The 106,095-nt window shown below is 33.0% G+C and overlaps 8 protein-coding genes across 15 annotated transcripts; 2 read left to right on the top strand and 6 right to left on the bottom strand.

Moving 5' to 3' along the window:
* Positions 1–12,071: 12,071 nt before the first annotated feature.
* Positions 12,072–12,713, bottom strand: LOC137819065 (putative B3 domain-containing protein At2g27410). The gene is made up of 2 exons (XM_068622795.1): positions 12,672–12,713; positions 12,072–12,572 (listed from the first exon to the last, which is right to left on the bottom strand). The coding sequence occupies exons 1-2, from the start codon at positions 12,711–12,713 to the stop codon at positions 12,072–12,074; spliced, it is 543 nt and encodes a 180-aa protein (XP_068478896.1).
* A 3,003-nt stretch (positions 12,714–15,716) lies between these two features.
* LOC137819184 (PHD finger protein ALFIN-LIKE 1-like) lies at positions 15,717–18,833 on the bottom strand. 2 transcript variants are annotated; one of them, XM_068622958.1, is made up of 5 exons: positions 18,513–18,833; positions 18,391–18,423; positions 17,600–17,822; positions 16,674–16,794; positions 15,717–16,202 (listed from the first exon to the last, which is right to left on the bottom strand). In XM_068622958.1, exons 1-5 carry the CDS (start codon positions 18,595–18,597, stop codon positions 15,951–15,953), a joined length of 714 nt encoding a protein of 237 aa, XP_068479059.1. In that variant the 5' UTR covers positions 18,598–18,833; the 3' UTR covers positions 15,717–15,950. The 2 variants fall into 2 exon arrangements, with proteins under 2 accessions (XP_068479059.1, XP_068479058.1); XM_068622957.1 differs by having other exon boundaries at positions 16,662–16,794; positions 18,513–18,821.
* A 6,104-nt stretch (positions 18,834–24,937) lies between these two features.
* LOC137819183 (uncharacterized) lies at positions 24,938–29,200 on the bottom strand. The gene is made up of 3 exons (XM_068622956.1): positions 28,848–29,200; positions 28,088–28,497; positions 24,938–25,648 (listed from the first exon to the last, which is right to left on the bottom strand). The coding sequence occupies exons 1-3, from the start codon at positions 29,010–29,012 to the stop codon at positions 25,207–25,209; spliced, it is 1,017 nt and encodes a 338-aa protein (XP_068479057.1). The 5' UTR covers positions 29,013–29,200; the 3' UTR covers positions 24,938–25,206.
* Positions 29,201–34,942: 5,742 nt separating this feature from the next.
* On the bottom strand, positions 34,943–55,870 carry LOC137818143 (uncharacterized). Of its 5 annotated transcripts, none has more exons than XR_011082039.1 (28): positions 55,454–55,870; positions 54,893–55,052; positions 53,921–54,013; positions 53,730–53,835; positions 53,456–53,624; positions 52,792–52,966; positions 49,865–49,993; positions 48,162–48,716; positions 47,384–47,998; positions 45,204–45,272; positions 43,959–44,075; positions 43,629–43,880; positions 43,320–43,367; positions 43,105–43,242; positions 42,822–42,983; positions 42,667–42,729; positions 42,474–42,581; positions 42,302–42,385; positions 42,178–42,225; positions 40,764–40,838; positions 40,135–40,241; positions 39,981–40,061; positions 39,825–39,896; positions 36,655–36,699; positions 36,489–36,572; positions 35,706–35,809; positions 35,271–35,523; positions 34,943–35,191 (listed from the first exon to the last, which is right to left on the bottom strand). XR_011082039.1 is itself a non-coding variant. In XM_068621394.1 (28 exons), the coding sequence occupies exons 1-27, from the start codon at positions 55,675–55,677 to the stop codon at positions 35,274–35,276; spliced, it is 4,122 nt and encodes a 1,373-aa protein (XP_068477495.1). In that variant the 5' UTR covers positions 55,678–55,870; the 3' UTR covers positions 34,943–35,191; positions 35,271–35,273. The 5 variants fall into 5 exon arrangements, 2 of the variants coding, with proteins under 2 accessions (XP_068477495.1, XP_068477494.1); XR_011082037.1 differs by adding an exon at positions 37,350–39,515 and having other exon boundaries at positions 34,943–35,523; positions 40,135–40,230; XM_068621394.1 differs by having other exon boundaries at positions 40,135–40,230.
* Positions 55,871–61,881: 6,011 nt separating this feature from the next.
* Positions 61,882–63,788, bottom strand: LOC137819407 (uncharacterized). Its single transcript, XM_068623244.1, has 4 exons — positions 63,628–63,788; positions 62,639–63,493; positions 62,389–62,538; positions 61,882–62,215 (listed from the first exon to the last, which is right to left on the bottom strand). The coding sequence occupies exons 1-4, from the start codon at positions 63,655–63,657 to the stop codon at positions 61,991–61,993; spliced, it is 1,260 nt and encodes a 419-aa protein (XP_068479345.1). The 5' UTR covers positions 63,658–63,788; the 3' UTR covers positions 61,882–61,990.
* A 4,400-nt stretch (positions 63,789–68,188) lies between these two features.
* LOC137819073 (rhodanese-like domain-containing protein 10) lies at positions 68,189–69,683 on the top strand. Its single transcript, XM_068622813.1, has 2 exons — positions 68,189–68,887; positions 69,382–69,683. Exons 1-2 carry the CDS (start codon positions 68,421–68,423, stop codon positions 69,572–69,574), a joined length of 660 nt encoding a protein of 219 aa, XP_068478914.1. The 5' UTR covers positions 68,189–68,420; the 3' UTR covers positions 69,575–69,683.
* Positions 69,684–82,133: 12,450 nt separating this feature from the next.
* LOC137819773 (GDSL esterase/lipase WDL1-like) lies at positions 82,134–85,393 on the top strand. Of its 3 annotated transcripts, none has more exons than XM_068623753.1 (6): positions 82,134–82,377; positions 83,120–83,197; positions 83,795–83,935; positions 84,064–84,140; positions 84,668–84,817; positions 84,911–85,393. In XM_068623753.1, the coding sequence occupies exons 1-6, from the start codon at positions 82,267–82,269 to the stop codon at positions 85,122–85,124; spliced, it is 771 nt and encodes a 256-aa protein (XP_068479854.1). In that variant the 5' UTR covers positions 82,134–82,266; the 3' UTR covers positions 85,125–85,393. The 3 variants fall into 3 exon arrangements, with proteins under 3 accessions (XP_068479854.1, XP_068479856.1, XP_068479855.1); XM_068623755.1 differs by having other exon boundaries at positions 82,240–82,377; positions 83,105–83,197; positions 84,911–85,227; XM_068623754.1 differs by lacking the exon at positions 83,120–83,197 and having other exon boundaries at positions 82,241–82,377.
* Positions 85,394–86,165: 772 nt separating this feature from the next.
* On the bottom strand, positions 86,166–91,855 carry LOC137819772 (LIMR family protein At5g01460). The gene is made up of 14 exons (XM_068623752.1): positions 91,177–91,855; positions 90,963–91,048; positions 89,728–89,840; positions 89,511–89,621; positions 89,141–89,239; positions 88,930–89,052; positions 88,665–88,727; positions 88,518–88,582; positions 87,947–88,056; positions 87,732–87,846; positions 87,559–87,624; positions 87,040–87,150; positions 86,662–86,728; positions 86,166–86,580 (listed from the first exon to the last, which is right to left on the bottom strand). Exons 1-14 carry the CDS (start codon positions 91,524–91,526, stop codon positions 86,533–86,535), a joined length of 1,527 nt encoding a protein of 508 aa, XP_068479853.1. The 5' UTR covers positions 91,527–91,855; the 3' UTR covers positions 86,166–86,532.
* Between the last annotated feature and the right edge of the window lie 14,240 nt (positions 91,856–106,095).

The raw sequence follows: 106,095 nt of genomic DNA, 5'->3' as shown, positions 1-106,095 counted from the left end.
TCCCTGATGCTTGTGTTGTACCTGATTGAATCTGAAACAGTTCCTGATAGATACAGTTTTGAACAAAGCATAGAACTTCTGATATTTGGTTAGCACAGATAAACATTAATAAACTTCAGAGCTAAATATCAGAAAATATTACTCATCCCAAAAACTGTTTTAACAATTAAAAACATAAATTTAAACACAGAAACTTAAACACAGCATATATCTCCCCCTATTTGTCTTCACAAAATAGACAAAGAGAAGAGATAAAACAAGATATTATTTTGATTACATCAGAATTAAAGCAACAACAACAGAAAAAAAAATTTAAAAACCAGATATAACCACCAAAAACAATCGATTGTTTCGATACACCAATCGGTTGTTTTTCCTTCATTCTTCCTCATCAGCAAACTGAAGATCAAAGATTTGGTTCTGGACAGCTTCAATCTGTTCATCTAGAGTCATGAATCCCGCATCCATGTTGTCAAACCTGGTGTCAATCCTCTGGAAATTACTAACACAAAGATCATGAAGGCTCCTTTGATTTTCAGCAAAGCTATCAAGCCTATTCACCATGAGTCTTTCAAAAGGAGACATGGTTTGCATCCTTTCTTCTTGATTTCCAGCACCAACACTAGGTCCAACATCTTGATAATCTTCAAGTGGATCTTCATGTTGAACATCCATATCAGTAGGTTCATCTTGTTCAAGATCAGCAGCACCACTAGATGAGGCACCAAGATCACCATCCTTGCTTATCCATTTTCCACCTACTTTGGTAAAACCCATTTTGCTGAGTGATCCATTGTTCAACTCTTGAGTTGACTTGACCAACTCAGATGTTTCATCTTCAAGGTTCACTTCAAAATAGAGTAGAAATTTAGATACCAAAACAACATATGGATAATGATAATCACTTAACCTCATGGCTTTTTGCATGTGCTCTTTGATGATGTGAATCCAATTGATTTTGATTTTCTTCTTGATGCAGAAGATATATACCAGATCTTCTTCAGTAAGAACAGAATGATTACTCCCCCTTGGAGTTAGAATCCAAGTCACAATGAGAGCAAGCAATCTCTCATCAAGCTTTAGACCTCCAACCGAGCATGTTCTTACTTGAGCATGTTGATTTTTCAAGCAACTCTTGTAGTATTGGATTTTGTTAAAATCCTCCACTACTCCAAGGTTTCCCTTGTTGATTCTAAGACCAGAGAACTTGAGACCAGCAATAGCAGTCCATACTTCCTGAGTTATCTCCATTTCTACACCTTTCACATGAGAATCTAGATTGTTTCCCTCAAACTTTAGGTTTGTGTAGAACACCCTCATTAAATCTGGATATATGTTTCCCTTCATCTCCAGGAACTTTTTGAGAGATTGATCCTTGAGCAGCCTTCTCACATTATCAAGCTTTTGACTTTTCAGCCAATCAAAGCATACAACCTTGGGGTTGTTTATCTTTTTGATACTTGTTTCATACCTATATCTCTCAATAAGATCATTGTCTCCAGAAAACCAGCCTTCTAGCCTTCCTCCAGACCTTACGGCCTTGGTTTTGACTCTCTTTGAGGTGGGAGGAGTTGATTCCATGATGGCAGAGAAGAAAAATAGAGAGGAGCTCTCTTCACAGATTTTTAGATGTTGCAAGAGATGTTGCAATTGGTTGTTCTTGTGGAAGAGATCAGCTGCACCAGATTTTATAGCAGAAAAAGAATCAATTAGCATTCAATTTTATTTAGTGGGTACCTGATATTTCAGAGAGAGAGGACTTGACTCTGCTCTGCATAGAAAACGTCATAAAAAGCTGAAAATCACATGGTCTTCACATGTGATCTTTGACTAGTCATTAAGGATCTTGAATTCCCAAGATTTTTTTCAATATTTTCCTTTATGACAGTTGTAACTCCTTTTTGAACGTGATCAACTTTCAACACAGATTCTTTGACCAAGATTCTCTCTTTGAATTGATCCGCAACGGATAGAAATTCAAAATAGCAATTAAAACAATTTCTTCATAGTGCTGTCAGACCCAAAACAATCGGTTGTTTCGAAGAAACAATTGGTTGTTTTTTTGCAGTAGTTAAAACTGTTTTTGAATTTTAACCATGAGCAAAAAGAGTTCAAAGCAGATGACATTAAGCATAATAAAAAGATTTTTTAACCATGAGAAAGAACTTTAAAACAGAAATTAAGAACAAATAAAGGAAAGTCTTATCCTTATGTTAATTCTTCAATAAGCCATGTGCTTTATGATCAAGAAGCCTCTTTTCACTGTTGAGGTCTTTTGCATAGCATTGATTCAACTTCAATGACTGTCTTTTTCTTCAAGAACTTGATCAGATGACTCAGTCCCCAAATTCATCCGATATTCTTACGTGGAATTTCTGGAAAAAAAAAACTATAATCAAGGAGGGACTGAGTCATCTGATCAGGAAAAAACCCGACAGATTTCAGGTCAAACGGAGGAGTATTGACCTAGGAAAAAAATCAAATAGTTTCACGCACAAACGAACCTTCCTTTCAGCCCTGGCAGTGGTGAATAATGAGTTTATTGCGAATATTATGGGACGAATTTGGGAATCAAATCTCAGCGAAAACTCAATAGACACAGTAACGATTGTCTAGTAAAAATTTCAAACCAAAATATCCAAGGATTAAGGCGTTGTAAGTCCCAGTCCGAGGGTGAAGAAAACTGGTTTTCTGAAAACAAAACGTCCTGACTTTTCTTCTCCATATCTTGTTTTTTTTGAATTTTTTATGGATGTGGCTTACCAGGGTGCAAACAACATATGAAAGTACTTGTGTGAATTTTTTCAGCGCAATACGGACCCAGAATAAATTTGCTGAAAGTATGGAGAAATTTCACAAGTTTTGGTAGAGAACCTTGGTTTGCACAAAATTTCTGAAAAATTCTCCCGAAATAGTTTTTTCCTGAAATTCCACATATGAATCTCGACTGAATTTGGGACAAAAACCCGACAAATTTTAGGTCAAATGGATGACTATTGGTACCTAGGAAAAAAGCAAACAGTTTCACAACCAAACGAACCTTCCTTTCAACCCTAGCAGTGGTGAATAAAAAGTTTATTTCAAATCTTGTAAGATGAATTTTTGAATCAAATCTAAACCAAAACTCCATAGACACAGTAACGAATGTCAGGTAAAAATTTCAGACCAAAATACCCAAGGAGTAAGGCGTAGTAAGTCCCAGACCGAGGGTGAAGAATACTGGTTTTCTGAAAACAAAACGTCTTGGCTTTTCTTTCCCGTATCTTCTTTTTTTATGTGTTTATGGACGTGCCTCCTTAACTGGGTGCAAACAACATAAGAAAGTAATTGTGTGAATTTTTTCAGCGCAATAGGACCTAGAATAAAATTGAAGAAAGTACAGCGAAATTTCACAAGTTTTGGTAGAGGATAGCCTTGGTTTGCACAAAATTTCTGAAAAATTCTTCCAAAATGATTTTTTCTTGAAATTCCACGTAATTATCTCGACTGAATTTGAGACAAAACGCGAAAAATTTTAGGTCAAACGGGTGAGTATTGACCTAGGAAAAAAATCAAACAGTTTCACACACAAACGAAGCTTCATTTCCGCCCTAGCAGTGGTGAATAAAATTTTTATTGCGAATCTCGTGGGACGAATATGGAAATCAAATCTCAGCCAAAACTCAATGGACACAATTTTGAATGTCTGGTAAAAAATACAGACCCAAATACCCAAGGAGTAAGGCGTAGTAAATCCCAGACCCAGAGTGAACAAAACTGGTTTTCCGAAAACAAAACGTCTTGGCTTTTCTTCCCCGTATATTCTTTTTGTGATTTGTTTATGGACGTGCATCCTTACCTGGGTGCAAACAACATATGAAAGTACTTGTGTGAATTTTTTCAGCGCAATACGGACCCAGAATAAAATTGCTGAAAATAGAGCAAAATTTCACAAGTTTTGGTAGATGATAGCCTTGGTTTGCACAATATCTCTGAAAAAATCTCCAGAAATAGTATTTACGTGAAAGTCCACGTAAGAATCTGGACTGAATTTGGGACAAACACGAAAAATTTCAGGTCAAAAAGATGAGTACTAATCTAGGAAAAAAAATCAAACAGTTTAACACACAAACAAAGCTTCCTTTCAGCCCTGGCAGTGGTGAATAAAAATTTTATTTGGAATCTTGTGGGACGAATTTGGGAATCAAGTCTCAGCCAAAACTCAATAGACACATTATTGAATGTCTGGAAAAAAATTCAGACCCAAATACCCGAGGAGTAAGGCGTAGTAAGTCCCAGACCGAGAGTGAAAAAAAAATGGTTTTCCGAAAACAAAACGTCCTGCCTATTCTTCCCCGAGTCTTCTTTTTTTGATTTGTTTATGGAAGTGCCTCCTTACCTGGGTGCACACAACATATGAAAATACTTGTCTGAATTGTTTCAGTGCAATACGGTCACAGAATAAAATTGCTAAAAGTAGGGCGAAATTTCACAAGTTTTGGTAGATGATAGCCCTTGCTTGCACAAAATTTCTGATAAATTCTCCCGAAATAGTTTTTTCCTAAAATTCGACGTAAGAATCTCGACTGAATTTGGGACAAAATGCGACAAATTTCAGGACAAACGGATGAGTATTGACCAAGGGAAAAAATCAAACAAATTCACACACAAACGAATTATCCTTTCAGCCCTGGCAGTGGTGAATAAAAAATTTATTGCGAATATTGTGGGACGAATTTGGGAATCAAGTCTCAGCAAAAACTCAATAGACACATTGTCGAATTTTTGGTACAAAATTCAGACCCAAACACCCAAGGAGTAAAGCGTAGTAAGTCCTAGACCGAGAGTGAACAAAACTGGATTTCCAAAAACAAAACGTCCTGGCTTTTCTTCCCCGTATCTTCTTTTTGTGATTTGTTTATGGACGTGCCTCCCTACCTGGATGAAAACAACATATGAAAGTACTTGTGTGAATTTTTTCAGCGTAATACAGACACATAATAAAATTGCTGAGTAGAGCGAAATTTCACAAGTTTTGTTAGATGAGATAGTCTTGGTTTGCACAAAAATTTTGAAAAATTGTCCCGAAATAGTTTCTTCCTGAAATTTCACGTAAGAATCAGGACTAAATTTGGGACAAAATGCAACAAATTTCAGGGCAAACGGATGAGTATTGACCTAGGAAAAAAATCAAACAGTTTCACACACAAACGATTTTTTCTTTGAGCCCTGGCAGTGGTGAATAAAAAATTTATTCCGAATTTTGTAGGACGAATATGGGAATCAAATCTCAGCCAAAACTTAATAGACACAATGTCGAATGTCTGGTAAAAAATTCTAACCCAAATACCCAAGGAGTAAGGCGTAGTAAGTCCTAGACCGAGAGTGAACAAAACTCGTTTTCCGAAAAGAAAACATCCTGGCTTTTCTTCCCCGTATCTTCTTTTCGTGATTTGTTTATTGACGTGCGTCCTTACCTGGGTGCAAAAAACACATGAAAGTACTCGTGTGAAGCTTTTCCGCGCAATACAGACCCAGAATAAAATTGTTGAAAGTAGGGTAAATTTCACAAGTTTTGGTAGAGGATAACCTTGATTTGCACAAAATTTCTGAAAAATTCTCCCAAAATGGTATTTTCCTAAAACTCCACATAAGAATCTCGACTGAATTTGGGACAAAAGCGACAAATTTCTGGTCAAACAGATGAGTATTGATCTAGGAAAAATATCAAACAGTTTCACACACAAATGAACCTTCCTTTCAGCCCTGACAGTGGTGAATAAAAAATTTATTGCGAATCTTGTGGGATGAATTTAGGAATCAAGTCTCACCCAAACCTCAAAAAACACATTTTCGAATGTCTGGTAAAAAATTCAGACCCAAATACCCAAAGAGTAGGGTGTAGTAAGTCCCAGACCAAAAGTGAACAAAACTGGTTTTCCGAAAACAAAACGTCCTAGCTTTTCTTCCCTGTATCTTCTTTTTGTGATTTTTTTATGGACGTGCCTCCTTACCTGGGTCCAAACAACATATGAAAGTACTTGTGTGTATTTTTTCAACGCAATACAGACACATAATAAAAGTGTTTAAAGTAGGGCGAAATTTCACAAGTTTTGGTAGATGATATAGCCTTGGTTTGCACAAAATTTTTGAAAAATTCGACGAAATAGTTTTTCCTGAAATTTCACGTAAAAATTTGGACTAAATTTTGGACAAAATGCAACAAATTTTAGGAAAAACGGATAAGTAAAGACCTAGGAAAAAAATCAAACAGTTTCATACACAAACGAATTTTCCTTTCAGTCCTGACAATGGTGAATAAAAAATTTATTGCGAAACTTGTGGGACAAATATGGGAATCAAATCTCATCCAAAACTCAATAGACACAGTGACGAACATCTGGTAAAGATTTCAGACTAAAACACCCAAGGATTAAGGCGTGGTAAATCCCAGACCGAGAGTGAACAAAACTGGTTTTTCGAAAACAAAATGTCCTGGCTTTTCTTCCCTGTATCTTCTTTTTGTGATTTGTTTACGGACGTGCCTCCTTACCTGGGTGCAAACAACATATGAAAGTACTTGTGTGAATTTTTTCAGCGCAATACGTAACCAGAATAAAATTGCTGAAAGTAGGCCGAAATTTCACAAGTTTTGGTAGAGGATAGACTTGGTTTGCACAAAATTTCTGAAAAATTCTCCCCAAATACTTTTTTCCTAAAATTTCACGTAAGAATCTCCACTAAATTTGGGACAAAACGCGACAAATTTCAGGTCAAACGGATGAGTATTGACATAGGAAAAAAATTAAAATATTTCACACACAAACGAAGCTTGCTTTCAACCGTGGAAGTGGTGAATAAAAAATTTATTGCGAATCTTGTGGGACAAGTTTGGGAATCAAATCTCAGCCAAAACTCAATAGACACAATGAGGAATGTCTGGTAAATATTTCATACTAAAATACCCAAGGAGTAGGGCATAGTAAGTCACAGACCGTGAGTGAACAAAACTGGTTTTCAGAAAACAAAACGTCCTGGCTTTTCTTCCCCGTATCTTCTTTTTTTTATTTGTTTATTGACGTGTCTCCTTACCTGGGTCCAAACAACATAAGAAAGTACTTGTGTGAATTTTTTTCAGCGCAATACGAACCCAGAATAAAATTGCAGAAAGTAGGGCGAAATTTCACATATTTTGGTAGAGGATAGCCTTGGTTTGCACAAAATTTCTGAAAATTTCTCTCAAAATATTTTTTTTCCTGAAATTCCACGTAAGAATCTCCACTTAATTTGGGACAAAACGTGACAAATTTCAGGTCAAACGGATGAGTATTCACCTAGGAAAAAAACCAAACAGTTTCACACACAAACGAACCTTCCTTTCAGCCCTAGCAGTGGTGAATAAAAAGTTTATTGCGAATCTTGTGGGACGAATTTGGGAATCAAATCTCAGCAAAAACTCAATAGACATAGCGACGAATGTCTGGTAATAGTTTCATACAAAAATACCCAAGGAGTAAGGCGTAGTAAGTCCCAGGTCGAGGGTGAACAAAACTGGTTTTCCGAAAACAAAACGTTCTGGCTTTTCTGCCCCGTATCTTCTTTTTGTGATTGATTTATGGACGTGCCTCCTTAACTGGGTGCAAACAACATATGAAAGTATTTGTGTGATGCTTTTCAGCACAATACGGACCCTGAATAAAATTGCTGAAAGTAGGGTGAAATTTCACAACTTTTGGTCGATGATAGCCTTGGTTTGCACAAATTTTCTAAAATATTCTCCCGAAATAATTTTTTGTTGAAATTCCATGTAGGAATCTCCACTGAATTTGGGACAAAGTGCAACAAATTTTAGATCAAATGGATGAGTGTTTACCTAGGAAAAAAATTGAACACTTTCACACAGAAATGAACCTTCCTTTCATCCCTGGCAATGATGAATATAAAATTTATTGCAAATATTGTGGGAGTTATTTGATGTTCAAATCTCATCCAAAACCTAATACACACAATAACGAATATCTAGTAAAAATTTCAAACCAAAAGACCCAACTATATAAGGCATAATAAGTCTGAGACCGAGTGTGAACAAAACTGGTTTTTCGAAAAAATACGTCCTAGCTTTTCTTCCCTATATCTCCTTTTATGATTTGTGTATGGACGTGCCTCCTTAGCTAGGTGAAAACAACATATGAAAGTACTTGTGTGAATTTTTCCGAAATGTTTCAAGGTAATACAAACCCAGAATAATATTGGAGAAACTATGGCGAAATTTCTCAAAATTTGAAAGAGGATTCCCTTTTTTGCGATAAATTTCTGAAAAAATTTCAAGAAATAATTTTTTGTTAAAATTCCATGTAGGAATCTCCACTAAATTGGGACAAAACGCGACAAATTTCAGATTAAACGGATGAGTGTTCACCTAGGAAAAAAATCGAAAAGTTTCACACAAAAACGAACCTTCCTTTCATCCCTGGCACTGATGAATAAACAATTTATTGCAAATCTTGTGGGACGAATTTGAGGCTCAGATCTCAGCCAAAACTGAGTACACACAATAACGAATGTCTCGTAAAAATTTGAGACTAAAAGACCCAAGGATATAATGCATAATAAGTCCCAGACTGAGAGTGAACAAAATTCATTTTCCGACAAAAAAACATCCTGGCTTTTCTTCCCTATATTTCCTTTTGTGACTTGTTTATGGACTTTCCTCCTTAGTTGCATTCAAACAAAATGCGAAAGTACTTGTGTGAATTTTTTGGATTTTTTCAACGCAATATGAACCCAAAATAAAGTTGTAGGAAGTAAGGCGCAATTTCACAAATTTTGAAAGAGGATAGCCTTGGTTTGCGCAAGTTTTCTAAAAAATTTTCCCGAAATAATTTTTTTTTTAAATTCCATGTAGGAATCTCCACTGAATTTGGGACAAAACGCGACAAATTTCAAGTCTTCACCTAGGAAAAATCGAAAAGTTTCACACAGAAACGAACCTTCCTTTTAGCTCTGGCAATGATGAATAAAAAATTTATTGCAAATCTGGTGGGACGAATTTGATTTTCAAATCTCAGCCAAAACTCAATACACACAATCACGAATATCTGGTAAAAGTTTCAGACCAAAAGACCCAAGGATATAAGGCGTAATAAGTCCCAGACCGAGAGTGGACAAAACTCGTTTTCTGGCAAAAAACCTCCTGGATTTTCTTCCCCGTATTTCCTTTTGTGACTTGTTTATGGACGTTCCTCCTTAGTAGCATGCAAACAACATGCGAAAGTACTTGTGTGAATTTTTTAGGAATTTTTCTACACAATTCAAACCCAGAATAAAATTGCAGAAAGTATGGCGAAATTTCACAAATTTTGAAAGAGGATAGTCTTGGTTTGTATAGAGTTTTTGAAAAATTTCCTAAAATAATTTTTTGTTGAAATTCCATGTAGGAATCTCTATTGAATTTGGGACAAAACGCGACAAATTTCAGGTCAAACGGATGATTGTTCACCTAGGAAAAAATCGAACAGTTTTACACAGTAACGAACCTTCCTTTTAGCTCTGACAGTGATGAATAAACAAATTATTGAAAATCTTATGGGAGAAATTTGAGGCTCAAATCTCAGCCAAAACTCAAAACACACAATATTGAATGTCTGGTAAAAATTTCAGACCAAATGACCCAAGGATATAAGGTGTAATAAGTCCCAGACCGAGAGTGAACAAAATAGGTTTTCCGAAAACAAAACGTCCTCGCTTTTCTTCCCTATATCTCCTTTTGTGATTTGTTTATGGGCGTGCCTCCTTAGCTGGGTGCAAACAACATATGAAAGTACTTGTGTGAATTGTTTCGGAATTTTTCAACGCAATACGGACCCAGAATAATATTGGAGAATGTAGAGCAAAATTTCACAAATTTTGAAAGAGGATAACTTTGGTTTGCACAGAATTTCTGAAAAAAAATTCCAAAATAATTTTTTGTTGAAATTCCATGTTGGAATCTTGACTGAATTTGGGACAAAACGCGACAAATTTCAGGTCAAACGCTTGAGTATTCACCTAGGAAAAAAATCAAACAGTTTCACACACAAATGAACCTTCCTTTCACCCCTGGCAATGATGAATAAAAGTTTTATTACAAATCGTGTGGGATGAATTTTAGGCTCAAATCTCAGCCAAAAATCAATACACAAAATGATGAATGTATGATAAAAAATTTAGACCAAAAGACCCAAGGATATAAGGCATAATAAGTCCCAAACTGAGAGTGAACAAAACTGGTTTTTTGACAAAAAAAACCTCCTGGATTTTCTTCCTTATATCTCCTTTAGTGACTTTTTTATGGACGTGCCTCCTTAGTTGCATGCAAACAAAATGTGCAAGTACTTGTGTGAATTTTTTCAGAATTTTTCAACGCAATACGAACCCAGAATAAAATTGCAGAAAGTAGGGCGAAATTTCACAAGTTTTGACAGAGGATTATAGCCTTGGTTTGTATAAAATTACTGAAAATTTTTCCCGAAATAATTTTTTGTTGAAATTCCATGTAGGAATCTCCACTAAATTTGGAACAAAATGCGACAAATTTCAGGTCAAACGATGAGTGTTCACTTAAGAAAAAAATCGAACAGTTTCACACAACAACGAACCTTCCTTTCATCCCTGGCAGTGATGAATAAAAAATTTATTGCAAATCTTGTGGAACGAATTTGAGGCTCAAATCTCAGCCAAAACTCAATACACATAATAACGAATGTTTGGTAAAAATTTCAAACCAAAAGACCCAAGGATATAAGGCGTAATAAGTCTCAGACCGAGAACGAACAAAACTAGTTTTTCGACAAAAAACCTCCTTATTTTTTTTTCCTATATCTCTTTTTGTGATTTGTTTATGGGCGTGTCTCCTTTAATTAATATATAAACATATGAATTCATAGATATATGCACACGTCTTACACACAAACATAAATATTATAAATATTTTCATTATTAATTTGTAAAATGGAAATAAAAAATTACCAATCTTAATTAAGACATAAAATTTTAATCCAACCATGGCACTTCTTCTATTTGTGAAGTGAGTGGAAAACGACACCGTATTGATCTCTCAACTCCAAGTCTCTCTTCAATAATCTCCAACTCGTATCTCTTTGTCTCTCTCTCTTCCCACTGTGATCTCTACGTGTTGGTGAAGTGTCCTACCACAGTTGTCAAATGGCTCCTCCATTATTGTTTTCAAAATTTAAACCTTTATTTACCCATTTTTGTCAAATTTCCCAAAAAATAAATAAAACTGAGTTGGGTATTAATCTTTCATTTGTTATTTTGCAGGGAAAGACTGTGTTACCTGGAAGCCATGGTATAGGCTTATTTATATAATGAGAATGTAATGTGTTTGTTGAAAAAGGATAGAACTTATATACAATACTTTTTAGGTGTTGTTTGTTGTTAACTAATCAGCACATTTAGTATAAAAAACCATCTTTCTTGTGACCACAAACATTTTCCAAACTCCCATATTGAATTTGTGTGCCCGTGAGAGAGATACAAAGTTTGCATGTGTGATGTATGCATTACAAGTAGTATGTCTTTTTGGTAACATATGTTTATGGTGGCATGTAGATATTGAATGTCGTCGTTATGCTTAAATAGGTCTTGGATGAGATGTTTGCATTTTTAAACTCATCAAAGATTTGAAGTTGGATCATCAACATATGTCAATACTTATTTTTTAATAAAATCTATGTTTTCATTGTTCTTCACTTTAATTCGTATTAAGAAATAATATTTTTAATTTTTTAAGTGATAGAGACACTAGTAAAAATAATGTATATATTAACAAGAAGTTATACCATTTTCTATAACCTTTTTTAGTCAAAACTTTACAAATATTATTCATCAATACTAAGAGACTAATAAACTTTATGAGATAAAAAGATATTTGATACACATAACTCATACGACAAAAATGATGAAAATCATATAAAACTAAGTTAACACTCCTATCAAAACAATTTATATTTAAATATTTAAAAAAAATATACATGAATCAAGTACTTCTTATTAGATAAACAAATTTTTAGAGAAACTACATCATATTAGATTCAAAGTTTGTTTAAGAGCAAATACAAATTGTTGTTAACTCTGAAAGACCATATTTGTAGTTCTTGATCTTCTTCGAACTTGTTAGCAGACACAATCTTGTTCCATTCCTTTACAAGATTGTAAGTGTTTGTGGTCATACTCCACTTTTTCATTGGTAGAGTATATTCTTTGAGGCAAGGGTCCAACATGGTTACTTTCAAACCAATAAGTCTTCCATCGTCGCTACCATTTTCTCTTTCGTTCAACTTTGTAATTTCTTCTTTGGTGAGAAAGTCAGCTCTTATCTCTTTTATTGGCATTGACAAACGATTATTATTTGTCTTTACATCGGAACGGAAGAGTCTCTTGAGCATGAGAAATTGAAGATCACAACCATTTAATTCATTGATTCGATTCTTGAATTCTAGAAGCAATTCTTTTGGTGGTGGTGTACTTCTCGGAATTATCCTTCGTTTTTTATTCTTAGGAACCACATTTTCCTCTGCATATCTTGAGTTTGTCTACATGCACACAAAAAAAAAGTCATATTAAAAACGTATAAAACAATATATAAACCCTAAAATTTATGAGATACAGTTTATCAACATGTTAATATATACAGTTAATGACTGGTAAGAGAACTTTATAAGAGGCTGAATCATTTACAACCAATTGTTTTAAAGTTTTTCAATCCCTTGTTCATACCAATAAAGAGTAATGGTAGCGTAAACAACATTAAGAAAAAGGATAAATAACAGAGATTAATAATAAGAAAATATTTTGACTATTTTAGAAATAATTTGATTTAATTATGGAATGAAAAAAAAAGTTATTTGAAAATATAAATCTTCAATTAAAACAAAATAGAAAACACTCGTCCTTCATAGTAAAGGAAACTGTACTGCTTTTTCTCCTTGCTAAACAATTAGTTTTCAAAATTAATTAAAGATTAGCCATGAAATTAAATAGTTTTTTTTATTCATAAAAATAAACCACTGTGTAACTCAAAAATAAAATTTACAAAACAAGTAAAATAGAATGCAATATACTTTTTTCCGAGGATTCTTGGTGTGTTGTCCATGTTTACACATTGATGAAAACAACTTGAAAGGTGTTTGGAAAAATCAAGAAGCTGAAACAATTCTTGTTTAGTGTAGAAGTGTGGGGCATGTTGCGATATTGCATAATCTAAGAGAGAAGGTTTAGATGGTTTAGAAGATAACTTTTCAAGAGACTCTCTATCAGTAATACTTGCAGTTAATTCCTATAAAGTTTTCAAGTCTCTCATCATCGTCAAATCAACAAAGAAAGCTCACGAGTTGATTTTTTTTATGGAAAAACAATGGTGTGTGAACAAGATTAAATAGTAAAAAAGAGATAAATGATAAAGATTAATGATAAGAAAAGATTTTTATAATTTAAAAATAATTTGATTCAGTTATGGGGTGAAAAGATTATAAATGATAAACTTGTTTAAAAATAGAAACCGTGTATTTTTTTTAAACAAGTAAATAAGATGATAAGAAAAGTAAGAAGTAGGAAGTTCATGAAAAGGAAGAAAATAAACATAAAAATAAGATAAATAAAAAAAAAAATTATAATTTATTTAATTTAATTATTTTACAGAAAGTGTATTTATATTTGACGCACACACCCAAAGGAAAGTGCAGACTTTACCAGCAGGCCCATCCATTCCCAATCCGCACAGCTTTCGTCCGCGCCCAAGTCTCCACGGCCAACGAACCTTCTTCTTGTTATTCTTCTTTGCTCTTCTTCTTCTTGTTATTCTTCTTTGCTCTTCTTCTTCTTGTTACTGTTCCTGTTCTTCTTCTTGGTTTGTTATGTGTTACTATGTTCTTGCTAATCTTCCTTCTTAACTATCCGTTTGATTTTATTTTTTTTATTGGTTTTGAATTTGGCGTTATACGAATAACGAATCCGTATTTGTTTAAGATTACAGAGTCTACACTTGTTGAGGAAAGCAAGTCTATTGGGATTCATCATCATCACTATGTTTCATACAGGTATATATGTTTTCATTTATTATCAGTTATCTTTTTCTGTTCTTTTCAAGCTTATATTCTGCAGATAGAATGTTTGCTGAATGTTACCGGCTTTCTTGTGGACACAGATTTTCTAAAACTCCCACTGAATCTGTGTTGTGATATCGCATAGTATTGACATTGACTATCCAATACAAACACGCATATAAAGATACAATATATTCTTTAAAATATAATAAAAAAAATATGAATCTATATATTATATAATTATAAATTATATAATAAAAATTTATTATAATATAAATGTTGTTAAAGTATAAAGATATCTCGGAGTAGATACTTGTAACTATGTATTTGAAGGATTACCGGCAGAAGACTTGGCTCCGTAAAAGGTGAGACCAAGATTGCCACATTGAATGAAAATAATCGAATTTCAAAGCCTTTAATCAACCTATCCTATCCCACTAAACTCATTCAATTAAGGAATTATATAAAAAAAATATTATTAAGTATAACTCAAAATAACATTTACATCACATAAAATAACAAATAAAATAACCGATTTAGTAAAAGAAAATTAAGAGATAGTTTATTGGTTATATCATGAATAACAAAAAAATTGAGTCATCTTTTTCACTTTTATTTGTTTGACCGTAAGTTTGGTGGAAATAGGCTTGGCCATGGTTAATTAAGAGAATTAAAGAATTGGGAAATATTAGGACAACTTAAATTTATATTTAAGTTACAATTAAAATTAATTAATTACACTAAAATTACTAATAATAAGAGAATATTTAAAAAAAATATTAATTAATTAATATTAATTTTGTAAATTAAATTATTTAAATCACAACTCAACAATAAAGTTTAAATTTTGTAAAAAAATCTAATTAATATAAACAGTATATAACGAAATTTCAGGATGTTTTACAATTCCTGACTAAAGAAAAACTACACTGTTTCCATTATAATAATTATTTTTTCTTAAAAAAAAGTGTCAATTTTACTTAGTAGTTTTCATGATCACTTAAAAAAAAAGTGTCAACATACCACTTTCACTTAAAGGATGTTCCAAAATAACATGGACCAAAACAATAACAAAAATTTTACGATGAACAATAATAAAAAAAATTAAAAGCCAAAATCAAAATATAAAATTTGTTGAAAAAAAAAACCAGTACACTTTATAAACTTAACCAATGCTAGCAAAGTGTAGAAACCAAAATTTAAGTAAAAATTTTACAGAGAACCGAAACGAAAATTAATTTATTGAGAAACATATCTAGAATTCCGAAATTTATGGTAAGCCAAAATATTATTCATAAAAAACAACTTTTTCACTTTCATAATTTCTTCTACAAATCTACAGAAACCAATAAAACATGAAAACAATACCATTTTGGAAATCTCTTTATAAAAGGAAATACAAACATTAAACTTTTTCTCAAATTAAACTGAACCTTATAAGTTCAATATCAAGTCTGATGAAAGTGGAAGAATAGAATAATAACACATAAAAGCGTTTGATTAACATATTCAGTAACATAATAGTTATAGCAAATTAGAAGAATCCAGAAAAGGTGGGTCACACCTCAGTATTTTACCAGCTACCTTCTATGTCAGAATTCAGATACAAAATAAAATAAGCATACATACACCTGGTAAATTCAAGCAAAATATAGATTAATCGAGAAAATAGAATGTAAAGTATCCTATTCTATAAATTTTATAACATACACTGATGATTAATCTGGGTAGAAGAAATTAACTTAATCTGAAAGATTATGATCAGACAGATACTACACTGTTTACACGAACTTCTGTAAGAGATGCAACAATATTACAGTATCTTGTCGGACATGAAACAGCATTATTCAGTTCTCGAATTGCCTTCACTTAGGGCCTTCCCCGCCTCAAGCTGCATGATGGACATTTGTATTGCTTTATGCTCTCAGCTTTTGCAGGAGTAATCTTCACACATTTACCATGGAACCACCTCTCACATATGTCACAACCAATCCAAAATTCATCTGCATTGTAATTTCCGCCACAGCTCCCACACAGGGTTTCACTATGCTCGTCATCCTCCTCTGCAAAACCTTCATCTGCAAACTTCGGGTTGCTTTTAACTTGCCCATCACTTGATCTCTGCAGATAAATGAACAAGCAAGCATCATATAGCAGCATGGCAATGTTTAGCCCATTGCAAAACCTTTAATTCAATGTATTTGCAACATGAAACAGATTTCATGATCAAAGAGTTTCTAAAATACAGTCCATTTATTCACCAAAAGTATTTGCAACATGAAACAGATTTCATGAACAAAGGGTTTGTAAAATACAGTCCATTTATTCACCCACATTGCAATTTTTATTATCATAAAGCAAAGAGAAAAATATAATTGTGGGTGCATCAGTGTGATAGATTTTGTGCTTAGTTCCACAAAAAATATTTAGATCCTGAAACTTTAAAGGCATGCTTTAGTTTTTGAATGGACTGAAAATTAATAAACAAGTCAATGTGCATAACCTAACCATGACTGAGTGCGAACCAAATAAACAGATGATCCAACCACAAAAAAAATAAATAAAAAGGCATATACTTACACCAACACTAACCTTGGTGCTGCCCTTAGATTTGCTTCCACTGTCTGCAGTGGGCTTGTCCTTTACTGGCTTCCTCTCACTCACAACTTCAAAAACAGTAGGAAGATCATTTATCAAGCCAAACAAACGCTTCCTGCCATAAAGAGTTTATGGAACCATGAATAGAAAGTAGGAGTTATATGCTCCATTCAGAGGAGATGTCGTCGAAAAATGAGAACAGGAATTCTACAAAGGAAAAACTCCCAAGAACCAAAGCAACAGCATATACATATTCTCCAGTATAAATAATAAATTAAACTTATATTTCCTTTAAGTATCTTAGGGACATATAATACCCTTTGCAGCTCTAAATTGAATGTGGGAAGGAAATATAAACATGATCGCAGAAAGATAAAGAGGGCACTTATGAATTGATTTGAAATAATTGGTGAGTTAAAATATAAAGCTTATGATGGCAGCTCAAAATTGTAAGTGGGAAAGATAAACATGATTGCCGAAAGATGAGGCACTAATGAATTGGTTTGAAATAATTGGTGAGTTAAAATATAAAACTTAAACTGCATAATAAGAATTCACAGACGCACAATGGTTATCCCTCTCACCAACCTCAAGTTCATGATTAGTCCTGAATCGTTAATCTTTTGGATGAGAAGGGAATCTAGAAGACAAGATTACCTTAAGAGACCTATAATAAAGAGACTGTTTGCACAAAATAATCCAGAATCACAACAGTCCACAAACAAATCATCATTCCCAGATAATTAAAAAGCCACTATTTCTTCAACAACATTCATCCATCACGATAGAACCACTTACAATAACAAGACCAAGTTTTCAACATTACACACAGTACTTAAGCATCAGCATTGCACACAGAGAGCAAAAACCAACTAAAATTCTCACCACATGCTCACACCCCAACCAAAGATAGAGAGTACCTTTCATTGCGGTTAAGACGAGCTCCAAGATAAAAAGCCACAGAAAGGAGCCACGAATCACTGTGCACAGCAACCAGAGAAAGCCAGTCCCTGCGGTTCATGCCATCTCTAGCAAAATTGATTCCGAGTGCAGGCTCCGGAAGCTCGGGCGGAACTTCCTCCGCTGGCAAAGTCACCTCCCAAGTCTCATTTGGATGTCCATAGAGGCACAAGTTCTCCTTATCTTAAAACAACCAAACCAGTAAAACCTCGAACTCAATGAAACAACACAAGTTCACAGTAATCGTCACAGAAAACCATAACAACTACCACATCTAACTCAACCAGTTAGTTACGTGCATATCAAATTCAAACCTCAAGCCCAAATCCAAATCCCAATGTGTCACGGAACAACAAACCCAACCCAAGTCAACCTTAACATTTTCAAAATCTAGCCGATTAGCAACAACACGTACACTGCTTAAGTGTTTAACACATACACAAACTAAGAATCCAAAACCAGCTTAAATCACTAACCGATAATTAGTTTGTTAACCAATTTACATATGTTATAAACAAATAATACATTTATATTTATTTATTTGTTTGTGATGGGACATGTCAAAGTTTGACTTTATTTTATTATATACGTTTTTCCCTCAAATTAAGATAAAGGAAAAAAGTCAACTTGCTCAATTTACACAGAAACAAAAAATACCCAATTGGAATATCAGTAAAAGAAAACAGTTTTGAAACGTAAAGTGGAAGACAAAAGCAAACAGAATTCAGATCCACCGGTGGGTTCGCTGTACCTGGATCACAGAGTCCGTAGAATTCATCGACATCTGAGAGAAGAAAAAGCCCTAAAGTGTTAGGGCGATGAGTGAAATTTGAAGGGGGGAAAAGGGAAGTTAGAGAGCGAGAGAGGGAGGACCTTGAGAGAGAGCGCGAACGATGGCGGTTCTCCGAGCGGTGTAATCCTTGAAGATCTCTTCGACGGTGCGGGGAGTTGAAGCCATTTTGCATGAGAGGAAGGGGCAATTGAGATCTGAAGCGAAGGTTCTAGAAGGCGTAGCGTGGGTGCAGGGGCGAGACCATGGGAAGAGATCGTAGGGATCGCAGGTGCATGTGATGGTGTTAGGGACTGAGAGAAAGAGGGTGGAATTTGGAAAGGAAAATAATAAATAGAACAGACACACAGCAAGACTCTGTCTCTGCGTGTCTCTGTGAATAACGCTACAATCAAATCATTATTACTATACTTGTAATAATATTTTTTATACTTGTAATAATATTTTATTATACTTCTAATACTCAGTGATTTATTTACATATTTTATTATATTTATGTTGTACGGAAATTATAAATATATATATTCAGTTATTGCACTCTTATACCTGATACCAGATTCTTTTAATGAAAAATGAGTGCGGAATATTGTAATTTTTGTCTTTTAAAATATTTCTAAATTAAATCATTTTAATATTTTATGTCTGACCAGAAATTCTTGTAAATGAAATTATTGTAATTATGGTTTTTTAGAATAATTTGAAATTAAATTTATGGTCTCTAATAAAGTGCTAATGTTTTAATTCTTGAGTAATACTGGAATTAATTAGTTTGTAGTTCTTTATTTTCTTTTGAACATATCTTCAACTGTAAAGATTATAGAACAGAGAATTGTGATCTAAGAAAATTATTATAAGTCATAAAAGCACTGTACATATAAATAGATTTTTGAAGTTTCATTAATAATTCTTCGTGGAAGTGGATCTTAACCCTTGGATGAGTAATAGTCCAATACCAATATTTTATAATACTAAAATTCATTTAAGAAGTTCATTTTTTATAGTAAATTTTTTAATGCAACCTAATTGTTGGAATAACTATCTTTAGAACCTAAACACATTAACTAGATCAAGTTCTTCATTACATCAAGTTCTTCTTTAATTACACTCCTTAAAACTTTTCACTAATAATCATAATATTGTTGATTAATATTATTGATTAAAAAAAACTGATAATCAAAATATTACAATCTAAGTACATAAATCACTATTAATTACACAAGTATCCAAAAAATATGGTTGGATTTTGTTTTTAACAAATTCCACAGTTATTCAAAAGTATTGTCCAATATTGTGTTATTAGATGATAAGTTTGATTTAGATCAAACGATCTAATGAAATATTTCACAAACTTAGTTTTTGGCTTTTCCTTCTTAAATGAAAAAAAAAAAACAAGAGAGAGAGAGTTTATATAGTATTTTATACCAATTCGTCTAGTTCTTGACTAACTAGTCAAGTTCTACTATGTAGACTACCGCTTCAAAATGTAATCAAGTATTCTTTCACCAACAATTTATATAAAGCAACTAAAGAAGAAGAAGAAGAAGAAGATAATGAGAGACTACATTGTATTGTGCTGAAACCTTGCTGAAATTTTTACGCTTAAAAGACCTTTATAGAAGAATATTGTTCGTCTTTTATCAGTTAATTATAAGAGAATGTACAAGTATCATATACGTAAACAAACGATAATCCTCTCTAGTGAACAAACTATGCTATATGTTGAGCACCACTTATACAACTTTTGTATCTTAGCCAGAAGTGATTTTTGGCAAACAATACTCGATTATTAACTAAGATTGATTGTTGTTAAAAGAATACTAATTTAAACTAGAAGTGGCTTGCGAAAGAATATTTGGCTAAGTTAAGAGTGACTCGTAAAAGAATAGTTGGTTAAGCTTGAATCGTTGAAAGAATACTCTGTTGAGTCAGTCGTGACTACGAGTCCAAAGAATACTTGAATTATACTTTGTGGTAGTACTCTTCTTAGTAGAACTCAATGTGTTGATTAAAAAGTAGATATAGTCTATTGCGATAGATTAATTAGTATAAAATTACCTGGTGTGTTTCTTCTCTTTCCTTCTCTACTTTACATTTTATTTTATTATAGTGTCTACTAACTTTGGAAGAAATGTATTGTCAAAATACGTGCTTAAAAACATCTTATAAAAAAAAATCACTTAAGTTATAAAGTTGCATATGCTATACTTCCTTAGAGACAAAATTCTCACTCTAATCACTTGGCATACTAAATAATTGTTTCACTAATAATTATTAGATGGTATTTTTTAAAATTTCCCATCTCCAAAAAAATTCTCCACATTTCATACTCACCATAGCCAGATGATAGTTAGATGGTAGTGGGAGAAGAAGAAGAAGAATCTTATGTTCGCTATTTGAAACGTAGTGAAAAATTATTGGTTTGTGGTTATGAGGAACCAGAATATAATCATCCAGAATGCTTAGTTAGTCAAAAGGAATCTCTCTCAGGGATGGGTGTATATAACCATGAATCTCACTAATCTTATTCAAGGTTGATTTTTTATGCCATTAATCTTTGCTCAGAGTTTATTTAACCGAATCTAATCTCTTAAAATTTGATTTGACCTATTTCATAGATAAAATATATGTAAACTATATTTCCTGTTATCTCAATTTAGTTTAATAGCATATATTCATTTGAAAGTACAAGCTTTTGGAATTGTATATTTGAAAAAAGTTTTAATTTAATCAATGATATTTTATATGATATAATATTGTACTTGTATTGATATTTTTCTTTGAACATATATTGTAATGTATATGATACCTTTAATTTTATATTCTTTTATTTTAGATATATCTATATATAATGTTAATATTATCATATAAAGAATAAATCGGATTGATTGAGTTAATCTTGACTCATATGATAGACTATTGTTGACAATGTTAATAAATGTTAATACTCCCTCATTAATAATTAAGCAATAGACTATATTGTAATGTTTTAGTGTTGCAGTAACAGTCTTGAAAAAGAAATTAGTATTTAAGACATCTAATTTAAATACAAATTACTAATCATATAAAAACAAATTTCTAAGTTAAAAATGCTAAACATAGTACAAACTATTAAAAGGTAATAAATATAGAAAAGTATTAATATATATATATATATATTAAATATAGAACCAAATATTAAAGTGCAGAGGAATTTTGACTCTCTCCAAAACGTAAAAATATTTCTTATATAGTCTAGGTTAACCTAAATAAGAGAATCAAACTTGAGACTATAAACCAGTAGAAGAACTAATTTTCACCAATTTTTATATATGTATTCCCTACCATGTCTCTATTTTGTAAGTTATAATTGAAGTCCCATACATTGAATTTGATAGTTCTATATTTCTATGAAAAGAGAAAGAAATATATTTAATTTTGTATCTCACAACGTGAACCTATTCTAAATATGTATTGGTAGAGACCGAACAACCCCATGATACTTCAGTATCCACAATCACCATGCGTAAAATGCATTAAAGTAATAAAATATTAACACAAATTTTTATTTTTATTTTTTTATAAAGTTTTCGTGTCAGGCATCATTATGCAACTTGACATTTCAGCTAAGCTAACACCTCAAGTAACAACAATCATATGCAATCACATGAAAAAAAATATTATTAAAAAAAAGAAAAAAGAAAGAAAATACAAAAATATGGGGGGACTAGACCAAAACCCATATGTTAACACAAACGATACATAGGTAGATTATACCTATTCATAAAGAATTCTAAGAACAGACTAGCTGGGAGTCTATTATACCAATGAAAATATTCTCTATGAATAAATCCTAAATTAGCCAACTTATCAGCACACGCATTCCCTTCACGAAAAATATGAGTTACCCTAAACCTGATTGTCCCACAAAAATTAAGACAAGTATTCCATCGATTCTGAAGCATCCACGGAACATTAGTCCTAGCAGTAAACGCAACACAAACCAAGGCAGAATCACATTCAAGCCAGACATTAGTAAGTCCCATTTTTTGAGCTTCCTCCATAGCATGTATAACTCCATAAAACTCAGCAACCAAAGCAGTTTGAACTTCAAGAAACGCTAAAAAAGCACCAATAAATTCTCCCATACTCCCACGAAAAATACCTCCACAAGTAGCAAGACCAGGATACCCCCTAGTAGCCCCATCAGTATTAATTTTGACCCAGCCTGGTGAAGGAAATTCCCATCTAATAGGAAGAGGACGAAGAACTTTACCACTACGAGTCTTAATACCGAAAAACTTAATCACGTTGAAGTCCAACATATCATTCTTCATTGAAGCTTTAGACGAATTTCCCACTAGACAAGTTAAATCTTTAATTATCGAAATAGCCTTAGAAACCCCAATCTTATCCTGAAATCTAGCATAATTCCTCATACGCCATATCATCCATATAGAAAAGGTTATCACCGCAAGCTTAATCAATTTAACCAAAGGACTACCATCACTCATAATAAAAGAAAGTAGATCATCCTTATTAGAGAAATGAGAAGTAAGAAAAATTTGTTGTACCCAACTCCAAATATGCAATGCGTTAGAACATTCAAAAAATAGATGTTGAATAGATTCCTCTTGCTTTTCACAAAGCGAACACATAGAACATATATGCAAACCCTTATTCTGAATATGTTGATCTGTAGGAAGTCGCCCATGAAAAAATTTTCAGAGTACTAGAGTTTTGGAAGGCGGAATAGATGAAGACCAAATGAATTTACCCCAACCACCTGGAACTCCTGGTTCCAAGAAATAAGTCCTAGCCGATTTAAGAGTGAAACGACCAGACTCATTTAGAATCCAATTAGGAATATCCTGTTCCTCTCTAATCATGATATGATTAAAAAAAAGAGGCATCTGCTGTAAAGAGAAGGGAATATTCCAATCACAACCTGTCCAAAATTGAGAGACTGTATCCGGAATGCTAACACCATCTGATAACCCTGCAATATTTGCTAAAGAAGTAGTAGAGCACCATTTATCATTCCAGAAATTAATAAAAGAACATGTACCAACAGTCCAATAAGTATAGTCAAGTATGGTAGAATAAAATTGCTTAATTCCAGGCCAGAGAGAGGAAGATCTATAAACCGTTCGAAATTCATATTTTGATTTAAGAACCCTGGCTTTCAAGAGTAAAGACCAAGGTTTGTCGCTATAAGCAAAGTTCCAAGCAAGCTTAAGAAGATATGCATTATTTTCATGATGAAGATTAATGATATTCAAGCCTCCATCCTCGAGAGGTGAACAAATTTTCCCCCAATTAACGGTAGCAATACATTTTTTCAGAATATCACCAGTCCAAATAAAATTCCGACACCACTGCTCAACTTGCTTAATAAGTGAAACAGGCCACTTATACATATTAAAGCTATAAGCTAGAGATCCAGTAATCACTGTATTGACCAGCTGAATTCGACCCATCATGCTAAGAGATTTACCTTTCCAAGATGCTAGCTTCAATTTAACTTTATCAGCCAAAGGTTGAAGAAACCGACACTTTGGAGCACCAACAAAGATAGGTACTCCTAAATAATGGAAAGGCAAACAACCATGACTACAGGAAAGAATATTTTGAATTTTGGTGACAAATCTTGGAGAATTATCCATGGTGAAGAAACTACTTTTAGAGTTATTAACACAAATTAAACCATACTTCAAACTCAACAATAAAGAGAACCATCAAATACTAATAGACGCAACAACTAAGGTAAATTTATATCATTATTACACCATTAATTGCACTTGAATCCTGAGTACTCACTTGAACGTCAGATAACCTTTTGTAAGTACACTCTCAACCAAGAGCTGAAATCTGAAAACTAGGAGAGGAAGCGGAAGGAGAGCACGACCGAAGAAAAGAAATCAATTGTTCAGCCAGTACTAGTTAACCTTTTGCATGTACATTCCCGACAAAGAGCTGAAAGCCGAACAGTAGGAGAAGAAGAGGAAGGAGAACACGACTAAAGAAAAGGAAACAATTATTCAATCAGTAGTGTCTCAGTCCCTCCTACAATAACAATATCACTATCAAAATGGCACATATAGTAACAATATCAAAATGGCACATAAAATTGTAAATATACTAATTTTTTAATGTTTATATTTACTTTTCCCTTTCCCAAACCTCCCCATAATTCAAAGTAATTCTAGGTAAAAATACCTTAATTGCCGCTAACTTGGCCAAGGCTTATTACTCCTTAATAAAGTTGGGTCATTGTAAAGCTTTCGTTACTTAAAATTATTCCAAACATTACGTAATAGAGTTGGGTCTTTTTTCCAATTCTTTTTAAATGATAATTTTAGTATTTTTAGTTTTCTCTTTTTTGCTTTTTAATTAATTATCTTTCTTTATATTTAATATTTTTTTATTAATACATAAACTCGTTATCAAGTAAATGAGTAGTTTCAGCCAACCCTGCAAAGTGTTCGGGGATTGATTAAATGATTAAGCAAGTTATACAACGAAAACAGAATGATGACAAAAATAAAGAAGTTAATCTACAAGTGTACAAATTGAAACCTTCAAAAACATTTATGTAGAAACAAGTAGGCAATTAATTAAGAGAAACCAGAAACTAAACAAAATATGAAACAACAAACAAATATCAAACTTCTAATAAACTGTTCTACTAACTGAAAACCAGCTCGCAAGAGGAAAGAATTTCCATTTGAAAATTGACAACTGAGTACATAATTCCACTCTTTCACGATTTGATGTGGTAAGGAGAGGAATCACCAGAGTTTATGGTGATGTCAACAATCGTTTAATGCCAGTTTTCTGCTCTGATGTAAGTCTAGAGGGGAACTTGATATTAAACTTGATCCTCAAGTTTCCCCTTTTGGAAGGTTCCTTGGGAATGGGCATACCCTCTCCTTTGATCACTTCTTCGTATGTCGGACTAAGGATGGAGTTGGTGGTTACGGTAAGATTCCGACCATCAAGCAATGTCAGCTGTCCGGCATAACCAGTCAGAGCTTCGACAAGGGATATTTTCTGTGTGACAACAAGATCATTGCCATCCCTTTTGAAGACACCATGAGGTTTTTCATCAATAATAAAAACAAGATCAGCTGGTATAACTCCTCTTTGTTCGTTTCCCTTCTCTGGAAAAGTTATTTTTGTTCCTTTCTTCCAACCTGGCTTGATCTCAATGGTTAGAATTTCCTCTACAGTGGTGGGCCTCCTACACAATAAGAAAACAAGTAGTAGATTATTTGCTTGGTTAACTCAATTTACTATTCCAACTTGCTATTAGTTTCAAATACACCTAAAGTCAACAAATAAAAAACATGGGGAATCACTTTGATTCCTTCTCTATGTAAAGAAGTCAGTTGCTTATTGATTAGTTATACAACTGGCTCCTTATTTTCTATAGAACATAGATTAGTCAATGCCATGCAATGAATATCGCTTCTATTTTTTGGCACAACTAGCCAATGACGTGAAGAAAATTTTCCATGAAATCAGAACCATTTATGATGATAATTCACTGTCTAACATGTACTACTGTTAGACGTATATTAAAGAATATGCATTCTATATAAACATGCCTAACGGCTAAAGTTTCCCAATTAACACAAATTTAGTGTGTTTCCTCAAACAACTGTTGTGTAACAACAATTGTAGTGACAGCTTTCAAAACAGAATTTAATGATTCTTTTTAGTTCAAAAACAGAATTATATGTAGGTTTTGTTATATGTTTTAGGGAATAACGAGAAGTTCTCGAGTTTTCTGTATCCTCAACAATCTTCTTTGATGTTGTGAGTGAGTGTTGGTGTGCTCTTGGGTGTGTGTCTTCCGAGTGTGCAGAGTGAGATTCTGTCAAGATAGAACCCGTGAGTGGAGAGAGCTTCATACCCGTTTCAAGTATAACATGTTGCTTCATAGTTTTGGTGCATTGGAACTAGTTTTAATCATTTTACAAACATATTGTAAGAAATAATAAACAAGCAAATTTGTTGTTTCAACATGAATATATATATATATATATATATATATATATATATTACACACACTCCTAGAGTAACTCTTTAAGAGAATTACTCCTTGTCCCTACCCTCCATTTTGTGTTAACAAAGTCTCACTTGATGCTAAAACAACACACGAAATTGGCATTTGATTTCAAAGTTAGATTTGGATGGAAAGCCCAATTTGTGATCACTACAAGCACAATACAGAGATGAAAAACTTTTCAACCACGTAAGGTTCCAAAATGAATTTTAAATCATTTTGGATATAAATATTCTTCCATCATGCCTATACCATAAGTCCAAGACCATACTATTTATCACAAGTCTAATGGATATAAAATCACAAAGTCAATAAGGAGAAAACTTAAATGAACATTATAGTTACCATTGCTATTGTTTTCCAATTAAAACCAATATTTTATCTCAGTAATTGCAGAATTCTTCTTAGAAAATAAAATCAGCAGTGATTTCAAAGATAAAACACCAATTTGATTGGAGAATAACACCATCAATACCTATTTTATTGATACTAAGCTTTTTCCTAAGCGTAACAACCACCAGCAATATACTATCTTAAATGGCCTCTTCTTTTACTAAGAATAGACTTAAACAGAATATTACATGGTTAAATTCCCGTTTATTTCTTCTATCTCCATAAATAACTTTTCCAGATTTGCAGGTTAACCTCAATATTTAACATCCCCCTCTCACTAATAGATTCATTCCCCTCGATTTTTGGGTATTGAAACATCTAACAAGTAGTGTATATACTCCATAGAGATAAACAATTAACAGGCCCCTCTATACTAAAAGAGCACACAGATGAGTCTTTGAAAAAGAACAATCATATCTCCTTGAATTTTGCATTTATGAACACTGATGGTATTCCTTAGGTGCTTATGAAAACATACCAAACAATATGGATCAACAAAGGCAGGAAGTTATAGGATGCACATGATGTAGTAAATACTAATAACAAAATAATACACAGAACTTGCAAATTTAGCAACAATTCCAGCCAACTGAATAGAAAATGGCAATGTGATCGTAATAATAATCTATAATAGCAAGAATCCACCACAAAAACCTTTGATTTTTGCATGAAAAATGAAAGGAAAGGAAACAAATTACAAGAAGTCATACAGCATAACTCATTACCTTGCATTTTGAATGAATAACACAAACTGCAAATACACAGTTCTTTTTCTATCAATTTTTTAGATCAAATTAGAAACACAATGATAGCAGAGTACTGTGCCATATATTCAAATAAAAAATACAAATATTCTAGAAGGAAACAGTGCATTGCAAGAAAATAGGCAGACCCAACTCAAGTATTGAGTTACAAATCTTCATATACATAAAAGATATCGTTAATCACAGAATTCATTCAGCACTTTATTGGAGAAAAGTTTATTACTCTGGGCCTACAAGACTGTGAACCTATATTTGAAATTCAAATCTGCCAAAACCATTGAGGGAAGTGATTATCAAACTCAAAGAACCATGTATTACAAAAGCAAATAATCAAACCTGAATTGGAATTTAGCAAGTCATATCTGTCCAATAAAAATTACAACAAGAAACTTTATATGTTGTTCACGAATGTAAGAAAAGCAAGTTGGTAACAGGTTAAAACTGTATAGCTTACCCACTAGCATCAATCACATCCCTGGAAATCTTCATTTTTTTGGTAGTCCCTTTGTATAAATCCTCCAAACTGCATTGCAATGTTCTCTCAATAGGTGCACTTTTCCTTGGCATATGGCCAGAGCCTTCTCCAGTCGCATTCCTACTAAAAGAAGTAAAAATGTCATCCCCAAATCTGGGAAAGCCAGACGGACCGGCACGGCCACCCATATCCCCCATTCCAAAGGGACTTGAAAACCCAAAGAACTCAGAAAATATATCATCTGCACTTCTAGGGTTGAACCAGAAAGTCGTTGCTCCACTGTCATTGCCACCTGAAAATCCACCAGCACCCGGTGGTGGCATCTGCCCTTTCAATCCCTCCTCACCATACTGATCATACACTGCCCTCTTTTGTGGATCACTCAAAACCTATCACAAATCAAATCACCATCAACACTCATTATTCGAATGACCCAAATCACAACAAAAATTCTTAAAATTGCAAAACTTGACACCCCAAATTTCAAATTTTGCAGGAATTAGTAAAAGAAATGGAAACATTGATAAATTCACCCGCTTGATTTCACAGCCCCATCGGCATTACATTGAGATTGGGAGACAAAAATTACGTCGATGTAAAACCCACAATTCCAGTTCTCAAGAATACAAAATTCAACCCCTAAAAGTTCAAATTGTAAGAAAGAAACCACAAAAACTTAACATTTTTCCGTATCCAATTGGCACTACATCAAGACAGTTTTTGTTGAGAGAAATCATACATCATAGGCTTCCGAGATTTGCTTGAAGTTGGCTTCAGCTTCCTTTTTACTGTTAGGGTTCTTATCAGGGTGCCACTTCATAGCAAGCCTGCGATAAGCTTTCTTGAGATCCTCATCGCTAGCACTTCGATCTACCTGAAGAAGTTTGTAATAGTCCACGCCCATTTTCCAATTTGGCTCAGCCGGAAAAACGTGTGCGTAGTTCAGTCACCGGAGGAAGAAAGAGACGAAACAAGACATATCCACGAACACAGACACACAAACTTGTCTGGGCTCAAAAAAACAACACTCTTGTACTAGGCCCAGTTCTCCATCAACTTGGGAGTGCCATATTTTTTCTTTCTATAATTTTTATAAACATTTAATTGAATAGGGTTATTATAGATGATAACAAAATTATAATTATTTAACACAATCATTGCCATATTTTTTTCTATATAGTTTTGTCCACATCTATACCAAACAATAAATTAATTTGTGTACCGATCAGTCCTCGAACTCGTTGACACTGGTAATATTGATGCCACGTAAACAAGGTCCCACGAGCGTGGACCATATCTCGCGAGGCACGTGCGCCAAAGAGCCAAAGAGTGGTCAGACATCGGTCACCAGGATGACGTGCCACTAGACAGTGTGAAGAGGTCAGACATCAGGACCCGAACAGTAAAGCTGGGCCACGAGAGGTGGATCCCATACCACACACCAATTATCAGAAAGGGAGAAGTCTAGGTCACGAGAGTCCATGCGTGTAGGGTGGATGACGCGTTTAGGCGTAACACAAGTATAGAGCCACTGGAAAGATATGACCTGTGAGGGTCGCGTTTTAGGGATGAGTTGCATGCATGACACGTGAACAACTAGGGCACTCCCAAAGGCGGGTGACCCCAAAGATCAGGTGCACGAGAAGGCACTTAGGTGGTCACCCCATCAGAGGTTGTACTCCAGTTAGGGACCCACGCGCTAGGTTATCCTAAGAGTGGGAAACAACAGTGTTGGGCTCACCCCTCCCTCAGAAAGCCCATTTTGGGTAAAGAGGAATATCTAGTTTCAGTCTATATAAAGGAAAGCAAGAAACTTAGCAAGGTACGCTATTCGTTTGCGCCGCTTAACACACACAATGACATATATACAGTTTTGGTGTTTCCTATCCCTAAGATTGACTTGAGCGTCGGAGTGCAAACGGCCTCTAGGGCGCCCTTTATCTTTGTGTTTTCAAGTATAAAGCACGTGTGAAGCGTAAAAATTCTGGACGTGAGAGTGACGTAGGCGCACGAAGACGTATTTGGTCAACCGGCAGGAACAATTTGAATACTGAAAAACATATTTTACATTGTGATTTAGTTATAAAATTGCATATATATGGTAATAAATTTATTTTTTTAGAATTATAGATTTGAGATTTTTTTTTTTTTTAATAATTTACTGTGTAAGAGATTTTATACAATTAATTTGTAAAATTAAACTCATTTAAAAATGATGATGGTGTTCTATTTAGCATACTTTGCAATATTCTTTTATTCTAAAGGGTATTTGTATGTGTTTTACTTAAACTAATATATTGAGATAAGATTCTTCTTATCCATTATAAATATTTTCTAAAATTAATTTTATTTAAAAGTATAATCCAACATTAAAAATGAATATTTCTTCTGTTTATATGTTATAGGAATATTTTTTTATTAGACTCTGTTCTTGTTAATAATTTCATATCTTTATTATTGAGTAAATATGTTAATTAAACACTTTTTAATATCCAGTTTTATTTTCAAGTAAAAATTAAAAAAAAACTTTTAAATAATCGATTTTTACTTGTATTTGTGGAACTTCGTAAATTGTCTATTTAAAATGTGATATCAGCAAAATAAATATCATGAGCATTCATTTCTTCATTTTATTGATTTTAATCAGGAATATCTGCAGATTGATTTTAAGTAAAATATAAAAAAAAATCATCCAATCTAAAAATTAAACAGCACATAGCTTGATTTGGTTTGATTGGGATTGCTTTTCTTGAAAGAAAAAAAAACTTATCCAATCCAATTAAATGTTATTTGAATGGAATTAAATGATTTTAGTTTTTTATTCACATATCTTTATTGATGTTTTAATTTCCTATTGTTACATATCTCTTATTGAATATCTTCAAAATACCAAATTATTTTTAGACTTAAATATAATAAAAACTATTTAAAAATATATAATAAAAATGACATGTCTATCTATTCATTGATTAATTATCTTAAACTATATTTTCTTTTTCAAAAGATACAAGGATATCAACCTAAATCCTATACAAACATGTTGATAAAGGGAAAAGATAACTCGAATTCAAAATTAGTTTTAACAGATATTAAAAAATCAAATTTCAACTTAACTTAACCGTATAAAAAAATTACTTTATGAAGTAAAATTTGCATTTATGTATATATTTTATTTTAGTCATGTGCTTTTCAATTATAAACTCAAATTCCAATATTATGATCAAAATTGTTTGAGTCATTAATTCGGTTATGATGACATCAATCTTTGCAAAACGATCACTACACCAACATATTTGTTTCTTAAATGTTTTATAGAAAAAAAAAATATTATCCCTAAACCCTATTTGTTTCTTAAATGTTTTATAGAAAAAAATTATTATATTTTAGTAATCTAGATATTTCATATGTAAACCTTAGACCACTGGAAGGCTTACAACAAAAGATGGATCTAATAAAATAATATATTTAATAATACACGAATTCATATGGTTTAAATATTTAATGAGTCAAGTGAATGATGGATTTGGTTTTGAGAATTCAGTATCTATTTTGGATTTTGCTATCGATTTATATATTTTTAAATCGAATGGATGCAATCACTCATAATTTTAATAATATATTTTGTCATTTGCATCGACATTTTCAAATGCTAACTTCATTTGATGTCGCACATTTTGAAACAAACGTCTCTGAGGTTCGCTTTTTGTTAACTAATGTGACCCCATAAAGTGGATAAACTTGTAACACATCATCATTATCATGTAAAGAAAAGGTTATATATTTTCTTTTAAATTTTATTTTTTATTTTTTATTCCAATGTGAGCAACCAATTTTGCTCCTCATTAATCAACTGATTTTTTTAAAATTATTTGAATATATTTTTGTTTATAAAAGTACTAATTTAAAATAAAATTATTCTCTATATAAATAATTTTTAATTAGTTTTTAAGTTAAATAAAGTATTTTAAATTATTATTTTAAGAGTGGACTAAACATTATTAGTAAAAATAATTTGTTTTAATTGAAGATACTTTAAAAAAGGTTTAAAAAAAGAAATTAGAGTTTTTTTTTATAAATTTCATGTTAGGCATATCTGTCACTACATAAATAAGTATTGTTAAAAGGAAAGAAAAAAAGGGGAAAAAAAGGAAAAAGAGAGAGTTTTTTTTTTTAATAAGCTTTCTTATTTGTATTTTCATTTTAATAATATATAACATTTGATTTTTATACTAACTTAATATTGTTATTAGTTTTTCTTTTGTCATGTCCCATTTTTATCATTCTTTTTTATCTACTTTAGAGTGTTTTTCTACTTAAGTCTTCCTCTGTTGTTTTCATTTTCATATAATTTCCCCAATCACAAAAAGATGATATCATTAAGCGAAGTTACTTATCAAACTTGAACACTTTTTTTAGCTTTAACGGAACATTAAACTTTGTGAAGAATAGGAAAATGTTGAATAAAAGAAGGATAAAGGAATGCAAAGTGGTCATGGATTAAATTTTAGGTAATTTAATCCAAATTTAAATATTTAGATTAAATTTATAATTCAAATCCATATTTTTTATAAAAATAATTTGAAAATTCAAATTTAAATGTTTAGATTGGATTTTAAATCAGAATTCATGTTTTTTATAAAAAGAAATGAATTATATCATATTTTCTATAAAAAAATTAACATAATATTAATATAATAATATGTAAAAATTTAAATATTATATATATATTAAGAAAATATAATAAAATTAAAATTTAATAATACCAAAAAAATTAAAGATAACATAATATATAAATTCTTAACATTCAAAATACATCTACGTATAATATTTTAAAAATATTATATCTATTTATTATGTATGTAAAAATTGACAAATACTGAAGCAAATAAAATTATAAAGAAAATATTTAAAACCTGGTTTCTCCAGGTATGAGAGGCAGCAAATAAAATTCCAAAAAATGCATAAGAGGTGCTCGAGAAAGATAGAGAGAACAAAAATGAAAATTTCAAAAGATTGTATAAATGGTGATTTTGGTACAGATAATAGAGAGATAGAGCGCTATCAAAAATTTGAATTAGAAATTTGAATTTTGTAGCTTTTAAAATTTGTATAAACCAAGTAGAAATCTGATATGAAAATATTATAAAATAAAAATTAAAGTAAAAATTATATTTAAATAAATAAATTTTTAATGGATTAGAACGGTGAACAGTTTTACAAAATTAGATTTTTTTGTCCACTCTTATTAATAATGTCGACAAAAAAAAATTAAAGATAAATACATGTCATTAAAATACTCTTTTTAGTATTTTTAGTTTAATACTAAAAAGTTATAAAACTAAACTTAAAAGGGTTATATATTAACCACTCAGATAAGGTATTATTATTGGTTTAATAATTTTAAAATAATACATAAAAAGGATTATTATTAATTTTGTAGATATTATTAAGAAATTTATTTTAATTTTGTGTGACAGAAAGAAAGTTATTAACATCAATAAGTATATTTTATTTACTCGACAAGTTATCAGAAGAAAAAGGTATAAAAAATGCAATTTTATATATAAAAAAAATATTCAATGCGTAATGATTAAGTTATAACTAGGATAAATGTGTTAAAATATCATGTTAATTATTAACTAATAATACATATTTTTTAATTTCCCCATACACTTGAGTTATATAATAATTTTCCATACATATACTAATTTATTTAGGGGACGTTTACAAGCGTTTTGTTTTTCTGACAACGTTTTAACTACAAAAAGGTTGACCTTATTTTCAATTTATTTCTATTTGTCTTAGAATGTTACAAGAAACAAAGAAAATATAATTCAGTGTTTCTGATGCAAATTTTTTAAAATGGGAAAAATTGAAAAGAATGAAACTTTCCTGTAATTAAAAAATAAAAACAGAAAATAAACTTACTAGTAAACGTCTCCGTAATGTCCTTGTGTTCGGTTTGGCATTAAAATATGAAGCACTAAGGTTCAAACCCCATTTGTAAAATCCGTCAGCAAACTAGTTAACTAAGTATTACACTAACTTTAATAAATATGAAAACATAATTTAAACGATACTAAAATCATCAATTTAAAGTGCAAGGAAATTAAGCCTAAATTATAAAAGATCATGTTAATGCTACATGTCATTGGATGATTGTAAGCCGAAAACAGATTTTGTACCTCACAAATACCACAAGTTCACTACTTGCTAAGCTCAGTACATCTATATATCGTTCAAATTAATGCTAACAAAATTAACACACTCCAGACATTTTGTTTCGTAGTACTACATAATGGTGTAAAAACACGAACGTAATTTCGCATTTTATGGATGAAATGGGTTCAAATAAATTAGAGATCAAAGTAACTGAACACAATTTCAAAAAGCGAATCTAGAGGTAGAGTATGGGTAAAAATACTCTGACCTTGTCTTAACCAGAGATACGGATGCGTGAGACAAGGCTGCTTCTTCCTGCACCTCCATACTTTCTTCTCTCACCTCCATAGATTTTCGTATTTCCAAAAATGCCCCTCTGTAATATTCTGGATTACATAATCCAGAAGTCATTTTTCAAATTTGTAATTAGCTTCCGGATTATATAATTCAGAAGTATTTTTTCAGATGCATGATTACTTTCCAGATTATATAATCCGGAAGTCTAAGTCTTTTTTCAAATACGTTTTCGAATTACATAATCCGGAAGTTATTCTATGGGGGTGACACAAGAAGAATAAAAATGTATTTTCATTTTGTGTATGGAGGTGCCAGAAGAAGATATGGAGGTGCAGGAAGAAACAGTCGTGAGACAAACGCTAAAAAGGCATCCACTGGGGAAATTAACATGAGTATATATATACACATTTTAGTAGGAACACATTATGTTCAAACGGAAAAAAACAAAATTGGGGCCAAAATACATTCCATTCTGATATACATTATTCCAACTATACATGTACAAGCTAGGTTGTTGCCTAATGCAATGGTACAGAGAAGGGTGCAAAAAAACCTGAGCAGATAGCCCAACTATTTAGCTATCTGAATGTGTTGATTATCAGTATTGGCTCTTCATTCTTGTGTCTGTAGAGAGATGATTGAGGTTAGTCTCGGTCAGGTCTAGGCTAATTCAACTTGAGACTCGCAGTTCATGGTTGCTTACATTTTAGCTAGCGGTAGATGATTCTTTAGACTTTTCTGTCACTGTGTCCTTGTCTGAGTTGCATGTCTCACCAGTCTGTGTTTGACTAGTTTGTGTCTGAGTAGTCTGTGTTTGACTAGTTTGTGTCTGAATAGTCTGTGTTTGACTAGTCCGTGTTTGAGTAGTCTGTGTTTGACTAGTCTGTGTCTGAGTAGTTTGTGCTTGACTTGAAACCTGAGAATCGGATGCAATTCCAAGAACAACCAGCATAGCCCTAAACACATTAAAAAACTCAGAATCAATGTTGTTCACAAACATAAACAGTGGCTACACCCTCTTCCAAAAAGATAAACAGTTTTTAAACAAGAATGAAACGAGTTCACCCTCAAAAAGATGTAGAGAAAGAAAAGAAAAAGATAAATTCATGGCATTGTTGTGCCTAGTGAATTTTTGAACCTCGGAAGTTTAGATTGTATATCTGGCTGGCTAGCATGAGCAATCAATGGTGCCTTCAAGGCAGAAATTCTATTTAAGGCATTCTCTAATTGTGCTGGAGGCAGCTGCTTGCAAGCATACACCACAAGAAAACGCATTAGAACACATGTTTTAAAATTTAAAAAGCTCTCAAAAAGACCATCTAAAATCAGAAACTCTAAAAAGAATAAGGAATGTGTACCCAAGAAAAAAATAAGAGGGGCTATATAATTAATAAGCATCTTTTTTCATTATGGGTACAAAAAAATTTAAATTAAATTAGTGAAAAATAAAGGAAAATGACCCACTTAAAATGATAATTAAATGTGAGCAATGCAGAGCTGCCATATGCACAAATGACGGGAAGAGCATGGCGTATGATGTACAAAAATGTACAATCTGAATACAATTAAGCTCGTTTCAAAAGCTCTCCGAAGAGCCACAAGGAAATGTACAAAGTTCTTATGATTTATTATAAAAAAAGTACAATTTGAAAGCAACAGCATTAAATTATGATATTAACTGTTAACCCAAGAAATCAACAGTGAAGTTTCTCTGTAGCTATTGTTCATATTTCGTGCAGAGCTCTTCCAGTACGTACAAGTAATTGATATTTTCATCTTAGTTAAGTTATACGTTCATCATATGGAACAGGTATGTAAGGGTGCAATAATGAACAGAGAGGGTGAAAACTAATTCAGAACTGTTCCGAAACTTGAAAAATTATAAGTTTCTGATAAGAGGAGTAAACACAGATAATAATACCTGAAGCAAAATGCCAAATGACTGTGGTTTTGTCAGCTGCACACACTTCAAGAATCCCACCCACAACTTCGGGTATTTCCATATCTGCAGCAGTTCATTTAGTGATGTGTAAGTACACTGAACAATAGAATAGAGTACAAAAAACATAAAACAACAAGATATGCACCTGCTTTGTCACAAGGCGAGAAAGAATCCCCATGATGAAGTCCACCTACAGCAGTTTATACAAGTCAATTATTTGTTCGAATAGACCAAATTCAAACCAAACACAGACAGATAAAAATGAACAATGGTAGAACGTTTTCAGTTAGAAAATCATCAATTAATCAAAACTAGCATATTAATGGGCAACAGGGAAAAGATAAATGGAAAAGCTTTACTGAATATATATTTGGGGCATCAAAACGAAAGTTGTACTTGAGAAAAAAAAAGAGGTGATATATTGACACCATGAATAGCAGATACATACATTTAACATTCTAAAATATTAATATTTTAATTATTTTTATTTTATTTTTTAATTTAAAATATTATTATATTATTATAAAGAGTTGTGAAGTGTGTGTAATTTACTATTTGTGGTGTCAAAGAAAAGTTTTCCAAAGAAAAAGTAGAGAATGAATTTGAAAGAGTATATTTCCCTTTCTTAAAATCTCATTTATAAGAATAACTTTGGATGCATCGAATACAATGTAAGAGACGAAAGAGAAGAGAATATAAAAATATATCTAGGACCTCGATACAGCACAGAGCAGACAATAGCTTTGCAATAATTCTATTTGTGTATAACCTTTAGCCACAAGACAAACTTTGAGATGATCAACAGTACCATCACTATCAACTTTGATAGCAAAATCCTACCTGCAACCAGCAACAAATCTCCCAGAAGGCAAAGTAACAAGTTTCCAAGTTCCACTGGTCTGAAGAACACTTATTTCATCAAGCATAGCTTGAAGCCAACCAGGATTAGCTAAGGCATCACCAACCGACTTTGGAATGGACATAGAAGAAATAGACGAAAGGCAAGTATAAAAGATTGAGATAGTTGATGGTAGCTTAAAGCAATATAATGTGGAGAAGGAATACGAGTAGAATGTATACCTTTACGAATGACAATGGGAAGACCAAGTTCAACGATCGAAGCCGGAAGGGGCAGAGGATCTAGCAGTAGAAGAGAGTCACCTGGTGGACGATGGGAAGTTTGAGGACGATTGCAAACTTGAAGAGGTGGTGGAGTTGGGGAATCTTTAGGTACACTAGACATAACAGTAGGAACAAAGACAACCGGAATATGTACTAGAGACACAGTTGGAGAAGATAAAGACTTAAAATAAAAAGAAGACTCAATGAAGATGACATTTGCAAAAATGAAACAGCAGTTAAGAGAAGGTGAGACATTTTTATCCTTTTTAAAATTTGGTGAACCCTAAACTTTTGCACACGCCTCATAAGCACGAAAAAATTGTTTTAAAGATGAGTGAATGGTACATCTGATAACAATGCATAATTGAGCATTAATTTTCAACCAACGAGAAACCTCATTTTCAGCAACATTAGAAACACATTGGGTAAGATGATCAACATAACCTTAACAGTTAAGCCATAATTTAATATTTGAGGCCCAAGTGTTATAAGTAGTTCCATCCAATTTCTCAATGGAAAAATGAACATTGAGATAATTAAAATAAATAGACGGATCAGGCATAGTAGCAGTGAAAGAAGACATATATGACAAGGGCAGATCCAATCACCGACACAATCGACAGCAGAGGCGAAGACGATATGAAAACACCGATGAAAAGTAGGTTCACCCAAAAAATGAACCCTAACCCTATGCTCTAGATATCTATTAAGAATATAGAAAATAAATATAGGATTAATATCCATTGTGTAAAATGCACACATTGGGTTGTTTATTTATAGATGGAAATAATAACATAATAACATAAACTATGGGCTAAGCCCATTACCTTCAACAATATTCTTAAATATTTCTACTTTGAAAGAGTTGGAACACAAAGGATGCGTGTTGCCAAGTTCCTCATAGAAGGAACTTCCTAAGCGGTTAAAGTTTGATCTCAAACATCATCAAAATCAAGATTCATTGCCCGAAGGATCATAGCCATACAAAACTTATCCAACTTCTTTTTTATCTCATCTAATGAGTTAACTTCCAATAACCTCTTCAATTCCTCAACTATAGATTCAGGAATAAAAGACATCATGTCATTATTAGATTGCTTGAGAGAAGCCACATGGTTAGCATAATCATAAAGGCATTGGATATCATTTGCACAAATATGACGGGCCTTTGTCCAAAAGGAATAATAGGTTTTGAATGACCTGAAAGTGCTCAAAATATTGGGCTCTACTGATTGCCAAAGTAGAGAACAAGCTGAAAATCATTTTTTTTTCACTATTGAACTTGATCTAGTGGTACTCTACTCCCAGCTTCTAAATAATCATAAAAACCATGGCCAAGGAACCAAAGTTCAATTGAGGTAGACAAAAATGGGTAGTTTTTCCCATTTAATTTCTCATAAATTAAAAGTCCCAAAAAAAGAGAAGATAATCACTTAATACATGTTGAAATAAGGTAGAGACAAGGACATGATCACGTAATGTAACAAAGAAAGAACAGAGAATAACCCTAGGGCTTCAAGAGAAAGAAGCAATGAGCAACTCTAGATGACCCACCAAATAGTACCGAAATGAAGAGAGGTTGTAAAATAGCTCAGAAGACTACAACAAATCAAACCATGGTGGTTTGGAAGGATTCCGACCATTGGAAGGTAGCACGTGAGACACACACACTTAGAGAAACCAAGGTAACAGTGTGTGACAGCACATCAGTCGAAAAAGGAATTTGAATGAACAGTCACCAGGGTTGGGTCGCAATCAAAGCCGCACCAGACCCAGGCATTGACAAGCGAAACTCCAACGATGGACAATGACAGAAGGTTGTGGTGAGTGACAGAATGGCAATTTCCTGCTAGCCAAAGCGGGATTGATATGCTCCGCTACCAACTTGAGAAAAAAAAAGTGGAGAATAAATTTCAGAGAGTGAATTTCCCTCTTAGGATCTAATATTTATAGAACTTTTGATACATTAGATACAATGTATGAGAGGGAAGTAAAGAGAATATGAAAAGATATAACTAGGAACTAGGTGGAACACAACACACAATAGCTTACAATAAATTTTATTTAAGACTATTTATTCTAAGAGTAGTAAAGAATCAACTAATAGTAGAATTCCTCGATTCTAGTCTATAATAAATAATTGAATTCCTTTATTAACATTATAACATTTCCCGGGATATGTATGGTCCTTACCAGCGTTGGAAAAGCACCAATTGCTTGTAACACTGTACGCATGAATAATAAAGGAGGAGGAATTTGCTCAACCTGCATTAAAAATCATTTGCCATGTGAGATCAACTAACTTGCATAGGCATTCAAAACTTATAAAACAATTTTCACATAACACACCAACTGATTCAAAACTCTGGCAATAACTTCCTGCGTAAAAGTTTGTCGCTGCTCAAAACAAGCATTGCATGCATCTGTCACCTGCATATAAAAACACTTGGTTGTGAAAAATGTTTCATTTTTTAACAAAAACCAAATATCATCACATACCTACCTTTTTCAAGGGAATTCCATCCCTTTCAGGATCAATTCCATGAATTGCAATTAAAACTTCAGCCGGAGAAAGCACCGGACCAGATTGTGATGATCCCTGTGAAAGAACTATATAATTAATTCAATTACAAAATTGTACTCACAGTTCAGAACTAATTTTTTATTGAAGTGAAATGTATAATATCCCAAAGGGTTTGGTGATCATGGAAGTTAAAACTTAATACAAGCATTAAATTTCATGTGTAGGGCTAATCCTATCAAATGAAGCATTGTTTGTTAAACTTTCACAATAATTTTATCATAAACAGTATTTTAAAACTATAGCCATTATTGTGCCTCAAATTGCAATAGTTTTTATTTATTACTTTAACAGGAAATCATCATGGTCTTCCAGTAAACTATCTGGCATCACATTATGCATACCAAAAACATTTGATGAATTTTTGCAATTCCAAACTAATTTGTACAATTCATTCCAAGACACTGGCACAAAAACAAACAAGTTGCTCAGCAATTCATATCTTCAGTTTCATAACTCATACGGTATGAATTCTATCATCAATATACTAACTACCATGCTTGGTTGTAGCTCTCATTAAGCTCTATAACTATAAAGAAACAAATCCTTACCTGTAATATACGACCAAGTGCTGTTTGGAATTTCTCCAAAGGAAGATTCACAATGTGAGGAAAAATCGGTATTACCTGTCAAATAAATTGTTCAAACATGTCCGCCAAATGAAAGGAATGCCATTCAAGATAATTAGAAAGTAAAAGAAAAAGTATATACCTAAGGATAAAACAATTCTTGCTCAAATGAAATCCATTAATTTTGTTATATTTATAGAAACAATGAAATAATCCTATATAATCAAGAATATCTAGATTATATATCCATTATTAGGAACATTTTTATTTATTCCCATATAATATCTTTGTTATCATAGGATATCAAATGTCCTCTATTTGCTGTGTTAATTCCATTTTCTCAATATAAATCAAACACTCGTAATGTCTTAGAAACACAGTTCCAGCTCAATATTTACATTTTCCAAGAGCCTTCTTCAAAACGTTTTGGAGGATTTTTCTTCGCGAACCTTTCTCCCAAGTTAGCATTCACGTTCTAGCATCGCTTCCAAGAAGTTTTGTAACAAATCGTGATTCAAACCATACGATTCTAACTACATTGTTGTTGACTTCGTTCTTTATGTCCCTCATTGTTTTTTTTAATTTATTGTTTGTTACTCGATTGGCCAAATCTCATTATATTAATGCTACCTTGTTAGATCAAATGTCAAGTCAAACGATTGACATCGGATGTGAGTCACATGGTCTTTACTATGTCTCCCCATCACCATTGTTATGTACAACAGCGTATAGCAACCTCCTAGATTTGTTGCTCAAGAGAAAACATTTAATATGGAATGTCATCTATGCAAGCAAGTCCCTATATGGTTTTTGGCATTTCAAACTATCATCCACCAGTTTGGAATGATACATTATTCTCTTTTTAATTGTCATTCTCTCCAAGGATGTATCTATCTCATTGTATATGTGGACACATTGCTACTACAAAGCAAGGCAAGGAGGGCATTATACAACTAAGGAAAGGATCAATTATATTTGTTGTACTCATGCACATACGACTTATATGCTTCAGCTTGAGGACCAAGGATCAATTATCTTAGTACTCACATATGCACATACAACTTATATGCTTTAGCTTGAGAAAGAGTATTATAATTATAGAAATAAGAAATTGGTCCTATAAAATCAAGAATATCAAGATTGTATGTATTATTAGGAATGCTTTTATTAATACTCATGTCTTTGTTAATACAGCATATCAAATATCCTATATATATTGTATTGATTCATTTTTCTCAATATAAATAAGGCACCTTTGTTGTTTCAAAAACAAACGGTTTCAGCCTAATGTTTCTCTCTTACCTAGAGTTTAACATTCTTGATATAAATAAATCATAATTTTATAAAAAAAACAACAATGAAATTTACATCCAATTGAAAGAATAATAAAGAGTACCTCGTCATTCGATAGGAATGGTAATACTGGAATAAGAACCTCTGCATCCTGTATAGAATCAACCGACTATTAGCCATAATCCTGAGTTTCAATGTGAAACTGCTAAGACAACAGTTCACAATACCTTGAGTTTTGAATCATGCAACTTTTTCACAGTGCTTATTAAATCCTTAGAAGGGGTCGTACCATCTGTAAGTGTATGCAACACCTGACATTTCAATGTAAAATTATCAATATTCAATATATTTCAAAAAAATTCAAACAAATGAAAAATTATGCAAGGTAAAACAGTAAACCTGCATTAGAAGATTCTCGCTTCCATTTGGAGGATCCGAAATAGTTTCAAGAAGATCCAAAGATGAGCCCATAGTTCGTACTAGAATAGGAATTTGTCGATGTACTGCCTGCAGGATACAAGTAATAATGTAACTTATTGACAGAACAATAGTTGATAATATTCACTAGACCCCGTATTTTAAAAACCGAAACCTGCTTTACTGCCTTTGATGTGCTTCTATAGATGACAAATACTTGGCGAAAGAGAGAATGTTTCTGCCATCATAAAGCATCCATATGTATTACTTCTAATCAAATAACAGAACATAATGCACCAAAGGATGTCTACTAGGAAAAATAAACAGTACCTTTGTACACAAAGCAAAAAACAATGACATGCACCTCTGAGCCTCAGAAACTGAATCTGGTGAGACACTCTCAGATGTGCATGATTGACGATTATCTGAGACATCTTTAGTGCTGCCACTCAATGATGATTGTTCGTTTGAAACCTTTTCAACATCAGGTCCCTGGAAATGAAAAGGGAAAAATAAACTATCATATCCAGTCCAGTTCGACAACAAAATGACATTAACTTGCCATCCAGAGGACTCATGAAAAAAAAAAGTAAATCCATAAATGTGTCAATACCTTTTGTGAATCAGCAATGGACCCTTCAGCATCTGTTAATTCAAACACATCATCACTTGTCACTGAGAAAAGCATTTCCTTTGCAAAATCTTCTATTTGCTGAGAAATGGATGACAAAGGATAAAGCTTATTTGCCACCTGCAAGAAGAGCTCAAATTGACAATGCTGCTATGCGGTCAACTAAATGATTCAACAGGAATTTATACTTAATGTACCAGACGTATCGCCTTCATACGCACTTCTTCCAAGTGATGCACTGCACTCTTTCATTTGAAAAGGAAAAAATCAAAATTAAGAGATCAGATGTAAGGCCAAAAAATTACAATTAAAAGGAAAAGCAAGGTTTGAAAATTCAGATTCTACAATTCAAGGAGAAAGGAAGGGGCAATTATCATCAAGCCACCACTTAAGTTTAATTTAGACATATGAAGAAAGAAAATCAATGTAGATTGTGGAATTATGAATAAAACCAGAATTAAACAAATAACATGAAAGTTTGTATAATAAAAGTAGGATAGAAAAACCTGTAGAGCAATTTGTAAGCAAGTATCTCGGATCGGAGGCCTAAGAAGAATCAAACTCCATACAGCACTTAGACCTTGAGTTACTCTATCCGCATTCAGTGAGTGCAACTCCTTTTCACCTCTATCCCCATTTCCCGGAGAACACATGTTTTCTAAAATTTTCAGAACTGATTTTGGTAAATAAGGAGATTCACCAAGCAATTTACTTAATGATTTATCTGAAGGTGGAAATGAATCTCTAAGTGCTTCTGCCTGCATTTGAAGAGAACCAAAATCTCAACTCATGCCTTGCAAATGGAGACAAAAGAATCAAGATAGAAAAACACTTACCACTGTAAGGAGGAATTTTTCATATACAGAAGCTGCAGTAGTGGAAGAAAAGAAGTCAGGCTCCTCTTCAGCCTCACCAAATAATCTGTAGAGGACACGCAATGTCAACTCGTGTCCCTGAGACATTAGGTAATCATTGTCAACAGTGTCCATCAAGTCTATTAAGATATTAGATGTCCAACAACAAGATGTTTATAGTCATTCCACATACATGATTTAGCTTGAGAAACAACAGTGTCTGTCAGCAATCATATTTTATTATTCCATATTTAGCAGATTATAATTATGTTGGACAGTGGTATGATTTGTACTCCACATGTACCTTCACAAGGTCTTTCTAGATGATTGAGCAGTCCAGTTTTTGATTAATATGCAGTCAGGGAATAGAAAACAATTATTCTTCAGCTTGAGGGGGAGTGTTGGAAAACAGGAGTAATTAATGTTTCTTATTTTTCTAAGTATTTAACTAGGTCCAATGCACTTTAGGAAGTTGTGATAGTTTAAATCTTCTCTTTGAAAAGAGTTGAAGCTATTTAGTACCTATGTAACCCTTCTGATTATTAATAGATCAATATGCTGGGTGGAAACCCAACTCGGGCCTATTTAGAAAACACACTCTGTCTTTCTTCTTGTCAAAACTGTTTAGGAAGTTTTATATTTTATCCTTATTATATTTTTATTTTGTATCACAGCTGTATCTTACTATTAATATTAGGATTATGTATTTAGAAACAATCCCACAATCATAGGGATTTGTTTCTCTAGAATTAGTTGTCCATATTTCCTAAAATAACTAGCAAGCTCTCATGTATATATAGGTCTAATGACCTCATAATTTATATAGAAGAAAATATTATTCCTTCTAAACTTGATACTTCTCAAACTTTGTTTCTTTCATTTATCAAATACCAATTCTAAATCTAATACAACTAAACAAGTTCCTTTAATCCTTATATTCTCCACCAGCATGGCAGACATTACTTTTTTGATGAAACATGTATGACAAAATTGAACCCATTTGGATGACGTATCTCTAATGAAGTAGAAAAGGCCAGGTCTCCAAGTTCAGATTTTCAAAATGCAATTGATCTAAGGAATCTACATTTTCAAAACAAGTTCATAATTGATTTTATAGAAATAAAAGTTTAGTCTCTTATAAGTATGGGTCACTGGTGAGAAGCTGCACCAAAGCTGATAAGTAAAAAAATTGATAGAGAAGCAGTAACATTTGAGACAAGAGCTCACCTCATGACTGGTGTAATCAATCAAAATATGCTGCTGTAATAGTTTCCATGGGTCTAATTCTAAGGGAAACTGCATGAACAGAAAGAAGAGTGCACGGTATCAATTACAAAGTGGTTGTAAGCAAATATACACACAAACCGTTAGAAGAAAGAATTGATTTTGGGATCTTAAGGATGTCTGTATTACATAAGTTGATAGAATTTAAGCATACAAAGAGAAAAAGGATGGTGACTGTAAGAAAATAAAAAAATCAAATATGAACAAATGAACAATAAGAATGCATTAAACTAATTAGTGATGAACTTTAGATCCTAATTTCTTGAAAATGAGAACTGTAAGACAGGTAACATGAAAACATTTAATATTTAAATTAATGCAATGGTAACAGTTAAAGGATATGGCAATCATAAATCATGTTAATCCTATTATGCTGGAGATAATATTTCATTATTGTACAGTTTTAATTACATTCCACAATTAGGAGGATAATTTGGAGGATTAATAGGCTAACAGTATATTTTATACTTATTGCACAGGATCATTGATCCTGAATTATAGGGATAGATTGTGTCTATCATAAATTAAGATTTTCGTTATTAAGTCTTTTGTATTCTATTCAAGAGCAATTGCTCTTCTATGAATATTATCAGAAACAGTTTTTCTAAATATGATATCAGAGCTCTAAAATCCTTGGGAGCCTTTGTAATCTCATGCACAGCCAGCATTGTTGCAAAACCACACCCATTTCTTTCTTCTACTGTATTCACCTGTGCAGCCTGCATTACTGCACACCACACCCCTTTCTTTCTTCCACTGTATTCCTTCTAGACCTGCAATACCATCGTGCAAACCTAAAAAATGTCCCCGATACTCAGAAAACCCTTAACCAATCACACAATTTAGGACAAGGGAGACGCGGTTGTACTATCATGGTTGTGGAATGCCATGACACCAGAGGTGAGTGATGTTTACATGTTTATTAAGACAGCTAAAGAGATATGGGATAGCTATAAAGCAAATTATTCCAAAGTTGGTGATGCTGCCCAAATCTATGATATTAAGATGAGAATCTTTAATACAAAACAAGGGAATTACTCAGTCAATAAGTATGCCCATACACTACAAAAAAAATTGCACTTGCAGATGGAACTTTCATTACAGTAGCTGGAAAAGGAGATATTATGATAAACCAGAATCTAATTCTGGAGGAAGTTTTGCATGTACCCAAATTATCTGCAATTTTATTTTTGTTCACAAACTTACTATGGATTTACAATGCTTGGTGTTTTTTAATCCTATAACCTGCCAATTTCAGGATCACAAAACGGTGAAGATGATTGGACTTGCTAAGGAAGACAATGGGCCCTACCTTCTAGCTTTGTGCATACAACTTATATGCTCCAACTTGAGGAGTATTAAAATTATGATTGTTATTGTATTGCACAGCTTTAATAAAGCTACTTTCCGGGTGCAATTACCTAGCTTAAGGGTAGAGTGTTATAGGGTATACCTTTTCCTTGTAATGTACTCTTTTCTCGTTCATATAAAGTCTATCCTGTCACCTACTATCGACCACCTATAAATATTTATTCTCACGCTCGAGATGTTCAGTCCTTGACATGAAGTGATGTGTTAGGGATCTCACATCAACTAAAGATATAGTCAAATTATAGCATATAAGTAGATGCAAACCTCACCTTAGAAGCTAGTTTGTAAGGTTGAATTAGACTTAAAGTTCACTTTCTAAGAGATCTTTGTAGAAGTTTACTCAAATTTCACCCACCACCCTATCTAGCTTAAGAAAGAAGGCTATAAAAAGGGGGTATACACATTAGAAAAAAAATACTTATGCATTGGATAAAAATGCAAAGTAGGACAGGTTAGTGTAATTTCTACAACTAATAAAGGCAGGTCTATATCATATCAGAAAACCTCCATGACATCATTTTAGTCTCCTCTAAAGATACCAGACGGGGTCCTAAGAAATTAAAGTCATTGTAAATTTCATCAACAGGCAACAGTTATAGAATACCAAAAAAGAATAAATAGAGTTGGATCTTCCATGCTTCTAAGGACCAAAAAACAGTTTAAAAAACTAAAAACTCCTACAGAGAGCACCTAACATTTGTCATTTTACAACTGCAATATAAAACTAGAAAATTTCTAGATAGGATTTTCACCTCAACTCCTAAATAAGCAAGTATCGAAAAACGGACTTTGGAGCCTCCAGCTGCCGCTATTTGCTTATATGCATCAATAATACGCATAAAACATGACTTTTGCAAATGATCCTTTTGTTCATCTTCAAGTTCAACAACTGGAGCAATCATCTTTGGCAAGACTAAACGCGAAGGCAACACAACTGAAGTAGCTGTTGATGATACCAAGCTATTGACATCTCTAACAGCCGCTTTTGGACTCAGCTCCTCAGATCTATCTGTTGATATTGATGGAGCTAAGTTCAGGGGTGACCGCAGATCCAAACTTGTATCTTGGTCTTGGCTGCCATCTTCTAGGTCCACTTCAGTGGAAGCCAATAAAGAAGGAGCAAAAGTTTCTGACAAGGCATCACTACGACCAAAAGAATCCAGGCCAGGAATTCCACTCTCTGAGTTTCCAACATCATGGATGTCAGGAGGCATAGTTGTACAGCCATTCTCTACTCCAGGTATACTAGCATCAGAAGTTGGAAAATCAGTAGGAGATGGTACATTTTCAGATACAAGATTCATGCCAGAATGAACAGCACCACTATTTACAGCAGTTGCAGAAATTTCTTCCTCCCCTTGTGACTTCTGCAATATGTATATCAAAGTCTTACTCAAAAAAAAATCTAAAAAATACGCTAAAAAAATAGACAGTCTAAATGTATAAATGAAAGGGAAAGATAGTAAAATTTAAAAATAAAAGGTAAGACCTAAAAACAAAAAATATCAGATAACTAATTAATTATTATACCTCAGCCTCATTTGAAACTGATTGTTGTGCATCAAGAAGGGAAGCTATTGGTGGGAAAGTACTAGAAAGTGACATAACAGCAGCTACAAATGATGGTGGATATTTAGCCTTGTCATCAGAACCAATCATACTAATGTCTTGCAGTTGTTCATTTCCTTCAGTATTAGGGTAACTCGGAGGTAAGTTATGCATATTTGCCATCACCACCTCAGCTAGCAAGTCAGCAGAAATACTTGAGATGAGAATCTCAAGATGCCCAACAGCTTTTTCACCTTGAGCAATCAAAGCACCAAATGTGGTAACAAGTTGCCGTACAGGCCCATTATCCACATCTCCTGTTGAAGATGTTGGTACATTTGAAGGAGTCTCATCCTGAGAGTTGGAAGTGGTATGTTCATCCAACTCTTTCTTAGGTTCTTCCATAGCATCAATTGTTGTCCTGACACGTTTTCCATGAACATCTTCAGCTAAATCACCTTCAATTTGTGATCCAGATCGTTTTCTTGACAAATCACTGTGTACTGAATCATCAGAATTTATTGCAGGTTCCTCTTCCTGAAAAAAAAGGTAACCAATACCATGATGTCCTGCCAGTATTAAATTTTATTTAAAATATTTCTCCTGATCTGCAATAATCCTTGTAACTAACCACAACCATTTCTTTTATTGCAACTACCAAGTTCAACTGTTTGGAAGTTTAACATTTGCTCCTATTTCAAAATATTTCCCATTGATGGTAAAAGCAAAGATTAAATTAAGAAGGCAATAAAACGGCTTCAACTTATTAAAAATAACAGCATTGGATTTAATTACATACTATTGGAAACATAAAAATTGAGAATGGAAAGGACATAACCCCAAAAGCAAACTCAAGTGAGGAAGACTGGCCAAGTCATTATAACAAGTACTTCAGCCATATTCCCAGCCAACATGGAATATAGGAACACCTCTCTAATGCATAGAACTGGGCATTTGCAAGTAAATATGCAAGACTAGACATTTGCAGTGGGGGGCCCAACTAGGATACAATCTAACATCAAATTAGAATTGAAAATGAACTAAGTCTATCTAAATTCTAAAGGGTACCTAAAGAGAATAAAACTGTCTAATTGATTATAAGTATATAAATGAAGGCAAACCTAACCTTACAAGGCAATTTTGTGAAGTTATGTAGGCTTAAAGACCATTTTCTAAATGCGTGGGAAAAAACAAAAAAATGACCTAAAATCCCAAATGACAATGTTCCACAAGAAATTTACTGAAGTGCCATTGGACAGGAAAATTTGTCACCAAACAACATACCGTAAGCAGCAGGACAGTGTTATTATATATAAAGCTTACACTCCATCAATGCCTTTCTTTTCATTGTCTTTATTTGGAGATACAAGAACACTAATAAAGTTGGAAATAAATAATTAACGTCATCTTAACTTTCTAAAGCAACAAAAATGATGGAATAAAACCCATCCTCTAAAACTAAAACTTCAAAAGAGTACCATACCATCTATGTCTTCTGTAAACAAAAAAAAGAAATTGAAACTATCAATTTACTTGTCTATCTATATATACGCATACAGCTAATATTCCATCCAGCCTATACACAATCACCATACTTACATGTTCAGAGATCAAATATGTAAGAAACAGAAGAATAATTAGTAATAATAAAATAAATAAACTTCTCAGGAAGAGGTGGTGCTTACCTTGATAACAGGTTGATCATCCTTCTCTCTCTCCATGCTTCCATTACTAGCTGAGATTAGGTGGAACACCCGATCTGCCTTTCCTTCTGACTGTATTTCCTTTAAGGCCCCTGCCAAACGATCTCTCCACTACCAAAAAACAATAATCAGTTTTCCACAATAACACCATATCAGACATGTTGGAGATCCCACATATAATATCTAACAAGACCAAATGTCTTAAACATATGCACCAGTATTATCAATTGCAGAAATGGCCGAAAGCCAACAACATTCTATATCATTTAGCGTATAGCAATAGCATGCATCATGTGCACATAGAGAAAACAACATAATGGTTTAAATATGTAATATATATTAGTGTTATCGATATCGGATAACGGATCATATCGGAGACCCCAAAAATCCTTTATAAAGTTATAACAAAAAACATAACGGGTTATTGTGGAAGCATTGCAGTTAAAAGAAATATAATATAATATAATATATATATATAAAAAAAAACAACTTCAAAAAAATACAAAACGTAAAGAAGGTGTAGTGGCTGTGGCATAGATAAAAAAATTTGGTGTGTAGTTATAATGTTTTAAATGGGCCCAAAAAGCCTAATTTAAGTAATTTGAGATAAAAGGCATATTGTCAATAGTAGTACTAGTAAATGAAGGGAAAAGACAACAATTACCAAATGTATGATCAATGATCAATTGCACCAGAGACAATGACCCAGGAATATTGAGACAAGCAGATAAATTACCAATATGCCCCACTAAGATAGTCAGCTAGTAGCTTGGTAAGTCTCACCATTCGATGACGTCTTCATATGTTGTTGGAGTCATGCGAGGCAAACCAGTTCTTAGTGTAGGGGCAACAAGTTACTAAACAATAGATGTCTAGCCATGTAGCACAAACACTGACGCATTGACACGCATAATCTCCAAAATGTAAGACAAGAACACGGATCTATATATTATATCATTATGAATTGCATAAACTAACAATCAAGATTTATGTGAACAAGCATGGTTGTGTTTTTTCTGTGGCAGAAAGATGTTTCTCATGACTGGTTCAAAAGGATTTGTTCCTTATTTCTATAACCATAATAAAAATCTATACAATAAGTTTGAGCTTTTAGAAAATCATTGTATTTGTCCTTTTTAAAATTGTGTTGGAACCGTGCTAGAATTGTCAAAGATCCAAAAAATATTTTTTTAATTCGAAACTTCATTGATACGTGTCATACACATGTCAATGTCCGATACATGTGTCCAACACAGACACACCATTTAAGAGGCGTGTCCGAGCTTCATGGATGTCTAGGCAATATTGAGTGAATGAGGGGGTTTCCCATACAACTTCCAACACTTATCAATAGTATGTCCAATGCAGTCACAATGTTCACATTTTGGGCAATTTTTTAGAATTACTTGTGCGAAAGCATCCAAAATTATTATTGTGATACAAAGGCAATATTTTCCCTACAGATGAAAAATGTGTCTTTATGTTTATTTTCTAAGGAATGCAAAGGAGCACAAATGATACAAAAGTCATGGTGAGGTTTACTGGTCATCCCAAAATCTAATGACAGGTAAAAACATACTCTTGTGGCAAGGCATACAAGTCCAAGGTCATAAAAAAGGTATTGTGGTTCTCCAATTCCTTTACATTTTCATATGATGAAACTCATTAAAATCATATAAGGCAGCAAGAAGTTGCCCAAGATAAGCAAACATAAGGCCCTCAAATTGTCATGGAGCAAGAAATGTCAAGAGATTTGGTACACACCATACAAGCATTGTGTCATTAGTATAAAAGGTAGGGGTCTCACTCTAAACTAGTGCAAAAATCTCATGGGAACGAAAGATATATTTGAACAAGTAGTGAATAGTGGATTTAATAACACTACATAATTGAGAATCAATCTTCATCCATTGTTCATGTTCTTATGTAGGAATGGATTCAACAATTGCAATGAGATGGGATTTGTATCCCAAACCACTTAGCTATAACCCAATTTCAGAGGCCCAAATGGAAAAGTTTCACTTGTCCATCTCCTCAATACTAACAATATGGTTAGAAAATGTGGGAGAATTTGCTTTGGACGTTGAATAATTGCTAAAAGATTTTTCTCAAAAAAATTAAAAAATAATAATTAAATAATCTAAGAGAGAAAATGGATCGAACCACCAAACAAACTTCGATGGAGCAATCACCACACAAATACAATTGCACGAAGGAGGTGTATAGGGAGTAGTTTTGTCGACCATCATGCATCATTGTATGCGACGATTGGAATTGTAAAGCTGCAAGAGTAACGACACGTGTGAAGGTATGTGGATGGATCTTCGTGTTGGTGTTTGTATAGTTAGATAGATTGGCTCAACATGATCCCAACCCTATGTTCACTGAAGCAGATGGATGACTCCAGAAAAGTTGCCAAAGACATCACTGAAATTGTGCACATTAACCTAAGAGAAAGGTTTGGCAAAAAAAACCTTTGAAGACAATGGGTCTACCGAGACAACATGACTTTGAAATAGGCTTTGAATATCATGTTGAACTATAGGAGAGATACATTGAGCTAAAACCATATGTTTCTGGGACAACGCAAATGCTTTATTTATATTGAGAAAACAAAATCAATACAATAAATAGAAAATATTTATATCCTTTGTTAATAAAGATATTATATAGAAATAAATAAAAACATTCTTAATAATACATATATAATCTAGATATTCCTTATTATAAAGGATTTGCACCTTATTTCTATAATTATACCACCTAGGAATATAAAAGTATACCTTGTAACATGCTATCTAGAAATTTATAAACATTGACATCAACCCAAAGCAAATTAAACAATAAAACTAAACTTTACACAACAAGTAAACACTGTATGTTAAACACATTTCATCTAATAGAATTACCGGAGCAGCACTTGGATGTGTACATTTCGAGCAAGTAAGAAAGGCATTCTTCAAAGCAAGATGTGCAGCTGATACACAAAACCCATTAATGACAGAGCTAGAAGGTTCCAAACTGAGTAAAACGGGCAAGATGCGGCCATAGAATGCAGGCCTTTCATTTGCAATTGCTGAAAGACTGGAATAGACCAATAACAAAGTCAATACTAAGAAAGTACCAATCAGACCAATGAATTTACAGTGTTAAAAGTTAGTAGTAATTGAAGATAATAAAAATAATTAATTTAACAGTCTTAGACAGTCCTTAGATTTTCAAAATATGCATCAGTTCTCTTCCAAACAAAAACCATTCAAATAAGATGATTTATATTAGATTAAAAGAAGTCCTCTCTCTCTTCACCAGAACATGCATGCGCATGCGCAGGCGTGACTGAGTAAGAGAACTGATCCAATATTGACCAGCTGATCATCACAGATGTGTAATCAGGAAGTTCTAACCAAGTAGAATTTTCTCAATTCATGTGTGTTTGTGAGAGTATGCAAGCAAATACTGACCATCTGATTGTCATAATGCATGTTTCATAAAGAATAAAATATAAAGTCATGTGACTTTTTAAGCAGTCACATAGGCAGAAAATCAAAGGGTGTAAAAGAAAATATCAACTACCTTTTAATCAGCACAATGATAACTGAGTTACTAAGGGACTTCACATATGAAAATCTGAGTTGATCAAGCAAGAGACCCAAACTTTGGCTTGCTTCAATTTTCAAATCTCCAATATTGAGTACTGGATGACCCCGCCTGAGCCATGATATATTAAATTCCACAGGCTTTCCTACAAAAAAAGTGAGAAGTCATAAAAGCACATAATTTAAGGATTAGAAAAACAAAAGTTTGGCAGGACCATCTTTTTTTCCCAACCAAACTCAAAATGTAATACCTTGACGAGAAGTGGGCTCTGAGGAACCACTAGGATCAGGAGTGTAAAGACGAATAACTGCCTCAACAAACTTCAGTGCCAGCAGCTTTGCACCACCACTTTCATGCTTTCAAACATGTTACGAAGGACAACCATCAGATCATAAACCAAAACAGGGAAATTTCAGACTTTCAATGAGAGCAATTACTTACTTGAAAAGCTATTGAGTATACTTTGTCTTTGAATTTAAGCATCCATTCCCATCCAGATTCAAGTGCACCATCTAAATCACTAGAGTATAGACCCTAACACAAAATAAAACCAGAATGGGAATGTTCATATCTTCAAATGAATACCAAGTGAACAATAAAAGATGAGAGATAACTACTATCAGATGTTAAAATCCTTTTAAAGTGTAACTACGAAACATTTGCCAGCATTTTATTATTCATCTCCTGATTTCTATTTTGGTAGAGACCAGGAAATTATGAATAGCATACTTGCTTCATAACTTTATATAAGATGTTCTAAACTCCTAATTATAATGCTTTCATTGATAGAAGTCAAAGGCTTTCAAAAACTTTGAAGCTTAGTACCAGATTTCGACGGTTGGCAGTCCCTGCGGACATATCATAAACCCAAGAAAAACTATTAGGGTATTAACTAATAATATCACCTTCCCTCACTTTCGCTGTTCTTGACACAAATAAACATCAAATTCACTAACCAATATTTCTGTCACTTTACAAAGGTTTAAATTACAATTGCAGCCACAGTTGCATTTTCTTGCCATCCTTGACACTGGGAAATTACAGGAAAACATGGTCACAGTTGGGGTCATGATGCAATCACAGTGAGCCAAAAAACCTTAAAGTTGTGACCAATATCTCAATTGCGGACCTTTTAAAACCATGATTCTCTTCCAGAAGGTACAACATTACCTATCAATGAAATCAACCTAACATGTCTCCCAACATGTGGAAAATCAAAATAAAACTAAATACTCAAATTCCTATTCAATTGCTCAAACTTCAGAACAAATTCACTCAACCCAAATCCACAACAATAAGCAACCACACCAACACAGCCAAAAACAACAATATGTGAACCACCACCAACCACACTCATCACCAATTTCGTTGCAAAATCGTAAACTCATCCCCCTCTCAAAACAAAGCACGCACCTGAACCACAATTTTCTCAAGTGTGCCACGAAACAACTGAATTCCACACTGAAGAGCTTGCCGAACCACTGCCGGTGTGTCGTCATCCAGTACATCAATTAGCATAGGCACAATGTCAGACAAGAACTCCGTGTTCTTCAATCCAATCTCACCAAACATCCTGAAATAAGAAGAAAAAAACAAAGAGGTCCACCTCAAACTTCAATTCCATGCGCCAACGAAAAAACATAAAAGCTTTAGAGTGTGTTTGGATTAAAGGTCAAAATAATGAAATTCATTTTGGCTGCTGCAGTCAAACCCAATTTCACAAAACCATAAGTCTGGTTATTGCTATAGATAAAATTAATTTTATCTCGGAACATCCGTTAGACGAAGTGACAACCAGTAGCATTTACATGAGGTTGAAAATTTTAGCCTATGCTTTGCAGAAAACTTGGCATTGAGATAAAAAAAACCTCATTTCCTCTACACTCAATTTTAGGCAAAGTTGGAAATAAATTTGGCCAACGCCCATCCAAACACAGACGGAGAATGGCGAAGAGAGAAAGGGAAAAGATGTACTCGGTGATAAATTTGCGCACGGGACCGAAGCGATCCGAGTGGAAGAGGAAGAGTGAGGGTAGGAACTCGGTGAGGAGGACGGGGTCTTCGGGGGGAAGTTCGTGGCGCAGTTGGCGCAGGGATTCGAGCTTGGAGGGGATGTCACTGGCCAACTTGGCAGCGTTGACGAGACTCGCAAGCTTTTCGCGCGAAGTGACCGCCATGGACATGGTTTTTCCGACCATGGCTCCGAGAGAAGAGGAGGAGAAGGAGCGAGAAGAGGCTAGTTTGGGAGAATTTGCATGGAAATCTAGAGGGCGAAGGGATCAGTGTCGTTTGTTTGTTCTAGGGTTTGGGTCGAAGAAGAGGGAGAAGGGGTGTTTGAAAATGGTGCTGCAAGGAATGGATGAATTTTCTTGATATTAATTTAATTATTACAAAACTATAATAAGATATCCCTACTAATATAGAATTAAAAAACTGAAATTAAATTAAATAATTATAAAGATAATTCGTTATATATCTCATATAAAAAAACAATTGTATTTAAGCATAGTTTAAAAAATGAAATAAATTAAAAAAGTTATGTAATATATTATTAGAGAAAATACATGTCTTCAATGTTACGTAACACACAGAGGCTCATACACACATGGATATTGAGATACATGTAATCTAGAAAATGTAGGACACGAATCTATATATTATATAATTATGAATTATATAAATTAATAATAAAAATTTATATGCCCAGTATGTTTCAATTTCTTTTAACAGATGTTTCTCCTTACTTGTGCAACAGATTTGTTTCTTATTTTTGTAATCATAATAAAAATTTATACAATAAGTTTGAGCTTTTAGAAAATTAATGTATTTCTCCTTTCTAAAATTGTGTTAATATATATTTTTTGAATTAAACATTTTACTGATATTTATATTTCATTATACATTACAATAATATAATTTTATAACTTTTGTAGTGTTATTATTTTCTTAAGTAATTAATTAAAAATATTAAAATAATATAATGTAAAATATCTATATATATATAATAAAAAATTATATTGTATTTATTTTTTAAAAGATAAATTAATAATAAAAATTTATATGCCCAGTATGTTTCAATTTCTTTTAACAGATGTTTCTCCTTACTTGTGCAACAGATTTGTTTCTTATTTTTGTAATCATAATAAAAATTTATACAATAAGTTTGAGCTTTTAGAAAATTAATGTATTTCTCCTTTCTAAAATTGTGTTAATATATATTTTTTGAATTAAACATTTTACTGATATTTATATTTCATTATACATTACAATAATATAATTTTATAACTTTTGTAGTGTTATTATTTTCTTAAGTAATTAATTAAAAATATTAAAATAATATAATGTAAAATATCTATATATATATAATAAAAAATTATATTGTATTTATTTTTTAAAAGATAAATTATTCTAAATAAAATAATTATTCAATAACATTGTCTTTTCTACTATTACCATATGCTTTAATCAGTATTTTTTAATTATTTTTTTCTTTTTCTTGATAGAAAACAAGCTTATGACGGATTACTGTTGACAGATTCCTTAATAATACATATTTTCATTACATAAATTAAGGTCTGTGATGGCCCATCATCAATACTTGCTTTTTCTGAGTCTTTTGATGGGCTCTTTCAAGTTCATCTTTTGATGTTGTTGATGTTAAGGCTCATGAGTTGTTGTTTTCTGCCAAGAATAATACATCTTGTTTAAGAGCAATGTTGTCTTTGGTTCTCATACTAAATTTTGTTAAACTTTTTCCACCATTTGATCTTTATATTTCTTTCTTGACAACATTTAAATTTATACTCCTTCATATGGTTGCGCTAAAGTATAATCCCAAGTTAATATCCAGGTAATAGCTTAAAGGCTATAAAAAACATAAGCTTATAACCTGGTACAAATATATATTTTTTTCGAAAATATGAATATACTTCATTTATTTTTGTGAGAAATATTGAAGGTAATGGTCCAAAGTCAACAAACCATTTTATAAACCATCTTGAAAATTTCAAAGATATTCCTTTTTTGAACCAAATAAACAACGATTTCTTTTCTAGTTTAACAAATAATATGTTGGTCCATGCATCCATGTAATCATAATAACTATATTGTTGAGGATCAAACACTCGTGAAAATTATTTCTTATCATGGAAGGGTTGGTTCCACTCTTGAGGGGTTAGAACTTGTAGAATTTGTATCTTGAAAAATTGGATATTTCTTTCATCATCTCTATTATGAGATACTTATATGGATTTTGTATTAACCAATATGAATTCATAGGAAGTTCTGGTCTTGTATATGTTTATTGGCAAGTAATGGAAATATTGGGAAAATAGGTTTTCAGCTATGTGTCTTGAGTTTGGAGCTATCCATGCCTTTTCTAATATTAGTATTGGCATATTCTCTAGTTTCTCTAAATATTCATAGGAGGGATGGTTTTGGAAAACCTGCTCTCGAAAAATCTATTGGAATAAGAGTTTTACTGGTAAAATCTTTTGGGTTTATTAATATACTTTGGTAGTGTAGTGGAGTAAATGTATTTGAGGATATTAATGAGTTTGATGTTTGAGTAAGGGTTTTATGATTTGTGTCGGAGTAAGGTTGGTTTTGTGGGTGTTGATGGCCTTAAAGATAATGAAGAGGATGATCTTAATGATATTGATGAAGAGACTTTGTTCTATCACAATGGGGAACCATATTGAGTTTTATTTATTAAACTAGATGCTTTATTTGATCTACTAGGGGACCATAATCATCTTTTCTGATTGGTTTGACACTCATTTGAAGTTTGTAAAAATTCTCTTATTAAAGAATCAGGTAAAAAGTTCTATTTTCCTTTAATATGTTCTATTTCAAAATCAAAATAGGATAATAAAACTTGCCATCTTGTAAAAATATGTTTAGAAACCAAATTTTGAGCATTTTTAGTCAAAATACTTGGAGTTGCTTTGCAATCAATACGAATTAGAAATTTTTTGTTAAATAAATCATATTGAAATTTTTGTAAACATAAAACTATTGAAAGTATTTCTTTTTTAATAGTAGAATACTTTTGTTGGGAAGAATGTCATATACCTTAATGATATCTGACTACTTCCTTTTTTGATTTTTCTAAAAGTTTTTGTTTTAAAATTCCCACATATCCTAAGTCACAGACATCAATTTCTACAATAAGAAAAGTTTTGGGACCAGGTATAATTTTTTAACTATTTATTTTATGCCTTTGGTCATATCATCATTCCAGGATGGAGGCTTATTTCTTAATCTTGAATATAAAGGAGCTCAAGTTATTCTAATATTGGGAATAAAATTTGCTATATAATTTTTTTATAAAAACTCTCATGTTAGGCATCACTATGAAACTTGACATCTCAACTAAGTTGACACCTCAAGTAACAACAATCATCTGTCACAACATGAAAAAAGTATTATTAAAGGAAAAAAAGAAAGGAAATACAAGTAAATATGGGGGACTAGACCAAAACTCATATATTAACAAGACTGATACATAGGTAACCTGTACCTATTCATAAAGAACTCTAATAAAAAGACTATATGGAAGCTTATTATACCAATGAAATTGTTCTCTGGGAACAAATCCTAAGTTAGCAAGTTTATCAGCACAAACACTCCCTTCACGAAAAATGTGAGAAACCCTAAATCTGATTTTCCCACAGTAATTAAGACAAGTGTTCCACCTATTACGAAACATCCAAAGAACTTTAGTTATAGAAGTAAATGCAACACAAACCAAGACAGAATCACATTCAAGCCATAAATTAGTAAAATCCATCTTTTGAACTTCTTCAATAGCATGTATAACTTCATAAAACTCAACAACCAAAGCAGTCTGAACATCAAGGAAAGCAGAGAAACCACCAATAAACTTCTTCATACTCCCACGAAAAATACCTCCACAAGTAGCAAAACCAAGATAACCCCTAGCAGAACCATCAATGTTAATTTTAACTCAACCTAGTGAAGAAAACTCTCATCTAACAAAAAGAGGATGTAGAACTTTACCACTACGAGTATGAATATAAAAAAACTTAAGCACATTGAAATCAAACATATCATTGTGCATTGAACTTTTAAATGAATTTCCCACTAGACAAGTAAGATCTTTAATGACCGAAATAGCTATAGAAATATCATCTAAATAAAAAAGGTTACCACAACAAACTTAATCAAATTAACCGAAAGACTACCATCACTCTTAATGAAAAGAAGAAGATTATCCACATTAGAGAAATGAGAATTAAGAAAAAAATTTCGAACCCAACTTCAAATATGCAAAGCATTAGGACATTCAAAAAATAAATGTTGAATAGATTCTTCCTGCTTTTCACACAACGTAAACATAGAACATATATGCAAACTTGTATGCTGAATGTGTTGATCTGTAGGAAGTCACCCATGAAAAACTTTCTAGAGTACTAGAGTTTTGGAAGGAGGAATTTATGGAGACCAGATGAGTTTGCCCCAACCACATGGAACTCCTGGTTCCAAGAAAAAAGTCTTAGCCAATTTGAGAGTGACACGACCAAACTTGTCTAGAATCCAATTAGGAATATCTTGTTCCTGCCTAATCATGATATATTAAAAAAAATGAGTCATTTGCTGTAAAGGCAAGGGAATATCCCAATCATTATCAATCCAGAATTGGGAAACTATAGTCGGGATGTTAGAACCATCAGGTACCCCTGCAATGTTTGATAAAGAAGTAGTAGAACATCATTTATCATTTCAAAAATTAATAAAAGTACATTTACCAACAACCCAAGAAGTATGTTAAGGAATAACGTCATACAACTATTTAATCCCAGGCCAAATAGAGGAGGATCTATAAGCCATTTTAAGCTTGCACTTTGATTTAAGAACTCTGACTTTCAAGAGAAGAGAATAAGTCTTATTACTATAAGCGAAATTTCAAGTAAGTTTAAGAAGATATACGTTATTCCAACTAAAATTCTTTTCAACTATTGTTTTTTTTTATTTCTTTTGGAAATTTATTTGTAAACTTTAATGATCTTTGCATGTGTGTGATTGTTCCTTGATATATTTCATATCCTAAAACTCTAATCTTTGTTTAAAATATTTTTATTTTCTTCTCTGAAACTACTAACCATTCTCATTAATTATTTTTACAAATTATTCTAAATGTTATTTATGTTCATTGATATTTTTCGAAAATATTAAAATATCATCTAAATATACTATAGAAAATCTCATATGAGGATAAAATATACCATTCATAATATTTTGAAATTCATTAGGAGCATTCTTTTAATCATTAAGGCATTACATTCCATTCATAATGTCCAAAAGGTACTACGAAAACAATTTTATATTTATCTTTTTCTTCTACAGAGATTTGATAATATCCTCATATTATATCAAATTTTGAGAATATTGTAGCATCATGTATTCTTTTTATTAAATCATTTTTATTAGGTTATGGATACCTAATCCCTTTTAATACTTTATTTAATGGTTTATAATTAATTATTAATCTTGGTGCTCCTTTCTCAAATTTAGAACTTTTGAGTTATTAACTTTTTTTTTTACCTTAAAAGGATATAATAATGTTAAAAAGGGAGTTCCTATAATCATTATTATATTCATATTTTTTATTAATATAAATGAAGTATTATAGCATATTGTATTCTTAAATATTTTAGCATTAGATAATTTATATTGAATATTCATTTTTGTCCCATTAGCACTAGTTGCTTTTTCTACAGTTTTTTCATAATATTGAGTAGGTATTATTCCTTCTTGAATACAAGCAATATCTGCTCCAGGATATATTAAGACTATTATTTAAAACGGTTTTTCTTTGATTATTAAGGTTATTTCAGTATGCCATTTATGAGTGGTAATTAGACTTATCATACTAATACAAGTTTTTGTATTGTTTTCTTCTATATAATTTTGTTTTGAATTAGTTTATTGTCTATTGTGGTATCTATATTCTAGTGAGATATCATTTTCTTTTAATAATTGAATTTCTTGTTTAATATTTTTAATTTATTCTTGTAAGTGTTTTATAGTTATTTGATGACTATGTGTTTTAAATCTACTGTAGATATCTTTCATATGGGTTTCACCTGTTGTTATGGACAAATACACAATATAGTAATAGATACATGAATTCAAATTTGAGTAGGTAACATCTGAGTTAAGATTAGGCAATGTGTTAATACAAAGGAATAATACACGAATTAAACATTGTAATACAAGATAAAAAAAGAAAAAAAAACTAAAGGCCTTCTCTATTATAATTTGTTTGCTTAATTCCTTCTTCTGGATCAATTAATGGTGCATAAAATAAATAATAATAATTTCACATCAAGTTAGGTCAAATTAAAATAAATAATAATAATTTCACATCAAGTCAGGTGAAAGAAAAATAAATTTGTATATTTTTGCCATGAATCAATTATCTCAAAAAATTTACATAGTCAATGAAGGAATATGAATGATTTTAAATTTTAAATTACATTTTTATCATTATTGTGGCAGGTTCTCTGCTAAATAAATGTAGAAATGTCCCATTGCTCCGGTACGAAACTCATTTACATATCTAGATTCTAGAGTCAAAATTTCTCCATCATTAATCTTGATAGAACCTGGTTGTGGATAACAAATAGACATTCCAATGAGATAATCTTTCTCATTTCCTGCCTCATTTCCTGATCCATACATTGGTGTTGAAGTGCATAAGGTTTGTCCATTCTAAATGACAAAAAAAACATAAATTTTAGAGTTCAAAATGTATTAAAATTTAACCTACTACATGAAATTAAACCATTTATTATATAAAAAAATATTGCCAAAAATGTTTCATAAAATAATTTAACTAATAATACAAAATATATAAATTGAAGGTAAAAAACATGATTTATCACCTCTGCATATAAAGTTGCATTCACAACACCTGAATGCATATGAGCAGTGGCATAAATGAGATAACCTCCTTTATTCATTGGAATGTTTGCCTTTTGGACATGAGGAGAATCACCACTACTATTTGTATTTGCTGGAATGGTATACTCAGCCTACAAATAATTGATTTCTTTTGTTAATCCACTCTCTAATTGAGATTCAAAAGTCTATTTATTTGATTTTTTCAAATTACTATCTTCAATAATATATTACCTGGCAATCATGAATTATTTCAGAACCATTTGATGTTATTCTGTCAGTGGAATCAAGTATGTAAACTTTAACTGGTACTTGGTGCTTGTTCCAATCAACCCAAGAAATTGTATATCTCAAGGAAATCTTTCTTTTTGGACCTTGAAAACCATCTATTTGTTTGCATTGTAAGTTATCTTGACAACAAAAGAGTCCTCCTTTGTAATCTGTGGTCAATGGTTGGTTATGCACATCCACGGTGACATTATAAAAGTCCTTTGGAAGATTCATAAGATCACATCTGCATTCAGTGCAACCTTTCTTATCTTCTGCACCACGTGTATCAATCGCCATGATGTTGAGCAACCATTTCTCTTCATATCCCTCTGGAACATTTGTAGGATTACCTTGTTCTATTGCAAAAGGTTCAGGAATGTTTGAAGTTGTTCCTCGTGATTCAACTCCAAATCCCCAATAATGTGGAAGAATATTTCCATTGCACATGCCTTCATTTCTTTTAAAAGAAAAATCATCAGGATGACGAAGCTTAGGATCGTCTGACATAGTAATATTTTGTATGTACTTTATTGCAAACCAATGATGAAGGTAAGTTTCAAACGAAGGAATTGGATTTCCTTCTTCATCAACTAGTTCAGAATCAAAACTTTTAACTCCAACATGGCCTTTAGGAAACTCTATATTAAAAAATGTTTTTGCTGCAATTGATCCAGATCCCATTTCAAAACTTTCAGATACAAAAGTGGCTCTTTTTGTATGAACTTTAGAATATTGAAATAGTGAATATGAAGTTCTTGACAGCAATAACATTATTGCTAATGAAATAAGAATTGCTTTAGAGATAAATTTCATGTCAACCTGGAGATAAATAAACATGTTACGTCGTTAGTTATCAATTATGTTTTTGAAATTCATAAAGATTAATGATATCTAACTTGCACAATTAAAAGAAACAGGAAGATTAAGTCGGAAAAGAAAATAGAAATATTTACCTCGTGAGAAGAAGAACATAGATTGGCCATGTTGGAGATTTGATTTTGGAGATTTGATCTTATTTGAAAATCATAGCAATAAATAAATTGGTGTGGAAATGAAGGTGTTGCTTCCTACTTTTATAATAAGAAGATTTTGTACCAACACAATTGACATGGCTAAAGGTAGATTGAACAGGTAGTATGAAATGTTTATTTCTATTACTAGCTGTAGTAGGTATTAATTGATAATTTTTAGGTAATTAGTTTGAGCATAATTTGATAAAGTGTTGGTGTCAATTGAAAATTTATGTAAACAATTTTTTTTTAACATTTTCAGCTCATTTTCAATAAAATTTTGTTCTATTTTTCCTTTTGATTTGTCTATTCATGATTTCTTCCAAAGGTGATACATACATTACATATTAACTAACAAATCAATAGAAACTCCTTCAAATTATGTAAATACTTAATTCAATATTATGTGGTATCTCACTTTTAAAAAGTACACAATTTTCTGGTATTCATGATTAATGCTTTTTCTTCTTTTCATCATAATAGAAAACACACTTAAAGTTGAAAAACTTTTTTATTTAATATTTTTTTTATCAATATATTTACTCTTCCATTATAAATTAGAATCCACAAATTTAAAAATGGAATTTCCAGCACTTCATAATATATTTTTATTTTCTTTCCTTTCATTTATTTTGTTGGGATGTGTATTTCATGCATACTTTTGTAATTAGACAAACAAATTTTCTCTCAACGATGCTAAATTAATGTCCTAAAATGTGTATCTCTACATTTAGTTTGTTCTTGTTTTAAATTATCCATATTTAGAAGAAAATTTACACCACAATTTAAATTTGAAATATAATTTATATAATTAAAGGTTTATCATAAATTTTAATTATTATATATGATTTATTTAATATTAAATATACGACTTTATTGTAATTTTTAGTTGTATAAAAGTAAACATTATCCTATCTAATTCATAAACTAAATTACTAATTTTTCACTATTTAGACAAAATGCTACCTTTTTTAAATCTTAATATTAACGGTAACATTTCAAAATGTGTTGATTAACAGTAACACGTAATTTAGTAAAATAATGGGTAATAATTTTTTATCGTGATTTTGGTGGCCATAAAATTGTGTGGATTATATTAATATTATTTTTTGGAATTATAACTATTTAAAGGCATTAAAATTCTTTTCGGAATGAAATTATTAATATACAGTGGAGTAAAATTCAAAAATACAAATGAACTTTTAGATAATATTGATAGAATAATAAGATGGGTGATAAATAAAAAGCTATTACTAAATTATTGAAGTGAAAGAATAAAAGTTAAAAAAAGTTGTTTTTTTTTTATAACAAATAATAAATAAAATAAGGAAACACATTAACTACATTAACATATAATAACAAGATATAAGAGCACATCAATATACAATTACATTAACTCTTTAAAGGAGCACATTCTCAAGACAAGATACAAAAGTTCAACAACTAAACTTAGTTTTTGTCTGCAAACATAAGTAAACCAAACGCCCAAGCGTCACCCTGTGATGAGGATATAGAAGCCAAAAAAAATTTACACAAAACACACCACGTCTTCCAAATTTGGACAAATCGTTAAACAAGAATAACCAAACATCAATTTCTCCAATATCTCATATAACATAAAGATTCCAAACACTAATCCGAGTAGGAAAAATCAACCAATCTTTTGTTTACCGTAACCCAAGACCAAAATAATCAAACCAACTCTGCTAGAAAGAAACAAAAGCCAAGAAAATCTGCACAAAACACACCACAACTGCCAAACCTAGACAAAATGTTAAACATAAATCATTAAACATCAATCTCTCAAATATTTCATACGATAAAGGGGTTCCAAACACCAATCCGAGTAAGAGAAATCAATCAATATTTCTTTTACCGTAATCCAAGACCAAGTCTTCCTTTGTACCACAGTAAAAAACTCAACTAGATCAACACATCCATTCTTAAAAATCACCTTATTCCTATGATTCCAAATTTCACCTATAATACCTACCCAAACCCCCCTAACAACTAGCAATAACATGTTTCAAACCTATAGGTTAAAACATCTTAAAGTGCATTTGTGCATCCCAATGTAATACTGAAGAAATCTCCAACCACTCGAGACACAGTCCCCAAACTCTCCGAGAGACCCTACACAAAAAAAGAAGAAGATGACTTACGGTCTCTTCTTCCACACCACAGAAGGGACACCGGTCACACATCGGAGAAATACCACACCTAAAAAGATTGTCCTTAGTGGCAATTGCTTTAGATAAACACCCTTCCAGCCATAATTTGTGTTGAGAGTAAGATCTTTAGATTCCAGAACTCTGCGAATAAGTCTCCGTACCCTGCGGACTCCTCCCCCAAAAGAATATTATAGATTGCTTTCACAGAGAAGTTTGTAGATTCTACATCCTTCCAAAGTCATTTATCGGTTGTACCTCCACCCTTTCTTAATAACCTCTTGTTATCCAACACTTGTGATAGAAGTTCAATCTGACTAGATTCCCACACAAGAAAAGCCCTTCTCCAACTCAACTTCCACAACTATCTATTATTATTCCAAATCCCAACTTGTGACAGAGTGCGACCAATATCTAAGGAGATCGAAAATAGTCTAGGAAATTTTTGCATTAAAGGAACATTGTCCACCCACTTATCCTCCCAGAACCAAATTTCTTCTCCATCTCCTACTTCCCACCTACCTTTGTCATCAAAGCCATTACCCCACTCCTCTAGATTCCAAACTTTCCATATGTCCCTCCACCACATCGACTCCCTACAATTATGAACTTGAGACTTTAAGCCCCTCCACCCACCATACTTAGAATCTAGGATATCCTTCCATAAACTTCTCTTTTCAGACTTAAGTCTCCAAATCCATTTCCCCAAAAGAGCCAAGTTAAACTTTCTTACATCAATAACTACTAAGCCACCTTTATCTTTTGACTCACAAACCTTGTCCCACGTCACCTAGGCAATTTTTCCATTCTCTAAGCCCCAATCCCACAAAAAACTCTTTTGTATCTTTTTCACTTCCTTCATCACAATAGTCGGCATACAAAAGAAGGAGATGTAAAATAGCGGCAAAGATGTAATCACAAATCTAATAACACATAGAGAAGAATTTCCCTTTCCAAGAGCTCAACCTACTCCTTAACTTATTGAGCACCCCTTCCCAAAAAACACACCTCTTATGATTCCTTCGTACCGTCACCCCCAAATAATTAAAATGTGCTTTCATAATATCACAGTTAAGAATAGAAACATAAACCATCATCTGATTGACGTTCACACCCACTCCACCAACCTTGCTCTTGGAATAGTTAACCTTAAGACCAAAAGAAAATTCAAAACACTTCAGAAATGCTTTTAAGGTCAAAACACTTTGAGTTGTGGCTTTACAAAAAAATAGGGTGTCGTTTGCATATTGCAGCATACTCACATTTACTCGCCCTTCCCCGACCTCGATACTCTCTACTGACATCTTCTCTTCCGCTTGTCTGACAACCCCTACAAGCCCTTCAACCGCAATAAGGAAGAGAAATTGTGCTAATGGGTCCCCTTCCTTAAGCCCTTCTTTGGTTTGAACTCAGTAGTTGGACTTTTATTTACCAACAAATATCGAAGAAGATTCTAAGCAATTTTTTATCCATTCAATCCACTTTCCACAAAATCCCAATCTTCCTAGCATGTGTCTTAAGCCTTTTCATAATTCACCTTGAACACCACACATTCTTTAATTTTCCTCTTTACTTTCTCAAAAGTTTCATTAGCTACTAACACACTATTCAAGAATCCTCTTCTAAGAACGCAAATTGCCTAAAAAAGTGTTAATAATTACATCAAATAATTATTTTTGTTTATAATAAGAGATAACAAATTATGTAAGAAGAAGAAAAGAAGAAGAAAAGTTGGAAAGTAAACATTTTATTCCCTCTATTTACACTTTAGTTACTTGTGCATTATGGATTATAATTAAATGAAATAAAAAAGAATTGTATAAAACTAAGTTAATTGTGTTAATAAAGCACAAGAATGTCTTAGGAGATAATAAAGAAGTAAATTGAATACGCAAATGTATACTTTTTTTTAATTTGTTAAAACTATATTTATTTAATTCGACGACTTGACATAATAATTAGATACTATACATTCATATATTGTTTAAATGAGAAATGAAATGAAAAATAATAATGTTCAATTTCCATTACATGGAAAAACTTATTAAACCAATATTAGTTATATTACCACTAATGATATTAACTTTTGAATTAGAAAAAAGGAACTCATAGCAGAAAAAGAAGATACATTTAATATAAAACGTTTACTATTTAAAGGTATTTATAAAAGGATACCTTATTTCTGGTTTTGTTCTAATTCCATAAAATGTCAGGTCCAGTTTTCATCTTATCCAACCAATTTTCAATATTATTGAAATTTAATTTTTATATTTGCAAAATTTTCTGAGAGCTATTAATGTCTGTCAGAAGAAAAAAAATAAAATGTTTGATAAAGTATTTTTTGCAGTACAATGAAATGCCTTTTTCTTATCTTATCCTTATGAGATAACATTTGATATTTTTGACTCTTTCTCTTTATATATATTAGAAACTTTGTAGCAAAAAGACAATAGGAAAATCTCAGACTCAACCAATGGTTATGGTCATTAACAGATTTTTCTTCTGTCATCCCAAACCAGTGAAATCAGATCCTTCACAGCAACAGAAAAGGGAGAGAAACATAGGAATATGGCAACCCAATTGAACCATGTGTTCAGAACTTCAATTCTGAAGCTCAAAACACAATCAGAGACCCCTTTGAGAACCTCATCAAGAACCCAAAGATTTGAAGTGATCAATGCAACATCTTCTACCAGCAGTGCAAGGCAGCTCATAGAGTCTGGCACAGTGAGGCCTATATTGGCCAAAGATGCTTCCTCAGCCATAAACTCAGAGGGCTTTATTCTCCTTGATGTTAGGCCAACATGGGAGAGAGAGAAGGCACGTGTGGCAGGGTCTTTACACGTGCCAATCTTTGTGGAAGACAAGGATAACAGTCCTATAACTTTACTAAAGAAGTGGGTGCATTTTGGGTATATTGGCTTGTGGACTGGCCAGTACCTCACTACTGTGAATTCTGAGTTCCTTAGTCAAGTGGAAAATCACATTCCTGGTAAGGACACCAAGCTTCTTGTGGCATGTGGAGAAGGATTGAGGTAATCATAGTGGAAGAAAGTTTTACTTTTATAAAATATACTTGTTTAGTTGTATCAAATTATTGAATTTTGGATGAACATACATATTTCTGCTCATTTCTTGCACTTAGTTGTTCCTGTTCTTGATGAGAAATTCAGGTGATTTTTATGGTAATCATCTCAGTTTTTGTCAAGTAACCTGAAAGTGGATCTAATTAAATTTCCTCCTGATGGAATCTATATATCTTTCTCTTTTCTTTTCTCCATATGCAACATTAAGATGTACAAGCTTATAAATATGTCACACCTGATTTCATAGTTCATAAAGTCATAACACTCTAATCAATAAAATTATCAAATCTGAACTCTTAAATTTTGTGAGACTATTTGAAGCTGTATATTAGTTTGTGTTGTGTAATCTGACATTTTCCAATTTACAAAACCAAGCAAAGCAAGAAGAAGAAGTTGATTATGGAAGGAGAATATTGATTTGTTGGTTTTGGTGAGTGATTCAGGTCAATGACAGCAGCTTCAAAACTGTATAATGGAGGTTACAAAAATCTGGGATGGTTGGCTGGAGGATTTAATCGTTCAAAGGACAATGACTTCCCATCAGCAGAAGGAAAAGAGAAGTTGCAGTATGCTACAGTTGGGGGAGCTTCTTACATATTCCTTCAGTTGCTCATATTTCTAAAGGCTGTGGGATAGCCAATTATTTTCACACCTATTAATGTTCATCTTTAAATTTGTAAACCTTTTATAAGGTTGAATTAAATTTAAAATCTATTTTTTAATACCAGTTTCCTTTTTCATACTATTGCAAAAGTAGTTTGTCATTTTATCATTAGTAGATCTCTTTTTTTGGTATCATAGGGTGATTATTTCCAATTATTTTATGAATTCCTTAATCTTTGTTTACTAGAACAAATTATTTTGGTTTATTTCTCATCATCAAAATATTAAAATATAATATTTTTCTTACTGGAAACCAGAAAGTATCTTGTATCTGAAGTTGAAGTTGGTAAAATAATAAAAAAGTAAAATGTGTTATATAAAATATAAAACTTTATATGAATTTGATTTAGACTAGTTACACATTTCTGAATAATCATTATTAACACAATAAAAGGTAAATTATAATTATTTTATAGATTAGTTATAATTTGTATTACATTAAAGATAAATAAAAAAAATTGAAGTTGTAATATATTATATGATTAATAATTGATATTATCTATAGTAACCGATTTATACGGTAATTAAATTATATTCCTTGAATACAATTAGTTACATAAACATTTTTTCATCTATTATCAATATCAACAATTGAGTGAAAGGTTTATGTTTTGTTACTCTCCTTTAGGGGATATTTTTTTAAGGGTTGAAAAAGAGGTTCTAGTTTTTTCAAACTTTTTTTCTAAATTTTTTAAAGTATATATATATATATATATATAAAGTATATTTCAATTCTTTAAAATTCTATTGCAAAGTTTTTATTCTTCCAAAATTGTTTTAAACCTTTTATACTCTTCCAAAATTTTCAATCAACTTCCCTATTAGTAATTTAAAATGTTAGTTTAGAATATTCATTTTGATAATTAAAACCTTAATAATTAATTAGATACCAATTTAAAAACTAGTTTATAAATTTTATTAATAATAGAAATTACTTTAGATACTAATAATGTTTTCCGTCTCTAAAATAATATATAATTTAGTCAATATAGTAACTAATTATTTTTTATCTCTAAAATTAATTTATATTCATGATTTTCTTACCGTGTCCTATGTCACCAGCCACTTGGCATAACTCCTATGAGACAACCACTTGGCTTACTATAGTCAAGGTAAAAAGAACTCAAACAAAGTCTAGATTCATAATGTACCTTTACAATTGCAACATAATGTTTTCCAACCGCTATTGTATTAAAAAAAAGAGGTATATTGTAAGTATGTTTGGGATTGAAACTCCTTTAGTCTAAAACTTTGACAAGCCTCCCTTAGATAGAACATACTTCAAAAATATTTTGTCAGAAGTTTCCAAAAGTGATATAGAGTTGTTGCATATACTCGTGCAAAGTATAATTGCAGAAATTGATTGAGTCAAAAAGTTGTTTAAACATGCTTCTAATAGGGATTGTACTCATTATCACTTTTGCTAGTATGTTAGTTGATTCCTCATTCAATAATTTTTGTTCCTTGTTGACATTGTGAACTTTGTGTTAACTCTACTTTTGACAAGTTTTCAAATGTTGCAATCCACTTTGTTAATACTTACACATTACTAACACTATAGCAACACTATAGTCCAAATAATTATCTCATTTCCCTATTTATTTTGGTACACTCCCCTCATAAGAATCACACCATTGATGTCATGTTCACAATGTTCTTAGACACACTTTAGGGCATTGTACCCAATATGAATAAGAGTATTTAGCTTTAGGTATCTTATGTGTTATCCATGCTCAAGCATTAAGTTGCACCATACAAAATACTTCTTGTGTATCTACCTTTCCATGCTTAAATACTATCTTGTTTTTATGATTCCAAATCATCCAAATAATCTCTATCCATACTCCCTTCCAAATTTTATTTTGTTTTTCAGTCAATTCCATGAGGTGAAAATGATGGAAATGTTTAATTATTTTGTTTTATTAAATTTTGATCGATAACTTGTTAATAGTAACTAATCGCTCAACACTGAAAGAGTAAATATTTTAAGAGAAAGCATATTCTATTCATTAAAAGAGAAGGGGGGAGCCACATCCCAGCCCTAAGGAGAAAAAAAAGATGTCAAAGCTTAAAACTTAATTATCTTCATCTTCGAGATCTTCCACGTGAATGCTCGGCCTGACTCCAACAACAGGGATATCTTCAAAGACGAATAGCCAGGTATCATGAGCATCTTTGTTGACGTCAAACTCACCATCGAATGATATACCATGATACAAAACGTGGACCTGTCGGACAACATGATTCAAGCTCGACTCGCACAAATTCAAGACATTATCCTTGAATTTGACTGTAGCACATTTTCTTTTTCTTTATTCAACTATCAATTATCATTTACAAAATTTAAAATAACTTTTTAATTATTTTTTAAATATCTCATAAGATAAAATAATAAAAGTTACAAATATAATAGGATAGTGATAATAGTAAAATTTGGCATAGAGATTTTTTTTAAGAAAAACACTTTTTAAAACTTATCTTTAAATTTTGAAATTATTATTTTTCCTATGAAATGAATAATTTTTTGGTTGATCATTATAAAGTAAATTATCTCTATTTATTAAAATTTTAGATATTTTGTTTCAAGACATAAATATTATTTATTTTAAAATTTTAAACAATCTAAAGTCATATATTAATATAACTTACATGTAAAATCTTTTTTTAAAAGAATAAGGGTGAATTCTATAAGTGGTTCTCTTTTCTAATCACATAATGAGTTCATCTTTTTTTAAATTTTTTTTTTCTGTTTTTTAATATTTTTTATAGATTTTTTTTTTAATTTTGATACTTTTGGCTCGTGATGATTAATAATTTAAATTATATTATATTGTAAATGACCAAAAATCAAAATAAATTATTATGAATCTATAACTTTTGTTTTATTTGAAATTTTTGGGTCTATAAATTTTACACTCATCATATGCTTGAGGATCAAACCCTTTGAATTAGACTAAATTCACGTCTCTACTGGTATCATTAATTTACAAACTCTATTGCCTAAGCATTCAATATATGTGAGGTCTATTTATTTTAGTTTTACAAATGGTATTTCAACCGACCATGTCGAAAGATTGAAAGGTCGATAAATCAGAAGAATGAAAGATTCATCAGTGAAAACCTTACATGGAAAGACATATACTGACTTAAGTTTTGGAGAATTTCTGCAGGTACCGCACCCCATACCGAATGACCGGGAGATAATACAAGAAATACGAGTGACTGAAAAAAGAAGTTGACAAATGAAAGAGGACAAATAGGAGTGAAACAAAGGTTGAAGGTGAAAACCCTCTACCCTATAATTTGTGTAAGTACAATATTTTCACATATGTTAAATGAAAATGCATCTGAAACCAAGTTTTAAAAGAGTATATCAACCAAAACCTCGATTTAGTTTCTCCAAATTATGATCAACTTTAAAGACAAGTCTTTATTTATTTTTGTTTCAATTGAATTTTAGATTAATATATTCACTAAATTACCATAAAAATATTTAATTAATTAAAATATAAGAAATATAAGATTGGACCAAAATTACATATTTTTAAAATAGAAAATTAAATATCTCTATTTTAAAGGGGACTTATTTCTTTAAAAAGAACAGGAGACTAAAATAGAAAATTAAAATTGTATTTGTTCCTTTATGACATTGCTCATTGCAATATATGACAAATGCTTGATCATTTCAATTTTACACCACCATATTTGACAACATAAACTTTGGTACTATATACATATACATGGTCCTATTCCTTACTTAATCATAACAATAAATACAAAGTAACTTCAACAACAGTTACGTGCTGCAAATGTATTGCTAGGTAACATCTGAAATGAGAAATACGAAATTACATTTTTTTATATAACTTAATATTTCAATTACGCTCATATTAAATGTGAAATTAGATTTATAAACTCTTATGATCATGCATTTGTGTCGTGACTGTGGTCCTTAGGTTTTTCAAAATAAAGATGCATTCGAATCTTGTACCATGTTCTCTTGCAACACCCCACAAAATTCCATCCACTCCTGGTTAAAAATCCACTGCTTTTAGACATTCTCATTTGGGTTTCATCTTCTGGGTTTGGTGCACATGAGCACATCTTTGGCATTCAATGAAGAACAAACAAAGTGAATTATAATTTGGTGAAATCAAACCTTTGGTTCAATGTATTTCTCTTTTCTTCTTTAAACACAATACTAGGGTTTCCCAAGAATGAGATCAAGCTCTTTCCTTATTTTTTTCTACCTCTCCTATTGTCTTTTATATAATGCCTTGTGGGGCTGTTATGTTTTGTTAGCTATAAGCATGGTAACGGAGTGTGTTTTCTTTGACAATGGAGTTCATCTGTTTGTTCTAGTATTCTACGTGTATATGTACCGTATTTAGTATGTTTCTAGGTTCTGTTTTTGTGTGATTAGTTAGTAATGAACTTGTTTCTCTAATTTTGGCTATGATGGGTTTTAGATATGTATCTATAAGTCTTATTCGATGGAAATCTAGAAGAATATCTATCAAATCCTCAATATTTATAATAAGGAGTTAAGAAAATTTAACTTATATATAATATTACATGCTGCACCAAATATTAGACTTGTTTTTCTTCCCTGTTGGTTAGATGAGTTTGAAAGATTGGGTACAACGAATAAAAAAAAGGTTGTGCAACACACATGAAAGAGAAAGTAGTGTTCATTATACTAAAAAAAGAAAGAATCACTTTTATATATAAAAAATATATTACAAGAATAAAATTGAGAATTTGAAATTTTGTATTAAATAAAATAACAATTTAATTTTCAAAATATGAGGACTTTGTATGTTCTTATACCCATATCAATGTCTACTATCAACTCTTTGATGAGTGAAACATAATTATAAGAGTTTACTTATGAGTTAGTTTCAATAATTTAAAAATTTATTTGTTTTAACTTTTTTAAGAATGTTAGAAAGATAGGAAAACTTAAATATGTTTGCCAATGCGAATTTAATTTATATGAGTAGAATAAAAATAAAAGAACTTTCACAAGAGAAAAATAAACAAGATATTAGCAAAATTGGAAAAAGAAAATAAAAGAGAAAATATGAAAAGACTAAGGAGATAGAAAAAATGGTGTATCACTTATAGGAGATTGATGGATGAATATTGGAGGATTTCACATTGCACCTTTGACAAGAGTCATGACTAGGACAATGGAAAAAAAAGTACCCAATAAGACATAAAAGTGAGAGTTATTAGAACTTATTTTTCACTTAGTCTTGTAAAAAAATATAGAAGTATATCCCTCTATATAGGTAAATTTGTAATTAGAAGCATAAGTGGTCTTCAATTGGACCTTAATTAGGTGGTCAAAACCCTAGCTCCCAAGTTAACTTAGGCCACCCCAATTAGACCTCAATTGGAGAGTTAAAATCCTAGATAAGAAGTCTAAGTTGACCAACACATGATAAATAGTTTCTAAATTGGTATCTAATTAGCTACTAATTATTTAGATTCTAAAATAGTAGCTAAAATCTTAGTAGCTAACTATATACCAATTTAGAAACTATTTATCAATAATATAAACTAATTTAGATACCAATAATTTTTTTAGTATCTAAAATAGTATATAATTTATAGTTAATATAACAATTAATTATTTTTGTCTTTAAAATTAGTTTTTATTTAATAATTTTTTGTAATGTAATTTTTTTCACGTTTCTTCACTAAAAATAAATTTTTGCATTTTGTGTTTAGATAAAGATAGTCCAATAAACTTTTCACAAAAGGTTTCTTTGCCAAAAAATAAACTTGGGGCTTTATGTATTTAGATAAAAAAAACAAGAACAAATGTAAACCACTAAAGAGGTGAATAAAGACATTTAAGTTTACATTGGTTTATTCAAGAGTTACTTCCAATTTTCCTTCATCAAAATGTGAAGAGTTACATTAATCAAACTCATTACAAACTAGGTTTTTTTTCTTTTCATCATTTCTGATTTACAAGTATTCTTTATGTCTTTTTTGAGGTGCTGATAAAAAAAGTCTTTTTTGAGAAACACCTAGTTTTTTCTTTTCATCATTTCTGATTTACAAGTATTCTTTATGTCTTTTTTGAGAAACACTATATATACAGGTGTACGAGCAAACGTTTGAAAGAGATTAGAGATTTTATTTAACTATCCTTTTGTAATGTTTAAATTGTATATTGAAAAATTACATGTTTTGTACAGATCTTTGTTTAGTTTGTTTAGGGTGTTAAGAACCAATTAATACATGGTTGTTCTATCTTAATCAATGGTTTTGAGTTTGAGTGGTTGTTTGACAATAATTCAATCACAAAAGGTACTATATATTGCTCAAGTAATTTGAATTTAAATGTACTAATTAGGTAATAACGTTATAGGAGTTACAATGAACATGTAGGCTACAGGCTGAGAGGTCTCTAGATTTATGCTATTTGAGACCAACCTTCTAAATATGGCACACGAAGACTAGGTCAAAGGTTGTCATTTTAGGTTGGAATAAAATATTCTTTTGTGAACATATAAATACCTACAACCTACCATGTCAACTTTGCTCGAACCAATTCTTGGGGCGAGCCCTTGCTCCTTGGCTTGTTCATGCAAGCTGTGCTACTGAATTCTTTTGAGAGTTCAACATGGCAGAGTTCGAGGAGAAAGTAAAGGTTACAGCGAAGAAGACCAAAATTGCAGCAAAGAAAGCCAAAAAGGCTATAGTCAAAGGTGGGAAGAAGGCTTATCGTGCGTGCAAGAATGGTTGGGCAAAGATAAAGCAAAGCATCAAGGATCACAACGAGAAGAAAAAGAGAATAGAATATTTAGGCGATCGTCGCCATTGATGATTGTTCTTCATCTCTGTTCATACTCTGGGGAAGTTAAGGTTGTCTCATCACCCTCTGAAGTGAACCTATTTAGTTTTATTGCTTCTTGTTGATAAAAAAAATACTTTGTGGAAACTAATGAATGACATTTACACCTTACGCAGCATGATTATTGGTTATTGTCTTTGTTGTCCTAATACAAGAATTGATTGGTTCAATGGGAAAGAAGCGTGTTGTTTTCTTCGTTATGTCTTTTTCTTGTTGCACCATTTCGTTTCAGGTTTTACTTCTCATGCAATACGTCTATCATATTATATATCGCATGCTTCTTCTAATTAAAATCATATATAAATTATATGTGTAACGCACAGTTTAGAAATTCAAACAATATAATAGGAATTCTACAACTTTAAAATTTGGATGTTATTAAATAGCAAATAAAAAGTATAAATTATTTTCTATCATCAACGCTTTTCTTGAATTTATGCATGAAGAAAAAAAAATTCAGAAAATAATAATATTCTATATTATACATGTTTCTTTGTTCCATATGTAATTTGTATTAGATTTTCTAACTTCTTTCAATACTTCAATTAATATTCAAGAGTTTTGTTATCAAATACATGAAATAAAATAAGAATATATATATATATATATATATATATATATATTTTATTGACTTTTGTAATAACTCACATGTAAACATGTTATATTTCGTGCGGCTTTCATTTCGCATGAATACAATTACTACGTAGAAGTATGAGAAAGATTGGTATAAAGAAAATTAACATGAACAAGGTTGGAGAGAAAGGAATCAATGTAAAGTATATATTCATGTTAAGATTTCATAATTATTTTGTATTTGTATAGGGTCTAAATAGTATTTACTACCGGTTTGAACAATTCCTTCTCTTTTCTCGGTCGCTCTTCCTTCTCGTACTCGTTCTCTGGTACTTAGTTGGGAGTAAACCTGCAAAAGGTTCTCCGAAGATCAAGTAAGTGCTCTATATTAGAATGAATGATATATTGATAAAAGCATACCTGACTCTTGTACAACAATGCTTATTTATAGTGCTAAGAGTGAGCTATTTCCTTTATGAGCCATATCTAATACATATCTTTAATAAAACAACATTACTTGAATTATCACATGTTTACGGATTTATAGCATATTACCTTATTTATCGTGTATCTCTTTATTATCTATTAATATAACCAATTTGTTCGGTAGATCGATTACTGATACCGAGTGATTTGGCTTACTCGACTTTGATCGATACACTTATCTCAAGCTCGAGGGAAAGCCATTCAGAAGAGCCTAGATGTGACTGTTGGGTGTCTCAAGGTAGGAAGTGATAGTTTTGAGCATGAAAGGTGTGTAGTGTCAGAGGTGATTGGATGTACGTCATTCAACACATCGTGCAAGTTTAACCTAATTTTTTATCTGAGAGATCTAATGATCCAACTGACTGTGTCGTTTCGTGTTCCAATTGTTTGAACTCGTTAGATTAAAGCGAATTCAATAATTGAGAACGAGACAATATTTTGTCTCTTTGTCATAGAAAATATATAAATAACAATTCATTTCAAACTTTTCTACATTTCGTTTACTTGCTCCGACTCCAAACACTAAGTGATTCCCCGAGTGTCGAGTTGTGACTAGGTGTTTTTCGCTTTCTTCTAAAGGTTAGTCATGTCTTCCTCTGAGTCTTTTCCTTCCTTTTGTTCTTCTATATAATCAGAAAGAACCCTTACCAATCATAATGAGGTTAGAGGGGATGTTGGGGGTTCTAGTCGGGCGGTCGACCTTGCTAGCCGATCGCATCAAACGCCTTACTTTGCACTTTAATTGGATTGTCGATTGTGCATTTTTCACTTTGTGTTTTTTCATAAGTATGAATTCTGACCAAATGTTTTTTCATAAGTACGATGGTCACTTTAATAAGTTGAATTCCAATTGCTTACTTAACCTTGCGTTTTTCTTGTTTGATGATCTAATCGTGTAGGTAGGAGTGGTTAAAAACCTTTTGGTAAGTTGTTGGGAGGAATTGTCGTTTAAGACAAAGCTTCCTTAATCGAAGTGGAGTAATATTTGGGCATCGGGAGGGATTGCCATTTTTAGGCAAAGTTTCCTTAACCAATGCATTCGGGAGGGAGCCATTTTTAGCCAACGCATTACGTGTGCGTTCGGGAGGGATTGCTAATTTTTAAGCAATGGCTTCCTCGACCGAATGATGTTCAGAATTTCGTCATAATTGAAAACTTCCTAGATATGTGGAAATCACAATGAGATGAGGGGGGGGGGGGTCCACTTTTTGGGGGTCATCCTTTATTTATAGAGTATTTTTGGATGATCTCCTCCCATTTATATTTTTTCACCAGAATAATATCACAACAAATTTAAATAATAACAATCATATCTTTAGAATAATATCACAACAGATTTAAATAATAACAATCATATCTTTTTATCTCTAGAATAATATCACAACAGATTTAAATAATAACAATCATTTTCCTGATTACTTCACATCATATTTATATTTGATTAAGATCATATCGGTCATATAATCAATATAACTCGAACGATACACAACCCCTAGCCTCGAGGGGAGCGAGCGAGGCAATGAGGCTTTAGTCAATGTTCACATGAAAAAAAAAACCCTTTGCATCAAAAGCAATTAATCCTTGTGTTGTGTACCGTCTAGATCTATAGTTTCGCCATACCGATCAATGTTCGGCCTTTTTCCAATTAGGAGGAAGTTAGTCATCCATGATTTCATCAGTAAAGAGATGTTCCTTAGGTTCTTTTTCCAGAATGAGAGTGCGTTCTAATTGATGGTGCCTAAAGTATTGATGAGTCTGAGTTTGGAGGATGGTAGTCTTCTCCTGATTTTGTGTATCCTTGGACTTTTTCGAGGAGGCTTGTCTTCCAGCCCTTGAGGCCCTGGTCCGGGTGGTGGTCTCCTGACTTTTGGGTTTGACCTTTGAGGCCTTGGTCCGGGTGCAATCCTGACTAGTTCTTGCTTCATTTGATCATTATGTTCTCAAAGGATTCGTATTTCCTCATCATTCTTCTAGCGGAGGGCTCGTATCTCCTCCTTGTTCTTCTGACGCATTTCTGCCATCTTTCTTTGTAAGGTTTGGAGCATAGCTACTAGCTCAGCCTCCGTCATTCTCTCATTTGTCGTCTACCCTGTCACCATTTGCTACTGAGTTTATCTTGGCCTCATGGTGGGCGCCAATTGTACATGTATAGGGCTTAGATAGTACTTGCTACCACCTTGAACAATTGCCTCTCGTCCCTCTGTTGCTTCTCCTTCTCCTTCCTTCTTGGTCTCGCTCTCTAGTACTCGGTTGTTCCTACTTCTCCTTCTTTCTCGTACTCGCTCTGTGGTACTCGGTCGGGAGTAAACCTACAAAAGGTTCTCCGACGATCAAGTAAGTGCTCTATATTAGAATGAATGATATATTGATAAAAACATACCTTATTCTTTTATAATAATGCCTATTTATAATGCTAATAGTGAGTTATTTTGTTTATGGGTCGTATCTAATACATATCTTTAATAAAACAACACTACCAGATTTATCACATGTTTACCGAATTTATAACATATTACTTAATTTATCGTGTATCTCTTTATTTTCTATTAATGTAACTAATTTGTCTCGCCAGTCGGTTACTCATATTGAGTGATGTGACTCACTTGACTCTAACCAGTACATATTTAAAGATCGAATCTAATTAGTGTTGGATAAACTAACTCTAATTTATCACTAATTTTTAAATTGGTTTTTTAATAAAGTCTCTCAGTGTTAGCTAAGCTTAGGGTAATGTTTTTATATTTAAAAATTCATTTAATTTAGCATTGGTAATTGATGTTAAATAAAATCTATTTTTAATATTAATTTAATTTCTATAAGTTTGGTTGACGCTACTGATGATAATTTATTTTAAAAGATCATAATTGACTATGTAAAAAAGGTAGAATGATTTGATTCTCCTACGATGTTCAACATCTTATTCATAAAGTGTAGTATACTCTAGATTGTTGGAGAAACAAACTAAAGAAAAATGTTGGTATTGAGTAAATATTTGGTATCGAAAGAAACACCTCGACTACCACAACCACCTCTATTCTTAGCCTATTCTGCAAATAAAATATATTGCAAATAGATAAGTCGTAATAAAAAAATCAGAGTGATCAATCAACATTTTAAATTTTAGCAATAATCAAAATTTTAACACATTACTTTTTAGAATTTAAATTTAAAATAATTTATAGAATTAAGTTGTTTTAGTTTATCTACGTGTTCAGAATTCACATTAATCTATTACCACAGGTTAATCCACGCAAGTTATTCAGAGTTAGTTATAAAATTATATAAAAGTCACTTTATAATAATGATACAACAGTGTACAAGTGTTCTTTGCCTGCGTGCAGTTTAATCGAAAACAGTGATGTTTTGACTTTAAAAAACTAGTATCTATAATCAAAATGAATATTTTAAATATATGATTCTAATATTTTTTTTAACATATAAATTAAATTCATAATAAACAATATAAATTATAGCATTCGATAATTTTAAACTATTAACAATTTAAAAATGTTAAATTTAATTTATTAATAAATATGGTGAGATTGTTGTTATTGATGTTTGATAGAAAAAAATAAACATGTAAGAAATCAAGTATTCAAACCCAGATCAAACGAATAGAGTAGTTTTGAAATGATTAAGAGAGATTTTTTTTTGGTAAAAGTAACATGTGAATACAATCTAAAAATATATCAAAAGCAGTATTAAAAATGTTTGGTCTTAGAATTTTAATTGAAAGAATAAAAAGAATCTAAGTCTCATCATCTGAATTATATACTTTAATAGTAAATATAAATAATTTAACAAAATTAAATGAAATAAATTTTTAATGAATTTCTACATTTGTATGAAAGGTATTTCACTTGAATTAGATATATAAAAACATAAGTTTTTCAGTTAATTAAAACTTTTCTAATTAACTCAAACGATAAAGATTCAGGTTAAAGATGACATATGTTATTAAATATTTTTTTTATGATGATAAAATATTGAATGTTATTTTTTATGTCTAATAATTTTTAAAGCTTTTTCGTCCTTTATAGTTATTCTATTTTAATCTTTTGCTAAATTGGTTTAGATTAACATAAAAGGTATTACGAACTGGAAATAAAATTTAGTAACATGTCAAAGAATTAAAACATATTTAAATTTATGTGTTATTATAAAAGTAAAATATTAATTTTCATTGGTAAACAAAAAGTACTTGAAATACCAATGTCTAAGTTATTTCATCCCATTTACGTGATTGATCAAAGCAAATTCTTCAAACAACTTCAAAATAGTTACCTCCACCTCATCCACTCTCAAAATTTTCAAAACTACCCAATTCTAGAATAGAATTCAAAATTCAAAATCTCATTTAAAAAAACAAATCCGAAATGTAAAAAATATGTTCTGGACAAATAAAATCTAGAAGTGGAAAAGAATTTTCAAAATTTAAAAATATATTAAAAAAAAATGTTTTAAAAGTATTTTTTAATTATAACTTAAATTCTAAACTCTAAAATCAAACTATCTTTTATTTAAAGGCATTTTTGTCATTTTACATGTAGATGGGGTTGATGAAATGCAAGAAGTAATTGCATTGATCAAAATTCCAAAAGCGACGTAACTTTCATATCGTTATCTACAGAACGTGTTCTGCCAATGAGAAGAGAAGGCAACAAGGCAAAGAAAGCAAATCCACCTCTATAAATATTGAAGTGTGAGTGTATTATTGAGATATATATTGTGAGAAATGGTAGGACCAGTGAGGCCTCAATTTGTGTTGTTTGGTTCATCCATAGTTGAGCTCAGTTATAGTTGTGAAGGTTGGGGAGCCACTCTTGCCAACTTGTATGCTCGCAAGGTACTTCATATTTCATCTTCTTCTTCTTCTTCAAACATCATGGTTTCATATAATGTTGTGTCTTTCTTTTTGCTTTTGGTGCATGCACTTTGATTTGCACAATCTTGGTCTTTCTGATTCAAGGTTACTCACTCACTTTTTTATTGTTGTGAATGATTCTCAAGAGGGTGAAGCTCTTTGTGCTTCGATTTTAATGACTCTTAATGATTATTTCTGTACAAATTTCTTTGAGTTTTTAATCTTTGGGAACAGGACTTCACCCAATAGAACAGTCCCTTTTGGGCCTGTTTACTACGTATTCTGATGCCATGAATGAATATATGGAAACTATGGCTGGTCGTTTTCTTGTGGAGAATCAAAAATAAGATGTCTATCATGGAGGAAAAAAGTGACTTAGAGGTGGTCCTGTTGCATGGTATTGGAAGAAATTAGTCTTCTCCATATAAGCACAGAGTGAAGAATTAGAATTGAAATTGTTACCATAACAAAAGTACTGATGTGACCAAAAAGAATATACAGAATCATTGTTGAGGGTGTCAACGCCACAGTTTGCACAACTTACATAGATATAATATAGATAATAGCTACCCTATGCTTGAAAGTGGTTTAAGAACAGATGCATTTAAAGTGTCTAAATATTCTGAAATATAACACTCAATTTACATTTGTACATAATTTTTGTGAGTGAAGAAGCATTAAGATGGAAAATGAGTTTAACTTATCACAGATTGACTTGACATAGGCAGATGTAATGTTGAGAGGATATTGTGGTTGGAATTCGAGGCGTGCTCTGCAGGCTCTGGATAAAATATTTCCCAAGGTATTGAGCATGTGTCTTAATTGCTGTGTTGATTCAAAATCTCACCTTTTCTTCAACTTCAATATATCATCCTTTCTTGACAAAATGATAAAATGTGGTTATTTTATTTGGAGTGCTTAGTAACTATGGAACCTCAGCTAGCTAGTTGACTAGCATTATCCAAAAGACCATATGAAGTCCTCAATTTGTCTTAGATCTGAACATCGATCTATTAAGAAAATTTATCTGAAATTCAAAAAGATCGAATGTATTATAGCAAACTTCATGTGGAAATTGCAGCATGCACACACAGACACTCATGTGGTGTTAATCTTTAGATTATTTTTGTACAATGTGATCACTTATTCTTATTAGAGATTCCACATCAATTAAAGATAAGGTCAATTTATAGTATAAAAGTAGGTGCAAACTTAACCTTGATATTGATTTGGTAAGATTGATTTAAACTTAAAATTCACTTCTTAAAATGGTATCAGAGTCATTTAAAATCTATTCTAACAAGAATTTGTTGAGTTTATCTTGCCACGTAAATCTCGACTAGGTTTAAAGTTCACTTGTAAAGGAAATCACTTTTTTGTTCTGTCATTTTCAACTCAGAATGCCAGTGATCAACCATCGTTGGTAATTGTGTACTTTGGTGGTAATGATTCTATGCATCCACACCCAACTGCCCATAGTCCTCATGTACCCCTCCAAGAATACATTGAAAATATGAGGAAGATTGCAATTCATCTAAAGGTAAACTTTTACTGAAGAACACAAGTTTCCTTTCTTTTCCCACACATCAGTTACTATTTATTTATTGGTATTGATAGTATTCTTTGCATCCACGTTTATTACTATGAAATTTTACCGATGGTTGTCAGAGCCTTTCAAAGAAGACTCGCTTAATATTTCTCAGTTCCCCTCCCATCAATGAGGTGCAAATGCATGAAATGCTCAGGTTCTCATTACAATTCATTTTGGTTATTCAGTATAATTTCACATTATCTCGAGGCTAAGATAGTGATGTAATGCTTGCATTTCTACTTTTTTATGACGCCTGTACTTTTCTTGACTGATAATGTATCTAAAAACTAAAATCATCATCATCATAATAGTTGAAGAACATGACTAAAATCGCACATCTATGATACCTCAGCGATCCAAATGGTGCAACTGAAAGCACGAAGTTCAGAATTACACTATTATGATACGTAGTAGACCAACTTATTTTTAAGTCAAACTTGTACCCTGGCCCAAAGATTGTTATAAATTGGTATTCAAACTTTAGACTAAGATTGAAAAATGGCATATCTGATATGTAAAAATTGGCATATTTGGCTTCATACCAACAATATCTGAATCAGTTATGCTGGCACATGATAAATTTAGAGGATGGAGGGCTCCAAAAGTTTTGACATTCTTGCTGCCTGATTTTATTGAAAATATAGTTTCTATCGTAAACATTAATGGTTGAACTTGAACCAGTGATCTGCTGGGTCCATTAAAAAGGACAAACGAATCTTGTCGAATATACTCAGAAGCATGTTTGGAGCTGTGCCGTGAGATGAATGTGAAAGCCATTGATCTCTGGTCTGCAGTCCAGCAAAGGCATGACTGGTCAGATGTTTGCTTCACGTGAGTATATATTCCAATTGCTCTCTCTCTTGTGTATATGATGGAAAAGTATAAATCTAGAAATGATTCATTTGATGAGGTGTTGTTTGATAGGGATGGAATTCATTTGTCACATGAGGGAAACAAAATAGTGGCAAAAGAGATACTGAAGGTCCTCAGAGAAGCAGATTGGGAACCTAGTCTGCATTGGAACTCAATGCCAACAGAGTTTGCAGAAGATTCACTTTATGATCCAAATGGTGTGGATGAGGAGAGTATTATAAATGTCTCTAACGGGAATTTCCAGGGAAACTCTCAATCAAAGTAGAATTATTCTGCATTTTTAAGCTACAGAAAAGCACATAATTTGAATCACAAAGTGGAATGGTTGTGTAGTTTATCGGTGCTTGAAGAAATATGGTGTTCTAAAAGCATATTGTAGCATGTTTAAAAACACTTCTAAAATAGAAACAAATCACATACGAAAAGAAACTATAACTATTAGCTTCTGAAAATCATATCCAACAAATGAAATTAAATACACTGTAATATGTCAATTATCATACAAGATCGCTGATAGCTAACGCTTTTTATACAGTACTGATCCCAGGCCATGCCTTATTTTTAATGGGCCATGTGAAGTTTAAAGAAAAGGCTGTGCAATTTGTGCACATGCATTAAGGATTGAAATGCATTGGTGGCACAAATAACTGCATTGAAATGCGTGCTATTTTTCTAATCTTGGCAAAATATTTATAAAAAAGGGCATTAATACATGTGTAAAATAATTTGCCAAAGTATATTTACCTATGAAGAACAAATAAAGGGCTACCAACAAAATTCAAATCATTGCCGTTTCGTCAACTTTCATGTTTAGATTATTTGTTTAGGTTTTTCTTAATCAAACTGATCGCGTCAACTTTTTGACAATTAATACGATTATTTTCACACACATGTAGCTCAAGATGCATATTTGATACACTTTTAAGTCCTGCAAGAAAGTTGTATTAATTTTTATTCAGGTAGTTAGCATAGAAGTGTCACTAAAGTATGTTTGGATTACATTTGGCATCATTTATTATTGTCTGTTTAAATGCATAAGCAGTTTCATTTATACATGTTAGCATCATAATTGCATTGTGTTTCTACATCTTTTTGTTTCGTCCCAAATCATGATATTTTTAGAATAAAACTAATACTTGTCTTGTCGGCCAAATCATAATTTGCAAACTATGTAATGATTTGCTGTCAGATTATTACATTCTTCAACAGATCCGTGAGTTCCTTTTCACAAAAACCCAACACCCTGTTATAGGAACAGGATACGTACGTCAGAGAAATATAAACAATAAAACGTTGACTGGTACAATTTGTTTTTGGGAACAGTTGCATTATACATTAAAGGGTTAGAGAAACCCAGTAGTCTCTTGTGCACATTGTATATTCAATTACATAGTCAGAAGAATGTGTTTGCACAGATCAAACCAAGGAATCATACATACAAGGGTAGGGAAAGAATCAAAGAGCTAAGTGGTATCACAAGCACCACCCAATGATAACATCTCAGGAAAATGATTCTATTCGGGATGCATATCAGCCAACTCTATAATCTTCAAGAAAAAACAAAACTAGGCCAATGCACATCCGAATAAAAGCCACTCCAAATGAGATTTTGCGATAAGAATACTCGATGGCTCCTTTTAGAAGACATTCTTCCATGCAATAAACCATTACCCTCACGTAGACAATTGGAACCTGCCACTGGGCTTCTTTCTTCTCCATCCCTGGCATTTCCAAATTCAAAACTCCTTCAGCAAAATCACGAACATACAAAAGAAAATAAAAAACTCCAGAGTAAAACTTACGAAGGCAGCATAATATACAAAAGTCAACCCAGCCAATGCAACAAAGGCAATCTGGAAGACGTTGTACCTGTGATATGAAAAATGCATGGGTTAATTAGGTATTAAAACCTCCTCTGTTAAATATCCCGGTTAATAGTAAAATATACTCCCTTAAGTACTCGCCCTTAGTTCTCATCTCATACTCAAGTCAATATGACCAGCTGATTTATTTTATGTTTTTCACATTTTGGGTGAATGAAAAGAGATTTAGGGGAGTTAAAAGGACAAGTTGGGACAATCCCATCACAAGGCCAAAATTTGCAATTTAACAAAACATTAGATTATGTTCTTCACCCAATCAGAGGATATAGGGAGAGAAAAATATCCAGCTTGACTCACTTGTACAAATATTTAATTCCACGAAGAGATTCGAAGGTGTGGCCGAATATTTCCTGTGCTGCAGTTGCTTGAGCATAGTAGGCAAACGCTGTGGAGCAGAACTGGATTACACTGAAAAGGTAAAAAACAAGTGAACTTTCAGCAATATTATCACAGCATGACATTGCCATGACAGCACAACAATTTTTCACAATGTAGAGAACCCTACTTGGTACTCTGTCCATAAATAACTTCCTTAAACACTTAATAACTGACACAACTGAGAAAAATTCCCTGCTCCTGAACTTCTGAACAGAAAAATCAAAGCCAGAAAGTAAGACCATTTTCAACTACGCACTCTTTTTAAACTATCCCTTCCTACCATATGTAACCAAAGAAGAATGAAAATCATTGTTTTAAAAATTTATCACGGTAAATAAAACTTAACACAAATGTTGAATCACTGCATCCACCATAACAAAAAGTAAACTTCTATACATAATATACATTTGAAAATGCATCCTACAGTTATATACTGACCTCATGGAAGAAAGAAGAATAAGCCCCACATTGAACAGAAAAGAGTTCATGAGAGTAGCTCCCCACCTGCCATAGACAAGTTCACGTAGTGAGTAATCAACAAGTCCCAGTATGTGACTAATACAATTTAAAAGCAATGTGAAATGATATTATAGACTGCAAAGTTTAATTACTTCATTGGATGTATAGTAATGAAAACTAGTCTCAGCCCAACCACCATGGCTCCAGCAATCACAGCAAGGAGAAGGTAGAAGCAGAAAAATGCAAATGCAGCTGTACCTAGAAGACCTGATGAAAGCAGACATCATGAAAAATAACAGAATGAAAATTGGAAGATAAAGTATCTAAACTCTATATGGTAATGAAATATAAAGGTATTCCAACATACCCCAGATATCATCCAGCTTGATAAAAACCACATTCAAGAAAGGAGAAAGAGGAGGATCAACTAATAGATAGATAATTATATGAGCAACCCATGCCACAGAAACGATTAACCTGGCACAATTTTCAAAACTTATGTTAGATACTATATAGGAGTCATAAAACATCTTATAGATTAAGCAATGCTCATTACAGTGACATACCAAGAGTAATAACATCCCAGCAATAGTTATGCAGCAGTATTCGCTGTCTCATCAAAGGGGTGCCTACTGCCACTCTTATATGTCTATTACCACTTCAATTCAACTAATTGTCTATTTTCTCTAAAATATCATTATTTCTCTTAGCTAAATTAATTATCCTATAACCACATCTAATTTTACTTAAGCTCTTTATCAGTGATTTCCTTCATTAATTTAAATTCTATAAAAATTTAATGATGAAAATAAACCATTAACTCTATTTATCTCTCCATCTATATGAAATTATCAGGAGAGAACCTTCTGAAAATTATCACACAGACAGTTTAGTGTATCTAGCATTCCAAGTAACTCAAACGTTATATCATTGCTTACCCTAAAACTCCCAAAACAAGTTTAGCCAGATACCCGAGAACTGTTAGTGCCCATGTTGTCTCAGCCTGCATTCATACAGGAACAGTAAGTGGGAGAACCATAGCACATTGTTTATGCCTAGAAGTCCAGTATGTACAAGGAACTTACCTTTTCTCCTTGTGGGTACATCTCTTCAAGAAGCTTGACATCTTCTTCTAATTGAAGCAACTCCTGGCAAATTAAGCAAGATAGGTAAGTTAAAAAAACATAACCCCTACAACTTTGAGCCACAACTGTAGACAACTTTGAGCCACAACTAGAACATGCCACATCATATTAATATATACCAGTCCATGTGAACAATGGTACACATAAAATACTTCACACAATGTTGGAAATATTAAGTACCATTAGATCACCAATATCTGTTTACCTTTTCCACAGATTTCACATTTTTACGAAATTTCCTGCCCTTTGAAGCACTTTTTTCTTCCTGATGAAGTGACTCAGCTGCTTTCTTCAGATCTTTTGCTTTTTTTCCCAGTTCAGTAGCTTCCTACAACCATAAACAACAAACAACAACATAAATATAGTACAGCACAGCACATTCAATCAACATTTAGTGTTCTAAAAGAATATAGCACCTTGATATATTGTGAACGAGTGATAACAGCCTTTGGACGCCGAATGAATGAAAATATAAGTCCCAATGGAAGACAAGCAATACCAACACCACCAAATATCTGGATTGAATGGTGGGAAAACAATTGTTAATATCGGTAATATGAAAAAAAAATTTACTTGTGACCTTGAATGGAAAAGGCTACTAAAATTATTATAAGCAATTGCTTCTGCTTGTATGCAATTTATGGTATCAGTCCACACATACACATTTTGACAAGAAAAAAAGGATAATTGAAAGAATGTACTATCATTTGAAAAGCAAAAAAGATATATCTTGCTCATTAATCTATAAACTACCTAGGTAGCATATGAGATTGTGAATTAACTTACAGCAAAAAGCACAGATCCAACTATAGTGGCAAGAGCAACAACATATTCTGGAAAGGTAGTACGCATGGTCCACGTTTTCTCTGATGCAGGACTGGAAGTGTATGCAGAACACTGTTTTTAGGACCAAGGAGAAAATCAGAATGAGAAAAGGCAAAAAAATACTTGTAAGAGCAAAAATATATTGACTTTTGGTGAGAAAGAGAGAGAAACAACAGACCTGATGTGTGTTTCCAATACATTGTTGACCACTGTTGAATTCCCATGTGCTAGGAAATGAGCTTGTGGAAGAAGAGAGATGTCTAACAGTAAAGTCCACCTTCCCAATAATTCCTAATACATCAGTCAGACACATGTCAATATTGATATGAAGCATAAGTGTGGATTTGAAATGTTCACTAAATTGTGGGTTTTCAAAAATGAACAAACAGATTTTGAGGATCATGAATTATCTAATATGCATAACACACCTTCATGAAAGAGCCCTTTGGGCTTGAAACACAGAAACTCGAACTAATGTTAAGGGGTTGGAATTTTATTTAATTATGATTTATTAAGAATGGAGGCAGCTAGAATCAAATTCCTCCCCTTTTATTGTGTGTACGGCTACACGTCTATAACTCACATCAAATTCATATATGACAGAAGCTACTTAACATATCATTTGATGTGAATTTTCAGTGCTTCAACACAGAAACCCAACCCAACCTTAATCCTTAATCAACAACAAACAACTTTCCTTACCGAATAATCCTTAAATTAAACATGGCTTTATATAGCAAAGGAACTTCACCAATTGATATCTTTCGGTAATCTCAACCCCCAGCCCCGCGAAGAACAAAGTAATAAACAGCACGAAAAACCATTTGTCTTTTCCTTAATGTAGGAGTTATAAAATTTACAAGATGGACACACAGTATATAGCTTCACAACCAAAGCAGCACCACCACAACCAATGGATTCCTATGGCTACCAATGAGTGATCACCAGCATGAAACAAACAAAATCCACTCACATTTACACAGATCAACTCTGCCAATTCCACTCTCAACTTCAAAATCTTCATCCCACTGCTCACGCCCATTTAACCATCCAGAAAAACATAGAAAATAATCTATAGACACCAACAGTAAATAAATGTAAGTATGATAGGGCATACGATAAGGCACGACACAAAAACATAGACAGAAATAATAGGCATTGACAAGATGTATGATGTATATATGATATATCATCACTCAAACAACATTTCCATTCACTATCACATAACTCTCAACAAACCAAACAACACAAACCCACCCACCCACCCACCCACCCAATACTAGCTACCAAATCCAAACGCTAAAACATCAAATCACACAGGGAATTACCATGTTACCCCTACCTCGCACAAAACAGATTCAACAAAAAAGGTACAACTGAAATAAAACAACCAACAAAACCATGAAAACATACCATACAGAATCCCCAAAACAAGAGCGCACACAATCGCAGTTGTCACCATCCAACACAACGCGCTCTTAATCCGCTTCCCAACACTCCTGCACACAACACAAACAAAACGCATTGCGATTCCTCAAATCAAACACATTTTTAATTTTTTTTCAACAAATCACGAAAAGTTTAAAACTTTAAAATTTGAATTAGATTAAAAGCACGACGTACTTACTTGTCCTGGTCTCCTTCGTAGTAGAACATGGCAAAGGGGATGACGAAGAAGACGAGGAGCGCGTCGAGGATGTACACCGCGAGCCAGAGGTCCTTCATGGGGAGCGTGAGGTTGCACGCGCCATTGTAGATCGCGTGCCGACAGGCCTGGCGATTGGCAACGTCGGCGGGAAGCATGAGGATGGAGATGGCGGAGACGGAGAGACCCAAAACGACGACGAATTTGGGGAAGTAGGCCTGGTTAACATCATCAGGATGCTGGTAATTGACGAGGAGGTACACGTTAACAAGGAACACGATAACGCACACCACGATCGCCACAATCACCAGCGCCAGGTTGAAGTCTCCCATCCTCGCTGAACGCGATTTGGGAGTTAGGGTTAGGGCTTAATCGGATCTGAAGGGAAATTGGGAATGAAGGAAGGTTTTGGTTACTTGGTTCCGTTGGGGTTGGAACTAAGCAAATACTGTTTTGCCCCTATAGAGAGGAATGGTAGGAAGAGGGTAAGGGTCTTGGAGTAATTTCATGTCTGTTGGTTGGATTGAGAAGAGACAGTTTCGGAAGTTCAAACCAGGCTGTACTAGCGAGTCCAGGTAGGTTGTCATCGAAATACTATGCGCCATTTGGCAGTAACATTTTTGTTCTTTTTTAGGTAATGTTTTTTTGTTCTTTTTTAGATTGTTTGGTTGGATAAATTCTGGTATAAATGTAAAATTCCCAATGTAACTTTTAAAAGTAATTTAATTTAATTTACAAAGAATATAATTTTTTTTTTTTTTTTTATAATTTTATTGTTTTTATGAATAATTAATTGCAAAATAGAAAAATAATATAATTTAAAATATATATAATTTTTGTAAAAATATTATTAAAAAATATATAATAATCAATTTTAAAAAAATGTTTAATTATTTCTAAATAAAAAGTATTTAATTACTTACTTTATTAAATGATAAAAATAAAATATTTTTTATTTGTTAAAATTTAAAATTACTCAATTAAAAGATAATACTAAAATATCTTGTGAGACAGATTTGAGACTAAAATCTCAGTCAAAACTCAATATACACAATGACGAATGTTTGGTAAAAATTTCACACCAAAAGACCCAAGGAACAAGGCGTAGTAAGTCTGATTGAAAGTGAACAAAACTGGTTTTTCGAAAACAAAACGTCTTGGTTATTCTTCCCTATAACTCCTTTTTGTGATTTGTTTATGTACGTGTCTCCTTAGTTTGATACAAAGAACATATGAAAGTACTCGTGTGAATATGTTTGGAATTTTTCAATGCTAAATGGACCCAAAATGAAATTGTAGAAAGTAGGGAAAAATCACAAATTTTAATAGAGGATAGCATTGGTTTGCACAACTTTTCGAAAAATTTCTCTCGAAATAATTTTTAATTGAAATTCAACGTAAGAATCAAAACTAAATTTGGGACAAAACGCAACAAATTTCAGGTCAAACGGATGAGTATTCACCTAGGAAAAAAATCAAACAGTTTCACACACAAACGAACCTTTCTTTCAGCGCTGACAGTGATGAATAAAACATTTATTGCAAATCTTGTGGGACGAATTTGAGGCTCAAATCTCAGCCAAAACTAAATACACAAAAGAACACATATCTGGTAAAAATTCACAACAAAAGACCCAAGGAAAAGGGCGTAGTAAGTCTTAGACCGAGATTTAAAAAAACTAGTTTTTTGAAAAGAAAACGTCTTGTCTTTTCTTCTCCGTATCTTATTTTTGTGATTCGTTTATGAACGTGGCTCCTTACCTGGGTGCAAACAACATATGAAAGTACTTGTGTGAATTTTTTCAATGCAATACAGACCTAAAATAAAATTGCAAAAAGTAGGGCAAAATTTCACAAGTTTTGGTAGAGGATGGCCTTAGTTTGCACAAAATTTCTAAAAAATTCTCCCGAAATAGTTTTTTCCTGAAATTACACGTAAGAATCTCGACTGAATTTGGGACAAAACGCGATAAATTTCAGGTCACCTAGGAAAAAAATCAAACAGTTTCACACACAAACGAACCTTCCTTTCAGCCCTGACAGTGATGAATAAAAAATTTATTTCAAATCTTGTGGGACGAATTTTGGGGCTCAAATGTCAGCCAAAACTCAATAGATACAATGACGAATGCTTGATAAAAATGTCAGACCAAAATACCAAAGGAGCAGGGCGTAGTAAGTCCCAGACCGAGCATGAACAAAACTGGTTTTCCGAAAACAAAACGTCCTGCCTTTTCTTCCCCGTATCTTCATTTTGTGATTTGTTTATGGACGTGACGCCTTACCTGGGTGCAAACAACATACGAAAGTACTTGTGTGATTTTTTCAACGCAATACGGACCCAAAATAAAATTGCAGAAAGTAAGGTGAAATTTGACAAGTTTTGGTAGAGGATAGCCTTGGTTTAGACAAAATTTCTGAAAAATTTTCCCGAAATAGTTTTTTCTTGAAATTCCACGTAAGAAACTCCAATCCATTTGAGACAAAACGCGACAAATTTTAGGTCAAACGAATGAGTATTCACCCACGAAAAAAATCAAACAGTTTCACACAGAAACGAACCTTCCTTTCAGCCCTGACAGTGATCAATAAAAAGTTTATTGCGAGTCTTGTGGGATGAATCTAGGGCTCAAATCTCAGCCAAAACTAAATAGACACAGTGACAACGACTGGTAAAAATTTCAGACCAAAACACCCAAGGAGTAAGGCGTAGTAAGTCCCAGACCGAGAGTGAACAAAACTTGTTTTCCGAAAACAAAACGTCCTGCCTTTTCTTCCCCGTATCTTCTTTTTGTGATTCGTTTATGGACGTGTCTCCTTACCTGGGTGCAAACAACATGTGAAAGTACTTGTGTGAATTTTTTTCAGCGCAATACGGACGCAATTTAAAAATTGCATAAAGTAGGGCGAAATGTCACAAGTTTTGGTAAAGGATAGCCTTAGTTTGCTCGAAAATTTCTGAAAAATTTTCCCGAAATAGTTTTTTCCTGAAATTCCACGTAAGAATCTCCACTGAATTCGGGACAAAACGCCACAAATTTCAGGTCAAACGGATGATTATTCACCCACAAAAAAAATCAAACAGTTTCACACACAAACGAACCTTCCTTTCAGCCCTAGCAGTGATCAATAAAACATTTATTGTCAATCTTGTAGGACGAATATGGGGCTCAAATCTCAGCCAAAACTCAATAGACACAGTGACGAACGTCTGGTAAAATTTAAGACCAAAACACCCAAGGAGTAAGGCTTAGTAAGTCCCAGACCGAGAGCGAACAAAGCTGGTTTTTGGAAAACAAAACGTCCTGGGTTTTCTACCCCATATCATCTTTTTGTGATTCGTTTATGGACGTGCCTCCTTACCTTAGTGCAAACAACATGTGAAATTAATTGTGTGAATTTTTTTAGCGCAATACGGATGCAGAATAAAAATATCATAAAGTAGGGCGAAACTTCACAAATTTTTGTATGTAACCTTGGTTTGCGCAAAAATTTCTGAAAAATTCTCACGAAATAGTTTTTTCCTGAAATTCCACGTAAGAATCTCCACTGAATTCGGGACAAAACGCGACAAATTTCAGGTCAAATGGATGAGTATTCACCCACACAAAAAATCAAACAGTTTCACACACAAACGAACCTTCCTTTCAGACCTAGCAGTGATCAATAAAACATTTATTGTCAGTCTTGTATGACGAATCTGGAGCTCAAATCTCAGCCAAAAACTCAATAGACACAGTGACGAACGTCTGGTAAAATTTCAGTCCAAAACACCCAAGGAGTAAGGCTTAGTAAGTCCCAGACCGAGAGTGAACAAAACTGGTTTACCGAAAACAAAACGTCCTGGGTTTTCTACCCCGTATCTTCTTTTTGTGATTCGTTTATGGACGTGCCTCCTTACCTTAGTGCAAACAACATGTGAAAGTATTTGTGTGAATTTTTTCAGCGCAATACGGACGCAGAATAAAAATTGCATAAAGTAGGGTCGAATTTCACAAATTTTGGTATATAGCCTTGGTTTGCGCGAAAATTTCTGAAAAAATCTCCCGAAATAGTTTTTTCCTGAAATTCCACATAAGAATCTCCACTGAATTCGATACAAAATGCGACAATATTTAGGTCAAACGGATGAGTATTCACATACGAAAAAAATCAAACAATTTCACACACAAACAAACCTTCCTTTCAGCCCTGACAGTGATCAATAAAACGTTTATTGCCAGTCTTGTGGGGCGAATCTAGGGCTCCAATCTCAGCCAATACTAAATAGACACAGTGACGAACGTCTGGGAAAAATTTCAGACCAAAACACCCAAGGAGTAAGGTGTAGTAAGTCCCAGACCGAGAGTAAACAAAACTGTTTTTCCGAAAACAAAACGTCCTGACTTTTCTTCCCCGTATCTTCTTTTTTTGAGTCGTTTATGGACGTGCCTGCTTACCTGGGTGCAAACAACATGTGAAAGTACTTGTGTGAATTATTTCAGCGCAATACGGATGCAAAATAAAAATTGCATAAAGTAGAGCGAAATTTCACAAGTTTTGGTAGAGGATAGCCTTGGTTTGTGCGAAAAATTCTGAAAAATTCTTCCGAAATACTTTTTTTACTGAAATTCCACGTAAGAATATCCTCTGAATTCAGGACAAAAAACGAAAAATTTTAGGTCAAACAGATGAGTATTCACCCACGAAAAAAATCAAACAGTTCACACACAAACGAACATTCTTTTCAGCTCTGGCAGTGATCAATAAAAAGTTTATTGCCAGTCTTGTGGGATAACTCTGGAGCTCAAATCTCAGCCAAAACTCAATAGACATAGTGACGAACATCTGGTAAAAATTTCAAACCAAAACACCCAAGGAGTAAGGCGTAGTAAGTCCTAGACCGAGAGTGAACAAAACTGGTTTTCCAAAAACAAAACGTCCTGGCTTTTTTTCCCTGTATTTTCTTTTTTTGATTCGTTTATGGACGTGTCTCCTTACCTGGGTGCAAACAACATGTGAAAATACTTGTGTGAAATTTTCAGCGCAATACGGACGCAAAATAAAAATTGCATAAAGTAGGGCGAAATTTCACAAGTTTTGGTAGAGGATAGTTTTGGTTTGCAAGAAATCTTCTGAAAAATTCTCATGAAATAGTTTTTTCCTAAAATTCCACGTAAGAATCTCCACTGAATTTGAGAAAAAACGCGATAAATTTCAGGTCAAGCGGATGAGTATTCACCCACGAAAAAAATCAAACAGTTTCACACAGAAACAAACCATCCTTTCAGCTCTGACAGTGATTAATAAAACGTTTATTACCAGTCTTGTGTGACGAATCTAGGGCTCAAATCTTAGCCAAAACTCAGTACACACATTCGTCACTGTGTCTATTGAGTTTTGCTGAGATTTGAGCGCCAGATTCGTCCCACAAGGTTGGCAATAAAATTTTTATTGATCATTGCCAGGGGTGAAAGGAAGGTTCGTTTGTGTGTGAAACTGTTAGATTTTTTCGTGGGTGAATTCTCATTCATTAGATCTGACATTTGTCGCGTTTTTTCACGAATTCCGTGGAGATTCTTACGTGTAATTTCAGGAAAAAACTAGTTCGGGAGAATTTTTCAAAAATTTTCGTGCAAACCAAGGCTATCCTCTACCAAAACTTGTGAAATTTCGCCCTACTTTCTGCAATTTTTATTTTGCGTCTATATTGCGCTGAAAAAATTCAGACAAGTAGTTTCATATGTTGTTTGCACCAAGGTAAGGACGCACGTCCATAAACAAATAAAAAAAAGAAGATACGAAAAAGAAAATCCAGGACGTTTTGTTTTTGGAAAACCAGTTTTGTTCACTCTCGGTCTGGGACTTACTACGCCTTACTCCTTGAGTCTTTTTGTCTGAGATTTTCACCAGACGTTCGTCGTTGTGTGTATTGAGTTTTGACTGAGATTTGAACGCCAGATTCGTCCCATAAGATTGGCAATAAACTTTTTATTGATCACTGCCAGGGATGAAGGGAAGGTTCGTTTGTGTGTGAAACTGTTTTATTTTTTTCGTGTGTGAATACTCATTCGTTTGACCTGAAATTTGTCGCGTTTTGTCTCGAATTCAGTGGAGATTCTAACGTGGAATTTCAGGAAAAAACTATTTCAGGAGAATTTTTCAGAAATTTTCGAGCAAACCAAGCCTATCCTTTATAAAAACTTGTGAAATTTCCCCCACTTTCTGAAATTTTTATTCCGCGTTCGTATTGCGCTGAAAAAATTCACACAAGTACTTTCATATGTTGTTTTCACCCAGTTAAGGAGACACGTCCATAAACAAATCACAAAAAGAAGATACGGGAAAGAAAAGTCATGAGGTTTTGTTTTCGGAAAAACAAATTTGTTCACTCTCGGTCTGGGATTTACTACGCCTTACTCCATGGGTGTTTTGGTCTGAAATTTTTGCCAGACTTTCTTCACTGTGTCTATTGAGTTTTGGATGAGATTTGAGCACCAGATTTGTCCCACAAGACTACCAATAAACTTTTTATTGGTCACTGCCAGGGCTGAAAGGCAAGTTCGTTTGTGTGTGAAATTGTTTGATTTTTTTCGTGGGTGAATACTCATTCGTTTGACCTAAAATTTATCACGATTTGTCCCGAATTTAGTGTTGATTCTTACGTGTAATTTCAGGAAAAAACTAATTTGGGAGAATTTTTCAAAATTTTTTGCGTAAACCAATGCTATCCTTTACCAAAATCTGTGAAATTTCGCCCTACTTTATGAAATTTTTATTCTGCGTCCGTATTGCGTTGAAAAAATTCACACAAGTAATTTCATATGTTGTTTGCACCAGGTAAGGAGGCATGTCCATAAACGAATCCAAAAAAGTAGATACGGGGAAGAAAAGCTAGGACGTTTTGTTTTCGGAAAACAAGTTTTGTTCACTCTCGGTATGGGACTTACTATGTCTTACTCCTTGGGTGTTTTGGTCAGAAATTTTTACCGAACGTTCGTCACTATGTCTACTGTGTTTTGGCTGAGATTTTAGCCCCAGATTTCACCCACAAGACTGGAAATAAACTTTTTATTGGTCATTGCCATGACTGAAAGGAAGGTTCGTTTGTGTGTGTAACTGTTTGATTTTTTTCGTGGGTGAATACTCATTCGTTTGACCTAAAATTTGTCGGGTTTTGTCCCGAATTCAGTGGAGATTCTTACGTGGAATTTCAAGAAAAAACTATTTGTTGAACCAAGAGGTGTTCAAGCTTTGAAGAATCCAAACCCTTTGAAGGATGTTGAATCCTTGGCTGAGCTTGTTGTTGCTGTGCTGTTTTAGTTAGGATCTGGGGTAGATTGTGTTTGTAATCCACATCTTTGATTGAATCCAAAGCATAGGCATTCTCAATCTTTTTGAAAGAAAAATGTTTTTCAAACTAAGTTAAAAACAACCGATTGTATTGTCGAAACAACCGATTGTTTATACTTAGATGTTTTTAGAAAAGATTGAAAACTGTTTTTCAAATGGTTGAGCTGTTAAAACCAAAACAACCGATTGATTCGAGGAAACAACCGATTGTTTGTTTTGGGACCATAACAAAAAAACTATTTTATTTTTGACTGAGCCTTAAATGATTTAACTGCTTACGCTCCAGTCATTAAATGCTTTGACCATCTTTTAATGCAATTTAAGAGTTTGTTAAGATTTGATAACAAACAACATCTTTGAATAAATTCAGAAAAACAGATTTGAGTAATATCTTTTACAAGATTTTGAATGGAGTTTTTGAGTTTTCCAAAGAGTTGAGATTGCTTAGAGTTTGTGATTGATCAAAGTGTGTGGAATAGGATTCTGCTTGTATTGATTTCAGATTATCTTCTGTAACAAGTTTAATCCTTGTACTTTGCTGAACAAGTTCTGTTTGTGTGTTTGCTAAGATTGGTTGTGTGTTCTTCAGGGGATCAAGATCAGCAATCTTAGTGTTGGTGTGTTGGCCAAGAAGAGTGTGTGTCTTGAGGGGATCAAGGTCACTTTCTTGGTTGTGGTGTAAGTGATCAAGGTGTGGTTGCTTAGTGGATTTCCTCAGGGTTTCTGAGAAGACTGGATGTAGCTTTGGGTTTAGAGTGAACCAGTATAAACATCTGTGTGCAATCTCTCTATCCTTAATATCTTTAAATTCAGTTTTGGTTGTTGTTTGCTGGTATAAACAACCAATTGTTTCTGTGAAACAACCGATTGTTTTTTTCTGGTACTGATGGAGATCAAGATCAAGAAGAAATAGAGGCCGAAGATCAAGGACAAGAGGAGGTAGAGGCCGAAGTTGAAGAAGCTCAAGGAGACACTAGCTTACCTCAAAGGCTTACAAGGAGCAAGTTTAAGGAATTAGGAAGTAGTGGTAGATTGTTTTCTCTTTTTATAGTGTCTTTTGTATAAAAAGTAGAATGTTTAATACATAGTTTTTAGGAAGGTGCTTAGAGGGAAACATTAGATACCTCCTTTGTAAAAGCATATTTAGGCTTTAGTTTAGAATTTTCTAGAAGGTGACTCTTCATAAGTCACTTTAGGCGTTAGCTTAGGAGGCTCTTGGGTAGCTTGTGGTACAAGCTTTGTAAAGCTCATGACTGGCCCTTGCTCCTATAAAATGAGGGCTTGGGTCCTTTGAAATTCAGAATTGGAATTTGTAGTATCAAAACTCTCCCAAATTGGTGATTGAGTGTAGTGAGAACTTGTCTTCTCCTCTTCCTAGTCTCATCTTGAGTGCCTTGGTTCTCTCAAGTGGCGGCAATTCACACTTATCTTGGAGCAATCACACTTCAAGTGGCATGTTCATCAACCAAGAACTACAACCACATAAGTCTTCTTTCTTCTCCATCTATTCCTTCCATTTCCGTGAACATATGAACTTCTAAACATGTCTTAGGTTCTTTTCTTGCAATTCTATTCGGTGCTTTGCCTTTATTTCACATTTTGTTCGGTTCATCTTCTTCCTTGCTGAGTTTAAACGGTTCATCTTCATTCTAGCTTACTTTGTTCGGTGCATTTCAATTGTCAAGCAATTTAATCGGTTCATTTGCATTCTTGCATCTTTTAATCGCTTCAATTGACAAGAAATGGAACTTCCATGTGAGCTTTGGTGTTTGGCGCAAGTTTTGGCGAGTTCTTGAAACATAGAACATTGATCCATTTCTATAAAAGTGCCTCTTCATTCTCCAACTCAAGTTGATTCCATAAAATGTCAAAGAATCATCTATATCTTGCTATTGGAATCATATCAGGTATTGCAGCTTTTGTTTGCTGTTTTGGCAAACTGAATTCTTTATCTATTGTTTTCTTCAGAGAATTTCATTCTTGACTTAAAAGTTTTCGAAAACCCTCTTTAAACAATTCACCCCCCTCTAGTTTAAAGCTATCCATTCTAACAATTGGCATTAAGAGCTTGGTTCTTGAAAGTTATTCAAGTTGATCCTAAAACTGTTTTTAAATGGCTGATAGACTACCTTTTGGAGATGGTGCTTCAATTAACAGACCACCTCTATTTTGTGGTTTGAACTACCAATTTTGGAAAGTAAGAATGAAAATCTTTATGGAATCACTTGACAAAGGAATTTGGGATGCAATTGAAAATGGTCCTTTTGTCCCAAAGTTTGAAAACGATGGATCTGTCATTGAAAAGCCATGGTCTCAATGGACTGATTCAGAAAGCAAAAAGGCCAAATTCGATTGCATTGCCAAAAATATAATAACCTCTGCTTTAAATTCTGATGAGTTTTTCAGGGTCTCCAATGCAATTCATCAAAAGAAATGTGGGACACCTTGGAAGTCACTCATGAAGGGACAAATGAGGTGAAGAGAGCTAGGAAGCATACTCTAATCCAAGAGTATGAGATGTTCAGAATGCTTAAAGGTGAAACAACTGCTAAGGTGCAGAAAAGATTCACTCACATCATCAATCATCTCATGAGCCTTGACAAGACCTTTGAAAAGGAAAAGCTGAACATAAAGATCTTGAAATGTCTTGATAGAGCATGACAACCAAAGGTAACAGCTATTTCCGAATCTAAAGATCTAACATCATTAAGTATGGCTTCTTTGTTTGGTAAGCTTAGGGAACATGAGCTAGAGATGAATAGACTCAATGTTCAAGAAAGTGAAGACAAGCACATAAGGAGCATAGCCTTAAAAGCTTCCAAGCACAAAGGAAAACAAGAATCCAGTGATGATAGTGATGAGGAAAACCTTAGCTTGTTGTCAAGAAAGTTCAACAAATTCTTGAAGAGAAACCGCAACAAGGACAACAACAAAGAAAGGTATGGAAACAAGAAATCCAATGATTTTAATTCCAATAACTATACTTGTTTTGGTTGTGGTGAACAAGGTCATATAAAGGCAGATTGTCCAAACAAGAGCAAAGAGAAAAAGCCTAGCTACAAGGAAAAGAAAGGCAATACAAAGAGAGCCTACATAGCTTGGGATGGATGAGGTATCATCATCAAGCTCTTCATCAAGTGAAGATGAGAAAGCAAACATCTGCTTGATTGCTGAAGATGAAAATGAATCTTGTAGCTCAAGTGAGGTTAGTTTATGTGCTTCCTTAAATGAACAAAATTATAGTGAATTGCTTGAAGCTTTTCAAGAAACTCATGATGAAGCTAATCGATTGGTTCTTTCAAACAACCGATTGAAAGAACTTAACAGCTGGCTGGAAAAGAGAGTGAAATCACTTGAAGATGAGATTGAAAAATCTAAAATTGATTTCAAAAATCTAGAAAATCATTTCAAAAAATTTTCTTGCAAGTGTGACACTCTCATTTGCGAAAATTGTGAAAAGCTTGAGAAAAAGGTTCATTATCTAGTTGACACTGTGGACAGGCTTTCAAAAGAGTTTTGGCCGAGATTTGAGCCCCAGATTCGTCCCACATGATTGGCAATAAATTTTTTACTGATCACTGCCAGGGCTGAGAGGAAGGTTCGTCTGTGTGTGAAACTGTTTGATTTTTTCGTGGGTGAATACTCATCCGTTTGACCTGAAACTTGTCGCGTTTTGTCCCGAATTCGGTGGAGATTCTTACGTAGAGTTTCTGGAAAAAACTATTTTGGGAGAATTTTTCAGAAATTTTCACGCAAACGAAGGCTATCCTCTACCAAAACTTGTGAAATTTCGCACTACATTCTGCGGTTTTTATTCTGCGTCCGTATTGCACTGAAAAAATTGACACAAGTACTTTCCTATGTTGTTTGCACCCAGGTAAGGAGGCACGTCCACAAACGAATCACAAAGAGAAGATACGGGGAAGAAAAGCCAGGACGTTTTGTTTCCGGAAAACCGGTTTTGTTCAGTCTCGGTCTGGGACTTACTACGCCTTACTCCTTGGGTGTTCTGGTATGAAATTTTTACCAGACGTTCGTCACTGTGTCTATTGAGTTTTGGCTGAGACTTGAGCCCAAGATTCGTCCCACAAGATTAGCAATAAATTTTTTATTGATCACTGCCAGGGCTGAGAGGAAGGTTCGTCTGTGTGTGAAACTGTTTGATTTTTTTCGTGGGTGAATACTCATCCGTTTGACCTGAAATTTTTCGCGTTTTGTCTCGAATTCAGTGGAGATTCTTACGTGGAGTTTCTGGAAAAAACTATTTTGGGAGAATTTTTCAGAAATTTTCACGCAAACCAAGGCCTCTACCAAAACTTGTGAACTTTCGCCCTACTTTCTGCGGTTTTTATTCTGCGTCCGTATTGCACTGAAAAAATTCACACAAGTACTTTATATCTTTTTTGCACCCAGGTAAGGAGGCAAGTCCACAAACGAATCAGAAAAAGAAGATACGGGGAAGAAAATCCATGACGTTTTGTTTCCAGAAAACCGGTTATGTTCACTCTCGGTCTGGGACTTACTACACCTTACTCCTTGGGTGTTTTGGTCTGAAATTTTTACCAGACGTTCCTTACTGTGTCTATTGAGTTTTGGCCGAGACGTGAGCCTCAGATTCGTCCCAAGAGATTGACAATAAATTTTGTATTGATCACTGCCAGGGCTGAGAGGAAGGTTCGTCTGTGTTTGAAACTTATTGATTTTTTTCGTGGCTGAATACTTATCCGTTTGACCTGAAATTTTTCGCGTTTTGTCCGAAATTAAGTCGAGATTCTTAAATGGTGTTTCTGGAAAAAATAATTTCGGGAGATTTTTTTCAGAAATTTACACGCACACCAAGGCTATCCTCTACAAAAACTTGTGAAATTTCGCCCTACTTTCTGCGGTTTTTATTCTGCATCCGTATTGCACTGAAAAAATTCAAACAAGTACTTTCATATGTTGTTTGCACCCAGGTAAAGAAGCACGTCCACAAACGAATCACAAAAAGAAGATACGGGGAAGAAAAGCCTAAACGTTTTGTTTCCGAAAAATCGGTTTTGTTCACTCTCGGTCTGGGACTTACTACGCATTACTCCTTGGGTGTTTTGGGCTGAAATTTTTACCAGACGTTCGTCACTGTGTCTATTGAGTTTTGGCCGAGACTTGAGTCCCAGATTCGTCCCATAAGATTGGTAATAAATTTTTCATTGATCACTGCCAGGGCTGAGAGGAAGGTTCGTATGTGTGTGAAACTGCTTGATTTTTTTCGTGGGTGAATACTCCTCCGTTTGACCTGAAATTTGTCGCGTTTTGTCCCGAATTCAGTGGAGATTCTTACGTGGAGTTTCTGGAAAAAATTATTTTGGGAGAATTTTTTAGAAATTTTCACGCAAACCAAGGCTATCCTCTACCAAAACTTGTGAAATTTCGCCCTCCTTTCTGCAGTTTTTATTCTGCGTCTGTATTGCACTGAAAAAATTGACACAAGTACTTTCATATGTTGTTTGCACCCAGGTAAGGAGACACGGCCACAAACGAATCACAAAGAGAAGATACGGGGAAGAAAAGCCAGGACGTTTTGTTTTCGGAAAACCGGTTTTGTTCCCTCTCGGTATGGGATTTACTACGCCTTACTCCTTAGGTGTTTTGGTATGAAATTTTTACCAGACGTTCGTCACTGTGTCTATTGAGTTTTGGCCAAGACTTGAGCCCAAGATTCGTCCCACAAGATTAGCAATAAATTTTTTATTGATAACTGCCAGGGCTGAGAGGAGGGTTCGTCCGTGTGTGAAACTGTTTGATTTTTTTCGTGGTTGAATACTCATCCGTTTGACCTGAAATTTTTCGCGTTTTGTCCCGAATTCAGTGGAGATTCATACGTGGAGTTTCTGGAAAAAACTATTATGGGAGAATTTTTCAGAAATTTTCACGCAAACCAAGGCTATCCTCTACCAAAACTTGTTAACTTTCGCCCTACTTTCTGCGGTTTTTATTCTGCGTCCGTATAGCACTGAAAAAATTCACACAAGTACTTTCATATGTTGTTTGGACCCAGGTAAGGAGGCAAGTCCACAAACGAATCAGAAAAAGAAGATACGGGGAAGAAAAGCCAGGACGTTTTGTTTTTGGAAAACCGGTTTTGTTCACTCTCGGTCTGTGACTTACTACGCCTTACTCCTTGGGTGTTTTGGTCTGAAATTTTTACCAGACGTTCCTTACTGTGTCTATTGAGTTTTGGCCGAGACTAGAGCCCCAGATTCGTCCCACAAGATTGACAATAAATTTTGTATTGATCACTGCCAGGTCTGAGAGGAAGGTTCGTCTGTGTTTGAAACTTAATGATTTTTTTCGTGGGTGAATACTCATGCGTTTGACCTTAAATTTTTCGCGTTTTGTCCCAAATTAAGTAGAGATTCTTAAATGAAGTTTCTGGAAAAAACAATTTCGGGAGATTTTTTTCAGAAATTTACACGCAAACCAAGGCTATCCTCTACAAAAACTTGTGAAATTTCGCCCTACTTTCTGCGGTTTTTATTCTGCGTCCGTATTGCACTGAAAAAATTGAAACAAGTACTTTCATATGTTGTTTGCACCCAGGTAAGGAGGCACGTCCACAAACGAATCACAAAAAGAAGATACGGGGAAGAAAAGCCTTGACGTTTTGTTTCCGAAAAATCGGTTTTGTTCACTCTCGGTCTGGGACTTACTACGCATTACTCCTTGGGTGTTTTGGGCTGAAATTTTTACCACACGTTCATCACTGTGTCTATTCAAGTTTGGCCGAGACTTGATTCCCAGATTCGTCCCATAAGATTGGCAATAAATTTTTCATTGATCACTGCTAGGGCTGAGAGGAAGGTTTGTGTGTGTGTGAAACTGCTTGATTTTTTTTCGTGGGTGAATACTCCTCCGTTTGACCTGAAATTTGTCGCGTTTTGTCCCGAATTCAGTGGAGATTCTTACGTGGAGTTTCTGGAAAAAATTATTTTGGGAGAATTTTTTAGAAATTTTCACGCAAACCAAGGCTATCCTCTACCAAAACTTGTTAACTTTCGCCCTACTTTCTGCGGTTTTTATTCTACGTCTGTATAGCACTGAAAAAATTCACTCAAGTACTTTGATATGTTGTTTGCAACCAGGTAAGGAGGCACGTCCACAAACGAATCACAAAAAGAAGATACGGGGAAGAAAGGCCAGGACGTTTTGTTTTTGGAAAATCGGTTTTGTTCACTCTCGTTCTTGGACTTACTAAGCCTTACTCCTTTGGTGTTTTGGTCTGAAATTTTTACCAGACGTTCGTCACTGTGTCTATTGTGTTTTGGCTGAGCCTTGAGTCCCAAATTCGTCCCACAAGATTGGCAATAAATTTTGTATTGATCACTGCCAGGGCTGAGAGGAAGGTTTGTTTGTGTGTGAAACTGTTTGATTTTTTTCGTGGGTGAATACTCATCTGTTTGACCTGAAATTTGTCGCGTTTTGTCCCAAATTAAGTGGAGATTCTTACGTGGAGTTTCTGGAAAAAACTATTTCGGGAGAATTTTTCAGAAATTTATACGCAAACCAAGGCTATCCATTACCAAAACTTTT

This window comes from Phaseolus vulgaris, chromosome 10 (assembly GCF_000499845.2).
Source record: "Phaseolus vulgaris cultivar G19833 chromosome 10, P. vulgaris v2.0, whole genome shotgun sequence".
NCBI classification, from domain to species: domain Eukaryota; kingdom Viridiplantae; phylum Streptophyta; class Magnoliopsida; order Fabales; family Fabaceae; genus Phaseolus; species Phaseolus vulgaris.
This window is presented reverse-complemented; position numbering and strand designations above follow the sequence as displayed.

Bases quoted from the DNA above. Each gene is read 5' to 3' on its own strand.
- LOC137818143 (XM_068621393.1), bottom strand. From the start codon at position 55,677: ATGGTCGGAAAAACCATGTCCATGGCGGTCACTTCGCGCGAAAAGCTT. The intron at 47,999-48,161 runs GTATAATAATTA...TACATATTGCAG, and splicing joins CAGTTTCAAATGAGGCTGAG to AAGTCACAAGGGGAGGAAGA. The intron at 40,062-40,134 runs GTAGGTATGTGA...TTTTATATGCAG, and splicing joins ATGGAATTCCCTTGAAAAAG to GTGACAGATGCATGCAATGC.
- LOC137819407 (XM_068623244.1), bottom strand. From the start codon at position 63,657: ATGGCCAATCTATGTTCTTCTTCTCACGAG. The intron at 63,494-63,627 runs GTAAATATTTCT...ATTTATCTCCAG, and splicing joins TATGTTCTTCTTCTCACGAG to GTTGACATGAAATTTATCTC. The intron at 62,216-62,388 runs GTGATAAATCAT...TTTGTCATTTAG, and splicing joins ATGCAACTTTATATGCAGAG to AATGGACAAACCTTATGCAC.
- LOC137819773 (XM_068623753.1), top strand. From the start codon at position 82,267: ATGGTAGGACCAGTGAGGCCTCAATTTGTGTTGTTTGGTTCATCCATA. The intron at 83,936-84,063 runs GTAAACTTTTAC...GATGGTTGTCAG, and splicing joins AGATTGCAATTCATCTAAAG to AGCCTTTCAAAGAAGACTCG. The intron at 84,141-84,667 runs GTTCTCATTACA...AACTTGAACCAG, and splicing joins CAAATGCATGAAATGCTCAG to TGATCTGCTGGGTCCATTAA.
- LOC137819183 (XM_068622956.1), bottom strand. From the start codon at position 29,012: ATGGGCGTGGACTATTACAAACTTCTTCAGGTAGATCGAAGTGCTAGC. The intron at 28,498-28,847 runs GTATGATTTCTC...GATTTGTGATAG, and splicing joins AAATCTCGGAAGCCTATGAT to GTTTTGAGTGATCCACAAAA. The intron at 25,649-28,087 runs GTAAGCTATACA...CTTATTGTGTAG, and splicing joins GATGTGATTGATGCTAGTGG to GAGGCCCACCACTGTAGAGG.
- LOC137819772 (XM_068623752.1), bottom strand. From the start codon at position 91,526: ATGGGAGACTTCAACCTGGCGCTGGTGATTGTGGCGATCGTGGTGTGC. The intron at 89,622-89,727 runs GTCTGTTGTTTC...TCCTAAAAACAG, and splicing joins GTATTGGAAACACACATCAG to TGTTCTGCATACACTTCCAG. The intron at 87,847-87,946 runs GTATGTTGGAAT...TGCTTTCATCAG, and splicing joins CAAGCTGGATGATATCTGGG to GTCTTCTAGGTACAGCTGCA.
- LOC137819184 (XM_068622957.1), bottom strand. From the start codon at position 18,597: ATGGCTTCAACTCCCCGCACCGTCGAAGAGATCTTCAAGGATTACACC. The intron at 18,424-18,512 runs GTCCTCCCTCTC...TTCTTCTCTCAG, and splicing joins CGTTCGCGCTCTCTCTCAAG to ATGTCGATGAATTCTACGGA. The intron at 16,795-17,599 runs GTACTCTCTATC...TCTTTATGGCAG, and splicing joins CGTCTTAACCGCAATGAAAG to GAAGCGTTTGTTTGGCTTGA.
- LOC137819073 (XM_068622813.1), top strand. From the start codon at position 68,421: ATGGCAACCCAATTGAACCATGTGTTCAGAACTTCAATTCTGAAGCTC. The intron at 68,888-69,381 runs GTAATCATAGTG...TGAGTGATTCAG, and splicing joins GCATGTGGAGAAGGATTGAG to GTCAATGACAGCAGCTTCAA.
- LOC137819065 (XM_068622795.1), bottom strand. From the start codon at position 12,713: ATGATTCAGCCTCTTATAAAGTTCTCTTACCAGTCATTAACT. The intron at 12,573-12,671 runs GTATATATTAAC...GTGTGCATGTAG, and splicing joins TCTCTTACCAGTCATTAACT to ACAAACTCAAGATATGCAGA.